Source organism: Mesoplodon bidens (genome assembly GCF_964165515.1).
Source record: "Mesoplodon bidens genome assembly, chromosome: 3".
Taxonomy (NCBI): Eukaryota; Metazoa; Chordata; class Mammalia; order Artiodactyla; family Ziphiidae; genus Mesoplodon; species Mesoplodon bidens.
Window position 1 is genome coordinate 118490384 of NC_138178.1, and position 144179 is coordinate 118634562.

Here is a 144179-nt window from a genome sequence, read left to right on the forward strand (position 1 = left end):
TAGTTATACATGTTAAATCATACACTCTGGAAAACTATAAGAACCCCATTTGGAAGTTCTTCTTATTCTGAACAGAAAAAATGGAACTCTCAATTATTAAATTAATACAGATACAGAAATTACTAACCAGAAGAAGAATGTGTTATAGATAACGCTGAAGGAAAAGTGTAGCCTCCTTCATTCAGTAGCACCTACTATAGACCAGACACCGGCACTGGAGAAGCAAAAAAACATATGACCCATACTCACATGGAGATTATAGACAAAATATAAGGAAACCAACAAATAAGTAGGTGAAACAAACAAAAGATGCTGTGATAGAAAATAATGAGTAGAGGACATCTACTTTAGATAGGGTGGGCGTGGAAGCCCTCTCTGAGAAGCTGACCTTTAAGCTGAGATCTTAGGATGAGAAACAACCAACCTTTATAAGAACTGGAGGAGAGAATGTTTCTGCCAAAATGAATGGTTAAATACCCTAAGGCAAGAAAGCCCTCAGCATATTCAAGGAACTGAAGGAGAAGACCACTCTGCATGGTACAAAGGGAGGGAAGACAAGAAAGGCACAAGATTAGGCTGCCAAGAAGAGCAGGAGCAAGACTGAGCAAGCCTGCTAGGGCATCACAGAGTTGGGAAATATGTCTGAGCACAATGGGAAGCTGAAGAAGAACTTTAGACTGGGAAACATGATCTAATTTTCTTGCTTAAAATTTTATCTTTTTTGCTGTATAGAGAATAAATAGCACAGAGCTTGGCAAACTCCAGATACTCAGTAAGTGGCAAGAATAGAAGACAGAAGACACGGAAGGAGGCTCTTTGAACAATCCAGCTGAGAAATTAGGAGATGGATATATTCAAGAGATATTTGAGATAAAACTGACAGGAATTAAGGACAGATTGGAATAGAGAGGTGATGGACAGGGAGGAATCAAGAATAACTCCCAGGGACTTCCCTGGTGGCACAGTGGTTAAGAATCCGCCTGCCAATGCAGGAGAATCGGGTTCGAGCCCTGGTCCGGGAAGATCCCACATGCCGCAGAGCAACTAAGCCCGTGCACCACAACTACTGAGCCTGAGCTCTAGGAGCCCGCGAGCCACAACTACTGAGCCCATGTGCCACAACTCCTGAAGCCCACGCACCTAGAGCCCATGCTCTGCAACAAGAGAAGCCACTGCAATGAGAAGCCTGCGCACCACAAAGAATATCCCCCTCTCGCCACAACTAGAGAAAGCCCACGTGCAGCAACAAAGACCCAACACAGCCAAAAATAAATAAATAAATTAAAAAAAAAGAATAACTCCCAGTGTGATGACTCGGACAACTGGCTGGATGATGGTGCCACTGACTAAGGTGGGGGAGAAGGAGCAGGTTTGGGAGACGGAACCAAGAATTCAGTTTTGAACATGTCGTGTTTGGAATGCCTGTGAGACTGTCATCTAGGTGCTCACATACATGAATCTAGAGGTCGGAGAAGACATCTGAGCTGGGCATATACATTTAGGAATAGAGAAGACCACTGTGAGAATGACAGAGAACCTCCCACACTTGGAAGTGAGGGGAAAGAAGAAAACTCTGCCAAAGTCATCATTACTGTCAAGCACACATGCCACAACGTGCCCTTTCTGATCCAAGTCCACTCTTACCTGCCTAGAGCTAAGTATTATCCTGAGTGTTAACGATAATCACTTCTTTACTTCTCTTTATAGTTTTACCACCTAAATATTCAGACCTAATGATATGTTTAGTTTTCCTGTTTCTAGCATCAAGGTTAGGCTATCTGCACAGAGTTGGAGAGATAATGCTCCTTGTCTATTCACTGGAATAGTTGGTATAGGATTGGGATGATTTTCTTCTTAAAATGTTTGATAGAAACCATGAGTAAAGTGTTAGGGGCCTGGACTATTCTTAGTTGGAAGGTTTGTAATTACTGATTCAGTTTCTGCAATAGTTACAGAAATAGGTTGATTCTCAATTATTGAAACTAATGCAAAAAAATAGTCAAATACTGACTAATTGAACACAACTTTCGTAACCTGATATATATTTTTTCTTTTAGGAGGGAGTTGAGCGAACAGGGGGTTGGGCTAATTCATTATTAAATTATTATTCAATTTGCATTTTCAGAATATATATGTCCAAATAATTTAATATTTAAGTAATTTACAAATATATCCTCAGAATAAATTACTCAAAAAAGGTATTGAGGGCTTCCCTGGTGGCACAGTGGTTGAGAGTCCGCCTGCAGATGCAGGGGACACGGGTTCATGCCCCGGTCCAGGAAGATCCCACATGCCGCGGAGCGGCTGGGCCCGTGAGCCATGGCCACTGAGCCTGCGCGTCCAGAGCCTGTGCTCCGCAACGGGAGAGGCCACAACGGTGAGAGGCCCGCGTACCGCAAAAAAAAAAAAAAAGGTATTGAATAGCTGACAAAACAAAATTAAATTTTTACGACAGATAATGTACTGGACTCATTTCATGTGCCTCCCCAGATTTGCTCAGCCAAGGTTCTCTGCTCAGTGCTACCAGTGACACAATTAAGATCATCTTGCACTAACTGCATTGTTGAAAACCACTAACAGGAAGTGTTGCTCTTCAACAGAAGATGTGTTGCTGCATTTGTTAGGGGGGTCGTGTCCTTGTGTCACTCCCCCGGCTCAGCATCCTGGGCTGCAGGGTGGCTGCCCCAGTTCCTACCTATTGCTTACAGGCATGACCTGAGAGTATCTCACCTTGTGACTTCCATCAGTTTCCCTATTGCCCCTGAAGCATGAGAGGCAGGAGGATCCCCTCAGCATGTGTGCCAAAAGTCTGACAAAAAGTTTGCCAGAAGTTTGACAAAACAATCCATTTCCTTATTCTAGCAAACGGCAAAAATCTTCAACCACAACAAGAAAAAGAATGTCAAATGTGCTTTTCTTGACTCAGGGTTCCTTCAGTGATCTCATTTCACCTGTAGGAACGTACACTGTGATTAAGAGAAGAATTTGAAAACAAGGGGTAACTCAGGCAACTGATGATGGAGAGTTTCAATCCTGGATCTGCAATTAGCTCACCACTACTCTTAGGAAGTGCTTACTTTTTCTCCTTATCAGCAAAATAACGTATCTATAACAGCATCAACAAAACCAACCACCAAGGCAGACAGACCAGTATTGATTTGCTTTCCCAAGGATCAAGGGTTTCATTGAATCAGACTTCTAGAAAATTAACCATTCCTTAAACACTTCAAAGTTTTACAACTAAACTGTGAAACTCACATGAGCTCTTTCTCTTTAGGCCTTGGTGGTTTCCAGGTAGGGTGTGCAAAACTTTTCACCTGTCAAGGGGCAAGTTTCTTTTTCTTTTTTCTCTTTTGCAAAAATAATGGAGGGGAAAAAGATTCACTATTTTTGAAATTATTTTTTTAACTAAGCATCCTCCAAACCCTCTCTATTCCCTCCCCATGAGAGCTCTGTATACATCCTCCCATATCTTTTTTATACAAACATACTGAAACACAGGAATACATGTATAGAGTTTCTTGGTTATTTATTGTACACAGATGGAATTTTCTTGTACGTATTATTCTGAAAATTACTTTTACTGGTTTTATATATATATATATATATATATATATATATATATATATATAGTGGATATAAAGATCAGAAACATAGGACAGATTCATTCTTGTTAACAGCTGAATAATATATCATAGTATGCATGTAATACAATTTATTTAATCATTTCCCCATTAAAGTCCATTCAGGCTACATTCAGACTTTTGCTTCTACACGTAATACATCAATAAACTTCTTACATAATGGAGTTTTATTTCAATAGGATAGATTTTCAAAAACGGGGCTCCTCAGTAAAAGAGTCCATGTATTATTTATTTTTAGATATACAGCCTACTTTTATTAAATGTTACAGAAATTTATAGTTCTACTAGGAAGAAATGAGTGCATATGCTCTCAATGGCTATTGTTACTCTTTAATTTTTGCTGATCTGATAGACGGAAAGTAGTATTTCATGGCTGCTTTAATTTGTACTTTCCTAACTACTCCTGAGGTTGAATATCTCCTCTACAGTATTTACTCTTTTTTGTTTTTTATTGGTTTGTTTAGCCTTTTTAGTTTCCTAACGAGTTTTATTTTAATCAGTTTGTGGGAGATCTTTGAGGGATATTAATCCTTCATCTGGTAAGTGGTTAATATCCCTCAAAACTCTTCTACAAATTTCTATATGTGTTATAAACTTACTTCTCAGTCTATGGTTTGCTTTTGTTTATGATATCTTTTGCCATATAGTTTTAAAAATTTTATATAATTATGGCGGAGACTACCAGTCACCCACTAAAATCCATTCTGCTTTCTTCTTTGACACATGGTTGGACTATACTTTCCTGCTCCCCTGCAGTTAGGTGTGGTCTGGGACTACTCTCACCAGTCTAATGTCAGCAGAAGTAGTGTACATCTCTTCTCAGACTGAGGCCTTAAAAAGTAGCCACGCTTCTTCCAAGCTCTGTTTCTCCTTCCACCAGCTGGAACCTGAACATTACAGCCCAGTTTGACCATGGAGGGGACAAAATCTTAAGAGATGACAAAGGCACATGTATCAGCCAGGGTCCAATCAGGAAACAGAAACCACGGATAAATTTAATATAAAGGATTATTAAACTCTGATAAACGAGTAACTATAACGAAACACTACATGGGACCCTAGAGCTGAGGGAGGGCATCCAAGGCCAACTTAGAAAAGAGCCCCTTCCCTAAGGCTGGGGTAAGACCTCACTTAGAAGTAAAGTTCAGCCCACTAGACAGGAGAGAATTTTACTTGTTTGCTCAAGCCAGAGCTGGTCTATGTCACTGGAAGAGCAGGAAGCAGTCCTCCAGAGTGCAGGCAGGCACAGGTGATTGGCGACTGGTAGCCTGGTGGCAGAGGCATGCAGAGGGGGTGGGGCCTGGGGCACAGGTCTGCAAAGGGAATTGTGGCACCTTCACAGGCGGGAGGCCTTCAAGAGCCGGTTTCTGTGTGAAGTAGGCCCCAGGCAAGTTATCGCCAGGCCAAGCTGAGGCTGTAAGGTTGCCAAGGATCTCTGATTCCGGGTGCACATTTGGGGCAGAACTCTACTGGATGTCCTCATACTCACACTGATGACCCACCATGCAACCACCAGAAACCACAGATGCCCCTTCTTCCAGCAATGTCTGTCCAGCACCCCCTGTTGAGAAAGCTTAATATTTTGCATGCTATAAAGGAAAGATGCTAAAGGAATTCTATTCACCATCACAGAACACGTATTCACGTAATATGAATGTGGAGCTTAAACGCAATAAAGTGATAACTGGCACACTGCGACTTAACTTGGAAAGGGCTTGAGTTCCTGAACGACCACATGGTCCACCCACAGCCCACCACCGCCTGAAACATAACATGAGAGAGGAATAAGCTCTTGTGCTTTTTGAGTCACTTGGAGGAGGAGGCTCTTTGCAATAGCAGTTTGGTTTTTTGTCCTATTTCAGTAGTCTTCCGTTGCTTGGCTTCTGGGATTCCTGCATTGCTTAGGAAGATCCCCTAAATTTCACTTAAAACTCTACAGCAGGTGATTATCCAATTACGGAAAGACTAGTCAAAAGAAAACAAATATTGCCACCTTGGTTATGACTGGCTGCCAGCTACTTCCTGATATAGACAAAGGAAAAAAGGAAAAGAAAGACAAAGGAAATTTATGTGAGAGCCATGAACACAAACCACTCTTAGCTCCTTTGACTAATTTCTGTGAATACTTTCCAAAATACAGACTTAAAGCAGCTGCAGAGAGGAATCTAATATAAAATAATCATAAATAATTAGTTCTTCTAGCAGATTGAATGTCTTCACCATTCTATACAAACATTTGTTAATTAAGCAAGAGGCTTGAGCAGCTGGAAACACGGAAGGCATAGTTCAGTGGAAAATTCTACACTGTCTTCCCCCCAGAAATTATTCCTCCAGGCTACAATTCAGATCTAACATTAGGATTGTCCTGTCATGTGTCATGTGTCCTGTCAAGTTAACTGTAGCCTCCCTACGTATTCTCCATCATCCTCTCTTCCTCTAGCATCATTTTCTTTTTTGTGAGAAGAGAGCATGGCCTTATAGATAAAGTCGGTTGACATTTATGGCTGTGCTGTGTATGTATGTTGTATTGGCTAGCCACTGTGGGAAAATACAAAGGAAAAACAGACCCCCGTCCAGATCCAAAGGCATTACAGGCTCTCAGGGAATGTGAAACAATACGTGAAATAAGCAGGTAATAGGAACATATCACTGCTGAAAGCCCCAATTGTACCAAGAGTACACCAGCTGTAAGAACAATGAAGAGATACAAGATGAACACATATTTCACTTCCCCTTTCCTGTGCATGTCAGAAGAAACCACAGTACATGTATATGTAAATACTGGCTGACTAATTGAGGCCACCAGAAGACAAGGCACTAGTCAGAAGTTGGTGATTACCTGAAGGCAGGTGGTAATAAACATCATTGTTGATGCTGGTACTTTTTGCATTTAATGAATTTATTACATTTCAGCCACTTGTTCTAAACAGCAGCGTGAAATCCAGTAGCAAATAGCATCTTTCTCACTCCTGTTTTGTTGTGATCTGGAACCTTCTTCTGGAAATTTAGGCTTAAATTTTGGGATACTAAAAAACAAAATCACCTATCAGCGCCCCTACATTTTAACCACACCTTTTCACCTGTGTACCTCCCTTCCTGCATCCCTGATCCCACCTACCTAGAGAATTCCTACTATCCTTTAAGACTCAGTTCAAATGTAACTCTTCTGCTGAGTCTTGTCTGACTTCCTATAGAATAGAATTAACTCATCCATCATGAGTGTTGTCATGGCAGCTCTGGACCCTTTTAACACATCTTCATTTCCTGATCTGTGGCAGGGATTCGGTCTTATGTATATATATTTGGTGTTATATTTATATAAATATATATATAAATATATATATATATATTTCTACTGCACAGCATTTTTATGTGGCCAATAAAAGTATATTACATGAATAAATATTTCACTTTTGCTATATTGCCCACATCGTATAATGTTAGGACGTTACATTCTTAAAATATTTCACTAAGAGACGAATAATGTTCCAATAAAATAGTGTGTCGGTTTGTATTTATAGAGCAGCCCTTGACTGTAGTGGATTATGTCTTGGAGGCGTGGTGCCCTCTGCTGGTGTCTTTTTAAACAAGTGCAAATTTGGTACCTACAGTGCAAGGCTGGCCTTTGTTTAAGTGGTGGTTCTAAACCCCCTGGTGTGCTGGACCCCAGATAACCACATGGTCATAAACTATTTACAGAAGGCCAGTAGTGCAGAATGTTCACTTTCATTTTAGTCTGTAAATGATAGGCAGGATATTAAATAGGAAACAAAGACTGGTAAATCTCTTTATAGCTGTTTTATAGGGGCCCTGACTTGCTTTAATATTTGTATCATTTTTATTATGCCCATAATTTTAAGTGGCTTTATGCCAGTCTTGCTGGGACCATATAACCGTACCAAAGAAATATAAAATATTAATGTCACCGACGTTCCATGATCTCAGGGAAAGTGAAGAGCTTCAAGTACCTTGATGGTCCCAATCTTTGATTCTACAAAACTACAAAATAAATTTATATGTATTGACTTGAAAATACATTAACAGTGGATTAAAACAGTATTACATATACAGTGCATGTACGTATACATAAATAGATATAGATACATATATGTGGTGTGCTTCTAATTTTTTAAATACATATTTTATATACACCTATCTGTAGGAAGAAAGGTCAAGAATAATATATCAAAATGCTAATGACTGTAATCAGTAGATGGCAAAATTTTCAGCTGCTTTTAATTTTTTGTGTATCTGTATTTTTCTAATTTTTTTCTGAAGTAACCATGAATTACTAGAGTAATGAAAAAATGAAGAGAGAAAAATTCACAGATGTTACCAGGGGAAACATCGATAGGTAAGACCTAACATCAAAACTCTCCCACACTACTATATATAAAATAAATAACTAATAAGGACCTACAGTATAGCACAGAGAAATCTACTCAATACTCTGTAATGGCCTATATGGGAAAAGAATCAAAAAAGAGTGGATAGGGACTTCCCTGGTGGTGTAGTGGTTAAGACTCCGCCTGCCAATGCAGGGGACACGGGTTCGATCCCTGGTCCGGGAAGATCCCACATGCCGTGGAGCAACTAAGACCATGTGCCACAACTACTGAGCCTGTGCTCTAGAGCCCATGAACCACAACTACTGAGCCCACGCACCACAACTACTGAAGCCCACGTGTTCTAGGGCCCATGTGCCACAACTACTGAGCCTGTGTGCTGCAACTACTGAAGCCCGTGTGCCTAGAGTCCATGCTCCGCAACAAGAGAAGCCACCACAATGATAAGCCTGTGCACTGCAATTAAAGAGTAGCCCCCAAGGGCTTCCCTGGTGGTGCAGTGGTTGGGGGTCCACCTGCCGATGCAGGGGACACGGGTTCGTGCCCCGGTCTGGGAGGATCCCACATGCCGCAGAGCGGCTAGGCCCGTGAGCCATGGCCGCTGAGCCTGCGCGTCCGGAGCCTGTGCTCCGCAATGGGAGAGGCCACAACAGTGAGAGGCCCACATACCGGAAAGAAAAAAAAAAAAGAGTAGCCCCCGCTCGCCTCAACTAGAGGAAGCCCACTCACAGCAACGAAGACCCAATGCACCCAAAAAATAAAATAAAAATTTTAAAAAAGGATCATTATCATAGGCTGGCGTCTCCAGGAAGCAGGTTCTGTGACTGCATTTAAAAAAGAGTGGATATATGTATATGCATAACTGATTCACTTCGCTGTATACCTGAAACTAACACAAAATTGTAAATCAACTATACTCCAATAAAAAATTTTTAAATAATAATAATAAAGCTCTCCTGCCTAGTACAAGTTAAGGAGGCATCTTCCAATGCAAACATCACTAAGAGAAACAGATATATAGCTGTCAATTACAGGAAGAAATGTGCTGAGCCCCACAGAGATGTCCTCTCGGGGAGCAGGCCCTTTGAGGAATGGTTCAGTCCCATTTACGCAGCAATTAATCATTAAGCCAGTCTGTTCTTCATTAAGAAGCCAATGCAGTCAGGGCTCTGGAAATATGGCTTGCTGAGAGACTGCTTGAGTTATTCCAAAAAGAAACCAAACCAAGGGCACTTGAATACCCTAAGAATGCTCAAGAAAGGGGTAAATGGGATGAACACTTGGCAACGAAAGCTCAGCAATTTTCTTTTTAATTATTGAGATAAGAAAGGGAGTTTGGTTTCATTTAGCTGTTCAAATAGAAATCTATTTAAATATTTAAACAGAAAAGCCTCCTGATCTACCATCCTGCCCTCCTGTAACAGCTATGGCCTTTCTACAGAGATAAATTTTATAGTGGGTTTGGTTTGGGAAACTTCTATTTTATGGGTTAGAAATTGATTTCAAGAGCCTTCCGCAGAGTAAAACACACACAACTGTGTATTTGCTTTGGGGGTAAGTCCACACTCTCTTGCAGTACAAACTAAATCTCCTGCTGGTAAACACTAGGATGTTTGGCATTTGAATTGCTTCTCTTTTAGAGCTGTGGTCCTGATAATCTCTTTCACAAACCTTTAAGGACACAAGCCCTCCCCCAATGCCTCACCCTTACTTCCCAGACATCGTTCTACACTGTTTTCCTCCATTCTACTTGGGCAAATAAAATTCACCAACATCAAAGCAACAAATATTTGTTATGTGCCTACTTGCTGTCCCCAGTGAAAATTTACCCTCCCACATGGGTCCCCATGACCAGACAACTCCTGCTGCTCTCTTCCATAACCAAGCCCATTTCAGAATTTAAAGGTGTTTTTAAAACTATACATCCCTCAAGAAGCAATTCCCTAACAAGAGGAAAAGGAACCCTGTCGCAGCATTTAACCCATCTGCCTTTTTATGCTTCCAGGGTTTTACTCTGCCTAGAATGCCTAGCCCATATTTTCATCCAACAAAATCCTTTGACCTTGAAGGTCTAGCTTGACTGGCAATACCTCAGTCTCCCCTAAAAATGTAATTCTGAATCATTCCCTAATAATCCTTCCCAATTGCCTTGTACATACTTCAGGAAAAACTCCCAACATTATATTTCAATTTATTTACACGTCTGTCTTCCCCCTTTGGACTGTGGGTTCCCAAGGAAACAGACTATCTCTCATCATGATATTCCCGGTACCTACTGTTCAATAAATAAATGCTGAATGAATGAATGAATGAATATAACAGCTCCTAGAGAATCCAATTTGCTTGTATACTTTTACATGTCCAATAGAGAGATAACAGATCCAAAAAGACAGTGCGAGAGCTTTATCTCCACTCTTCTTACAATATGTAATAAAATAAAATTGAACAAGTACTATTTTAATTAATACTTAAATGGCATTTATTAATATTTCTGTAAAGGGTAGTGTGAAAGTAAAAATTTTCACTTCAGGGTTTCTCATAGGGAAAATCAGCCTTTCAAGAAGAAAAGTAGATTTTCCTTGCAGCTCAAACTTCCTTTCACCAAATTCTGTTAAACCAAAACAGCCAGCCAAGAACTCTTTCACATTTTGTCACCCCAAAGAACATGATTTTTTCCTGCTATGTTGGTGTGAACTTTCCCACATTGCTTTCTTCAGCTGTGTGTGCCATAGGTGGCTGAGAAAAGAAAATCTCAAATATCATGGCTTGATTCAACAGTTAAGAGACCCTGTAAAATTTTATGTTCCCAATTAATTTAGCCTTTTATTTTCTTTAAGCACACCTCTTCCTTGGGAAACTGTTCCTCCATAACCATGAATTGTACTTTCCCTCTAAACTCCTCCCTGTTATTATACCTAAACATACCACACATAAATTTCTTCCCATAACCTTTGAAATTAATCCCTTTGTTGGTTAAGTTCAATTTTGTCTACTTCCCCCTAGCCAACAAGCAAGCTGAGAAAGATATACTCAGTATTTCAAGTCTACAGTAGCACAAAATGCATTCCACAAGCTAGCACAAAATGCATTCCACAAGCTAGCACAAAACCATCTACAAACCAAAAGAAACTCCCAGGCTGGTAATTCAGCAAAGATCCAGGCTGTCACTAATCCATCACTTGATATGTTCATCTGTAAAGCCATAGGTTCTGTGTATGGAAACACAAAGCAAAAATCACTGTCTTCAGACAGTGAAAAAGAAGCGTAGCCTCTATTACCTGAGTATTCCAGATGAACATGGGTCAGCCTTAACAGTACAAGTAGAAATGTCAGGTGTAATGTCTTTGCAACAGCTGATGTCCATCTTTAATAGGCAAATCAGTGTACTTCGCTTATATTGACACTTCTGGTATCAACTTAGAGGTTTGTTTAACTGATTCATCTCTAAAACTCTACAGCTAATTTCATCCCTCAGATAGTTTGTACATCCACAATTTTGTTAAACTTAGCACAATGATCATTTATGTTTGTGCATACTCTAATTCCCAAGGCTAAGAGTTAATATTAATATCCTCTTGAAGCGCTAAGATCTCCTAATGAAATGGTACCCAAAATCAATCTTTTGATGTGCTGATTATAAAGCAACATTAATTGACTTATGACTTTATCTATGATAGACACAAAACAAATCCTTTGATGGTGTCAAAAAAGAAAAATTGTTGAATATGAAATGTCTTTTATTTCCTATGTTAGATATATAACATAGCTTTTACTCTGCAGACATGGGTGAATGCACTCCACCTTTGCATCTGTGGCAACCAACTAGCCACTACAGTTCCAATTTTGGATTATTATATAAAGTTGGGGTTTTTTCCAAAGCTGTTTGAGGTTTAAGTGGAACAAAAATAGCCTATGCTCTGAATTTAGAAACAGAAAGAAAAAAACCAAACAGTTGTGCTAAAATATTAAGCATGATGGACAGAATAGCATTAATCTTGTTTCTGGACTTATTTCCCCCTTGGAAAATGTCTTCACAAAGAGATTCACCGGGAAGAGTCCAGTCCTCGTTGTGTTATTAAAAATTCAGGAGGCTCATATTAAAGATGTGAAATGCTTTGATTTATCATAAATTTAATATATGGTTTATCAAATTAGCAAAACAGTTACTTTTAATAATTCTTTAAGTTAATACTGCAACTACTATAGTTTGAATAATTTAAATTTGAATTTACATGTTTAATCATTTCTGTCTAAAAACAACTTACTGGAATGCAATGTTAGGTTCACTATTTCTCTGATTTCCATGTAAATTACCAGTGTTAGCAAATTTGCTCGTCACTTAACCCAGTCGAGAATTTAATTACTGAATATTTCTATGTTTTTGTACCAATCATAGAGGAAAAACTTTTCTAGAAGAAAAAACTTCGTAGAGATCTAATACCTAGTTCCTTTGACATACTGGAGTAGAGGCTTGGATTATTATTTTAATAATAATAATAAATAAATAAATAATAAATGATGGAACTTAGAAAGTGGGACAGCTAAAAAGAGAAAGGCAGTTGTCCAAAAGCAGATGAGTTCCTAATGGTGACTGGATCCAAGGTGTGACCATGAGAGTGAGTTCCAGAAGCAGAGTGAAAGTACAGACAATGAACTGAGATAAAGAAATTCCAAGCCAGGATAGTGACTGTACGTTTCCCAGGGCTTTATTTATTATGTGCCAGGCATAACAACCTCGTAACAACCCTACAAGGTAGGAACTATTATTATCAGCAGCCTCATTTTACAGCTGAGGAAACTGAGACACAGAAAGGTTAAGCAACTTGCCAAAGTCACACAGCTATTCTAGCAGGAGCTGGGATTCAAACCGAGGCTAGCTCCAGAGGTCTTGCTCCCAACATTACATTATACCGCTTCCCCTAGAAAGACAGCAGTTGCCTCTGGGAGCCATGGGTGTCATGGCTCAAATCAGGAGATATTTTTTGTGGGAAGGGTGAAAGATAAACAGTCATCTAAAATGCTAAATGCTCTCCATAACATCGGCAGCATCAACCACTGCATTTATTGAGCTTCCACTATGTGCCGGTTTGTGCTATTTTAAAACAATTAATCCGAGCATAGCAGCTGTAGAGCCAGGATTTCATTTTTTCCATAATTCCTTCCCTGAAATTTACACAAAAGGTTTTTTGTTATTTAAAAAAAAAAACTGAACTAAAATGATACTCTTGTATTCAGCCTGCTGGGTAGCAGAATCTTAAGTTAATTGATTCTATAAAAATCCAGTGCTTAAGCAGCCAAATATAATCATCTGTGAAATAACTGAACAACTGGTGGAAGCAAATGGTGTTCCACACACAGGAATAACCAGCTGGTAATAGTTTACTTCACAGCCTACCTATGACAAAACTGAGAAGTTTCACCTGACACTCGTCAACCTGGCCAACCTAGAACTATTTATACTGCAAATTATTAGAACATCCTAAGGAAAACATCTAAAGAGGTCAGACTCTTTTTTTTTTTTTTTTTTTTTTTTTTGCGGTACGCGGGCCTCTCACTGTTGTGGCCTCTCCCGTTGCAGAGCACAGGCTCCGGACGCGCAGGCTCAGTGGCCATGGCTCACGGGCCTAGCCGCTCTGTGGCATGTGGGATCTTCCCAGACCGGGGCACGAACCCATGTCCCCTGCATCGGCAGGTGGACTCTCAACCACTGCGCCACCAGCGAAGCCCCAGACTCATTTTTTAAACCAAATTTTAAACACCTTCTAGAACAGTGTGACTATATGAAAGACCTCTTCTTTGCTCAAATATTCAACTATATCATGTTGCTTTCTTCTCTCAGTTTTTCAACATTTATTGGGAATTATACCAAGAATTACAGCTTGACTGGCAGCACTGCAAAGTTTTCTAGTACTTGAGTTATTGATGGATGTAGGATGTCAATATAATGTTATAACATGCTTTATTCAATATTTGTGGCAATAAACTTCGGAATGAACTATGACATACCATAATTTTTTTGTGTTAATAGAGAATGAAGTCACCTACAGTTACATTTTATAGCCTCCTTTTAATAAGTTACAATTTCATCAGTCTTCCTTCAAAAATCTTTATAGGAAATATCTTGTCTCTTCCCACCCTCCATCAAGGGATAACAAGGTCAAAATGCAACATTAGTAGACTAAGAAATTAGAGTTAAGAATTATAATCCTTGGGACTTCCCTGGTGGCGCAGTAGTTAAGAATCTGCCTGCCGGTGAGGGGGATATGGGTTCAATCCCTGGTCTGGGAAGATCCCACATGCCGCGGAGCAACTAAGCCTGTGCACTATAACTACTGAGCCTGCTCGAGCCAGTGAGCCACAACTGCTGAGCCCACGTGCCACAACTACTGAAGCTCGCCCATCTAGAGCCCATGTTCCACAACAAGAGAAGCCACCTCAGTGAGAAGCCCGTGCACCTCAACAAAGAGTAGCCCCCACTCGCCACATCTAGAGAAAGCCTGTGCACAGCAACAAAGACCCAACGCAGCCATAAATAAATAAATAATTTTTTAAAAGAAGAACTATAATCCTCTACAATGTGAATTGTCAAGATTTGATGATCAGCCATAGGAAAATGCAAACGCTGATACTGTAATATAGAGCTTTGGAAGGAAGGATAGCTCAGAGAATAAAGACTTCTGTTTGAATTCCTGCTACCAGCAATTAGATGTTTGTCTTTGGGTATGTTACATAATTTCTCTGAGCCTATTCTCTCATCTATAAAGTAATAACTTCTTCCCATGATTTTTATAAGAATTATATGTATTAAAGCATTAAGCATAGTGCCTCATTCAGCACAGAGCTAAATAATGTTTCTCTTTCAAATTTTAATTTGACCTCTCAGCTCTTGACCCAGCTGGCCTCTCCTTCATTCTTTTTTTTTTTTTTTTTTTTCTTTTTGCGGTATGCGGGCCTCTCACTGTTGTGGCCTCTCCCGTTGCGGAGCACAGGCTCCGGACGCGCAGGCCCAGCGGCCATGGCTCACGGGCCCAGCCGCTCCGCGGCATATGGGATCCTCCCAGACCGGGGCACGAACCCGTATCCCCTGCATCGGCAGGCGGACTCTCAACCACTGCGCCACCAGGGAGGCCCTCTCCTTCATTCTTGATGATACACCCCTGCCCTGTGTCTTCTCCAAACCTCCTCATTCCAGGAAATGCCCCACCATCTGCACAGGAGCTCGAGCCAGCAGCTTGAGCATCACCTGATTCTGTTCTTCCCCCATTCTCCAAACCTAGGCAATTATCAAGCCCTGTCAATGCTCTATCAAGATGATCCTCATGTTCCCTTTTAATTTAGTCTGAATTTCTTAGAAGTGAGGTTCAAAAATATCAGTAACTTGCAGAAACCTATAATAAAGTCTATTTTAAAGATTACTTTTAAATGAAGGGTTTGATCACAACTAGAGAAATGGTTTAAAGGCAAAAACTGTTCCTTAGAACAATGGTTTTACAGAATATGTCAGTGGGTGTTAGAAAAGAGATACATGGCCAAACAAATTTGGAAAATTCTAGATTAAACACAATTAAACAAATTTTCACTATTGTTACTATTTCTACTCTTAAGACTTCTCATAATTTTTAAACAGGCATTGAGATCCATAAGAAGAGATTGTTTCTTTTTCCCCTTCCACTCCATGCCAATCCACTCCCAACTACTTTAAACAAAGCACTTTCCTCTAACAGAAGAACTCAAGATTTGGCTATTAGCCACAAGCTAAAATAATTCAGTACCTTATACCCAGGAATTGAGTTCTTCTTTTAGAGGGAAATGTCTTTGTTTTAAAAACTTTGATTATGGAAATCCTTTGCTGTATTGCAGAACGTACTGCAGGATGTGTTTCATAGAACTCTTCTGAATCACAAATTTTAAAAAGAAAAGAAAAAATAGCAAACCGGCATTTCAGGGCAGGGAAATGTTGGGAAGCACACGTAAGGAAAAATAAATCAGCTACTTATACAATCTTCATGTGCCCCAGGACCTCATACAGTGCCCTTACCCATCACTTGTGGGTACACGAAGTATCCCATCAATGGTTAGATCAGCAGTTTGATAGCTCAAAACTCCCTACAGAATCTCATCTCCCACCCCCCACCCGACACATACACAAACCTTCCCAGGTTTGTTCCCCGCCAGGGCTCTTTGTCAGCTCAGTGGTACCCTAAACTGTGTTAGAGCAGGTTGCTGCCCATGGTCCCAGAATCACTCAGCTCTGTCCTGCCCATAGTGCACCACACTCAAGGTCTCTGGAACACATCTCTGAGATCTCACTCAAGCTACCACCCACATGACCGCCCCACACCAGCACACTGGCATTGTTACTGGCTGTGCTGTTTATTCTCCAAACCACCCACCCTGACTCTGAACCAACATGAGCCAGCACTACACCTTGTTTCCTACATTCCCTGCTCCTTCCCAGTGCTCAGTTTCCCCTAAAGGCTCTGGCATACCTCCCTCCCCTTGATGTTGCCCACTCTTAGAGGAGACCCTAAACACAGCTGCTTTTCCCATGGCACTATGACCCTTTTAGGATTTCATGCTTAAAACTATCTCCTCCGGAGGTTGTGTGTGACACCAGGATGACTGATCCCATTGTCATTTCCTCAGGGATGCTGTAGATCAAGGATACATCCCATGGGCCAAATCCAGCCTGCCTCCTAATTCTGGACATAAATTTTTTCTTAAAATACAGTCACAGCAATTTATTTTAATACTGTCTATGGTTGCTTTCCACTACAATGCTAGAGTTGAACAGTTTGATACACAGAGACCTTATAGCCCACAAAGACTAAAATATTTACTTTTTAGACCTTTACAGTAAAAGATTGCTGACCCCTCGACAGATGAAAGAACAGAATGGTGTTAATCTTCAGTTAAGCCAGCAGAATTTGAGAATCAAAAAGGAGGGCACTGGCAACAGCGAGAACCTCTGAGCCGGCACTGTGGCAGGCAACAGCCCCGAGTGTGGGCAGCAGCCGGTCGCGGAGAAGTGCGAGACAATCCACGTTGCTACTGTCTGTGCCAGATACAACGTCAGCCTGGATATTGTCACCTTGTTGAAGTCTGTCCTATTTCACAGGCAGAACCCCCTGCATTTCCACCTCATCGCCGACTCCATCGCTGAGCAGGTCCTGGCGACGCTCTTCCAGACCTGGATGGTACCTGCTGTGCGAGTATACTTCTACAATGCAGATGAGCTCAAGTCTGAAGTTTCCTGAATCCCCAAAAAACATCTCTCTGGGATTAATGGTCTGATGAAGCTTTTCCTCACCAAGACTCTTCCTGCCAACCTGGAGAGGGTCATCGTCCTTGACACAGACATCACCTCTGTAACCGATATCACAGAGCTCTGGGCTGTGTTGCACCAGTTCAAAGCTGTGTGCCTCACAGGGTCTTGGTGCTCTGGTTGGGTGTCAGGCCTGTGCCTCTGAGGTGGAAGAGGTGAGTTCAGGACATTGGTCCACCAGCGACCTCCCGGCTCCATGTAATATCAAATGGCGAAAGCTCTCCCAGACATCTCCATCTCAACACTAAGACCCAGCTCCACTCAAGGACCAAAAACCACAGTGCTGGACACCCTATGCCAAACAACCAGCAAGACAGGAACACAAACCCACCCATTAGCAGAGAGGCTGCCTAAAATCATAAGGTCACAAACAACCCAAAACAAACCAATAGATGTGGTCCTGCCCACCAGAAAGACAAGATCAAGTCTCATCCACCAGAACACAAGAACCAGTTCCCTCCATCAGAAAGCCTACACAACCCACTGAACCAACCTTAGCCCCTGGAGGCAGACACCACAAACAATGGGAACTACAAGCCTGCAGCCTGCGAAAAGGAGACCCCAAACACAGTAAGTTAAGCAAAATGAGAAGATAGAGAAACACAGAGCAGATGAAGGAAAAAGGTAAAAACCCACCAGACATAACAAATGAAGAGGAAATAGGCAGTCTACCTGAAAAAGAATTCAGAGTAATAATAGTAAAGATGATCCAAAATCTTGGAAATAGAATGGAAAATAACAAAAATGTTTAACAAGGACCTAGAAAAACTAAAGAGCAAACAAACGATGAACAACACAATAAATGAAATTAAAAATTCTCCAGAAGGAATCAATAGCAGAATAACTGAGGCAGAAGAACGCATAACTGACCTGGAAGATAAAATAGTGGAAATAACTACCACAGAGCAGAATAAAGAAAAAAAGAATGAAAAGAATTGAGGATAGTCTCAGACATCTCTGGGATGACATTAAATGCACCAACATTTGGATCATAGGGGTCCCAAAGCAGAAGAGAAAAAGAAAGGGACTGAGAAAATATTTGAAGAGATTATACTTGAAAACTTCCCTAATATGGGAAAGGAAATAGTCAATCAAGTCCAGGAAGTGCAAAGAGTCCCATACAGGGTAAATCTAAGGAGAAACATGCCAAGACACATATTAATCAAACTATCAAAAATTAAATACAAAGAAAAAATATTAAAAGAAGCAAGGGAAAAACAACAAATAACACACAAGGGAATCCCCATAAGGTTAACAGCTAATCTTTCAGCAGAAACTCTGCAAGCCAGAAGAGAGTGGCAGGACATATTTAAAGTGATGAAAGGGAAAAACCTACAACCAAGATTACTCTACCCAACAAGGATCTCATTAAGATCTGATGGAGAAATTAAAACCTTTACAGACAAGCAAAAGCTAAGAGAATTCACACCACCGAACCAGATTTACAACAAATGCTAAAGGAATTTCTCTAGGCAGGAAACACAAGAGAAGGAAAAGAACTACAATAACAATCCCAAAACAATTAAGAAAATGGTAATAGGAACATACATATCGATAACCACCTTAAATGTAAATGGATTAAATGCTCAAACCAAAAGACACAGACTGGCTGAATGGATACAAAAACAAGACCCATATATACGCTGTCTACAAGAGACCCACTTCAGACGTAGGGACACATACAGACTGAAAGTTAGGGGATGGAAAATGATATTCCATGCAAATGGAAATCAAAAGAAAGCTAGAGTAGCAATTCTCATATCAGACAAAATAGACTTTAAAATAAAGACTACTAGAAGAGACAAAGAAGGACACTACATAATGATCAAGGGATCAATCCAAGCAGAAGATGTAACAATTGTAAATATTTATGCACCCAACATAGGAACACCTCAATACATAAGGCAAATGCTAACAGCCATAAAAGGGGAAATCAACAGTAACACAATCATAGTAGGGGACTTTAACACCCCACTTTCAACAATGGACAGATCATCCAAAATGAAAACAAACAAGGAAACACAAGCTTTAAATGATACATTAAACAAGATGGACTTAATTGATATTTATAGGACATTCCACCCAAAAACAACAGAATACATTTTCTTCTCAAGTGCTCATGGAACATTCTCCAGGATAGATCATATCTTGGGTCACAAATCAAGCCTTGGTAAATTTAAGAATATTGAAATCATATCAAGTATCTTTTCTGACCACAATGCTATGAGAATAGATATCAATTACAGGAAAAAATCTGTAAAAAAATACAAACACATGGAGGCTAAACAATACACTACTAAATAACCAAGATATCACTGAAGAAATCAAAGAGAAAATCAAATACCTAGAAACAAATGATGATGAGAACACGAGGACACAAAACCTATGGGATGCAGCAAAAGAGTTCTAAGAGGGAAGTTATAGCAATACAATCCTACCTCAAGATACAAGAAACATCTCAAATAAACAACATAACCTTACACCTAAAGCAAATAGAAAAAGAAGAATAAAAAACCCTCAAAGTTAGGAGAAGGAAAGAAATCATAAAGATCAGACCAGAAATAATGAAAAAGAAATGAAGGAAACAATAGCAAAGATCAATAAAAGTAAAAGTTGGTTCTTTGAGAAGATAAACAAAATTGATAAACCATTAGCCAGATTCATCAAGAAAAAAAGGGAGAAGACTAAAATCAGTAGCATTAGAAATGAAAACAGAGAAGTAACAACTGACACTGCAGAAATACAAAGGATCATGAGAGATTACTACAAGCAACTATATGCCAATAAAATGGACACCCTGGAAGAAATGGACAAATTCTTAGAAAAGCACAACCTCCTGAGACTGAACCAGGAAGAAATAGAAAATATAAACAGACCAATCACAAGCTCTGAAATTGAAACTGTGATTAAAGATCTTCCAACAAACAAAAGCCCAGGACCAGATGGCTTCACAGACAAATTCTATCAAACATTTAGAGAAGAGCTCACACCTATCCTTCTCAAACTCTTCCAAAATATAGCAGAGGGAGGAACACTCCCAAATTCATTCTACGAGGCCAACATCACCCTGATAACAAAACCAGACAAAGATGTCACAAAGAAAGAAAACTACAGGCCAATATCACTGATGAACGTAGATGCAAAAATCCTGAACAAAACACTAGCAAACAGAATCCAACAGCACATTAAAAGGATCATACACTATGATCAAGTGGGGTTTATCCCAGGAATGCAAGGATTCTTCAATATACGCAAATTAACGTGATATACCATATTAACAAATTGAAGGAGAAAAACCATATGATCATCTCAATAGACGCAAACAAAGCTTTCAACAAAATTCAACACCCATTTATGATAAAAAGCCTGCAGAAAGTAGGCATAGAGGGAACTTTCCTCAACACAATAAAGGCCATATATGACAAACCCACAGCCAACATCGTCCTCAATCGTGAAAAACTGAAACCATTTCCACTAAGATCAGGAACGAGACAAGGATGCCCACTCTCACCACTATTATTCAACATAGTTTTGGAAGTCCTAGCCATGGCAATCAGAGAAGAAAAAGAAATAAAAGGAATCCAAATCAGAAAAGAAGAAGTAAAGCTGTCACTGTTTGCAGATGACATGAAACTATACATAGAGAATCCTAAAGATGCTACCAGAAAACTAGGGCTAATCAATGAATGTGGTGAAGTAGCAGGATACAAAATTAATGCACAGAAATCTCTGACATTCTTATACACTAATGATGAAAAATCTGAAAGTGAAATTAAGAGAACTCTCCCATTTACCATTGCAACAAAAAGAACGAAATATCTAGGAATAAACCTACCTAGGGAGACGAAAGACTGTATGCAGAAAACTATAAGACACTGATGAAAGAAATTAAAGATGATACAAACAGATGGAGAGATATACCATGTTCTTGGATTGGAAGAATCAACATTGTGAAAATGACTCTACTACGCAAAGCAATCTACAGATTCAATGCAATCCCTATCAAACTACCACTGGCATTTTTCACAGAACTAGAACAAAACACTTCACAATTTGTATGAAAACACAAAAGACCCCGAATAGCCAAAGCAATCTTTTTTTTTTCTTTTTTTTTTTAAAGAAGATGTTGGGGGTAGAGGTTTATTAATTAATTTATTTATTTTTGCTGTGTTGGGTCTTCGTTTCTGTGCGAGGGCTTTCTCTAGTTGTGGCAAGTGGAGGCCACTCTTCATCACGGTGTGCAGGTCTCTCACTATCACGGCCTCTCTTGTTGCAGAGCACAGGCTCCAGAGGCGCATGCTCAGTAGTTGTGGCTCATGGGCCTAGCTGCTCCGCGGCATGTGGGATCCTCCCAGACCAGAGCTCGAACCCGTGTCCCCTGCATTAGCAGGCAAATTCTCAACCACTGCATCACCAGGGAAGCCCCAAAGCAAGCTTGAGAATGAAAAATGGAGCTGGAGGAATCAGGGTCCCTGACTTCAGACTATACTACAAAGCTACAGTAATCAAGACAGTATGGTACTGGCACAAAAACAGAAATACAGATCAATGGAACAGGATAGAAAGCCCAGAGATAAACCCACGCACATATGGTCACCTTATCTTTGATAAAGCGGGCAAGAATATACAGTGGAGAAAAGACAGCCTCTGCAATAAGTGGTGCTGGGGGCTTTCCTGGTGGCGCAGTGTTTGAGGATCTGCTTGCTAATGAAGGGGACATGGTTTCGAGCCCTGGTCTGGGAGGATCCCACATGCCGCGGAGCAACTAAGCCCGTGTGCCACAACTATTGAGCCTGCGCATCTGGAGCCTGTGCTCCTCAACAAGAGAGGCCACAACAGTGAGAGGCCCGCACACCGCAATGAAGAGTGGCCCCCGCTTGCCACAACTAGAGAAAGCCCTTGCACAGAAACGAAGACCCAACACAGCAAAAATAAATAAATTAATTAATAAACTCCTACCCCCAACATCTAAAAACATAATAATAATAAGCGGTGCTGGGAAACCTGGACAGGTACATGTAAAAGTATGAGATTAGAACACTCCCTAACACCATACACAAAAATAAACTCAAAATGGATTGAAGACCTAAATGTAAGGCCAGACACCATAAAACTCTTAGAGGAAAACCTCAGCAGAACACTCTGTGACATAAGTCACAGCAAGATGCTCTTTGACCCACCTCCTAGAAAAATGGAAATAAAAACAAAAATAAACAAATGGGACCCAATGAAACTTAAAGCTTTTGCACAGCAAAGGAAACCATAAACAGGACAAAAAGCCAACCCTCAGGATGGGAGAAAATATTTGCAAATGAAGCAACTGACAATGGATTAATCTCCAAAATTTACAAGCAGCTCATGCAGATCAACATCGAAAACACAAACAACCCAATCCAAAAATGGGCAGAAGACCTAAATAGACATTTCTCCAAAGAAGATATACAGATTGCCAACAAACACATGAAAGGATGCTCAACATCACTAATCATTAGAGAAATGCAAATCAAAACTACAATGAGGTATCACCTCACACGGGTCAGAATTGCCATCATCAAAACATCTACAAACAATAAACGCTGGAGAGGGTGTAGAGAAAAGGGAACCCCCTTGCACTGTTGGTGGGAATGTAAATTGATACAGCCACTATGGAGAACAGTATGGAGGTTCCTTAAAAAACTAAAAACAGAACTCCCATACAACCCAGCAATCCCACTACTGGGCATATACCCTTAGAAAACCAAAATTCAAAAAGAGTCATGTACCACAATGTTCACTGCAACTCTATTTACAATAGCCAGGACATGGAAGCAACCTAAGTGTCCATCGACAGATGAATGGATAAAGAGGATGTGGCACATGTAGACAATGGAATATTGCTCAGCCATAAAAAGAAACGAAATTGAGTTATTTGTAGTGAGGTGGATGGACCTAGAGTCTGTCATACAGAGTGAAGTAAGTCAGAAAGAGAAAAACAAATACTGTAGGCTAACACATATATGTGGAATCTAAAAAAAAAACAACGGTTCTGAAGAACCTAGGGGCAGGACAGGAATAAAGACGCAGACAGGGAGAACGGACTTGAGGACACGGGGAGTGGGAAGGTAAGCTGTGACAAAGTGAGAGAGTGGCACAGACACATATACACTACTAAATGTAAAATAGATAGCTACTGGGAAGCAGCCACATAGCACAGGGAGATCAGCTCGGTGCTCTGTGACCACCTAGGGGGGTGGGACACAGAGAGTGGGAGGGTGACACAAGAGGGAGATGATATGCGGATATATGTATATGTATAGCTGATTCACTTTCTTATAAAGCAGAAACTAACACACCATTGTGAAGCAATTATACTCCAATAAAGATGTTCAAATACAAAAAAGAAAGAATTAAAGGATAAAACACTATTCTAGCACATGCCTGGGACACTGTAGGCCAGTCTGATCATGAAATCTAATTAAACAGTCAGAATGAAAGCCTACATGGGAATGATAAACCCCAAAATGAGGATCACAACTATCTCTGGGTAAAGGGATAAGAATATGCTCATGGAAGGATAGAGATAATTTCAATTATATTTACAACAATGGTTTCTTCGTTGAATAAGAAGTACAATGGTTTCTTAGGTTGAACGATAAGTACAAAAAGGTTCGTTTCTTTGCGTGTGCTACATGTCTTCCAGATCCACTTGCCCCTTTACCCCTTTGTCTCCAAGTCATAGTAGGTGACCTAGGTAGACTGCATCAAAAGGCTCCGTTGCCTCCTGCCTTATGACTGTGTCTGGCAAATAGGCAGCTCCAGCATGACTCAGAGAAAGGAACTGAAGTCAGGGTATTTGTTCTTCCAGCTTCCTGCAAACTGAGCATGACCCTTGACTGAAAGCCATAGCTCATAACTGGAGATCTCCACACCGCCCTCTCTGTCTCCAGTAACTGCTCCATTTGTATTAGTTATTTACCACACATAACAAACTCAGAAACTTAAAACAATGAACGTTTACTATCTCACAGATTCTGAGTGCCTCTGCCTCAAGGTCTCTCACAAGGATATAACCCAGGGTTCAACTGGAGCTGCGGTTTCATCTAAAGATTCAGTTGAGGGAAGATCCACTTCCAACTCACTCATCATGGTATCACAGGTTGCTGGGGTGAGGAATCTCAGCTTCTTGTCACAACAGCTTCCCCATCAGCAGCTCAAGCCATGGCAGCTTGCTTCCCCCAGAGCAAATGAGTGAGACAACAACCTAATCTCAGAAGTGACATCCCATTATGTTCTATTCATTAGAATAGAATGAGTAGGTTCAGCCCACACTCAAGAGGAAGGGACTACACAAGGGCATGAATACATACTTACTGGGAGGAGGGGATGGGTGGAGGCCATCTTAGAGACTGCTCACCACACTTCTCCAGGCCTGGGGCGATAACCAGCTGTTACTAGCTCTATGATTACTAAAACAATCATCCAGGTTTCCTCAAACCCTGGTTAATAATTCCTTATTAAGCTCTCCTCAATTTATTTCAGTTTTCCAGGACCCTGATTTAGACATTATGCTTAAAATTGTTTTGTATGTCTAAAATATTTCTTACTAAAAATTTTTTTTTTTTTTTTTTTTTTTTTTTGCAGTACGCGGGCCTCTCACTGTTGTGGCCTCTCCCGTTGTGGAGCACACGCTCTAGACGTGCAGGCTCAGCGGCCATGGCTCACGGGCCCAGCCGCTCCGTGGCATGTGGGATCTTCCCGGACCGGGGCACGAATCTGAGTCCCCTGCATCGCCAGGCAGACTCTCAACCACTGCGCCACCAGGGAAGCCCACTAAAAATATTTTAAAATATGTTATAAATATAAAGGATGTGCTGGAATGTGATCTTGTTCAAAAGATGTGAGAAAAATAGACATGTAACTTGCTTACCAAAGCCTTGTCTACAAATCTTTCTTAATGATTGAAATAATGAGTTTGAAGACAAAAACTAATGAATAAAGTGAAGTAGCCTTCTTGAATATCTAATATCTACTTGCCTAAAAATATAATGAATTCAAGAAGAGTTTAGATAAATCATGATTAGTCAGTTTTCATTTCTGAAATCTCTAAATATTTTGGATATATTCTCTAGTCTTTTAAAATAATATTACTCTGCCCTCCCACAAAAGTTCCTTAGCTCCACTATCAGGACACAGGATTAGCCATATGAAGGCTGACAATTTACCACTGAGTATGCTCTCCTAGCTCCTTCACCTTGTAATAAACCAGTTTTGTAAAGCATGTGCCTTACAAAAATCACTTTAAATAGTCTCATAAATTAGGAAGGTCAGGATAGTCTAAATTCAACGTAATATTCTATTCATAATCCTAATTTCATGCAAAAATCACTTCAAATTTTCCATTAACATCCATAATAAAGTACAAGAGGAAAGCAGTTGCAAATTAAGCTTGGAAATGAGGGAATCAAATAATAATGCTCAGAACGTTTGAGGGCCACAAGAATAATACTTGAAGGACTCAGGGCTGAGACTTCATTTTTCCAAACTGCTCAATGTAAAAGACAACAGTAAAAGTAACCTGAGCAAGGGTTTGAATGAGTAGAAAATGGAGACACACAGCCAAAAAGAGGAAGAGGGAACAAGGTTCAAGTCAAACCTTTCAATTATAAGTAATTCTAATCCTTCCTTGTTCCTTACATGAGAAATGGTATTTGTTCTGATAGAACAGGGTGAGGTAAGAAAAAAGAAAATGGAGAACTAGAAAGAAAGATACGCTAAAAGCAATAATGAAAATTAATCATAACATCTGGGAAAATTTAGATGACCTTTATGGGAGCAGAGACACAAATTCCACTGAAACTAATTACCACATTTTCAACTTTGACTTTACGTGAAGTATGAATCTAGAGAGTAAAATAAATGTTTACCTTTAATGAAATGACTTTCAGGTAATAATGCATTGCTATCTCACAGACAGGTTGAAAACATTTTTCCATTACTAACATTTTTGCCAGTACTTGACATTTTCATCAGTCACTGCCATACTTATAAATCAGAAGTTTAGTATTAATGCTAAAATAATTTCCATGTTATTCCTTCCTAGAGAATTATTTTGATCCCAGTAGTATCTATCACATTCTGAAAAAAAAAAATGGGAAGCAAGACTTTACATGTTAGCTCAATACTTACAGATCCCAGGGTTCCCTCCCATCCCTCCTCTTCTCCTCTACCTAAGTATAATTCTCCAAACCAGAATGGAGGCAACTCATTTCTGGAATGTCTAGCCATACAGACAATAATAACCAAAGAATAAATCTAAAATAGATGGCAATTTTTATCTTTAGCCATTGGATGAGTTATGAATTTCCTAATCTTCTAGTGAAGCTTGAGAAAAACACAGCCAATCACTTTGGAAAAATATTGCTGGTTTATGAAATATATCCTTTGATTATCTGATCTGAAAAGTATATTTTTAAATCAAGGAAAATTTTCAAAACAGGTATAATTTTACAACTTGGGAATAACTTTTAAATTGCTTGCACAGAAGTCTATAATTGCTTGCACATAAAAATTAACCTATGACATTAAATACTAAGAGTATACTTCAATTAACTATATTTGCCCATTGCAATCATCTGAAAAAGTTTATTATTTTACATTTTATAGCCAACAAATTCTTCTAAGTCTTATGAGCAACCATCTCAAAATACAGTAAATGCCACTGGCCATTAAATAAAATTCCCTAAGGAAGCTCATACAGTGACGGTGATGACTCATCACTCTATGTTTATTAGCAGGTTATAGGTGAGTAAATACCATTGACACTAATAAATCACCTCAGATCATGTTGAGAAGGATTATGGTGATAATATCAATGTCACAGCTGTATCACTTATTCCATCTGTATTACCTCGTTCCATGTATGCCTCATTCATTACCTCCTTTTCCCCTATTACTCATTGAAAGGAGGCAGCATCTACTTAAATGTTATGAAAAAAATAGGTCACAAACAAACGAAAGCCAAAGACTTGTAATGGGAACAGAAACTCTCCTGTGAATGTTAATATTAACTTTCACTTGATTAAAAAAAATGAAGTATTCTTATCTGAAGAGAAACTTTGCCTTGAGTATAATACATTTGAATTATGAAGAGTTTTTGTCTTTTAGAGTTCAGAGCTCCTCATTACCTAGAGAGAGATGACTAAATTACAGAATAATAAGCTGATATATTTGAAAGGAAATGCTGGTGCATTTGATTTAATCAAACGATTATAAAATGACATTATCAGATCTTTCAGACAGGAAAATGGATTCTTTGAAATTGGACATCGAACAAAAATCAAACAATGGAATTCCACTCTAACTCGGAAATTTTTTTAAATATCCACTCAACAAATATTGACGCACCGAATATTTACTGAACCCTACCATGTGCTAGACACTGTACCCAGCACTGGAAACATGTAAATAAGATCTCTGCCCTCATGATGCTTACAGTCCATAGAGGAAAAAGGTAAGCAGAGAGATTCTGCAACACTGAGAGATAAGAACAGTATTAAACGTGTACATTCAAAGATAGTCTCTAGTTACTGTTATAATAGAGATGATGTCTTAGTCCCTTCAGGCTGCTATAACTAAATACCACAGGCTGGGGAGTTTATAAACAACAGAAATTTATTACTCACAGTCCTAGAGGCTGTAAGCCTGAGATCAAGGTGCCAGCATGGTCAGGTGAGAACTCTCTTCTGGGTTGCAGCCTTCTCATTGTATCTGCACTGGTGGAAAGGTCAAGGAAGCTCTCTGAGTGTCTTAACAGCACTAATCCCACTCATGAGGGCTCCACCCTCATGATCTAATTACCTCCCAAAGGCATCACCTACTAATACCTTTGGAGGTTAGGATTTCAACATATGAATTTGGGGGGAACACAAACATTCAGACCGTAGTAGATGTGTTGCAGTCTCTTTTAACAAGATATAGGACATTTCTTAAAAGTTCTATTGAATAGGGCTTCCCTGGTGGTGCAGTGGTTGAGAGTCCAACTGCCGATGCAGGGGACACGGGTTCGTGCCCCGGTCCGGGAAGATCCCACATGCCGCGGAGCGGCTGGGCCTGTGAGCCATGGCTGCTGAGCCTGCGCGTCCGGAGCCTGTGCTCCGCAACAGGAGAGGCCACAACAGTGAGAGGTCCGGGTACCGCGCAAAAAAAAAAAAAAAAAAAAAAAAAAAAAAGTTCTATTGAATAATGAGCTCATCTTGGAGGTGAGGAAAGTAAAATAAAGTGTCAGTCTATGTTTTAGAAATTATCTCACCATATACTATTAATATCACTTGTTTTGAAAGAAAAATAAGAGACGTTAATGTTCTGTGAGTCTGATGGGATAACATTGAACTGATGACCAAGACCTGACAAAAAATAAAGTTTTGATAACCACATTCTATCTCCTTGAGCAATTAGCATCTATCTCTTCTGTGCCTTACAGAGAAATGAGTGGATAGAAGATAAGCCCACACCATTCTGCCTCGCAGCTGAGGTGTAATAGCCTTGCTGTTAGAAGGACCAGTCAGGAGTTAGCAGGAGTGTGTGCATGGAGGAGGGGGAAGGGAGCTCTATGAAGAAGTCTGAGACCTAATCACAGAGACATTAAACCTCTTGCATTCAGATCACTTACAATCCTTTCTCCTCTAACATCCCCTATACTGAAGTTTGGAAAGAGGGAAGACAGAGATTACACAGCTGAGTCTCCCTCCTCCCAGATGCTTTTATCCGGGGGGGGGAAATGCACTGGCTGACCCACAAAGTTTATGGTTCTGATCAGGAGGGGCAAATATGAGGTGGATCGCTCCATACCACCAAGTCCACTATTTGTTCTGCAACTCTGTCAAGCGCCTGGTAGAAAGAGTGCTCAATTTGGTCAAAACACATAAATGAGTTTGGCAACCTCTTAGAAAAAAACTTGGTCAGAAGCCATTCTGCAATAAGCCCTTACCACAGCCCAAATAGGTTCCTCCTTGATAGAATTCATGCTTTCAGAGGGTAGAGACTTAGTCTTTCATCATGTCTCCAGGGTTTAGTACCAGTGTGTTTTTCCCTGCATGAGATGCTTCAGAACTTGGTTAGTGCTAAATAACTGAATGAATGAAAGGTTGCCTGAGGGATTCATACTAAAGTCAAATATTGGATTCTAGTTTCCTTATTTTATTTTAAAGCATAACACATAAGTACATCTGTTTACAGCAGAAACAGGCAGGACAGAATCACTTCCAACCCAACTAGTCATGCCATCACAGAGCAACCGCAGGAGTTGCTGTGCACTTCACCAGGTGGTGGGACCTGCTTAGCATCTTCCAGATTGCAAATCCCATGGATGGCATCAACTGTTTCCATAAGGTTTAGTCAAAATGGAGAGAGGTATTGGTGATCTTCTCTTTGTTACTGATGTGTAATAACATATGGATAAGTTCACATGCACTGTTCTAAGTTACGGCTTTTGGTCATACTCTGATGGACTGACACAAAATCAATAGGACTACAGCCAGAAAGTGGCCAGCATGGAAAATAATGAACTCCTACACCAGTTGTTTCATTTATTTTTTTCACTTTTCCCCTGAGAACCATGGTGAGCTATGAAACTCCAGGGTTCCCATGCTTCATTGCAAATACAATCTGATCGGGCTGTCGTACTTATCTTTATTATCTCCTCCCCTACCTTCTAACCCCATCCCAGGACCTAGGACAGTTTCTAGAACACAGTACACCTCACAAATGTTTGTCAGATTACTGGCATATCTTTGTAGCTAAATATAATATAGGGGAAAATATACATATTGTTAGAAATCCTTATACATTTGAAAATCTCAAGAGGCCAAGAATGATAATTCAAATGGACTTTATACTGAAAAACCTCAGTAAAGGAAACCAAACAACATCTCATTATCTGAAATTAACTGCTTGAATCTGTTACAAATGTATTTTTATTATTTTTATCAGGTTTCTTTATAACTTTACTCCATAACATTTTTAATTGAAAGCTGTTTAAATCATTGAAATTCAACTGCCTACTTGCTCAAAGAAGATATTTATATAATTATTTATTTGTTTCTCCATTAAAAATAACTGGTTCACTGCATGCAGAACTGAATTCTTTTAATGGTATTTCAATTCCTAAGCATATTTAAAAGGAAGAACGATCTGGCATTTCATTGGAGTTTTATTGAATTCTTTGATAATATATAGGCACATTATGGGCATCAAATTTTTCTTGCTATACTATAGATGTCATTCATATCCACCCAGAAAACATTTGGATTAACCACAGTTCACTTATTTTCCTTCAAAAATGATGACTTTTAAACACTGAGACAAGAAATCCGTATTTTAGTTTATTATTCAGCATGGTTTCTAGTTGTTTCCATTCTGAATCTACATTACCAGTAAATCAATACTAATTTTCTCCAAACTAAAATTACTCAAAAAAAATTTCCGCAATAGCAAACATTGATCCAGCATGAAAACTGAAATAATTTAAAATTCATTACTTGTTCTGTTCCCTCACCCATTCACTATTAGAAATAAAATAACTCTTCATCCCCCCCCATTCTATGCCAGTGAAATTGAGCTACTGCATCATTCTTTTATAACAAACACTCCCTTTTTCAAACACAGTTATGCAAGACAGGAACAGCTTCTCAAAAAAACACAATTATGTTAGACAATTATTTAATAACTATGTAATTCAAACTCTAACTTTTAGTCAATAATATTTATTTGGTGAAACACAATGAATTTTTTAGGTTAAGTGGAACGGTCTAAAAATTTAAGTATAGTTTAAGCTCCTTTCATAGATGGTACTATGGACCCATCTGTTTTAATTAGACTTGGGGGGAAAATTCTTTAAAATACGTTAAAACTTGGAATAATTTCAAATTTTTTTAAATTATAATTTGCAGATACATTATTTAATGTGTATGTTCATGTATATATTAAATGTATCTTTGACAGATATAGGGACAATTATTATAATCCCATTTTATTGATGTAGAAAGTGAAAGACTAATGAGTTGTAAAATGTATGAAACAAAAGGAATAGGATCTGGGTTTCCCAGTACCTAATCAAGTGCATCTCTTCTGATTATTAACTTTTACAGATTCAAATTCTAAAATGAATTGTGTTAACATCTTCAAAACCAAAATTTCTCTCAGTTATTACAGCATCTTGAAGTTCAAAGATGTTAGTAATTTTCATTTGTTCACATTGGTTCAATTGCTGTAGAGATCAGGTTCAGAGCACTGTGAGTTCAATTCATTTAAAAGCACACATTGGGTTTCCCTGGTGGCACAGTGGGTAAGAAATCCACCTGTCAGTGAAGGGGACACGGGTTCGAGCCATGGTCCGGGAAGATCCCACATGCTGCAGAGCAACTAAGCCCGTGCACCACAACTACTGAGCCTGAGCTCTAGAGCCCACAAGCCACAACTACTGAGCCCACATGCCACAACTACAGAAGCCCATGCGCCTAGAGCCCATGCTCCGCAACAAGAAAAGCCACCGCAATGAGAAGCCCATGCACCGTAACGGAGTAGCCTCCGCTCGCTGCAACTAGAGAAAACCCATGCACAGCAGCAAAGATCCAACACAGCCAAAAATAAAATGAATAAATTTATTTAAAATAAATTAATAAAAAAAATAAAAGCACACATTGAGGGAACTCCCTGGCGAGCCAGTGGTTAGGACTCCATGCTTTCGCTGCTGACGGCATGGGTTCAATCCCTGGTCAGGGAACTAAGATCCTGCAAGCCACGTGGTGTAGCCAATTAATTAATTAATTAGAAGCACACACTGATGCCGCAGACCAATATAAACAAGGAACTGCAGGTGTAGCAATGAGCAAAGATGATGAATACAGGTTGGGAAATACTGAGTGTGGGATCCAAAGAGAGATACTCAATTAAAGTTATTCAGTAGGCATTTGTATATATGGACTTACCATGCACCAATTAATTATGAAGGCACTTGGGACCCAAAAACAAATCCCAGTAGGGAAACAAAGGAGGGAATAGGTGTCAGCATCTTTCAGAGTCCAGTTAGGGCACAGAAGTCACACTTACTTTTAACAGACAGAATTTAATATAGATAATTGTAATCTATATATTGAATAGCTGAAAAGGCAGACAGAACTCTAAGGTATCACAGAGGTAAAAACCACAGGAAGCCATTACCGCACCTAGAGTTGGAAAAAAAAAAAGGGAAGAGGTTGGAATTATTAAAATTTAGAAGCTTGTTGAAGGGGCCTTGTGTGGGGACCCAGACTATCGAGGAGGGGGCACTGCTTGCCTGATGCTGGTGTGTCTCTGAGGGAGTTGGACAAGGCTGATCCTGCCAGCATCAGTGAAACAAAAACTGGATTCAACTGCCTCTTTGGACACAACTGCTGTGGCCAGGGTGAAGTAAGGTAAGGGTGACCCTGACAAAATCAAAAAGCCTGCAGGAACCAACAGAAAAGAGCAAGTCCAAGTCCCTTCTCCCTCCACCAGCTGTGTGTGCTCCCTGGCACCCCCTGTTGGCAAAGCCCAACACGGACACTCCTGACTAAGCAGAAATGTGGTATACAGAGTCCCAGCCTCAGCATGACGGAGTAGGGAATAGAAGTATGATAGGTTTGGAGCTGAGAGAGACAACAGCTTAGTAACTGACACATAATGGTTTATTTCAGTTGGAAGGAAGAGGTTCAGAAATGATCTGATAAAGTTAAACTAAGTCATAGATACTTGATTGCACTGAGTCATTGTAATATATCAAGCATGGTATTAAGCACCTAATAAGTCCACTAGCTCATTTAATTTAACCCTCACAACAACCATACGAAGTAAATATTATTATTCCAAGATTACAGACAAGAAAACTGAGGTTCAGGAAGCTTAAGTGAATTGACCAAGCTATATAGTTAGTATTTTTTCTGGTCTAAACGTTTCTTTTCCTTTATAATTTGAGGTAGTAGCTTTTAAACTGTGGTCTGTGGAACCCTCAAGCTCCAAGAGATTACCTGAGGGGCCCCAGGGAGGATGACATCAGATGAGCCCTGGCTCCCCCATCCATGGTTCAAACTGCAGCAACTCTACTTTTACCTATTTTATAAATGAAGTGGGTACAGAGGGAATGTGGGAAGCCATGTAAGATTCCACTTGGAAGAAATAGCTAATGCTGCTAAAATAAAGCTTGAAAACCTCCTCCTTAAATGCAGATTAGTATATTTTTTACCCTATAGAGTTACTTCTGAACAATTCCTGATTGCTTAGTTTACTATCACTTCTCTCCTAGTTTAAAGGTGAGAACTGCTTTTTTTAATATCCTACTGGTATCATCTAGTTGCTCCTTTCCTAAACGGATGGCTCCTACTAAGAAAAGATGCTTTTAATTTATCCCAGAGTTTGACAGACTCAATAGTGCTCTTGGCCTTCTGCATTCTATCTCTCCACTCAAGAATGAAGCCCAGAAACTGCCTTATCTCACAGCCACCTCCAAAGTCACCTGCTCATTACCTCTCCCAGTTGATATTTGACTTCTCCATCTTTAAACCCAGAATCATGCTAAGGCTCTGGGGCTTCCTAAAGGAGAGAAACTATTCTTTTACTCGACAGACTAAAATCATAATACCTATGTAAAAATTTTAAAATGAAGCCCCACAGGGCATCTACTGAAACCCTATTCAGGCTGCTCATCCCCCAGCAAGCCAGGAAAGTCAGGTAGTGTGTGTTCATTTCATACCAGAACTTTGTGTTAAGTCAAATCCAGTCATTAAATAAAGGGTTACTAAGGAGTAGCTGTCCTTGACCTACAATTTTTAAATCTTTTCATTTATAAAAATTAATTGTATTTCAGCTGAGTCTAGTATTTTAGTCATTATGTAAGCTATACATGACTATCTTTGAGAATGAGGTGGGGGATAAAGACTATAAAATTTGGGTCATATTTATAGTTAGTTATTCATATGCACAGAAAGGAAATCTTTGTGCATCTTAAACTTTGTCAAAAAATTCTTCAATTATATCAAAGAGCCATGATATGACATTAGGTAAGGATGTAAATTAATTTTAAGCCATGTGGAGACATTAAGAATGAAAAGGAACATGCCATGGAGAATTAAGGACAATTAAAAACACATAGGGGGCTTCCCTGGTGGTGCAGTGGTTGAGAGTCTGACTGCCGATGCAGGGGACATGGGTTCATGCCCCGGTCTGGGAAGATCCCACATGCCGGGGAGCGGCTAGGCCAGTGACCCATGGCCGCTGAGATCTGCGCGTCTGGAGCCTATGCTGCGCAACGGGAAAGGCCACAACAGTGAGAGGCCCGCGTACCGTGCAAAAAAAAAAAAAAAAAGAATGAAAGAAACACTTATGGACCAGAGAGCAGACAGCAAAAGCAAGAAGAACTACAATCCTGCAGCCTGTGGAACAAAAACCATATTCACAGAAAGACAGACAAGATGAAAAGGCAGAGGGCTATGTACTAGATGAAGGAAAAAGATGAAACCCCAGAAAAACAACTAAATGAAGTGGAGATAGGCAACCTTCCAGAAAAAGAACTCAGAATAATGATAGTGAAAATAATCCAGGACCTCGGAAAAAGAATGGAGGCAAAGATCGAGAAGACGCAAGAAATGTTTAACAAAGATTTAGAAGAATTAAAGAACAAACAAACAGAGATGAACAATAACTGATATGAAAACTACACTAGAAGGAATCAATAGCAGAATAACTGAGGCAGAACGGGTAAGTGACCTGGAAGACAGGATGGTGGAATTCACTGCTGCGGAACAGAATAAAGGAAAAAGAATGAAAAGAAATAAAGACAGCCTAAGAGACTCTGGGACAACATTAAACACAACAATATTTGCATCATAGGGGTCCCAGAAGGAGAAGAGAGAGAGAAAGGACCCAAGAAAATATTTGAAGAAATTATAGTCGAAAACTTCCCTAACACGGGAAAGGAAATAGCCACCCAAGTCCAGGAAGCACAGCAAGTCCCATACAGGATAAACCCAAGGAGAAACATGCTGCAACACATAGTAATCAAATTGGCAAAAATTAAAGACAAAGAAAAATTATTGAAAGCAGCAAGGGAAAAACAAAAAATAACATATGAGGAAACTCCCATAAGGTTAACAGCTGATTCCTCAGCAGAAACTCTACAAGCCAGAAGGGAGTGGCATGATATACTTAAAGTGATGAAAGGGAAGAACCTACAACCAAGATTACTCTACCTGGCAATGATCTCATTCAGATTCGATGGAGAAATCAAAAGCTTTACAGACAAGCAAAAACTAAGAGAATTCAGCACCACCAAACCAGCTCTACAACAAATGCTAAAGTACTTCTCTAGGTGGGAAACACAAGAGAAGAAAAGAACCTACAAAAACACACCCAAAACAATTAAGAAAATGGTCACAGGAACATACATATCTTAATTGTATGATAATTACCTTAAACGTGAATGGATTAAATGCTCCAACCAAAAGACACAGACTTGTTGAATGGTTTTTAAAAAAGACCCATATATATGCTATCTACAAGAGACGCACTTCAGACCTAGGGACACATACAGACTGAAAGTGAGGGGATGGAAAATGATATTCCATGCAAATGGAAATCAAAAGAAAGTTGGAGTAGCTATACGCATATCAGATAAAATAGACTTTAAAATAAAGAATGTTACAACAGACAAGGAAGGACACTACATAATGATCAAGGGATCAATCCAAGAAGAAGATGTAACAATTATAAATATTCATGCACCAAACATAGGAGCACCTCAATACATAAGGCAATTGCTAACAGCTATAAAAGAGGAAATCGACAGTAACACAATAATAGTGGGGACTTTAACACCTCACTTACACCAATGGACAGTTCATCCAAAAGAAAATAAATAAGGAAACAGAAGCTTTAAATGACAAAATAGACCAGATAGATTTAACTCATATTTATAGGATACTTCATCCAAAAACAGCAGATTACACTTTCTTCTCAAGTGTGCACAGAACATTCTCCAGGATAGATCACATTTTGGGTCAAAAATCAAGCCTCAGTAAACTTAAGAAAATGGAAATTATATCAAGCATCTTTTCTGACCACAACACTATGAGACTAGAAATCAATTACAGGGAAAAAAACATAAAAAACACAAACACATGGAGGATAAACACTACATAACTAAATAACCAAGAGATCACTGAAGAAATCAAAGAGGATATCAAAAAATACCTAGAGAAAAATGACAATGAAAACACGATGATCCAAAACCTGTGGGATGCAGCAAAAGCAGTTCTAAGAGGGAAGTTTATAGCTATACAAGCCTACCTCAAGAAACAGGAAATATCTCAAATAAACAATCTAACCTTATACCTAAAGGAACTAGAGAAAGAAGAAAAAACAAAACCCAAAGTTAGTAGAAGGAAAGAAATCATAAAGATCAGAGCAGAAATAAGTAAAATACAAACAAAGAAAACAACAGCAAAGATCAATAAAACTAAAAGATGGTTCTTTGAGAAGATATACAAAATTGATAAACCATTAGCCAGATTCATCAAGAGGGAGAGGACTCAAATCAATAAAATTAGAAATGAAAAAGGAGAAGTTACAACAGACACCACAGAAATACAAAGCGTCCTAACAGACTACTACAAGCAACTCTATGCCAATAAAATGGACAACCTGGAAGAAATGGACAAATTCTTAGAAAGGTATAACCTTTCAAGACTGAACCAGGAAGAAACAGAAAATATGAACAGACCAATCACAAGTAATGAAATTGAAACTGTGATTAAAAGTCTTCCAACAAACAAAAGCCCAGGACCAGATGGCTTCACAGATGAATTCTATCAAACATTTAGAGAAGAGCTAACACCCATCCTTCTCAAACTCTTCCAAAAAATTGCAGAGGAAGGAACACTCCCAAACTCATTCTATGAGGCCACCATCACCCTGATATCAAAACCAGACAAAGATTTTACAAAAAAAGAAAATTACAGACCAATATCACTGATGAATACAGATGCAAAAATCCTCAACAAAATGCTAGCAAACAGAATCCAACAACACAATAAAAGGATCATACACCATGATCAAGTGGTATTTATCCCAGGGATGCATGGATTCTTCAATATACACAAATCAATCAATGTGATACACCATATTAACAAACTGAAGAATAGAAACCATATGATCATCTCAATAGATGCAGAAAAAGCTCCTGACAAAATTCAACACCCATTTATGATAAAAAAAACTCTTCAGAAAATGGGCACAGAGGGAACCTACCTCAACATAATAAAGGCCATATATGACAAACCCACAGCAAACATCATTCTCAATGGTGAAAAACTGAAAGCATTTTCTCTGAGATCAGGAACAAGACGAGGATGTTCACTCTCACCACTATTGTTCAACATAGTTTTGGAAGTCCTAGCCATGGCAATCAGAGAAGAAAAAGAAATAAAAGGAATACAAATTGGAAAAGAAGAAGTAAAACTGTCACTGTTTGCAGATGACATGATACTATACATAGAGAATCCTAAAAATGCCACCAGAAAACTACTAGAGCTAATCAATGAATTTCGTAAAGTTGCAGGATACAAACTTCATGCACAGAAATCTCTTGCATTCCTATACACTAATGATGAAAAATCTGAAAGAGAAATTATGGGAACACTCCCATTTACCATTGCAACAAAAAGAACGAAATACCTAGGAATAAACCTACCTAGGGAGATGAAAGACCTGTATGCAGAAAACTATAAGACACTGATGAAAGAAATTAAAGATGATACCAACAGATAGAGAGATATACAATGTTCTTGGATTGGAAAAATCAATACTATGAAAATGACTCTACTACACAAAGCAAACTACAGATTCAATGCAATCTCTATCGTATTACCAATGGCTTTTTTTTTTTTTTTTTTTTTTTTTTTTGCTGTACGCGGGCCTCTCACTGTTGTGGCCTCTCCCATTGTGGAGCACAGGCTCCGGGCGCGCAGGCTCAGTGGCCATGGCTAACGGGACCAGCTGCTCCACGGCACGTGGGATCCTCCCGGACCGGGGCACGAACCTGTGTCCCCTGCATCGGCAGGCAGACTCTCAACCACTGCGCCACCAGGGAAGGCCCACCAAAGGCATTTTTTACGGAACTAGGACAAATCATCTTAAAATTTGTATGGAGACACAAAAGACCGCGAATACCCAAAGCAGTCTTGAAGGAAGAAAACGAAGCTGGAGGAATCAGACTCCCTGACTTCAGACTATACTACAAAGCTACAGTAATCAAGACAATATGGTACTGGCACAAAAACAGAAACATAGATCAATGGAACAAGATAGAAAGCCCAGATATAAACCCACATACCTATGGCCAACTAACCTATGACAAAGGAGGCAAAGATATACAATGGAGAAAAGACAGTCCATTCAATAAGTGGTGCTGAGAAAACTGGACAGCTACATGTAAAAGAATGAAATTAGAACACTCCCTAACACCATACACAAAAATAAACTCAAAATGGATTCGAGACCTAAATGTAAGACTACACTATAAAACTCTTAGAGGAAAACCTAGGCAGAACACTCTGTGACATAAATCACAGCAAGATCTTTTTTGATCCACCTTCCAGAGTAATGGAAATAAAAACAAAAATAAGCAAATGGGACCTAATGAAACTTCAAAGCTTTTGCACAGGAAAGGAAACCTTAAACAAGACAAAAAGCCAACCCTCAGAATGGGAGAAAATATTTGCAAATGAATCAACAGACAAAGGATTAATCTCCAAAATATATAAACAGTTCATGCAGCTCAATTTTAAAGAAACAAACAACCCAATCCAAAAATGGGCAGAAGACCTAAAGAGACATTTCTCCAAAGAAGATATACAGATGGCCAAGAAGCACATGAAAAGCTGCTCAACATCACTAATTATTAGAGAAATGCAAATCAAAACTACAATGAGGTATCACCTCACACCAGTTAGATTGGGCATCATCAGAAAAGCTACAAACAACAAATGCTGGAGAGGGTGTGGAGAAAAGGGAACCCTCTTGCACTGTTGGTGGGAATGTAAACTGATACAGCCACTATGGAGAACAGTATGGAGGTTCCTTAAAAAACTAAAAATAGAATTACCATATGATCCAGCAATCCCACTGCTGGGCATATACCCGGAGAAAACCGTAATTCAAAAAGACACATGCACCCCCAGTGTTCATTGCAGCACTATTTACAATAGCCAGGTCATGGAAGCAGCCTAAATGCCCATCAACAGATGAATGGATAAAGAATATGTGGTACATACATACAATGGAATATTACTCAGCCATAAAAAGGAACGAAATTGAGTCATTTGTTGAGATGTGGATGGATCTAAAGACTGTCATACAGAGTTAGGTTAGTCAGAAAGAGAAAAACAAATATCGTATATTAACGCATGTATGTGGAACCTAGAAAAATGGTACAGATGAACCAGTTTGCAGGGCAGAAGTTGAGACACAGATGTAGAGAACAACGTACAAGGGCTTCCCTGGTGGCGCAGTGGTTGAGAGTCCGCCTGCCAATGCAGGGCACACGGGTTCGTGCCCCGGTCCAGGAAGATCCCATGTGCCGTGGAGTGGCTGGGCCCGTGAGCCATGGCCGCTGAGCCTGCGCATCTGGAACCTGTGCTCCGCAACGGGAGAGGCCACAACAGTGAGAGGCCCGCGTACCACAAAAAAAAAAAGAGAACAAACATACGGACACCAAGGGGGGGAAAACTGCGGTGGGGTGGGGATGGTGGTGTCCTGAATTGGGCGATTGGGATTGACATGTATACACTGATGTGTATAAAACTGATGACTAATAAGAACCTGCAGTATAAAAAAACAAAGAAACAAACAATAAAAACAACTAATACTAAACTTTCTTTGGGTTATTTGTATGGAAATATGTTAATATAAATGTTTCAGACATTACAAAAAATTTCTAAAAATCTTATATGTTCTGGTTTAATGTTATAAGCCATAATTCTAGTTATTACTTTAAAATGCATACCTCAGAAATAAAAAAAATAAAAATAAAAACACTTATGGCTTTTTGATCTGTACAAAGAAAACTATAACATTTTATCATCGTAAAGCAATCACTCTTCATAATATTTAAATGCTTACCTAAGAATTGGAGAGAATACCTTAAATCAAAGGAAACTAATTCCTTACAGTTACTGTGTGTGGGTTTATCATTTCCAAAATACCTTTCCTGATTACTCATCTGAGCTAGAGAACAATCCTTTACCCAGGAGAGGTATGTGTATCCTCAATTTACAACACCCAAAGATATTTGATGATAAGCCCAATGTCACACAGAAAGGTAAAGAAGAATGACATCTAGTCCTCTGCCTTCCACTACATCACACACAGCATCCAACAAGACAAGCGGACCTAGCAAAGTGCCTGCACCTGCACACTAGGGTAAACATGTGCTCATGTGTGCACACACAGGCTCTCCTTAATCTAAAATAACCAGGAAAATTTTAAATAATTCCAAAAATGGCATTCTGAACAGCTTTATTATAAGAAACTATAAACTCACATAGCTAAGCTTAATTTTGTTACACATGCATTTATCACAGTCTGATAGGTGTTACTGTATTTTCATACATCTCAGTTTCACTATTAGACCATGAACTCTTTGAGAAAAAGGACCATACCTTATATTTAATGTATATATTAAATGTATTTTTGTCCTCAGAGAATTTAACAAAATGCCTTACACATAGTATGTATTCAATACGTGGGGTGAATTGTAATTCAAGCATAACTATACCACAAATCTTCTATGAATAAAACAAATTTAACTGTTTTTACAAAGTAGTCAACTGAGGCAAAGCCTTGATGTAGATTAACCAAGACAAGTTAGTGTCACAGTCAGATATAAACTCTAAAATCTAGACAATATAACAAAGAATTTTTGAGATTTTAGAAGCCTTTTCATAAGCTTCTGTTTCACCTATTACCTCTGTTTTAGGCAGTTTTGGGTGCTATTAAAGTTACAGTCAGAATCCTAAATCAGTGCACATCTAGCTTACTTGACATACCTGTATTGAGCCACTGCTAGATTCTTAATACAAATGTGTTGTGTGAAAAAATGAAGGATGCTATCAACAAGTAGCCCAGGGACACCAGAAAGATCCTACGCTGTGTCACTCAGGCTCCAGGCATTAATTTCCATATGAAGCCAGATTAATTAACTGCTCCTCCAGCTCCTTCGAGTCTCCCCACTGATCTGAAAAGCGGGCAAGTCACCTGCCACACCACTTACATCCACAGCAGCCTACAGAAAAAGAGCCACTGATGCTGTAGTAAATTGAGGTCTTACTTTTATAGCAAAGTCCCAGCTCAGGACCCATCAGCTTCACTGAGCTGAGCCATTTTGGAGAAGAAACTCTTTCTTACTCTAGAAATCTCATTGTAATTCCACTTCTTTCATTTTCCTAGTATGAGATCATAAGCATCTGGATCTCCATGGCCAGGCCAAAAATGAATGAGTGAATGAGCATTCTACCCAGAAACAAATATGTTGTATGCAACATACATCCCTGGATTTTAATAATATAAAGTGTTTTTCATATTACATTCTCCAATTACATTCAAACCCTGTAATTAATTTTCACTAATCTGAAATTTCATTTAAAGATGAGAAAAGAATAGCCTGACTTTATTTCTGAATATATAGACATAAAAGCCCTTTCTATTTCTTTAAGTTCCCTATGGGAAGTTTCTAAAAAGTTCTTTAATTTTAATTTATCTTGGGTCTTTCCATTTTTTAACATAATACTAAAGAATCACTAGGCCTATGTGTCCTACATGAAACCATATTCAGTACTCCTCACAAGCTCTCCTGATAAAAAGTTTGGCTGTATGTATTTAAGTAATAAACTAGCGAAAAGGTTAAGGAACTAATATTGGTAAATGAATCCTTCTCAAAAGCAAACTTGAACAAATGCCAGTGTACACATTACCTCCTTATCAAAATTATGTCAAGGACAGTTTTAAAAACCATCCAAGATCTTCTCAGAGTTCAATTCAAGCCACCTGAACTGCAGTGAATCATTCCATCCTCTGTGCTGTACTGCCATTGTGTCCACTTTGTCTCATGTCACATTAGAAGACGTTTTGAAAGAACCACAGTTTTCAGATATTTTCCTACCAAGCACAGCACATTAACAGAAACTGAAGATAAGGGGAAATGCAAATAATTTAAAAATTGGAGAGAGAACCATACATAAGTAATAAAATTTCAGTGCTCTCCTGAGCATTTACAGACCTGTCCTCAATGCTGAGACTGTCTCTACTATACTTAATAAAAGTTAATTTGGTAACAAAGATATAATCCTACACTACCCCGCAAAGACTTTTTTCTCCAAAAGGAAACTTTGAAATACAGGAAAGAAAAGCATGACTATTAGCTAATATGACAGATGGCAGAGTGACATTCCTACCAAGCATAGCTGTGATTCATGTATGTGCAAATAACCATTCAATAGAAAAATCTCTACAGCACCAAACAGAAATTCTGACCAAATCATGGGTTGTCATGACAAGTCCTCATTATTTTCCCAACCCTGGAAACTGTTATCCATCTGGAATCTAATGGTTCAGCCACACCTACTGGTAGTAAAAACAAGGGTAGATACCCCTAAACAAAATATTTAACAATACATTATAATGGGCATCTTCTCTGAAAATGGTTCTGAACTCTGACAGCTCTACTTCTATTACACAATTGTGCAAATCATGGATGCTCAACCCAATTAACATAATCAGATTTCTTCAACTGAAAATTTGGATTTGGAATCAAGCAGCCCATCAGCAGCATGCCGACATGGGCACTCTGGAGCACCTCAGAAAATGAGCCAGGTGTGGGGGTGGCTAGAAAACAGAAAGGAGGTGACGGCTTTCCAGTCTTTCCAGATCCTTTTCAGGGTACCTGATGCATTCCTGCTCTTGTGATGTATTCCTGTCTCCTTATTATAAATTCCACTTTGTTGTTTAATTCTCCTTGAGTTGACTTGCTACCTACAATCCAAAGCCTTAAGTAATCATACACCTATACATTAAATTAGTTACTGTTATATTTTATTTGCATTTCCAAAAAACTACAGCGTATTTCCTCACCCAAAGTATAAGCTCCGTGAGAGCAAAGACTATTCTTTATACTCCTTACACACACACACACACACACACACACACACAATAGTAATATACTGACTATACAATTATACATGCAATATATTATTTGAATATTGTAATACACTGAATATAGTAAGCCAGCTTTAAATACTTGCTCATTAATTATGGCTCTATATTGACATCTTTTTGCCTTTTTATTAAAAAATGTTCTTGTTTATAATTATGATCCATCGCATGACCTACATACAAGCACATATGTTGTTTGGGAGTGTTTCCTCAGTATTTGAAAACACCAGGAATTAATAACCTCCTGGGTCTGTTTTCCAACTTTTGGATGACAGATTGTGTTATGTGTTGTTCCTTCTATTACTACTGAAACTAGTCCATGTTAAAATGCAAACTAAGAAAAACAAAGAGCAGCTCTTGGGAGAATAAATACACTACCCAGAGAGGTGGTGAGATCCCCTCCCCTTGGGAAAAAGTTTGTGTAACCAGGTCAGAAAGAGTTCAACTATGTGGCTCCATTGCTGAAGAGCAGGTGGCAGGAAAGAAAAGGGCTGCCTTTAGTGATCTTCCATGTTTTTTTTCCTTGATGTCCTTCCAGACTGTAACCATCACCTCTTCCCTTGAAATTTCCTCTCCCAGTTATTTGGGATGGAACCCTGAGAGTTCCATGTGTATTATTTAACCCCAGAGTGACCAGGAGCAGGTCTTTGTTTATTCATTTGAGGGTCCTCATATTCACACCTTTCTATTCCCAATAACAAAAGTCAATGTTCTCATTACTACACTCTGAGATCAAGCAACAATCTCCAAGCAGGACTCTCTGGTTCATCTCATTTCTTTCCAATTTGTTCTCCATAATACTACCAGTTATAAGCTATGTGTTTCTGCATCACTCCTTTACTCAAAAATCGACATGGCTCTCAGAGGCCAAAACTGATCTCATTTATCCATTTAATCTAATTTCCTACTACGCTTATTCAACCATTCAACAATGTATAACAATCCTTCAAGGACAGGCATTTTCTAAGCGTTAGGAAGATTACAGACAAGTAAACAGGATGCAGTACCATGGTGATAAGTGGTATGATAGAAATATGTATATGGTGCTAAGAAAGCATACAGAAGGCAGTCTAAATGGGTTTATCAGAAAATGCTTCCTGGAAGAAGTTACCAAGAAATGAAATATAAAGAGCAAGCAATTATTAGGAAGGTGATGATGAGTAAGAAAGTAGCCTTGGGAAAGCTAGGGGTAGGGACACGGAGAAAGGGAAGTATTCCAGGCAGAAAGAAATATGCCCATGAGCCAGTAAGCAGGTGGTGGTGGCAGAGGTGAAGGAAAGTGATGAAGATAAGTACAATCAATAGGACTTGGTAACAGATTGGATGTGGGACGTAAAGGACAGGGAGGCACCAAAAATGACTCTACCAGATGTCTATCATGAGCAACCATGTACACAGGAGTGTCCTATAATGAGGTGAATATGAAAGTATTTGATAAGAAGGTCATAAAGTCTGAAGAAAACCATTTTTCAATATGGCATCTTGGGTACAGGTAAGAATATTTTAAAGGTGAGCTCTTGAGAAGGATGCATGAATATATTTATAGAAGAATATGCATCAAATAATTAATATTTTCTAAACCAGTATGATGGTCTCTTATGTATATCTTCTAAATGTTTTGGTATGAACACCTATTACTTTACAGCATTAAAAATAGAGGGATATTTCAAACAAAATAGTATTTAAAAATCTTAAAATATATATTAAATATATATTTTGTAATAAGGCTTATATAAGATAGAAGGATGAGGCAAGATTGCAGCAAAATACAACCATTTTTACATTTTTCTGGGATCAGTATGATGTCTATTTCTTCTTTAAAGAAAAAGAAAGAATTGCATATTTGCAAAAATACAAATGAGGTACCACCATCAGATATTCAGATCAAACTCATCTGGTGAAGTGTGGCAGAGTAATATTCCAAGGCTCACAACATCTATTCACAGGTTCCCTAGGGTGTTAACTTCCTCCACACTGAAGAAAGTAGTAAGCAAGGCTCATGGCCCAACAGAGTTCATCAATAGTGCTGAGAAATTAAGGGAAAATCATTTCTCAGAAAGAGCATGAACTTAATTATTTGAATTTTTTCACTTCTACCCCAGGCTTTCTGGCTCATATCAGTCAAGTTATTTTACCATTAGAGGCATGAATGTATTTTTTTAATTTACTCATTATTTTTTGCCTTCATCTCAAAGGGCTTGAGGTCACTACAGACCTTTAAATGAGGCTCGTCCTTAAAATGAGGAAAACACCAAGACTCATCTCACAATATTTAACACTTTGAAAAACTAGGTAATGTTATTTAAAATCCAATATCAAATCATGGCTACGAGGAAGAGATAATGACCATCAGCTGATTACTCAGTTTGGCATCTGTCGCAAAAACAGACTACCTACTCACCAAACAGGCTGCATCGTATTCCTGGATGCACAGCTACACTGAGTGTAGCCTCGTGGCAATTTAGAAGAGGATGGTGGCAGTGGAGATGGAGAAGAGTGATAGATTTGAGGTTCGGTAGAATCATTAGGACTCAGTAACAGATTAGATGTGGGAGATGAGGAGAGAGGGAGTTATCAAATATGACTACCAATGGCTAGCATTAGCAGCTGCATGGACCAGAGTATATAATGACATAAAGAAAAGTGTTAGACTGATAAAGGGATCATAAATTATAAAGGAGAATTTCAGCCAGTATGACATCTTGACATGGGTGAAAACAGTGGAATGTGAATAGAAATTGCGTTTGCCACTTACTACCCTGGTGCATATAAAAACCTCCCACTACCATCCTTCATTCTGTTTCTCTACCTACTGGCTAAATGCAGCAGACTCCAAGGACCTGGTATCTGGTGGAGCCATAGAAGAAAGGAGACTGGGTCCCTGGTTGACCACATGGAAAATATATTAGTTTCCCATGGCTGCTGTAACAAATTACCACAAATTTATTGGCTTAAAACAATGCAAATTTTTTCTCCTACATTTCATGAGCCGGAAGTCCTAAAATGGTTCAATGGGGCTGTGTTCCCCTGGAGGCTCAAGGGGAGAATGTTTCTTTCCCTTTTATAGCTTCTAGAGACCACTGCATAGCTCATGGACCCATCTTCCATCTTTAAAACCAGAAGCATAATATCTTTCAATCTCTCTCTTGGACCCTCTACTTCTGTCATCACATGCCTTCTGTGTCTATCCTGACTCCCTCCCTCCCTTTTAATAACCCCTGTGACTACACTGGGCCTACCCAAATAATCCAGGATAATCTTCCCATCTCGAGATCCTTAATTTAATAACATCAAAGTCCTTCTTGCCATGTATGGCTCAGATGATTAGGACATGGACATCTTTTGGGGGGGGGCATTATTCTGTATACCACAAAAGATTCTGGACTTCCCATGAGTGAGAGAAAAACTACTATTATGTTAACCCACTAACTTCAGGGGGGGATGCCTCTTATTAGCTGATATTACTTTAATAATGGTATCTATAGATCCACCAGTAAACATCTGTCCCTAGCTGGACTGTAGGATAGCAACCATACCTTATGGTTACTAAAAAACTGCCCTACACATAACATGTTATAATACTCTGGTAAAGGTACTGCCAAGACATGAAATGGTACAAAAAGAAGTACATACAGAGACACAGGTGAGACTGATAACTCATGGACAAGGTCTAAGTAATCATATACTTAAAGTTTTTTCCTACCTTTCATGAAATGTAGGACTGTGGAATTATTACTTCAAGGTCAAGTCAACCTCAATGTCCATGGATTTTACTTTCTATAAGCTTTCTATTGAAATCATGATTGGGTTTTCACCAAGTGTTGTTTTTAATGAGAAGAAAACTAAAAGATGAGGTAGGGTCATGTTCCCTCTAGACATTGATCACCAGCAAATTCCTAATTACTCTAATGACTGTTTACTGGAAAAAAATTTAATGTGCTTTCATGTCTTCCAATTTAGAAAAAGAATCAGACTTTAATGTGAATGCATTTTTAACATTTTTCCGTGCTTTAGGGAAGCTGCTTTTAGGAGGGAAGTGTAATGAATGTTTTTAATCATACTAAAATGATTTGCCCAGAGTCTGTGGTTTAATTCAACTTTTCAATAACAACAAAACAGAAGACTAAGCATATTTATCAGTAGGGCTCCTCCTTTCTCAACATGGCTACCTACTGTTTAAATATATTTGGAAGGTAAAACTCAGGGCAATAGGAAAAAATAAGCCTTCCTGGTTGATTTTTTTCTAAATACATCTAAAGGGATCACTGCCACTCTTCTGAGAACTCCTGACCCCATCCCTCCAAGCAGTTCCCATCCTCAAAATCCACCTCACCCTATCCCACAGATACATTCCTTCCCTTCTTCCCTAGTTTGTTCTTATGCGCCCTTCAGGTTTTCAATAAATTCTTAATGTCATCGATGAGAATGTCACTGCTGAGAAGATTTAAGTCCCGTTGTTCTACTCAGGCCTTTAACTGCAAAGCAAACAACCTGCTTTCAATAAGCTTGTCCTCAGATTTAAAGTGACTTGATAAATGAAGACTGATTTTCTGAAATCAAAGAATAATTTCTGTCCCGTTTTTCTTCTCTTTGGTTTGAATCATACTCTCAGAGATTCCATCTAAATATCTCCCTGAGGATGCTCCAATCGCCTCACCATCTTCACATCTCACTGCTTCTGAAGTGCTGCAACCAAACCTTGGTGATATTCTAATGATGCCTTTCTCTTCTCAGCCTAGAAAATAGCAGGTATCAAGGGGAGACAGATTTGAACACTATAATAAGGAACAAGATAAAGGCTTTTACACACAATAAAGAATTGATCTGTAAATGTTGACTGGTTCTTGAAAAGGGGTGAGCAGACACAGAAAATAAATCATCTGAGAGAAGGCCTTTTTCCCCGTAATGCATCTAAGGTACAACTTTGCAACTGATATTCATAACCTTAACAAAGTTTCCAGAAAATGAAATATATAATCATTATATGTTCTACCATTAATCATGCTTCAAAATATATGTGAGCAGTTATATCACACTTCCAAGTTATCCATTTTTAAAAACTCACAAACTAGATTCTGGAAAATGAAATGGAAGGCTGATGCAATCAAGTGGGTAATTTGTGCAAAATCCACGTGCCTCAATTCTAGTAATTCTGAGTAGTCCAAACACCTCTTCACCACTTCTTTTGGCTCTCCACACATCCATTTTCTGGCCCATTTCATGAAAAGGAAAGGTATCAAGGAAACGTCCTAGAGAGAAGTTGGAGGCACTAGTGAATGCAGGCCAATGAATCCCTGTAGATGAACCATCCAGTTCTGCTTGGCTCTGGGCAGTGTTCCCTCTGTTGTCTCTGCACTGGGATAATGTGACAAGATAGCTCCAGTACACGGCAAAAATTTAAGTGAGCAGGTATAAAGTAGCTCCATACCTCTCCAACAATTAAAGAAACACTCCTTAGATCACCTCTTTTGTCTCTGCATTTGTTAACTTCCCTCTCTCAAGAACTACCCCCAAGGATGTAGGACAATAGACTTTATTCTAAAGACTTTGGAATTCTTCACTAAAAGGTATGATTAAGGACTAAAAATATTACTATCCAAACTAATTAGAGGGAGTTATGGTCTAATTTAGTTCTATGATGCAAAGCTGTTCTGAATTGGTTTTACTGGAAACACAAATTCTATTATATTCTAAATTCAACTGCACAATTCCACAGCAAAGAACTGGGTAATCCATATAGCTCTTCAACTTTCTTGTTAAGATTCAAAGTTTTGCTTATTTTGGGTTATAAAATATGAATTATTTCAGTGAATCAACCTCTAATTCAAAGGAGATTTGAGGAACAACTCTTTAATTAGTCTTTATCATGCTTGCTTAAACCTTGCCAGCCATCTCTCTCCTGAAAGGAAATTAAAGTGAGAAGAGAAAGAATCTGAAAGACCTGCCATAACACAGCTGGCTACTTGACAGATAAATCTTCATAAGACCCATCATTCTGAAGAATGACATAATTTTAGTTCTAAGCACTAAGCATGCTCAGAAAAAGTTATAAGGCAGTGCAATGAGAAATCAGAGTAATAATTTGTATGTGTGTGAACAGACTATCTAGGTAAATATTTACATCTGATAAGTAATGCATACTCATTATTTATCATTCATTTTTTAATAGTTTTCCTGCCTTGAAAATATTTTTTTACCCAAGCAGATATTCAGCTTCTCCACAGTTTTTAATTATTACCAACACAAAACACATATTAGTTTTTACCACCTTTATGTATTTTTTAATTATAATTCTAAGTTTTCTGCCACAATTCACAAAATAAGCACCTAAAAGCCAGGCTTTACCAGTTCCAGAGTGTCAGTTTAAAAAGTAATTTTTACCTTCTCTTAGACATCAGAAAACATTAGGAACAGAAAGAGATACAAAGTAAATAGAATGACAAATACTTCTATGACCCAAAGAAAAAGAAGCTACCATTACATGCTCCCAGACACTGTGCAAAGTACTTAATATGGATTATCTGATTTAATCCTCATAAAAACTCTCTAAGGATGTTCTATATTATCTCCATTTGATCAATGAGGAAACACCCTCAGTGAGGTAAAGCAACTTGCCCAAACCACAAAGCTAGTGAGAAAATGGCCTATGGTTTAAGTCCAGATTTGTCAGGACAAAGTGCTCACTTTCTGTGACATGTTGCCTCTATGTGCGGACACAGGCCCACCTGGAAGCTGGTATGTGATGCCTGCTCACGTGCCGAGGCAGAGATGGTTAGCTGTCTACGACTTGTGCCACCCTTCCATGCATACTGTTGTTGGTAAATATCCACTCCATGACTCCATTTCCAACCACCACCCCTTACATCTAGGAGAGGCTATAGCATGGACAGGTTGTTACCAAGGGAATAGGGGCAGAACTGATGTATGCCACTTTTAGAGCTGGCCCATAAAAACCTCCCAAGAGATCCTCCATGCTCACCCACCATTCCATCTTCCATTTGATGTCAACTAGTGTTGCCAGATAAAATGCAAGACACTCCGTTAAACTTGAATTTCAGGAAAACAACATATAATGTTTCAGTGTACGCATATCCCATGCAATACTTGGGACATACTTATACTTATCAGGGGCATTGGCATTTGGATTGCCAGATTTAGCAAATAAAATGCATCAAAAATGTAAATGTCCCAAATATTGCATGGGATATACTTATACTAAGAAGTTATTTGTTGAACTTTTATGAAACAGAAACAGACTCACAGACATAGAAAACAGACTTGTGGTTGCTAAGAGGGAGGGGGAGTGGGAGAGGGATGGGCAGGGATTTGGGGGTTAGCAAATACAAACTATTATATACAGAATGGATTAACAACAAGGTCCTACTGTATAGCACAGAGAACTATAGTCAATATTCTGTGATAAACCATAATAGAAAAAAATTTTTTTAAAGAATGTATATATGACTGAATCACTTTGCTGTACAGCAGAAATTAACACAACATTGGGCTTCCCTGGTGGCGCAGTGGTTGAGAGTCCACCTGCCGATGTAGGGGACACGGGTTCGTGCCCCGGTCCGGGAAGATCCCACATGCTGCGGAGTGGCTGGGCCCGTGAGCCATGACCGCTGAGCCTGTGTGTCCGGAGCCTGTGCTCCGCAATGGGAGAGGCCACAACAGTGAGAGGCCCGCGTACCGCAAAAAAAAAAAAAAAAAAAAAAAGAAATTAACACAACATTGTAAATCAACTATATTTCAATTTATAAAAAGAAGTTATTTGTACTTCATCTGAAATACAAATTTAACTGGTATCTGTTGGTCCACAAACTGGCCCAGTACATGCAGGGCAAGGAGAGACCAAAGAAAGAGGCAGAACACTCCAGATTGGCAGGTGGCAGGTTTAATAAACAAAGGAACTTAAATATGAGGCTTGTCTTGGGTGGCCAAAAGACAAGTAGCTCTGTGTACCCACCTGCCAGAATCTTCAAAGTTTATACACAGGTCTTAATTGGGTTCAGTCACATATACAATCCAGATGGTCTCAACAACACATTACTGTCTCAAGGCTATGTCCTCGAAACTGGTTCCCACTGTGGGAATGGTGGGCAGAACACACATTCCAAGGACAGGGGAGGAGGTGGAAGCTTCCAATCACTCGGGCCCAGCTCATGGGTCACATCCTCTCAATCACCTCCTCCAACATTCCACCCCTCCTGACTGGCTCTCTCTTCACAAAGTACCCTGAGAGGTCAGCAAGGGGTTCCACTAGCATGGAGGTGGCTCATTTGGTGGCTATGTAGCTACCCTGGAGGCAGATACCATAGGAACAATATAGGTACGTGTATAGGAACCACAGAACAGTACAGGTACGTGTATAGGTACCACAGGCACAGTATAGGTACATGAACAGTGTAGGCCCAAAAAATAGATTAAGAGAATGATTCCCAAAATAGGTAACAATTTTTCCCACCAAAAACCCCATGATCTGAATTACTGATTTATGAAGTCCCCCTAGGCTACGGGGTCAGATCACTGATGGCATTTACTTGTACCCTCAAGTGACTTAATAAAGATGATACATTACCTTACTCATCAGGTATCAAAACACAATATTCTGTTTGGATAATGGCATAGGTACCTCCTTGTGAGGCAGTAATAATGTCCAAGGCCATTCTATCTTGGAGGACAGCTTTTCTCATTAGAGACATTTCAGTGTTCAGTAAGGACAGGCTTGCTGGCTATCATTAAAGCTTGCTGGGTGAACTTAGTAAGGGCTTCTATGTACACTATAAGGAGCAGCAAAAGTCTAAGGTGGAAAAGACAGATATTGAGTAGGAACTTGTAGGGGAGGTCTTCCCCGTCTATAAGAATTACACTTGAAATATACAATGGAGAAAAGACAGCCTCTTCAATAAGTGGTGCTGGGAAAGCTGGACAGCTACATGTAAAAGAATGAAATTAGAACACTCCCTAACACCATACACAAAAATAAACTCAAAATGGATTAAAGACCTAAATGTAAGGCCAGAAACTATCAAACTCTTAGAGGAAAACACGGGCAGAACACTCTATGACATAAATGACAGCAAGATCCTTTTTGACCCACCTCCTAGAGAAATGGAAATAAAAACAAAAATAAACAAATGGGACCCAATGAAACTTAAAAGCTTTTGCACAGCAAAGGAAACCATAAACAAGATGAAAAGACAACCCTCAGAATGGGAGAAAATATTTGCAAATGAAGCAACTGACAAAGGATTAATCTCCAAAATTTACAAGCAGCTCATGCAGCTCAGTATCAAAAACACAAACAACTCAATCCAAAAATGGGCAGAAGACCAAAACAGACATTTCTCCAAAGACATAGAGATTGCCAACAAACACATGAAAGGATGCTCAACATCATTAATCATTAGAGAAATGCAAATCAAAACTACAAATGAGGTATCACCTCACACCAGTCAGAATGGCCATCATCAAAATATCTACAAACAATAAATGCTGGAGAGGGTGTAGAGAAAAGGGAACCCTCTTGCACTGTTGGTGGGAATGTAAATTGATACAGCCACTATGGAGAACGGTATGGAGGTTCCTTAAAAAACTAAAAATAGAACTCCCATACGACCCAGCAATCCCACTATTGGGCATATACCCTGAGAAAACCATAATTCAAAAAGAGTCATGTACCACAATGTTCACTGCAACTCTATTTACAATAGCCAGGACATAGAAGCAACCTAAGTGTCCATCTACAGATAAATGGATAAAGAAGATGTGGCACATATATACAATGGAATACTACTCAGCCATAAAAGGAAACAAAACTGAGTTATTTGTTGTGAGGTGGATGGACCTAGATTCTGTCATACAGAGTGAAGTAAGTCAGAAAGCAAAAAACAAATACCACATGCTAACACATATATATGGAATCAAAAAAAATGGTTCTGAAGAACCTAGGGGCAGGACAGGAATAAAGATGCAGACGTAGAGAATGGACTTGAGGACACGGGGAGGGGGAAGGGTAAGCTGTGACAAAGGGAGAGAGTGGCATGGACATATATATACACTACCAAACATAAAACAGCTAGTGGGAAGCAGCTGCATAGCACAGGGAGATCAGCTCGGTGCTTTGTGATCATCTAGAGGGGTGGGATAGGGAAGGTGGGAGGGAGGGAGACGCAAGAGGGAGGAGATATGGGGATATATGTATATGCATAGCTGATTCACTTTGTTATAAAGCACAAACTAACACACCACCGTAAAGCAATTATACTCCAATAAAGATGTTAAAAAAAAAAAGCCAGGATGCTTGCCATCACAAATCCCAAGACTGAGGCACACTGCCCAGACATTCAGAACCTGGCTGCCCTTGAAAGCACAAAATGTTGGCCCTCTTTCTGACTCAGCTTGCTGCATAACAGGAAAACCGAAACCTAATTTGAAATCACTTTTTTTAAATAGTATTTGTCGATAAAACATTTTAATCAAATTTTTTATATCTTGAAGGTGATCAAAATTAAGCTATGTTTTCAGAAGTAGATCTGTTCTCATAAGTCTCTTCTCAAAGAAAAAAACTAGAAATTGAAGTGAATCCCTGATCTCTTACTGCTTTGGAATTAATCATTTTGTGCCACTTTCTAAATTTAGTTACAAAGCATAAAAACGAACAGTTTAATATAGCACAGGGAATATAGCCAAGACTTTATAATAACTTTAAATGGAGTAAATCTATAAAATTTTTGAATCACTACGTTGTACACCTGAAACTAACATAAAATTATAAATCAACTATATGTCAATTAAAAAAAAAAGTTTAAGAAAGGGGCTTAGCCTGGAATGCATGAATCTCCCAAAGTTGTATGCAAAGCTCAGCGTGTTTGTGCGTAAGTATGCTTTTCTCAGATTCCAAAGTCTTCAGAGGCTTACAGAGACTATCCCATATGGCTTATGTCACTGAAAGCAATAAAGGCATTAATGGCATGTTTCAATTTTACTTTAAAAAAATCAATAAATCAAGTAATTAACATTTTCCCCTTTAAAACAGCACTTTGAGAGCCTCCAGGTATGATTCAAGTCTGTGTGGGTATCAGTAGTAGGGATCCAAAAAGCACACCCACAACCCTATTTCCCACACGGCTGAGCACAAACAGCTGCCAGAATGCGTGTGGCCACCAAGAAGTTGTAGAGTAGTTTTATTTTTAATAGTCAACTGCTTAATGTGCACCTATAATGGACTATTTAACTATGGTCAAACTCAGGAAGTTTAAGAAACATCAACATTAACACCCAATTTAAAGAGGAGCATAAAAGTGATAATAATTCTCACATTTCACCTCAAAATGATCTTTTCCAGAATTCTAAATTGCATTCCTCTGATAAAGATTCTTATACAGCACCTCAAGATATATCCAATACTTAAAAAACAAAGTTAAGAAGATGAACAGAGTGACAGTCACATTAAATGTGGCATTTTAACTCACTGCAGGAAATAAAGGTTATCCACACCTGCAAAGCAGTACAGAAAAGTGCTTACAAAATAGCAGGCAGAAAAATTTTTGTTTCTCATCACAGGGAAACAAAACACACAAAAAAAGATACAAAATAAAGCAACTGCTTTTTATTTAAAGCACAAAATGCAAGAACACCATACATTAGGTATTTTTAAAACACACACATATTTTCTTCTATTTTAGATACCTCCAAACAATGTGATGGGGCATTATGTCTGCAGCCTGCTCTTGAAAGCGTCAGGGGGAAAAAATTTCCTTGTCCCATTCTTATAACTCTTCTGAAGGCTTTTAACTTATTCAAAATTTTAGAAATTAATCTACATTTAAATATCTATTTTATCCTAAAATCAAACACAAAATAATGTCACTTTTAATATATTATTTATTGAAAAACCTCATTCTAACTTATCAATTTAAAGTAACGAGTGCATATTTTTTGCTAAATACTTATACATCATTACCTTTAGATGTATTACATTTAGAGTGCATTAAAGATACTGCAATCTTTAATATTCTTATCTAAAATAAGATCTTTTTAACTTCACATTACCTCTTCATCATATAACTTTCAAAACTGATGGAATGAAATGATGAGATTATATTTTACCATGAAAAGTGTTGGAATATCAAAAAGGTTTGCTTATATTCAAGCTCCATCCTGTTCATTATGGATCAACTACAGGATGGGGAAAATGAAGTTTTCAGTGTCTCAGCTTCAGCAGAGATACTCGCATCTCTCAGAGCAGAGTATACAGGGGTGGATCTGGAGCCAAGAGACCATAGCTTCACAACTGGTATAACTGGAAGCCATAATTTGGGAGTTTTCCAATGGACACAACTGTTCAATTTTCTCCAATGAGTGAGTTTAGAAGGTAGATGGTTATATTGGTCTAGAGTTGCAAATTTGATAAGCAGGTGCCATAGGTAACAGACGGTAAGGGAGTCGAAATTTCTGGTGAGATAATAATTTAAGTTATTCACTGGATAAAGTAGGTCCTAGATAAGACTTTTTTTTTTTTAACGGAGGGAAGCCAGGTAGGGGATGATAGACCAAAGGAAAAACTGGAAGGATTAGAAAAGAAATATTGGGAATGTGGTATTTACAAAGGGAGAAATTTTGTGGTTGTGTTTGCAAAATGGAATTCTGGTTGTTAAATCATTCTTTTCAGAGTAGAGAAAGGTTAAGAGACCTTCTGAGTAACATATCAAGGTGGTGTGGAGGTAAAGGGCATGATATAAAAAATGGCAAGAAAGTTGTAAATTAGGGAGTTGAAGCGATTGTCCAGGTGCATTTTTTAAATACCCAGGTTCATGGTAAAGAGAAATATTGTAATCCAGATGCCAGAGTTCTTAAGGAATTCTGGAAATGAACCAGAAAACATTGTTATGAAGATGAATTTTGGAGTTTAAATAGCAAGTCTTCAGGTCCAAATCCTCCATTTACTAGCTCATCTTGTACACATTATTTACTTCCTAGGCCTCTTTTTCTTTATGTATAAAATGTCATTAATAAATTTCACAGGATTTCTGTGAGGACTAAAGAGACTTACAACTGTGTTTGAATAGAGAAACCTGTGTTCCTCTTTGTTCTTTCATTTCTGCTTGCAAGCTTGAGCTCATTTCTTTCTTGTAATACCTTGACAAATGCACACAGTGGTTATCAACACACATACTAACACTCTCCTTTCCAACCTCTCCCTGTAGAGTAACAAGCTCATTAGACACACATCTGCCTTCCAAGTTATCACAAGCACCTTGAAGAGCTTGCACTGGATGAATCTTCATTTTTCAGCCTCCAGTCTCAGTATTCTCATTGAACGCTAGTCAATCTTAAGCCAATGTCACATGTTTTAGATGTTTTTATGGCAGCATTGCATTTCTGGGTGCAAAATTCTATTATGACTAGGATATTTAATGCTACCGCTAGCGTTAAGTTCTGAGTGTAGGTTAAAGTGTTGGAAGAAAGGGCAGCCCTGGAAAGTTAAGCTAGGAAGGAAGAAAGGGAGAGTAAACATGAAGGAAAAGCAGAGAGGTGACACAATGGGCTTACATTCTGGGCGGGGACCAAGAGGTCAGGAATGTAATTAACTAGCCTTGAGTTCCTGTTGGGAGTCTGGGGACAAATTAACACCTTGGGTGTTGAAACTGGGTAGGGCTCTAGGTGTGGCTTGGCTTGATGACTAAGATGTTTCATTTACCAGAATTCTGGTTTCATTCCCTCTCTGAGCCCCTCAATTTTGAATTTCTGAGGTCAGCCCTGCTACAGCGCTTCTAATCCCTATCCAAATTTTGATGCCCAAGCCCTTTTGACAAGTGTACGCTCTGCACAAAAAGAGGGTGAAACTGACTTCTAGCAGATAAAACCTGGGGTTGAATTTTAAAGCATACAGCATGATGGTTTGATTTACATATGTTATGAAATGATTACCATAATAGGTTCAGCTAACATCCATCTTCTCATATAGATATAATTTTTTTAAAGAAAAAAGAAAGAAGAAAGGAAAGGAATTCTCTCCTTGCGATAACAACTCTAAGGGTTTACTCTCTAAATAACTTTCATATATTCATACAGCAGTGTTATTCCCAGAAGTGAAACTGCTGGATCATATGGTAGTTCTATTTTTTTTATTGAAGTATACTTGATTTACAATGCTGTGCCAATCTCTGTTGTACAGCGAAGTGACTCAGTTATACACATATACATTCTTTTTTTTTTAAACATCTTTATTGGAGTATAAGTGCTTTACCATGATGTTAGTTTCTGCTTTATAACAAAGTGAATCAGCTATACATATACATATATCCCCATATCTCCTCCCTCTTGCGTCTCCCTCCCACCCACCCTATCCCACCCCTCTAGGTGGTCACAAAGCACCCAGCTGATCTCCCTGTGCTATGTGGCTGCTTCCCACTAGCTATCGGTTTTACATTTGGTAGTATATGTAAGTCCATGCCACTCTCTCACTTCGTCCCAGCTTACCCTTCCCACTCCCCGTGTCCTCAAGTCCATTCTCTAGAGGAAGAGAGGGAGAGGGATGGACTGGGAGTTTGGGGTTGGTAGATGCAAACTATTACATTTAGAAAGGATAAACAAGTTCCTAATATATAGCACAGAGAAGTATATTCAATATCTTGTGATAAACCATAATGGAAAAGAATATAAAAAGAATGAGATGATATTCATTGTGGTTTTAACGTGCATTAGCCTAATGACCAGTCATGTTGAGCATCTTTTCATGTACCTGTTGGCTTTTCATGTATCTTCTTTAGAGAAATGTCTATTCAGGTCCTTTGCCCATTTTTAATTGGGTTATTTGGCCTTTTGCTATTGAGTTGTATGAGTTCTTTAAGTTTTGGATATTAACCCCTTATCAGATACATGGTTTGCAAATATTTTTTCCCATTCTGTAGGTTGTCTTTTTATTTGGTCATGGCTTCTTTTGAGTATTCTTGGCTCCCTTGTCAAATACCAGTTGACTATATATGTCTGGGCTCTTGATCCCATTCATTTGGTCTATTTCTGGTTTATGCCTGTGTCACATTATTTTGATGACTATAGCTTCACAGTATAGCTTGAAATCTAAATGTGATATCTCATGCTTTGTTCTTCTTTCTCAGGATTTCTTTGGCTAGTTGGGGTCTTTTGTGGTCCCATATATAAATTTTAAGACAGTTTTTTCTTCTTCTATAAAAATATGACATTGGAATCTTCATAGGCATTGCATTGAATCTATAGATGTCTTTGGTAGTATTGACATTTTAACATATTAATTCTTTCAATCCATACACATGGGATACTTTTCCATTTATTTGTGTCTTCTTTGATTTCTTTCATCAATGTCTTGTAGTTTTCAGCATAGAGGTTTTCATCTCCTTAGTTAAACTTATGAGTAAGTATTTTATTGTTCTTGATGCTATTGTAATTGGGATCACTTTTTTTGTCTTTCAGAAATTTCACTGTTAATGTAAGTAACACTACTGATTTTATATGCTAATTTTGTGTCCTGCAACTTTACTGAATTCATTGATTAGAGCTAACACTTTTTTAGTTGAGTCTTTATGATTTTCTATATATATATATATCATGTCATCTGCAAATAGAGACAATTTCACTTCTTCTTTTCAAATTCTGATACCTTTTATTTCTTTTTCTTGCCCAGCTGTTCTATCTAGGACTTCTAGTACTATGTTGATAAGAGTGGTGAGAGTGGACACCCTTGTCTTGTTCCTTAGAGGAAAAGCTTTCAACATTTCAGCACTGAATATGATACACACTCATTTTTAAAAACTCAGGTAGATATAGACTAAAATGATATCAAAACATGTCTCTGAATGGTTATATTAACAGTTGTTTTTTCATTATAATCACCGATTTTTTTACTATTATCTATTAAACATGTATTTTTAATTGCAGAAATAATAAAAATTTTAATCCTATTTTTAATGATAGTTAAAAAGTAATGACTGATAAGATATATACTTTCTCTTAAATAAGAAGAATCCAGAACAGTCAGGATAATATGATCTCATCTTTGTAATAATCTATATAGTTTATATTAATATTATATTACATTCTAAGAATTTATAATAAACTCATCATCATCTCTGAGCGGTAGGATTAAAGATGAATTTTACATTTCCTCATTTTGCTTATCTGTATTTTAATTGTATGCTGCTTTTATAATTAAAATGTGTTATTTTAAGGGGATCTATTATTAATGATAAGTATCAATGAGTTGTATGAAAAACAGACTTAAAAAAAACACATAACCACAGCACAAAAAAAGTACTATTGTACAAAATGGGTTAAACAAATATAAATTGTTAATTCTCTCCCACCACGAAGAGACTTGTCCACTGTGATGCCCTGGGAAGAAGATTAAAATTATAGCACTAGGGACTTCCCTGGTGGTCCAGTGGTTAAGAATCCACTTCCCAATGCAGGGGACACAGGTTCCATTCCTGTTCAGGGAACTAAGATGCTGCAGGGCAACTAAGCCCGTGCACCACAACTACTGAGCATGTAGGCCACAACTAGAGAGTCTGCATGCCGCAACTACAGAGCCCACGTGCTCTGAAGCCCACACACCACAACTAGAGAGACCGCAAGCCACAACTACTGAGCCCGTGCACCACAACTAGAGAGAAGCCCGCACACCACAACAAGGAGCCCACACGCCACAACGAAAGATCTCACGTACCATAACTAAGACCCAATGCAGCCAAAAATAAAATAAATAATTTTTTTTTAAATTATAGCACTAATACAACTTGAAGAGATGAGGATTTCAGCAAGCAACCTGAAATGTCCTTAAAACAGAACCCACAGAAAAGCCATCAATTTGTTTGTCTCTGGGACTTTTTTAAAATAACAAATGGAAAACATTATAGCTTTGTTATCTTGTGAAAGAGATTCATTCACTAAAAGCCTTAGTATTTACCAAATGCAACTACCTTGAAATTTCCCTACAATATAAAAATTAACTTTTCAATCAAAAATTGCATGTTGTACACTTGTGTAATAATAATTCCCTGTTGCGCATGCAAGAAACTTGTCAAAACATGGAGGCATAACATGTTAAAATACAGACTCTAATTGAATCCCAGTATAGCTCATTATGTTCTTTATAATAGCTCTAAACTAAAATGATGAACAGAAGGCAGAAATAAGAAAAAGAAGGACTAAGTGCAAACTGAACAAAGCTTGTAAAGGGGAAACAATTTGCTGTCAAAAAACAAAAAAGCATACATGTTATTTAAGGTTAAATAACAAACAAGGGACACCAATTTTTAAAAAATCAATAGTTTTGGCAAACTCAGGATAATTACTCTGTAAAAGAGAAAATCATATAAAGTAATAAAAAATATTTCACAATAATAATTATAAATTCAGAGTTACTTGAGTCTAATTTTATTCTTAAAAAATAGTAATCTGCCTACGTTGAGAATGAGACAGAATAGCAAACAATGAAAGACTGAAAAATGCAGAGTGGAAAGACAATTCTAAAAGAAATAGCAACCAAAAACCATGATGGGCTCCTAATTTTATCCAGTCTAGAAGGTGTAATCAATACTCTTTCCAACCATTTGATTAAATGATAAAGAGTTAAAGATGCCCAGATACTAAAAGCTTCAGTTGCTAAGATTAATGTGTATCCTTGCCAGAACACAGACCGTTTCCAAAAATAATGAGTAAGTGGAACCAACAGAGGCTGAATTGGGCAAAGTTTTGTTGCCTCATAAGCAAAGAAGAGAAATACTTTAGGAAAAGCCATTGTAATATGTGGTTTCAAGGCAGAAGCTATCATTCCCCCCCCACAAAAGAAGCAGTGCTGTGGCACAAATCCAAGGGCACAAGTCCCAGAGAACACATGGTGCCTCTGGAGCAAAATGGTAACCTGATACTGGGCGATGCAAAGAAAAAGCTGATGAAACAGATCCACTGACAAAATAAATGCTGTAAAAGAGAACACTTAACTTTAACGTCATTAACTCCAAAGGAGTGGACTTTCTACTGACCAAGCTAAATATCTCAATAAAAAGCACTGCTTAAATACACAAGGAAAGATTCTTTTTGTGTGAAAAGGATTCTTTTTCCATATAATTTTTTAACCGACTCCCTGTTTCATTAGCTAGCTTCAGCATAGAAACACAACTACATTAAGAGGCAACCACAGGGTCGGTACCAACAGAGGGCTAGCTCTATCCTCGGTCAGTCAGCCACAGGATGAAGGCTGAAGGACACCAAGCTCTGCCAAAATTTCTCTTCAATATGCCCCCATGAGAGTCACTCCATGGAATTAAATCATTATACTTCTTAAATGTCCCTAATTAAACGCAACTAGAAGTCATCTGAAGAATTTATTAGTTAAGATTGCATTCAGCTGCCAACACCAGATGCCTACCTCACTTGAGAGGGATTTACTTATTTCCAGCCACAACTTTTGAAGGAATTTCTACCAAGCTGCTATGTCATCAAGGACCCAGGTCCTCTCTATTTTTGCCTTTCTTGGTGTATGACTTTCTTCCTTAAGGTCACAGGGTGGCTGCTGCAAGTTCTATCTGCTGTTAAAAAGCTGAAAAATAACAAGATGTAGCCTGGTAACTCCAGAAACCAGACTGTCTTTTAAAAGCCCCCTTTCCCATTCTTCCCAGACAAGACTTCTGATGCATATGATTACTGCCTATATCAGTTTCAGTTGCAGACTTAGAAAAAATTTTCCCTCTGAGCTAGCAATGAAATTCAGGAGTTCAGTTATCAATGCCTCATCTTTCAAGATTCTCTAATATGGAAATGGGGAAAGACCTCTAGGTAAGTGCCAAAGTTCTCACAGGCAAGGATAAAATGTCCTTATCTCTTACCAACTAGGGAAGGGCCAATTTTCTAGGTAGACTAATAATCACAATAGCAACTATAATAATGCAAGTGCTAATTGTATATTAGATACTGTGTTAAGCATTTTATACTTATCACAGGAAATCTGAGCAATACCCTTGTATTTGAGGTACTTCTGTTAGCCCCATTTTAAAGCTAAAGTTGTACCTGAGGACTAGGATTAAATAACTTGTCGAAAATCACATAGCCAGGAGGTGAAAGAGCTGGATTTAAACTTAGAGTAAATGAGTCAAATAGGAGGTTGAGACTCAAAGGTTCATAGTCTCTTTCTCAGATGGAGGCCAAAGGCTTTAAACACCTGTTGCTCTCCCAGAAGCTGAGAATACTTTCAGCTGAACTGGAATAAAGGTGCAGTAAATTGCAAATTCAACACAGGCCCTTAGATTACAAAAACCATTAGTCTGTACAGCAGCATTTTGTGGGCCCAGGGATCCTGAGCCACAGGGCTTTGAAAGATTTTTTAATGCAATGTTAGTTTCTAAAAGCTTTTGTATGAGCTTTAATATCTTCCCATCGGTTAAATATGAGCCAATATACATCACCATCATCAGCTTAGCTTAGATACTGCATTCACTTCACAATTTGTTTATTGCTATAGGGAAAGTGTCTATTTGATCACACCAAAAGGATGCATGCCATTGATGCTAAATTACATTTTTCAAATTAAATAAATACATACTTATAACATGATAGAGGGAGAAGCAATAGTAAACCAAAAAATATGTATACAGTGCAAGTTATAAAAGCCTATGTCACCATAAACCAAGTTTAAGGGAACACAGTAGTACAATCAAATTCATCCTTACAGAGATAAAAATATCCTTTATTAAGTTAAAACAACAGACTGGTGAATGAAAACTATACAGATGACATAAGAGAACAAGATTGTTGACACTCCCCTTAAGTCAGCAAAAACTTGCAGTCACGAAGCCTCACAGGTGGCAAAATAAGCCATGTTCTTCTGGGAAAGTAATAAACATGCCTAACAATTTTAAAGGTTAAATAAAAACAAGGTTATCCTTCTGTTTTTTGTTCTGTTTTGTAGGCAAATGGCCTACTGTTCTGCGAGACCATGGCTTCGGAAATTTGGGACTTGGAAGTTTTGTGTGTGTTTGTGCTTGTTTTGTCTTGGTTTTTTGCTTTCTCTCTACTAAGGTGAAATTCACATATCATACAATTTACCATTTTACAGTGAACAATTCAGTGACATCTAGTACATTCACAGTGTATGCAACCACCACCTCTATGTAGTTTTAAAACATCTTCCTCACCTCAAAACAAAACTCTGTACCCATTAAGCAGTTACTCCCCACTGTGCTCTCCCTCTGGGCCCTGGCAACCACCAATCCGCTTTCTGTTTCAATAAAGAATTTATGAAACGTATGCTTCGGTAAGTTTACCCTGAAGTTTTAAATATTTTTACAAGTGTTTATTATATAATCACTAAATTAAAGGGATAGACTTTCTCAATCAGGGAGATAGTACAATTTAGACTCAGATTTCCAATACAATGCCTCCACCATTTTTTTCTTATTTTTACCCACAATATAAACACAGAGAGTCATATACTCTGGATGTAAGTAACTGTTCATACTACAACAGAGAAAGGTGGGAAGGCTACCCGGGTCATGAAAGTACAAAGACAATTCTGTATCCTTCCATGTCTATTCCAATTGTCTAGAATTTTGTGTGGCAGATTCTGACAGACACCATGTGGTCTTTCAAGTGACATTCCTGTACTTCACTTTACAACTGTCAAACCACCTCCCAAAACAACTGTTAGCTCAACTGTTAACCAGAATATTCTCTTACAGAAAACTATAAAAATAAAATCTGCTATCTTCTAGGCTCAATTCTCCCCAAAGCGTATAGAAAATAGTGCTTATTATATAAAACTTTCCTTTGTTGCCATCTCCATGTATAGATCATACTGTCATACCAGATATAAGTTCATGTGAAGGGAATGAAAAAGAACATGGCTAAAAGACATTCAATCATTCAACCTGGCAGAAGACACCTGGTACAATATCAGAAAATAATCGTAAATACTTACATAGTGCTTACTCTGCTCCTGGTACTGTTCTAAGCTTTATTATTTATTTATTGACCATATTTTATTTATTTATTTACTTTATTTAATGAGCTTATTATGTTTTCACTCAATTTTCATAACAATCATGCAAGAGAACTACTATTGTTATCATCCCCACTTTACAGAGACTAAAACTGAGACACAAAGAGATTAAATGACTTGTCTGAAGTCACACAGCTCCCAAAGCCAGGATCTGACCCAGGCCACTTGGCTCCAGTGTCCATCCTCTTAACCCCCAGGTCACACTACCACTCTGCCCAAGTAATGACCCTCAGAAAAGGCCACTATTTAGCTGCTGAAATACTCATGGAATAATTGATTACACATTACAGAGTACAAAAAAGAGATGCCCATTTTATTTAGTGCCTTGAATTAGATGAGGAAGTTAGCTGAGCTATGGATGGGACCTAATTTTATAATTAATTTAGAAAAGCTGTGTTTCTCACTGGCAAAAAAAACAACAATGAAGAATAAATTTTCTCAGCACTCACCAAAAAAACAAAAACAAAAAACGATTTAAAGAACTATTCGGCTTTAAAGTAAATCTGAATTCTACACAAAGAAGACTGTGAGATAATAGAAAAAAAAAAAAATATATATATATATATATACTGGTCTCTGTGTCACCCTCCACCCCCACCCCTCGGTTCCTGGCACAGAACTCCTAAAACCCTTGTAAATTCCTAAGTGCTAAGAGCACTAGGAGCATCTTTTGTTCTAATGAGGCGATTCTGAGTGGGCTCCTGGATGGCTCCTGGATGAGGGATGGTCACCAGAAAGACCAAGCCATGATTAGAAGCTTGGACTTTTCGGCCCCTCCCCCATACACACCTCCCCAGAGAAGGGAGAGGAGCTGGAAATGATGTTAGTAATAGATCATGCCTATGTGAGGAAGTCTCCATAAAATCGCAATGGCACAGGATTCAGGGAGCTTCCAGGTTGGTCAACACATCCACATAGGAGGAGGGTGACACAACTCCACAGGGACAGAAGCTCCTGCACTTGGGAACCCAGACCTCACCCTATGTATCTCTTCATCTGGCTGTTCACCTGTATCCTTTATCATATCCTTTAGTAAACTGGTAAATATAAGTAAGCGTTTCCCTGAGTTCTGTGAGCCACTCTAGTAAATTAATCCAACCCCAGGAAGGGGTCATGGGAACCTCTGGGCTATAGCCAATCTGTCAGAAGCTCAGGTGACAACCTGGACTTGCAATTGGCATCTGAAGTGGGGACAGTCTTGTGAGACTGAGCCCTTAACCTGGGGATCTGACACTATCTCCAGGTAGTGTCAGAATTGAGTTAAACTGTAGAACACCCAGCTAGTGTCACAGAATTGTTTGGGTGGGGAAAAAATCCACACATCTGGTGTCAGAAGTGCTATGAGTGTGGAGTGTGGTAGTAGTGTGAATGTAAAGGAGACACACAGGAAAGAAAGACAAAGGAGGTGGAGAACAGGGTTTTTCCCCACTCAGAAGGGTAAGACAACTTCCCTGGTGGCGCAGTGGTTAAGAATCCGCCTGCCAATGCAGGGGACATGGGTTCGAGCCCTGGTCCGGGAAGATCCCACGTGCCGCGGAGCAACTAAGCCTTTGTGCCACAGCTGCTGAGCCTGCACTCTGGAGCCCACGTGCCACAACTACTGAAGTCCATGCGCCTAGAGCCCGTGCTCCGAAACAAAAGAGGCCACCGCAAGGAGAAGGCGGCACGCAGCAATGAAGAGTAGCCCCCGGTCGCCACAACTAGAGAAAAGCCCACGCACAGCAACAAAGACCTAACACAGCCAACAATAAATAAATAAATAAATAAATAATTTTTAAAAAAAGAAGGGAAAGACTGAGTGTTTTTCCTAATACAAGTATATATTTGGTTCCCTGAATCTTCCATATCCTCTAATCTCCACTATATCCCTCTTTGCTCTAACTTGCCCATAAGATTCTAAATATTCTACCATACATGCAACCCTGCCTCAAGCAGTTTTGAGTAAGTCACAGAAGAAAGCAAAAGGTGACGACTGTAATTTACAAACTACAATACTGCCTGGCCACATAGCAGTTACAGTAGTTTTCTGGGTTTTCTTTAATTGCTAGATAGAAGAATCTAAGAATAGCCTAGAGAGATACATGCTGTAAAATTGCAGTACTCCAGCACTTGATAAATTCAGTTTTTAAAAAACTGGCGCACTATTTTAAGGATATCCCAGGCATGTATTTTCATGTTTTGATTGACTGTTTGAGCATCATGTTGTCTAATTTTCCAAGATCACCATCAATCTCCAAAATCCCTTTCCATCCTTTCCCAATACTCTCCTTCACGTTCCCTATGTTCTAGATCAGGCCTACCCAGAGAATTTTCTGTGATGAAGCAAATGTATTGTATCTGCACTACACAATACAGTAGCCAATAGCCATCTATGCCTACTGAGCACTTGAAATATCGCTGGTTCAACTGAGGATCTAAAATTTGAGTTTTATTTCATTTTCATTAATTGAAATTTAAATAGCCAGATGTGGCTAGTGGCTACCATATCGGACAGTGTATCTCCAGACAAAGAGACCAACTTGTCCTTTCTTACCCTTTCTCATTTATTCCATTAGTATTTATTGCCCATCTGCTCTGGGCCATGCATCATGCTAGGCTCTGGGCATATAATGGTGAACAAGACACCTCTGACCTTATCAATGCTGAGGAAGACAGCTATTCCTCAATTACAACGAACAAGTTCCTAATTTCAAATCATAGTACTGCATCTCATCAATTCTAAGATGTTAAGTTTTACATATATTAACATTTCCAGAATCAGGGTGTATGCCTTATACCAATGGCATCTTACAACCACTGCCACGCAGGCCAGTCATGGCAAACTTTCATTGCCTGCACATTCAGGAACTCAGTCATTATTCCTAGTGGCATGACCAAAAAAAAATGCAACCCCTCAACATTTCAGCCAACAAATTACAGAAGGGTCATTTAAAGAAAGTATATGAGTCCGGGTCATTATTGTTCAATTAACACCTTCTGGTAGGATCAAGAAAGCACTTCCTGTTGATACCTTCTGATAAAGTCAAGAGGATACCTGGAACAAAACTCACAAATTTGGGATCTGTGGCTTGGAACAAAATTCAAAAGACAAGAGTAGAGCACTCTGTTAAGAACTGCTGCGTTACCGAAGTACTTGAAGGTACAAGGGTAACACTTTGGAAGAACATGGACATCATCAACTCTACATAGTTTAGTGATTCAGAAGACTAAAATTCTAATTTTAAAACCTATCTGGGGTTTCCCTGGTGGCGCAGTGGTTGACAGTCCACCTGCCGATGCAAGGGACGCGGTTTCAGGCCCCGGTCCAGGAAGATCCCACATGCCATGGAGCGGCTGGGCCCGTGAGCCATGGCCGCTGAGCCTTCACGTCCGGAGCCTGTGCTCCGCAACAGGAGAGGCCACAACAGTGAAAGGCTCGCGTACCGCAAAAAAAAAAAAAAAAACTATCTGAAATACCTTACTCAACTTATTTTGTTTATATTTTCCTTTTCACAAATGCCCAAGAATAAAATATGATGAAATCCATGTCTATATAAATCTAAAAGAACTCTCAATAAGAATGAAATTTAAATTACGAAGAAAAGACATTGTATCAGGGATTAATTGGAGTGAGGCTTTTCCCTTTCCTAATAATACATAAAATAGTTGATTATTTTTCAATATATGGCATCGCAAAAGCAATGAAATTTGATAAACGCAATACTCAAGTGTTCATACTTCCAATCCTTTTTTTGCCACTTTTCCCTCTACCTGGAATGCCCTTCTTATTCATCTTTTTATTCCAGGTAAGATGCCAACTCATCACTGATCTTCGTGTATTTTCCACCCCAATTAATTTTTCCCTCTCCTGAATTTTCAGAGTACCTTCTCAAGACCTACTATGGAGCACTTGGTACTTCCTTTGTTGTATTATAGTTACTTATGGGTGTTCTTAGCTCCCTCCACAGAGTACCTGGAGTCCAGACTCCTTAAAGGCCAACTGCATGTCTTATTCAAACCTTATGTACCAGTTGGGATACTTGTTTGCCCATTGGAGTATTTAGCGAATGTACCAAGGCCCCTACAGCATATAACAACACGAAGATACCCCACAGAGTGATGTAATGTCCTTCAGACTTGAAATATGGCAGATGTTATTTAATAGTAAATTTCTGATTGTGACAATATGCAGCATGGATGAGATAAACTGAGAATCTTTCCGACCAACACATGCAATGGTCTGGGAGAAATGCCATGAAAATGCTGGGTCTCAGGGCTATGTTCAAAGATCCCACAGGGTTAAATATAGGTAATTGAACACATTTTTGTGTAAAAGAGATTATCTCTGCTTCTTCCCAAAAGCTCAAAACTTAAAAGTAAAGGAATTAACACTAACAAACCCAAAATACTAAGAAGTCTGGTAAAGAAAATCACAGTAAATAAGGTTAACAAATTTTGGAAGCTGATAAGCAGATGGTCAAGAAATTTTCAGGAATGAGAAAAAAAGCCTCCTTCATAGATGAAGTGTGGCACAGGGCTAACAATAGAGGGCTTTGAAGCGGGGGTGGGGGAGGAGGGATAAATTGGGATTGACATATACACACTACTATATATAAATATTGTAGATAACTAATAAGGACCTACTGTATAGCACAGGCCTATATGGGAGAAGAATCTAAAAAAGATTGGATATATGTATATGTATAACTGATTCATTTTGCTGTACAGCAGAAAACAACACAACATTGTAAATCAACTATACTCCAAAAAAAAACTACTTAAAAAAAAAAAGACTAAATAGAGTCCCAGGTCCCCACCTTCTAGCAAACACGGGGTAGGCAGAGATGAGTTTACTTCTGAACTGGAGGAGCTCTGTGTTCCACACAAAGCTAAGGGTAACACTGAGGTATAATTAAAACAAAAGAATACTGCACAAGGGGCCCCCAGCCTCCTTCTCTCACTCAGCTCTGATAATATCCCCTCCAAAAGTGGATCAGTGAATTCCTCTTCAGGGAAAATAATAAGCTTCTTAAAAATAATTACTGTACTAGCTATTTTAAAAGATAATATTTTTTGCTGTTCTCTACATACATATATACAGGTGCTTATATATACACACATATTCAGAAACACTTGAGATCCAATTTGAAGTTTATATACATTTTATATATTTTATAATTTTATATATATATATGTATATACATACATATCCCACTAAACAGCTTGCAGAGTTTTACAGGTAATAAGTGCTCAGTAAATATTTGTTAAATTTAAACAGAAAATTTCAAAGAATACAATATTTACCGCTATGTATCCCGACATGGAGTTTGATACTTAACAACCAAAAACTGTTCAGACAAAACTTTCTGACTCCAACTAAAAACCAAAAACAAAACCAAAGTGGCCATGAGTATTTACTGTGTTCACAGTGAACATATGGCACGGTTCTTTCTCTCAGCTCCCTCCAGGGTGCTGATCTCATAGTCAAAGATGATGGTTTGATGACAGGTGCCTACATGATCCAAACAAATCTATCAGATCTTCTGCAGGCCTATTTAGCAACATTACAACCACTTATAAAAACAGTTATAAGTAGAGATTTAAGTTTAAAAATTTGTTAAAGTTTTTGAAATTTTTCTAATATGTTTTCTTCAAATAGAGTTCAACCAATTGCATTAGAGGTTGTTATTGCAAAAAAAGCATGGAAATTTAGTACTAAAGTATATAGAAATGTTTTTACAAGATGGAAGTTGGAAAATATGCTACTTTACTTCCATAATTTTTAAACATTCCCTAACAAGAAAATGGCCCAGTCTAGATTAATTTTATGCTGTCAGTTCTGGGAAGACATCTGCGGTTTTCATCGTTATCCATTAATCTTAGCTGTTGATAAGCATCACTAAGTGATTTTAAAGTTTTATAAAGCAAATGAGGCCTTGGGAGTTCTCCGCGATGCTGTCCATCTACCAAGGGTTGGCAACAGTTCAGGAATGGGGTAGCCAAATCGCGGACCCCTTTTCTTTAAGCAAACAGAAGTACAGCAGAAGGAGAGCAGCAATACAGAGGAAAGCAGAAGCCAAGAATCTTTTTTTCCCCCATAGATGAGATCAGCTCCACTTAGGGAGCAAACTTTTACGTTATGATGCAGGGTTGGGAAAAAATTCTGAAACAAAGGGTATGTCCAAGGAGGGCAATTATAGCTGTTCCTTACAGCAGCCTTGCCAGCTAGGTATTTTCACCTCCACCTAACGCCCAAAGAGAATGAGTAAAAGCCCAGACTACCAGTGACTGCCTTGAAAACCCTCTCCCTTCACCCTTGACAGCTGGTGTGCTGAGACCCAGCTGAGGCTCACTTCCCTTTGAGCAATCACTCAGAAACAGCCTCTCTGAACCCCGCCTGCTTCTCCTGGCTCCCCACTAAGGACTCCACTTCTCTAACAACTGTCCAGGTAAAGGCTGCTCATTGTACCTGATACCTCAGAGCTGAGAATGGTGCAGGAGACTCCTCACTCCATAATGCCTCTTCTAAACCATTACTCCTGCACCCTTTCAGAAAGTCACTGTCCCTACCTGGGACATGCCACCTGGTACACTACCTCTGGCTTTCTGTGACTCCGTCATTTACCTACCTCCAAGTCAAACCTATCAAAGAAGACTTTGGTATGAGGATCACCATACTCTACTCTGACTGCTGGAAGAATGGTGCCAAAGAGAAAGTGGGTGGGAACCAAAGTTAACTTCTACTTTGCCATTTTGCCTGTGGCTCTAGTTCAATCATCATTTTAGATACCATGAGAACCACCTGTGACTTGGGAGTGCTATCAGCTTTGGCACCTGTACCAGTTTGCTAATGACTAAGCTATACAATAGTAAAGTGTCTGGATTTAATTATATATCATAAAGTATAGAAGTTTAAGTTTCTAATATCCAACAATATTTGGAAAAGTTAATGTTTTTCAATATTATCAGTAACTCTGGTATAACAAAGATATGACTAGATTCAAACTATCACCCACCATCTGATATGGTACCATTTCAAGACCCAGGGAGGTGGCTGGGCAGGGATTATAAGAGAGTAAAGGTGGCCAGAAAGTAGCAAGAGACAATGGGGAGACTTCAAAGGCTGCCTCACAACAATAACAACCCCTCCCTTCCCCTCAAATACTCTTTATTTGGGGCTTTCTGCCCTGAGGTGTTATTGACTCCTAATAACCTAAAATATTACCCTTTCCTGGCCATGTCTCTAGTCAAGTTCTATGAAAATGTCTATTTCTGCTTTTCATAAATATCCTAACATCCATATTTCTTAAGTCTGTAAATTCTAGTCTTCAGGTCTTAGCTCAAAAATTCCAAACATTCTCTACTTGAAAAAAATCAAATCGTATGTATGATCTTACGGTGGGGACAGAGACTGACATATATGTTATATACTTATAGACATACATTTAACATAGCAGCCTACTGGGCAAGGATAATCTTTAATATTATCACTAAACATAGCACTATAAAAACATTAAAATTTTATTAAACCTGTATTATCAAGGAAGGTTATGATAAGGAAGGTTATATAATTACTGCAAACTAAAAGGACTTCTTGGCCTTTATTCAGAAATTTATTATTAATTCCAATATAAACTTTCCATTCCTACAAGCTATTATTTTTTCAATTCTGAAATTATATTTAAGATATATATAAGAATTACATTTTATATATATATATAAAGATTGCCTAACTCAACTTCATCAACATCACATTTTACTAATTGCACTGTTTACTTGAATTTCTTATTCAAAACAGCATTTGATTATTCACAATAATGTTGTTCAATTTTAACTGAATCCTCAAGCAAACCAGCATGCAGCTTCTCGGTTTGTATGGTAATTCATCAATACATTCATTATGCATTTCTTATGGACAGGACATGAATTCAAATGAGAGATATGGTTGAAGGCATGCCTACTTTTCTTTAAGCAGAAAAAAGGAGGAGAAATAAAATACATATACAAAGAGACTTTTTTCTAAGTCCAAATGCTTTAAAATATCATTTTAATTACTTTTAAGTTTAAAAGGCACCTGTACTCTAGGGAATTAAAAACATAAATCTGTCTGTACATGAGGGAGTGACATTTTTATCTACATTCAAGGAGTGGATGACCTGAATCCCACAACAGTTAATTAGTCGATCCAAGATCACAGATGCGTCAATGAGAATCTTCCAGAACCCTAAAGGCCAAACACCTTCCTTGTTCAGTGCAGTTTCTGTGACGTATACCATACAGTTTTACATTTATAGAAGTAATTAGAAGAACTACCATTACATTGTCATAGAATTTGTATGCTATCAGCAGTTGCAAACTAACAGCTAGAGCAGAATTCTGCTCTACATTTAGAAGTGTTTTTGGTTTTGTTTTTGGCCAGCAAAGTATATGTGGTTTTTTGTTAACGGATTTGGATACCTTTAGGCCAGGATATACTGCCCAGTCCACCAGAATCCTTGCCACTGCCTAAGGCCTTACCTGACAAATTCACTCTTTCACATGGCCTACTGATGCCGAAGGCCTTTGAACTTACATCCTTGATCTGTCCAGACTATATACTCTATTTCCAAGTTTAATCTTTATTGCCATTTCTTACTTTTAAAGCCATTTCTTACTTTTTAAAGTTTTCTTATTGTCATTCATTCAACCTTCCAACCCAGTCTCTATCATAAATGCATCTTGTCAAATGTATTCATTCAGCAAATATTTATTGTATGGTCTAGGTACAGCTGATAGCCAATAAAATAGGGAAACAAAGTATCCTGTTCTCCTGGGGTTCTAGTGTAAAAGACATATAAAAATAAATGTGATTAATGCTCTGGGTCGGGGGAGAGATGCTATTTTGAAGAGGATATCAGAAAGGCCTCTCTGAGGAAGTGATATTTTGAGCAGAGATGTGAATAAAAACTAGGCATGAGTCACATGAATGCCTGGGGAAGAACAAGTACAAAGGCAACAAGACAGGAACCCACTTAATACACTTGCAGAACAACAAGAAGGGGCATAAAACATGGACAAGAGATGTAGGAAACTAGGTCAGAGAGGTGGCCAGGGTCAAGTTCACCCATGGCCTTGTAGGCCACAATAAAGACTTGGAATTTGCTCCAAGTGTGATAAGAACTACTGGAGATTTTTATCAGGGGACTGAGAAAATCTGACTTGATACTTTTAAAAAATAAATTCTGGCTGCCATGTTTAGAATAGACAGAGAGGACCATCTAGCAGCCTACTGCATTGATCCAGATGAGAGATGAGTAGATTAGACTCCTTGTTAATTGGTCCAGGGATGGGCTACACCTTGGTGCAGGATGTGACAAGTGTTCAAATTTGGGATATATGTTGAAGGTAGAGTTTACAGGATTGGATGATATGAGATTAAAGAACAACAGTTGAGTAAATATGACTCCAAATGTATATAGCCTGTTGAATGATTGTGTCTGTTCCTGACATGAGGAAGGCTGGAAGAAGAGAAGGTTGGGGAGTGGAATCAGGAGTTAAGTTTTGGTCAAGTGAACTGTGAGATGCCTATTTGACACCTAGTGGAGATATCTCATGAACAAGAAAACATACAATTCTGGAATTCAAATGAGAAGATGTGCTATAGGCATATATTTGAGCTTACCTAGATGGTATATAATGCCATGGAAACGGAAAGAAACACCTAGGGAGTGAGTGTACATAGAGAAGAGGTCTAAGAGCTGAGTACCCCCAAGATCATGTCACAATTTCAAATTAAGGAGGAAGAGGAGTGTCCAGCAGAGAACACTTAGGACTGGCTAGGGCAGCAAGAGAACATGAAGTCTTAGAAGTCAAGTGAAGAATAAGCTAAAGTTTACAGCAGTGAACCAGCAGCAGCATCAACTGGGAACTTGTCAGAAATGCAAATCTCAAACCCTACCTCAGACCTACTGAATCTGAGGGCTGTGCTTTACCCAGGCCCCCAGAATGTTTTGACATATACAAAAGTTTGAGAACCAAAGAAACTCAGTAAAGAAACAAAGTAAAGGCAATACTTAAAAGGATATGGTCCCCAGAAGTGTGTGCTAAGACTCAAACTGAATACATACACGTTTAAACTCTACGAGCTGTGCTAGATTTTAAAGTAATTTTTTCTTTCTCAGTATCAAGTGATGCTTATCTAACTAGCAGTTTTGTGGAACAAATATCTTTAGGAGTCTCCCTTCATTTTAATTTTCACCAGATTTGTCTTATCACAGATAGCAGCTATTGTTTCAAGGAACTTACTTCCCACTATTTCTTTTGCAAACAGACTTCACTCCCTTTTACAAGCAGATCTTACCACTCTCCTGCCTTTCCCACTGTCCTCAACCACATTAAGCTTCGCCTTACAGGTTGGAACACAAAACAAACTCACACGAAAGAAATTTTCACATAGGACACACTTTAAATTCTTATGTATTTTAGATCACTGGTTCCCAAATCTACCTTCTCATCAAAATCACCTGGGGAGTTTTAGGGGTTTTGGGTATTTTTTAGTAGATTCCTGGGCTCCACTCCAGACCTATCTCAAAACAGAATTTTGGGAGTAGGGCTCAAGAATCTACATTTTAAATAAATTTTCATATAATTTTTTGAAAAACCTTTCCAGTTGATTTTGAAGATTAGCTGAACTTGGGAGCCACTGTTATAAACTGTAAACAATTTAGAAATTCAGAAACCATAAATCTGTCAGGACTGAGCAGTAAGGAAAGCTCTGTGGCATAAGTGAGATTTGACTGAGTAGAACAGGCCATCAAATGTAGCAGACTGTAAACTGACAGGCAGGGCAAGGTCATGAGTTTTCCAGAAATGAGCGATAATCTGACAAAAGTAAGAAACAACACAAGCTGGTACATTTGTGGTCCTAGCAGATGATGAGACTCACCAGAAAGCAGAGAGGGTGTAGCGAGAAATGATAGGAAGTAAGTTAGACAGGGAAGCACCTTACAGTTAATTTCAATAAGTAATAGTAGTTCAAGCTTCAAGATGGATGAGTGTGACACAAAAAATAGAATAAAGGGAGTCATGACCCGCCTTGAGTTTTAGCCCAGCTCTGAACTAGCTAAAGCCCCTACATAGATGATGCTAGCTATGACTCTGGGCAAAAGGAGATTTTATCCAGATTTGTGATTCTCAGTAAAATAAAAAGACAGACCTAAATGGCATCTAAGATTTCTTGCAGATCTAACCTTTATGATTCTATTTTTAAGTCCTACTATTTCAACATTTCCAATGAGTCCCTTTAAGCATTCTTTGCTGTTCTTTGAATTTTACTTCTCTCCATTATGGAGAGAATAAAGTGCCAAGTAATGTGGGCAATGGCGGGCGATTTTCTTCATTAATCTCACAATAGGAAGTCCTGCATCTACATTCCAATAGCAATCAACCTGGAACAATACGCACCTTTCTCCAAGGTTTGCTCTAGAGACTTTGGACCTTAATACAGATTTTTTGACCGAGATAAAGCCTTACAAAAACACACAAAAAAAGATGGATTCATACGCCACATTGACCTAGAAGAATAAAACTCTGCAACAAATGTGTTAGATAAATCTGATGTGACAAGCACTTCTGCGGTAGTAGCCATTTTACCCAAGGGACTTAGTGATATATAAAGACTAATATATTCACGGGATAAAGACTACAACCTTCTATTTCCAAGTACACTTGGCACAAACCAAAATCAATTTTCTCCTCTCCTTAAAGTTAGTTCCATCTGTCAAGATCCATCCCTCTTTGGCCTCATCTCCAGGCATGTCCCTTTTTCCATCATATTATTTAATGACTACCATTGCAAATCACAGAGATGAAGATTCAACAGAAGATAAAATGTTGTTGCTGAAATAGAGAATTTGATATTATTCACTTTAAAACTGTCTTGCTGAGAGCTCATGAGATTATTCCTATGATTCTCAGGAACAATTCTTTTATGATTTTCCGTAAAGTATAGAATAATGTCCAAAGGAGATTTCAAGGAGAAGGAATTATGATGAAGGTGTACAAACGAAGCAAAAAGCAAAATGAAGTTAATAAAGCCTCTTTTCCTTAAGTCTGTTTAGTGCTAAAACTCTGTACTACGTTAGGAATATCTGATGGCTTATCCAAGTTCCAAATAAAAGACTTACAAGATAAAACCTGTAGAGGAAACATAATGATTTACTCGGGAAGCCCAGTTCTATTCCTCTTTTATGATGTGCGTCCTGACAAATGATCTCTTTAAAAGTAGTGCCAGGATGTAGTGGAACTTGACTTCCTATTAAAAAATCCCCAGGTAAAGAACACCTGTACCAAACCCTTAATTGTTCACTGACATGGTTTATTAGGTTTAAGGGTTTAAATATATATATATTTTAATTATAATAATATCATATCCACATTATATATATTATTATTAATTTATATAAAGTTTCAAAAGCTAACAAGCTGGTAGATAAAAAAAATATTGTAAAACAATAAAAGCCAGTATATATCTATTATAATGGACATAAAGCTGACCTCATATGTGGTGAATAATGGTCTTTCTTAGCTGTAAGTCATCAGAGATAGTTTTGTAGAAAATCAGATTTGAAATAGACTTTGAGGGATCAGCAAAGCTAAAGACCTTAATATTTTGAGGGTACCCTCTGAGTACCCTGTCAATTATACCATCTCAGTGGATCTTACATTTGTTCCCTTCTCTCCAGCTGCTCTGCCGCTGCCCTAGCTGCAGCCATCATCATCTCTCACCTCAATGCCTGCAACAGCCTCTTTTCTTCTTCCACTTTGGCCCAATCCAACCCACTGATTGTGTCTGCCCACTTTCTGTCCTGGAATATACCAAGTGCTTTCTACCTCATTGCCCTTGTCTATAGTTTTTACTGCTGTAGAGTGTTTGGCGCATAGTTGCTACCCAATAAACATGTGTTAAATCAATGAATAATTGTTTCTTCTTCTAGTTTGTGAGCTCCACAAGGTCAGAGACCATATATGTTTTATTTCCCACTGTATTCCCAGAAACTAGCATAGCATATAACAGATAGTAGGCCTTCCATAAACAGTTATTGAAGGAAAAAAGGAAAGAAGAGGGAGGAAGGGAGGGAAGGAGGGAAAGACTAAGCAAACACCAAATCTGCTGCATGAGTTTTGCTTTAAAGACATGTTATTATCCTTGTCACAATTATAATAATTCTTAGTTCCCTTTGGAAGCATAATAACACTATGACTCATTGTGGAATAAAGATAGGAATGCCTATGTTGGTATTTGCCCTATTAAAATTGTTTTATAACTAGTATCTATTTGTCTAAATGTGCTGTTTTGAAAAATAATGAACAGTAATAAAAATTCCATAATTGCACCTAAATTAGCCCCAAAGCGTTATCACTAATACCTACTGTCTGTACTTTCAAATGCTAACTAATAACTAAATATGCATGTCTTCAGTCATTTTAACAAGGCTTTTACTTGAATATTAAAAAGACAAGGTACGTGATAGAAACTATCTTATTAACATCCATGAACAGTAGTTTGATTCCTATAAAATAATTGCATATACTCAGAGAAACATCATGTTTCTAATGCTGGAAGTAATATTACTTCAGTGACACTACCGAAATGAATTTTTCTTTTTTTTATTACAGCTAGACATATGCCATTATCTGTTGGATTTAACAAACATGCACCATCGAAGCTGTTTCATATTTAGTACCCCAGGGTATACCATGTAGTAATAATGTATTATGAAAAGAAAATTGTTTTAACACTCTTTCTTGTAAATTATTCTCTCTTTTCCATTCTCCATGTGTTGAGATTTATTTAAAGTAACATTTTTTAAGCATAGAGATGTGCATGGCACTTGATCAAAGTTGATAACAAAATTATACTTTGTTGAGCGGCATGGACATATATACACTACCAAACGTAAGGTAGATAGCTAGTGGGAAGCAGCCGCATAGCACAGGGAGATCAGCTCGGTGCTTTGTGACCGCCTGGAGGGGTGGGATAGGGAGGGTGGGAGGGAGACGCAAAAGGGAGGGGATATGGGAACATATGTATATGTACAAGTGATTAAATTTGTTATAAAGCAAAAAATAAAAAAATAATAAATAAATAAAATTATACTTTGTTAGCTTACTAGGAACTTATAATACAGTATAAAACAATGTAAACAGAGAAAACAGGTTGAGAAGTTCTTTCGGTTTTGGGGGTTTTTTAAGTGTAGTATCAAGAGAGCTGCAAAGACCTCTTTGGGGTAAAGAATTTAAAAGCGTATTATATACTTTGTGGGGTATACATAAGATCTGCAAAGTATAAGTTTGGCTTCATTCAACACAACAGAAATTTCAATTTCATAAAGAATTCCATCAACTATTTTTCTCAAATCAGAAAAACAAAAACTGAATTTACTATAAGATAAAAATAAATGCAACTTGAATGAAGGAAATTGGAACTAAAGTTTCCTAAAATTAGATACTCTGTGATTTTGTTTTAAGAGCACTGATCCCGTTTTTATGAAGCAAGGCTTCTCCGAGGATAGTACACTGCCATCTTAGGAGGAGTTATTTCTCTGGGATGATAGTTGAACTACATAATTCTCTTTGCTGTCAATTTTTATGATTATTTTGATTGATCTTCTGTTGATATGTTAATTATACAGTCCTATTATAGCAAACTATACAGTTTCATTCTTTGCTTTTCTTCCTGACCATTAAAAACAACAGTGTACATGATTTTCTAAAATTCAGTAAGTTTACAAATTAGTCTTTCCATACCAATTTTAATAACTTTCTTCTAACTAGTGAGAAAACTGAAAAATATAGAAGAGCTCTAAAATATCACCATTATTCTGCCTCCAAGAGTTAATCACTGGTAACACTTTCACATATCCTTTTCTATTTAATGCATTTTAAATAGTCATTCAGGCAATAAATCAACAAATATACATCAATGCCTGCTTGTCATTATTCTAGGTATTAGCAATACTACTATGACCAGGACAGTTAGGATGCCTGCTCCCATGAAATTAACATACTGGTAATAGAGATAGATTAAAAACACATATAAATATATAACATAGTAGTGTAAGTACTCTGAAGAAAAAAGATTTCAGCTAAGAAGTGTCATTTGCAGAAATGGGAACACTGGGAAAGGAATACATTGAAGGGAATCAAGAGTCTGTTTTTACAAATGGGACCTAATGAAACTTAAAAGCTTTTGCACAGCAATGGAAACCATAAACAAGACCAAAAGACAACCCTCAGAATGGGAGAAAATATTTGCAAATGAAGCAACTGACAAAGGATTAATCTCCAAAATTTATAAGCAGCTCATGCAGCTCAATAACAAAAAAACAAACAACCCAATCCAAACATGGGCAGAAGACCTAAATAGACATTTCTCCACAGAAGATATACAGACTGCCAACAAACACATGAAAGAATGCTCAACATCATTAATCATTAGAGAAATACAAATCAAAACTACAATGAGATATCATCCCACACCAGTCAGAATGGCCATCATCAAAAAATCTAGAAACAGGGCTTCCCTGGTGGCGCAGTGGTTGAGAGTCCGCCTGCCGATGCAGGGGACACGGGTTCATGCCCCGGTCTGGGAAGATCCCACATGCCGCGGAGTGGCTGGGCCCTTGAGCCATGGCCGCTGGGCCTGTGCGTCCGGAGACTGTGCTCCGCAACAGGAGAGGCCAACAACAGTGAGAGGCCCGTGTACTGCAAAAAAAAAAAAAAAAAAAAAAAAAAAATCTAGAAACAATAAATGCTGGAGAAGGTGTGGAGAAAAGGGAACACTCTTGCACTGCTGGTGGGAATGTGAATTGGTACAGCCACTATGGAGAACAGTATGGAGGTTCCTTAAAAAACTAAAAATAGAACTACCATATGACCCAGCAATCCCACTACTGGGCATATACCCTGAGAAAACCATAATTCAAAAAGTCATGTACCAAAATGTTCATTGCAGCTCTATTTACAATAGCTCGGAGATGGAAACAACCTAAGTGTCCATCATCGGATGAATGGATAAAGAAGATGTGGCACATATATACAATGGAATATTACTCGGCCATAAAAAGAAACGAAATTGAGCTATTTGTAATGAGGTGGATAGACCTAGAGTCTGTCATACAGAGTGAAGTAAGTCAGAAAGAGAAAGACAAATACCATATGCTAACACATATATATGGAATTTAAGAAAAAAAAATGTCATGAAGAACCTAGGGGTAAAACAGGAATAAAGACACAGACCTACTTGAGAATGGACTTGAGGATATGGGGAGGGGGAAGGGTAAGCTGTGACAAAGCGAGAGAGAGGCATGGACATATATACACTACCAAACATAAAACAGCTAGTGGAAAGCAGCCGCATAGCACAGGGAGATCAGATCCGTGCTTTGTGACCGCCTGGAGGAGTGGGGTAGGGAGGGTGGGAGGGAGGGAGAGGCAAGAGGGAAGGGATATGGGAACAGACGTATATGTATAACTGATTCACTTTGTTATAAAGCAGAAACTAACACACCATTGTGAAGCAATTATACTCCAATAAAGTTGTAAAAAAAAAAAAGAGTCTGGTTTTAGACATGTTCAGTTTACAAGGACTATTAGACCATCTGGGTATTTATAGTACCATATTGTTTTTAATGGTTTGTGATCTGCTTCTTCTCTTGGCCTTTTATGGGTATTTTCCCTTTTTAAAATACATATTTCTATATGGTAATCTTTAAAACTTACCTAGAAATCCACCTACTGCTGAATACTTGTTTCCTTTTTTATAACTATGAATAACTGTCAGCAGAAATTCTTTGACATACATATTTATAAAAAATGCCTGATTATTTTGTTATAGTAATTCCTAAACATAGAAATATTTGGTTGAAGGATGTGCACATTTTAATGTTTTTTGCTTATATCGTCACTTTTTTCTCTAGAAAGATTATGCCAATTTTCACACACACTAATTTGCCACTCAGTATTTTATCTTTTCTTCAAAAAAATAAAGTATTTCTTTGCTATGTTTGATATATTATAAAAATTATAGCTAAAATTTATTGAGAAATTATTACTTGGCAATGCTGTGCTATACACTTACATGTATCATTTCACTTGAAAGTTAAGAAATCTGAAGTTTTAAACAGCTAAATAAATTGCCAAAGGTCACTCAGCTATTAAGTCAGAACTTAGATTTAAATTCAAGCCATCTGATTTCGTAAGCTTTTTCTATTAAATAATGACACTATAAGCAATTTAATTAACTGATGATTGATGATTGTCAATTTGTGTTTGACAACTGTGATATTAATATATTTGTTTATGCTTACAGGGTTTTTTGTAATTTTGATGCTCTCAATTTATACATGCATTTATTTGTTCTATACCATGATAGACTCTATAGAAATGATGTTGAGTGAAAACTGACAGGAGCTTTCACCTCACAGAGAACACAGCCCTGAGCAGGAACGATAGTGAACTCAGGTTAAAGAAAGAACTGTAGGAAGGGTCAAGCAAAGATTTGTTTTTTAAATCCGTTCCCAGTACTGACAACTCTGGAGATCAGGGCCAAGTCTGTTGCTTGAAAGGACCCTTGGCTGGACTCTGTAATAAAAGTTGAAGAACCCTAAGCCCTGTGGCTCAACTGGAAACCCTACTCTTAAGTCCTAAAACTCAAATCTGAGTTATGGAGCAGCCACAGGACAAGTGTATTGTTGCCAAGCAGGGATCAGGGTGTAATGAAGTGGCTTCCTGGATTGGAAGGTGTAATGATTAATTTTATGTGTTAACTTGATGGGGCTAAAGGATGCCCAGATACCTAGTAAAACATTATTTCTGGATGTGTCTGTGCAGTCGTTTCCAGAAGAGATTATCATTTAAATTGTTGAACTGAGTAAAGCAAATGGCCCTCTCTCCAGTGTGAGTGGTCATCACCCAATCTGTTGGGCACCTAAATAAAACAAAAAAGCTGAGGAAGGGTGAATTCACTCTTTCTCTGCTTGAGCTGAGACATTCATCCTCTCCTACCCTCAGACACTGGCATTCCAGGTTCTTGGGCTTTTGGACTCACACTGGGACTTACATCATCAGCCCCCTGATTCTCAGGCCTTCCAACTCAGACTGAATTATACCACTGGCTCTCCTGGTTCTCCAGCTTGCAGATGGCAAATCATGGGACTTCTCAGCTTCCAAACCCATGTGAGCCAATTCCTATATTAAATTTCCCTATATATTGATATATTCTATTGGTTATGCTTCTCTGGAGATGTGTGACTAATACAGAAGGGCATAAAAAGATGAGCATGTGGAAACTAGCAGGACCCCCACCCAGCAGGCCACATGAACCAGCAGACCCAGGGTGCACCTTCATGTGGGATAAGGAAAGCACACAGTAGGTCATCCACTTTACCAAGATACCCTCTGCCCTCTCTAGTTAACAGCTTCCTTTCTACAGACCCACTAACCTGCAGGCGTCTTGCATTTCCACAGCTTGGAAAAGTAGCATTTTACAGAGAGGAAAGCAGAGTCCCTAAATCACCAAAATGACCTTTGATCAATCACATCATCAGAGACTGAAAAATATGCAATTAAAAATGATTTCCTGGGGAAAAAAAACAAACTGAAAAATCCCAGGAAAGGAGCACAGGTGTTAACTGAACAAACAGCTAAAAGAGCAGACCTGAGCATCTTCAACACACTGAGGAGTTGTTCTTATCAGCTGCTTAGTGTGAAGAAAACTCAAGTTTTCCAGAAGATCACTGTATAGTCTCTATGGTGTTGTATTTATACTTATCTAGCTAATGTAGAGTCAAGTGTATGTAGTTGCATTAGAAAACATGAATTCAATCATTCTCATCGAATCCTTTTGTCGGCTTCGTAAAATCCAAACTAAGAACTCCCCCCACACAACTATTCTTTTTTAATACAGATTCCCGAACAATGAAGTCCAAGATTCTGGCACCTAAAATGAATAGAAGCAGATGCATAACCTCTCTCACAGAATGTTGTCTTCAGGTTTATTTCTCCTGGGCATGCGTAACTACCCTTTCATATGCGTCATTTAATTTCTTCCCTACAACAGTCTCATTGGAAAAGATATGCTGGAATAGATATTATTAAGCTCCCATTAAGAATGAGGAAATCGAGGGCCTCCCTGGTGGCGCGGTGGTTGAGAGTCCGCCTGCCGATGCAGGGGATACGGGTTCGTGCCCCGGTCTGGGAGGATCCCATATGCCGCGGAGCGGCTGGGCCCGTGAGCCATGGCCGCTGAGCCTGCGCATCCGGAGCGGGAGAGGCCACAACAGTGAGAGGCCCGCGTACCGCAAAAAAAAAAAAAAAAAAAGAATGAGGAAATCGAGACTCAAAATGGATGACTTGTCCAAGGTCACACAACTATTAAGTGAGGCCTGGAACCCTGGCTCCTGTTCAACCACAATGCCAGTTCTTTTTCATTTCATCAGACTTTATGTTCTTCATCATGATTCTGAAGTTTAAAATAAAAGCATTATATTGGGACTCTCAAGTTCAATAAGCTTATCATCAAACTTGCTTTTTAAATTAGAGGTACCATAGCTTAGACTTGGATTTTGCATTGTTGGGGAATTAGAAAGATTTGTATTTTTTTACAAATACAGATTTTGGTATTAGAAAGATGTATATTTTTTAAATTTTATTTTATTTTATTTATTTTTATTTTTGCCTGTGCTGGGTCTTCGTTGCTGCACATGGGCTTTCCCTAGTTGTGGTGAACAAGGGCTACTCTTTGTTGCGGTGTGCGGGCTTCTCATGGCTGTGGCTTCTCTTGTGGCGGAGCAAGGGCTCTAGGCGCGCAGGCTTCAGCAGTTGTGGCTTGCAGGCTCTAGAGCACAGGCTCAGTACTTGTGGGGCACGGGCTTTGTTACTCTGTGGCATGTGGGATCTTCCCAGACCAGGGCTCAAACCCGTGTCCCCTGCATTGGCAGACAGACTCCTAACCACTGCGCCACCAGGGAAGCCCAAGATTTGTATTTTTGTTTCAATTATTTCTTTCACACTGCCTTTTTCTAATAACCTTAGTCCCTGTCCCTTCTTTGCATACTATTTGTTTACTAGTGGGACCAATATTGAAATTAGGCAGTAACCTCTTCTACTTCCTCTCTTTCATTTCCAGAATAATTTGAAGTATATTTTTTAATTCTCAGTTAATAAATATAAAGCTACCAATAAGTTTATCCTGCTTACCATACATTCTTCTGCTTTTCCTGACATTTTTAACACTTGTAATGTTTCAAAACATAATATATTGCCCCCCTTATGTCCATTATTTACTTAGTTCTACAGGCAAATATGTAGTGTACGTAGATCACTCTCAATTTCTTACCCAGTCATTTTTGTTATCTGAACTTGTTCTCTAGTAGATTCTATGGGAAGGCTTATAACAACAATATTTCCTGAGTTCTATTATATAGAGCTTTCCCAAGGATTTTATATTTGAAGGTCAGTATTTAACTGGATATAAAATGCTTGGCTCACATTTTATTCAAATATTTTACTCCATTATCTTTGGGCATAAAATGTTGATATCAAAAATTTTTATATAAATCTGACATTCTTAATAAATGCCTTGGTCTTTTTGCCTAAATGACCAAAAAATTCCCCGCCCCCAATTCTACTTATGCTGTTTGATCATAGTTTGCATTATTTTCTTAATTTTTAAAAATCATTTTGAAATACTAGGTTAACTTTTTCATGTTTTGTGGGCATTCTTTCTTTTCTGGAAGAGTATTATTCTCTCCATTTCTCTATTTTATTTTATAATAATAACTTATATGGAATGTGATCATGGTCCAATCTTGTTGCTCATGTGTAATAGGAGGAATGGGACAGGAAAACTTTCCTAGCTTCACTCTCTAAGGTTCTTTCTTCTGTTGTTAGCATGAAGTATTAAAAAATATGGCTGTGTATCTTCTGAGATATGCCACCCCTGCTCCCTCCTCCCTTTTCTATCTGACATTTCTCTCCTCTGCCCTAGTATTCTTGTCCTCTCAATTTAGATTCTACTCCCAGCAGTTATCTCTGTGGGGTGGGGGGGAGGGGGAGCTCTGTCCTAGAAGAGATTTAGTTGATTGGTATTATGAGTTCATCAGGCCCAGACCATTCCAGCACCATCCAATTTTACATGGTCACCTTATACTCATGTGTGAACTGGGAACTAGTAAAGCCTCCTCTCAGTTTTCATTGCTGTTTCTCAGTTTGGCTTTCCATGGTCACTGGGGACTCCTCTATTTGAGATGAATACCTATTGGTAATTTGTTTCCTGAAGTTCCAGTACCTCTCCTCTGCTTCATTACACACAACTGCTGATCCTACTCTGGTCTTGCTGCTGTCTGTGGTTTGGCCTTATCCTTTTTTATTTCTGAGGTCTGTGGAGATAATTTGTTACTTCATTTTTCGGTAGATGTTGCCAATGAGTTTTTGGTTTTGCTATCCTAATTGCTCTGTTTTTATGGGGGAAATTCAGGGAGTTTAAAAAACTACCCCACCACTGCTGCCAACTTTTCTCTGAGTTCTCTATCAGCATGGGTTTCCCTTCTTCTCAACCCCAATCCACATTATTCTCTATCCAGCACTCAACTGTTCTCTCAATAGCACTTGTTTTTCAATTGTTTACTGCTTCTCCCCTTCCCATTTCAATATAATCTCTGTAACAGCAGAGACTGTTTCATTTATTACTATGACCCCCAACATACAGCACAGAGATTTCCAAGCAAGCATGTGATAATACCTATGAATGAATAAATAAATGAATGGATGGACAATGTCAGTGCTGTTAATCTACATCTATAGATAATGAAACTTTCTTTCCTTAAGCTTTCAGTATTCTTGCATACAATCTTCCATCAATTTAAAAGATTTATTCTAATTTGCATTAAAAGTTACAATTATTTTTTAAATCTTTAAGATAATTCATATAATCTTTATGTTCAGAAAATTTATTATGCACACAAATAAAAAGATCTAATCCATATATTTTATAAGAAAATAGGCAATGATTTACAGTTCCTAATTTTTATACTTCATAAAAATTTAGAAAAGGATAAAAAATAGATTCTAACTATAAATAAATAAATAAATTAGAGGTACCACAGTTGGTCACAGAGGCTGTAAAAACTCTCCCTGTGGCTTTGAGAGCCTTGTTTACTGCTCACTGATCGCTATGACAATGCTACCATAAATAACCCCAGATAGATTACTATGTATAATCACAGAAGACATGCATATGCATGAGTCACCTGTCAGCTCTCCAATCCCATCATTTCCAATACCTGTCAACATGTCATCAAGGACTCCCTGAGTCTGTGACACAAACAAAATTTATTCTCTCAAAAAATTATGCAGGGCTTCCCTGGTGGCACAGTGGTTAAGCATCCACCTGCCAATGCAGGGGACACAGGCTCGAGCCCTGGTCCGGGAAGATCCCACATGCCACAGAGCAACTAAGCCCGTGCGCCACAACTACTGAGCCTGTGCTCTAGAGCCCGCAAGCCACAACTACTGACCTGCGTGCCTAGAGCCCATGCTCCACAACAAAAGAAGCCACTGCAATGAAAAGCCCAAGCACTGCAACAGAGTAGCCCCTGCGCGCCGCAACTAAAGAAAGCCTGCACGCAGCAACAAAGGCCCAACACAGCCAAAAATAAATAAGTAAATAAATAAATTTATTTATTTTTTACAAAATTATGCAGCACTACACAGATTTGGGGTGGAAGAAAACAAAATAAGAAATGCCCACTATCTGGGGGAAAGAATGTATATAGATTTACCAGGTAACTAGGGACTGTTCTTTGTCCCACCCACACTGTGCAAGGATCCAGTCTCAAGGATAAAAATTCAAACCCACTTTTCATTTGTGCCTGAACAATACCCACTCACTTCTTGTGAACCACAAAAGACAAGGCACAGAATTCTCTCAAAATCTTCTAGAACTACCAAATGGCAACTAAACCTGATGTGGTGTATATCAGCCACAGCAATTTTTCAGGAAAGGCTTTGATCACTTGGGCAGGATTAGTTGTGATGGGTCAGTATGACCAGGAAGATGTTTAGACTGAAAGGCTATTGATAATACAAGGTCAGGTAAGAATCAAGAGTCGGGACAGAAGGGTCAGCCTCCAGGCCAGCAAGGTAAACAGTATGCAATTACTCGAACCCAGGAACAGGAAAAGGGATGAGATTTCAACAGACAAGAGCCATGAATCAAACAATTCACAGTGAGAGGGAGGCAGGAAAGCAGTAATTCATGTAGACGATCCATAGGTAGGGGGAAGCAACTTGTAGAGGTCCCAGCAAGTAAAGGGGCCAAAGCCTGGGGAGAAAAGTGGGTCATTTCAAGGCATCATCAGTCAAGGCATCATGCTGTAAATCTGACTCTGATACAAGATTTGTCTCATCCAAGCACCTCTTTTATACTGGCTACCAAGTCTCAGCACACAGCTGCAAAGACATAAGTGGCTTCACCTGTCTAGGAGATAGCTTCTGGTGGTTCTGAAAAAGAGAAGACAAAAATAAAAGCTGAGGGGCTTCCCTGGTGGTGCAGTGGTTGAGAGTTTGCCTGCCGATGCAGGGGACACGGGTTCGTGCCCCGGTCTGGGAAGATCCAACATGCCACAGAGTGGCTAGGCCCATGAGCCATGGCCGCTGAGCCTGCGCGTCCGGAGCCTGTGCTCCGCAACGGGAGAGGGCACAACAGTGAGAGGCCCGCGTACCGCAAAAATAAATAAATAAATAAATAAAAGCTGAAATAAGAGTGAGTTTGCATTTTTTATTGATCTCGTAAGCATATATGAATAAACGCATGTACCATTTAAATAAGACTAATAATGCACAAACTGTACCCACCCCTGACTTTGTTTCACTCATGTCTACAGAAAATGACTAATATGGGTAACAATAATAATGATAGTAATAATAAAAAAATATATATGTCAGGCACTTTTTGTGGATAACAAGAAAATAACAGTAACAATAGTAATAGCTAATATTATTAAGCACTCTTTAACCACCAGGCTCTGTTGCTGGGTGCTTTCCATGTGATGTCTTTCATTCCTCTCAATGATTCTCAGTTAGGTACTATTATTATCTCCATTTTACAGATGAGGCACAAAGGCATTAAGCAATTTTCTCAAAGTCACACAGCTACTGAGTGCGGATTTGAACCCATGTTTTTCCAACTTCAGTAGCCACACCTAGGAGGAAGAACTAAATGACACTAGATCTTGTGATGGATCAAAGGAGAAAAAACTGTTCAATCTGCACTCCAAAATCTCCCTTCTCAATTCTGATTCTGTCTAGCAAACAGCCTAAAAGTCTCAACTCTACTCTACCATCATCTCCTTCTTCCAACATCTGAAAATGCTAAAGGTGGAAAAATGGCAAGGAATTAACATGTACTGAAGTATATGGCATTACTTAGTGCCAGGTTCCATGCTCAATATATTATATATATGACCCCATTCAGCAGATGGCTTTAGAATGTTTAATCCTCAGTCACTCCCCTCCACAGACCAGAGTGTCCCTTTACTAGCAGCTATTATTGCATAAAGCCAGAAAACAAACTCCAAATCATGCCAAAGGTCATAACCAGAAAGGTGAGTTTCAGAGGCTGGAGTAGATCAGAAATGAAAGGTAGAAACAGGAAGAGAGAACTTGTTGACAGTCTTGATAAACACCATAGAAAATGAGCTCTAACCGTGAGAGCCTAGACGCTTGTATGTTCATGACAAACCTTGGTCTGAGTAGCTCAAAAGTATCTGAAGGGCCTAGGATGAAAGAGACAAGTTCTTTGAACTTCTCAAGGCTGGGCCAAGCTTAGCTTTCCACATTTCACATGTGATGAGTAAGTATAAAATTCACTCAAGGGGCTTCCCTGGTGGCACAGTGGTTAAGAATCCGCCTGCCAAGGGCTTCCCTGGTGGCGCAGTGGTTGAGAGTCCGCCTGCCAATGCAGGGGACACGGGTTTGCGCCCTGGTCCAGGAGGATCCCACACACCGCGGAGCAAGTAAGCCCATGCGTCACAGCTACTGAGCCTGTGCTCTAGAGCCCGCGAGCCACAACTACTGGAGCCCACACACCTAGAGCCCATGCTCCGCAACAAGAGAAGCCACCGCAATGAGAAGCCCACGCACCACAACGAAAAGTAGCCCCCGCTTGCTGCAACTAGAGAAAGCCCACGTGCAGCAACGAAGACCCAATGCAGCCAAAAATAAATAAATAAAATAAAATAAAATTTAAATCATATTAAAATTCACTCAAAATTGTCTTTCCAGAGACAACACTGGTTCTCCAGGGCCGAGGTCAACCGACAGGAGCGTGGTCTGACTATGGGGGTGTGAACTTTAAATCAACGCCCGGCTCTGGCTCAAGGGGCGTGGCCCTTCCCTTAAGGACGTGACTGGGCTCATGGGTGAGGTCAACAAACGGGGGCGTAGTCAGACAACAGAGGCGAGTCTATGCCTCGAGGAGCTCATCCAATGTTCCAGGTATCCGGCCTGGGCTGGAGATCAGAACTGTTTGGATTTAACAGTCCGTGGACGGCCAGAGTCTTGAGAGTCCGGTGACCGGGCTGTGGTCTAGTATAAAGGCGGGTCCCAGAAGAAGGGGCGGGGCATGGGAGAAGGTGAGGAGGAACGAGATCTGGATACTAATGTGGGCAAAGGAGAGGAACGAGATCTGTTGTGTGAGGCAGAGCCCAGAAGAGCCGGGCCTGAGGGGAGGGGAGGGGTCTGGCACGATGGAGGGGGTTGGAGCAGAAGATAAGGCGGGGGGGGGGGGGGGGGGAATGGGCGGGGTGTGCGGAGTTCCTGGGCCAGGGATAGGAAGGAGTTGTTGTCTAGGGTCGGGGTGTGGGCACTTAGGGGACGGAGCCTTTATGGGGGGGCGGGGGGGGCTCTGACCCCTACCCTTGCCATAGCCTCCCGGCCGTTCCCGCAATGTGGCACCCGCTGGTCCTGTTGCTGCTGTTCCCCTCTGCCTCGGTGCCCCCCTCCACTGCAGCCCCGACCCACGATGGTGATGCCGAGGAGAGCTCCTTGCGTTTTCTAGGTCTCCAGAGTCTACTCCAAGGCTTCATCTGGCTTCTCCTGAAACTAAGCACTGCCATGTGTTGGGAAAAAGAAGAGGTACAGAGAAGAGGGACAGGGGCAGATGGTGACTGAGGGATGGAAGGGGTTCAGGGAGACAGAGTGGGAGACGGGTCGCGGCCAGATAGAAAGATAGACAGAAAGAGGAGTCAAGGGACAGAGAGAGCGTGCAACAGGGAGACCGAGAGACAGGAAGACAGGGAGGGAGACAGGCAGAGAGACAGACAGACAGGAGGAGAGAGGGATGGGGACAGAGAGACAGAAGACAGATGGGGGCAGGAATAGGAAAGTAATGGGACAGATGGGGAAAGGAGGTGACCTGGTTAGGCCCTAAGGGTCAGAGGATGGAGAGAGAAGGGGATCCTGCCAAGGCTACAGATGTCCTGGTGAGTCCGGAGGTCCAGCAGCTCACCGATTCCTCCCCCAGCCCCAGGATGACCTGCTGTGGGGCATGGACAGCTTCTTCTCTGCTCCTATGGACTTCTGGGGCCTCCCTAGGAACTACCACCACAAAGAGAACCAGAAGCACAGGCTGGGAAACAAAACTCTCTCCAGCCACCTCCAGATTGACAAGGTGCCTATGCCAGGAAGTCCCTCCTGGAGTCTCCCTAAGATCCCTCATGCTGCAGTATCTGTCGGGGAGGAGGGCATAGGAGGAAAGAAGTTTTTTCTTACTCTCCTTTGGGTCCTCACAGGTGACCAACAACGAGACAGGAGAGGTGCTGATCTCTGAGAAGGTGGTGGCATCCATCGAGCCAGGAGAGGGGAGCTTGCAGGGTGACTGGAAGGTTAGGACACGCCCCCAGCAAAGTGTCCAAGCCCAAACACTTTCTGTAGTTTAGGAGGAAAAGATGAATTGACTCTCCCACTCCCTCTGTGCTGGACACCCTCTCTCTGGGCCTCAGTTTTGTCATCTGTCAAAAGGTACTAATCAGCTCTCAGAAATGAGACTTACAACCTCAGAGTACATCCTTGCTTGCTTCAAACCCCAGAGGGTTTTGTAAGCCAGAAACAGTGCTTTTCATTCCAAGTGTTTGGCAAGATTCACCCTCGTAAACCTGAAAGTGTCTTTTGATCTCAAAGCGCTCTGCAAACCTCCAAGGATTTTTTAATCTATCCCAAAGTGCTTGGTAAATCTCTCCCTTGTAAACATCAAAATGTGATTTTTAATAATTCCTAAGTACTTTATGAACCTCAAATGCTTTGTGTATCTCACCTTTGTAAACGTCTTAAGAGTGATTCTAATCACAAAGTGCTTATTTTTTGATCCTAAAATGTTGTAAGAACACTCAAGTGCTTCGCAAACCCACATGGTTCTCCCACACACACTCCCAATTTTTTATTTTAAAGATTTCAAATCTACAGAAAAGTTGCAAAAACAATAGTACCATAAACCTGTATCCACCTTTCCACAGAGCAGGGTTTCTCAACATCAGCACCATCGGCATTTGGGGCTGGATAATTTTTTGTTGTAGGGGGCTGTCCCGTGCCCTATACGATGTTTAGCAGCATCCCTGCCTCTACCCACTAGATGGAAGTAGCACCCACACCCCCTCCAGTTGTGACAACCAAAAATGTCTCTAGACTTGGATTGAAAACCAACCACTGGCCTAGATTCACCACTTGTTAACATTTTACCATACTGACTTTCTTTTTACTTTTTTATTTTTGAACCATATGACAGTAAATTATTGACATCATGACACACGACCCCTAAATCCTTCAGCAGATATCTCCTAAGAATAATGCATTCGCTTGTGTGTTACCACAGTCCCATTTTTACACCCAAGAAATTTAACATTGATATCAGACTATTATCTCTGTATTAGTTTGCTAGGGCTGCCGTAACAAAGTCCCACAGATTGGGTGGCTTAAACAACAGACATGTATTGTCTCACGGTTCTGGAGGCTAGATGTCCAAGATCAAGCTGTCAACAGGGTTGGTTCCTTCAGAGGGCTGTTGGGGAGAATCTGTTCCATGCCTCTTCCCTAACTTCTGGTGGTTTGCTGACAATTCTTTAGCGTTCCTTGGCATGTAAATGCATCATCCCCATCTCTGCCTTCATCTTTGCATGGGGTTCTCCCTATGTGCATTTCTATGTCCAGATTTCCCCTTTGCATAAGAACACCAGTCAGATTAGAGCCCACTCTAATGACCTCATCTTAACTAATGAAAACTACATAGTGACCCCCCCAAAAAAATTGTCTTTCCAACCAATGACAGATATATGGGGGGCAGTTACTCCTTGTGTATAATCAGATGCTGAAAAATTGTAACAAACAGGGAATACATTAAAAATAAAATGAGGAATGAATATTATCATAAGGATGAGACAGAGGATAGTTAAATGGCTGTTTCCATGTAATCTGTCTACTCTAGCCCTTCTCATAAGGGCATCTCACACATTAAGAAGGGACAAGAAAGCAAGCAATTAAACATGTCATCCTCCTTTCCCTTTAGTGTTTAATTTGTAACAACTTTCCATTTCCTTCTAAATGAGAGTTGATTATTCAAGGGAATGCTGGCTGCACTGTACATGACTTTGACTTGGCCCAGACTTGCATTAATCAGCCAGTGTATCAACACTGAAACTCAAAGGTTCAACAAGATGGAAAAGGAACATTTTCACAAGGGTTCAGTGAGGCTGCCTGTGTGAGCATTCCATTCACTGACAGTAACAAGATTAATGAATATAGTCACCTGGATGGTGCTTCCAACATTACCCTCAAGCTGATTTTCAAATACTGCTAATCAAGGAGCCAAAAATCACAAAATGAAACATATCATATCTAATGTCTATATAGCAACAGACCTTGTCTATTAGGAAATGTGGGAAATGCTTCATGTTTTACTTCTTAATTTTTCAGGTCTTCATTATAAGGGGTGGCTACCCTAACTGCCTTTGTGATGTAAATCTATTTTGACTATTAGCTCTGACCTTCCTTAAGGAGCTCCCAAATTTTCCCATGTCTGCTCCTTTTGCTCACAGAACTCCATGATCAGTATTTATAACCCAAGAGGTATTAAGTCAAGTGGCCATTTTCCTTCAAGGTTATCCAGTTACTCAAAGAATGCACTTAACTCTCTCATCTCCCACCACACCCCCTCCTATGGCCTTGTCTCCAGACTCACATAGCTGCTCATCTTCCCTTAAACACACTGTGTGACTCTGTGAGCTGCTCATTGTATTAATCTACTCCCCTTTAATCCTTTTTGTCCTCTTTCTGAACTCTCTTCTTTCCCTTTTCCCTTTCTACAACATTAACATTTTTTCAAGCCCCCTAAATGTATAGTTCGCCCTCTCTTCCCTTATTTCCTCTCCTGTATGCTTTGCAAAAAAGAAATACAAGAAGAAAGGCTTCAGATATGATTCCCAAAGTCTGTTTGCATCCCAGACCTCTCTGCTGAGTTTCAGTCCTGCATGCCCATATCCCTGCTTGACATCTCTACTGGCTGTCCCACATGCAGCCCAAGTACAACAACCCATCTACGCATAAGTCACCCCACATCAAATCGGTCTCCAAATCCTACAGATTAGACTGCCTCAACATTTCCCTTTCTGCCACTTCCTTAATTGAGCCTGGTATGCTACTTGCCAGGATGATGATAACAACAATGGTGGGTGTGAGAGTAAGGCGGTGGTGGTGGTGGTGATGATGATTGATGTTAACGATGATCATGATGACAATTACTTCAGCAACAACTTAATTATTTTGCCCAACTGTGGGTCTAGGCTCATTCCCACCACTCCCCTACATTTTCTTTTTGATCCCACCAGTCCAAAAACAATTCCCCAATTACATGTGATATTTCATGCCATGTTTCTATACACTACCCCCCCAGCCAGCAGTATCACCCTCCACCTTCTGGATCCGGTTAATTCTCACTCATCTTTCAAAACTTAGGTTAAGTTGCCACTTCCTACAGGAAGACTTACAGGATATTCTTTGTAGCCAATGGCACTGCAAGCAATACCTCCCACTTGTGTTGGGACACAATTTGGAAAGATAAGCTAAGGGTTTTCCTTGCTGACTCCTGACTTTCCTCTTCTGAGTCAGTGGTCTTCACTGCCCCAGGAAATGGAATGTACACACACACACACACACACACACACAAACAGAAACTAAAGAGTCACCTGACTTTATAAATAGAAATTGGATATCATGTTGCTTTCCCCAATCACAAATTTGAATTATCCAGAGTGTATGAGAACTTGGGCTAAATTTTAAAAATACAAAACTACATATTCAATGATATTAGATATCATTTTCCTACTTACATAGAATAAGCAGAGACCCTTCTATATAACTCTTTCTGGGTGAAACAAAGAACTGAATGAATCTCAACTGAGAGTCACTCTAACACCACTAAAATGTTCTTGAAACTGCCATAACTACAGTTAGTCTCAAAATAAGTTTAAAAGCAATAAAATATCTTAAATAGTTGCAAGGTAGTCATGTTTGGGTCACATCCTTCAGAAAAAACCAATAACATATAAGCTTCAGTATGACTGTGAGATCTGCAACTGCCACTGATGACGCACATGGCTCCTCGAGCAGTTTCATCAATGTTTATAAGCACTAAATGATGAGACAGATTACCAATACCCAGGGCCTGAAATGTAATCAATACTACAACATAGACACTAGGCTTATTATGTTTCAAAGTGGCCAGGTTTAAAGGGCAACAGCAGAATACTAAAACAGTTCTTTATTTACCTTTGTGGGGAGACACGGAAGAAACCCTTAACAAATGGGGTAAGACACAGCTGCACGAGCAAGAACAAACTTTGTCTGAGCAGCAACTCTCGGCTCAAGGACTGCACTAGACCTAAGAGCTGAGATTTGCTGAAAAACACCAGTGCAGGTAGACCAGCCCACAGCAGTGAGGAATGTGGGAGATATGGGTTCTATGTGACTAAGATTTCAAGCTGACCACTCATCACTGTACATAAACTGGCTGATAAAAATGCACCTAAGAGAAAGCTATTCAAGTATCAAGGATTTTGTGTGGATTTGTTCACCTAGCAATTTATTTTGAAAAAAACTATATTCTCACTGATTAATAATTGGATTTTTTAAATTTTAATCTACAAATTACTTTCAAAATAACGTTTGATTGTGCTCAGCCTACGTAATCTTCCACAAATTGATTTTCTAAAGTAGAAGAAGACTAAGAAGCCATGTTGCAAAGAACAACAGACTTCAGTTGTGACTACTCAAGCAAGCCAGAAACTAACCTTCTGGGAGCAGAGTGTGGAAACGTTCTCACAGCCTCCATTATATGTGCGAAAAGTACTTATAAGCCATGTGTCACCTTTCCACACAAAGAGTAAAGAGATCCATATATATATATATGGATCCATTATATAACAAAGGTAAGTTTTAAATGACAGGACTGATTTTCTTATACAATTTACAGTAACTCTCACTGCTTTGTAATTACACTAGGTATACTTTGAATTACAAACCTTACTATCAAACAACCTTAATTTGCATCATGAGCTATAGATTACCAAGTACTTTCACATACATTATCTCAAGTGGTCCTTAAAACATTACCCTGAGATATATTATCTCTAATTTCAGCTGAAGAAACTAAAGTTCAGAAGGTTAAGTCGTTTGCCCAAGGTCATGCAGTTGGTGTAGTCTGGGCCACAGCTTTGCCATAAAATCTAACTGCAGCCCTTTTTCCAATGCACCACTGCTGCCTCCATACATATATATGTCTATCCAACAACATCTGCATGCCCAATACTATGAATCCACCTCTTCAATAAACACTTACCGATCATCTACTCTGTGCTTAGCACTATGTTAAATGCTGGATATTCACATCCGCAGATTCAACCAACCACAGATGGAATTCTGATTGGTTGAATCCCTAGGTTCAGAATCCACAGATTTGGAGGGCTGACTGTAGTATGCCATTTCACATAATGGAGCATCCTCAGATTTCGGTATCCACAGGGGGCTTGGAACCAGTTCCCCACAGATACTCAGAAACAACTGTAATGATGAGTCCCATAAACAGAGACCACAGCTGTTCTCCAGGCTAATTGCAAAGCACTACCTCATCAGAGAAAATATTACATAACTTTTTAGGCACTTGGACTCAAAATATTGGGTACTTTTCTTCATGCTAAAAAGTGTATTACACAATGAAATCTGTCTAGGGGAGTCTGAAAAAGTGTTTTTCCCAACATGTATAAACATGGGCATTTATAAGATTTTTACATAAAATTAATAAATAATAAATTCAAGCCAAAAAATTCTGGGCATCCAAAGATGACTCAGAGAGGAGAGCTTCAAGATGGCAGAAGAGTAAGACATGGAGATCACCTTCCTCCCCACAAATACATCAGAAATACATCTACATGTGGAACAACTCCTACAGAACACCTACTGAACGCTGGCAGAAGACCTCAGACCTCCCAAAACGCAAGAAACTCCCCACGTACCTGGGGAGGGTAAAAGAAAAAAGGAAAAACAGAGACAAAAGAATAGGGACGGGACCTGCTCCTCTGGGAGGGAGACGTGAAGGAAGAAAGGATTCCACACACTAGGAAGCCCCTTCGCGAGCGGAGACTGCGGGTGGCGGAGGGGGGAAGCTTCGGAGTCGCGGAGGAGAGCACAGCAACACGGGTTCAGAGGGCAAAGTGGAGAGATTCCCGCACAGAGGATCAGTACCGACCGGCACTCACCAACCAGCCTGAGAGGCTTGTCTACTCACCCACCGGGGAGGGCGGGGGCTGGGAGCTGAGGCTCGGGCTTCAGTCGGATCCCAGGGAGAGGATTGGGGTTGGCTGTGTGAACACAGCCTGAAGGGGGATAGTGTGCCATGGCTATCCGGAAGGGAGTCCGGGAAAAGGCTGGAGCTGCCGAAGAGACAAGAGACTTTTTCTTGCCTCTCTTGTTTCCTGGTGCACGAGGAGAAGGGATTAAGAGCGCTGCTTAAAGGAGCTCCAGATACAGGCGTGAGCCCTGGCTATCAGCACAGACCCCAGTGACAGGCATGAGACGCTAAGGCTGCTGCCGCCGCCACTGAGAAGCCTGTGTACAAGCACAGGTCACTATCCACACCTCCCCTCCGGGGAGCCTGTGCAGCCTGCCACTGCCAGGGTCCCGGGATCCAGGGACAACTTCCCCAGGAGAACACACGACACCTCAGGCTGGTGCAATGTCACACCAGCCTCTGCCGCCACAGGCTTACCCCGCACCCATACCCCTCCCTCCCCCAGGCCTGAGTGAGCCACAGCCCCCAAAGCAGCAGCTCCTTTAACCCCGTCCTGTCTGAGCAAGGAACAGACACCCTCAGGCGACCTACACGCAGAGGCGGGGCCAAATCCAAAGCTGAACCCCGGGAGCTGTGCAAACAAAGAAGAGAAAGGGATATTTCTCCCAGCAGCCTCAGGAGCAGTGGATTAAATCTGCACAATCAACTTGATGTACCCTGCATCTGTGGAATACCTGAAAAGACAACGAATCATCCCAACGTGAGGAGGTGGACTTTGGGAACAACGATATATATTTCTTTTTCCCTTTTTCTCCTTTTGTGAGTGTGTATGTGTATGCTTCTGTGTGTGATTCTGTCTGTATAGCTTTGCTTTTACCATTTGTCCTAGGGTTCTGTCTGTCCATTTTTTTGTTCGTTTTTCTTTTTGTTGTTGTTGTTTTAGTACAGTTTTTAGTGCTTGTTATCATTGCTGGATTTGTTTTTTGGTTTGGTTGCTCTCTTCTTTCTTTCTTTCTTTTTTTAAATCACTTAAAAAAATTTTTTTAATAATTATATTTTTATTATAACTTTATTTTACTTTATTTTATCTTCTTCTTTCTTTCTTTTTCTTTTTTTCTCCCTTTTATTCCAAGCCGTGCAGATGACAGGCTCTTGGTGCTCCAGCCAGGCATCAGGGCTGTGCCTCCGAGGCGGGAGAGACAAGTTCAGGGCATTGGTTCACAGGAGACCTCCCAGCTCTACGTAATATCAAATGGCAAAAATCTCCCACAGATCTCCATCTCAACACCAAGACCCAGCTCCACTCAATGACCAGTAAGCTACAGTGCTGGACACCCTATGCCAAGCAACTAGCAAGACAGGAACACAACCCCACCCACTAGCAGAGACGCTGCCTAAAATCATAATAAGGCCACAGACACCCCAAAACACACCACCAGACGTGGAACTGCCCACCAGAAAGACAAGATCTAGCCTCATCCACCAGAACACAGGCACTAGTCCCCTCCACCAGAAAGCCTACACAACCCACTGAACCAACCTTAGCCACTGGGGGAAGACACCAAAAACAACGGGAATTCTAAACCTGCATCCTGTGAAAAGGAGACCCCAAACACGGTAAGTTAAGCAAAATGAGAAGACAGAGAATCACACAGCAGATGAAGGAGCAAGGTAAAAACACACCAGACCTAACAAATGAAGAGGAAATAGGCAGTCTACCTAAAAAAGAATTCAGAATAATGATAGTAAAGATGATCCAAAATCTTGGAAATAAAATGGAGAAAATACAAGCAATGCTTAACAAGGACCTAGAAGCATTAAACACCAAAAAAACAGTGATGGACAACACAATAAATTAAATTAAATATTCTCTACAAGGGATCAATAGCAAAATAACTGAAGCAGAAGAAGGGATAAGTGACCTGGAATATAAAATAGTGGAAATAACTACTGCAGAGCAGAATAAAGACAAAAGAATGAAAATAATTGAGAACAGTCTCAGAGCCCTCTGGGACAACATAAAACGCACCAACATTCAAATTACAGGGGTCCCAGAAGAAGAGAAAAAGAAAGGGACTGAGAAAATATTTGAAGAGATTATAGTTGAAAACTTCCCTAATATGGGAAAGGTAATAGTTAATCAAGTCCAGGAAGCACAGAGAGTCCCATACAGGATAAATCCAAGGAGAAACACACCAAGACACATATTAATCAAACTATCAAAAATTAAATACAAAGAAAAAATATTAAACGCAGCAAGGGAAAAACAACAAATAACACACAAGGGAACCAACATAAGGTTAACAGCTGATTTTTCAGCAGAAACTCTGCAAGCCAGAAGGGAGTGGCAGGACATATTTAAAGTGATGAAAGGGAAAAACCTACAACCAAGATTACTCTACTCAGCAAGGATCTCATTCAGATTTGACGGAGAAATTAAAACCTTTACAGACAAGCAAAAGCTAAAAGAATTCAGGACCACCAAACCAGCTTTACATAAAATGCTAAAGGAACTTCTCTAGGCAGAGAAACAAGAGAAGGAAAAGACCTACAATAACAAAATAAAACAATTAAGGAAACGGTAATAGGAACATACAAATTGATAATTACCTTAAATGTAAATGGATTAAATACTGCAACCAAAAGACACAGACTGGCTGAATGGATACAAAAACAAGACCCATATATATCTGTCTACAGGAGGCCCACCTCAGACCTAAGGACACATACAGACTGAAAGTGGGGGGATGGAAAAACATATTCCATGCAAATGGAAATCAAAAGAAAGCTGGAGTACCAATTCTCGTATCAGACAAAATAGACTTTAAAATAAAGACTATTACAAGAGACAAAGAAGGACACTACATAATGATCAAGGGATCAATCCAAAAAGAAGATATAACAATTGTAAATATTTATGCACCCAACATAGGAGCACCTCAATACATAAGGCAAAAGGTAACAGCCATAAAAGGGGAAATCGACAGTAACACAATCATAGTAAGGGACTTTAACACCCCACTTTCACCAATGGACAGATCATCCAAAATGAAAATAAACAAGGAAACACAAGCTTTAAATGATACATTAAACAAGATGGACTTAATTAATATTTATAGGACATTCCATCCAAAAACAACATTATACACTCTCTTCTCAAGTGCTCATGGAACATTCTCCAGGATACATCATATCTTGGCTCACAAATCAAGCCTCGGTAAATTTATGAAAATTGAAATCATATCAAGTATCTTCTCTGACCACAACAGTATAAGACTAGATATCAATTACAGGAAAAAATCTGTAAAAAACACAAACACATGGAGGCTAAACAATACACTACTTAATAACCAAGTGATCACTGAAGAAATCAAAGAGGAAATCAAAAAATACCTACAAAAAAAGGACAATGAAAACACAATGACCCAAAACCTATGGGATGCAGCAAAAGCACTTCTAAGAGGGAAGTTTACATCAAAACAATCCTACCTTACGAAACAAGAAACATCTCAAATAAACAACCTAACCTTACACCTAAAGCAATTAGAGAAAGAAGAACAAAAAAACCCCAAAGTTAGCAGACGGGAAGAAATCATAAAGATCAGAAATAGATGAAAAAGAAATGAAGGAAATGATAGCAAAGATGAATAAAACTAAAAGCTGGTTCTTTGAGAAGATAAACAAAATTGATAAACCACAAGCCAGAATCATCAAGACAAAAAGGGAGAAGACTAAAATCAGTATGATTAGAAATGAAAAAGAAGAAGTAGCAACTGCAGAGATACAAACGATCATGAGATACTACTACAAGCAAATATATGCCAATAAAATGGACAACCTGGAAGGAATGGACAGATTCTTAGAAATGCACAACCTTCCGAGACAGAACCAGGAAGAAATAGAAAATATGAACAGACCAATCACAAACCCTGTAATTGAAACTGTGATTAAAAATCTTCCAACAGTGCTTCCCTGGTGGCGCAGTGGTTGAGAGTCCGCCTGCCAATGCAGGGGACATGGGTTCATGCCCTGGTCCAGGAAGATCCCACATGCCACGGAGCGGCTAGGCCCATGAGCCATGGCAGCTGAGCCTGCGCGCCCGGAGCCTGTGCTCTGCAATGGGAGAGGCCACAACAGTGAGAGGCCCGCGTCGGCAAAAAAAAAAAAAAAAATCTTCAAACAAACAAAACCCCAGGACCTGATGGCTTCAAAGGCAAATTCTATCAAACATTTAGAGAAGAGCTAACACCTATCCTTCTCAAACTTTTCCAAACTACAGCAGAGAGAGGGACACTCCCAAACTCATTCTATGAGGCCACCATCACCCTGATAACAAAACCAGACAAAGATGTTCACAAAGAAAGAAAACTACAGGCCAATATCACTGAGGAACATAGATGCAAAAATCCTCAACAAAATACTAGCAAACAGAATCCAACAGCACATTAAAAGGATCATACACCGTAATCCAGTGGGGTTTATTCCAGGAATGCAAGGATTCTTCAGTATGTGCAAATCAATCAATGTGATACACCATATTAACAAACTGAAGAATAAAAACCATATGATCATCTCAATAGATGCAGAGAAAGCTTTCAACAAAATTCAACACACATTTATGATTAAAACCCTCCAGAAAGTAGGCATAAGGGAATTTACCTGAACATAATAAAGGCCCTATATGACAAACCCACAGCCAGCATCGTCCTCAATAGTGAAAAACTGAAACCATTTCCAGTAAGAACAGGAACAAGACAAGGTTGCCCACTCTCACCACTATTATTCAACATAGTTTTGGAAGTTTTAGCCACAGCAATCAGAGAAGAAAAAGAAATAAAAGGAATCCAAATTGGAAAAGAAGAAGTGAAGCTGTCACAGTTTGCAGATGACATGATACTATACATAGAGAATCCTAAAGATGCTACCAGAAAACTACTAGAGCTAACCCATGAATTTGGTAAAGTAGCAGGATACAAAATTTATGCACAGAAATCTCTTGCATTCCTATACACTAATGATGAAAAATCTGAAAGAGAAATTAAGGAAACACTCATATTTAGCATTGCAACAAAAAGAATAAAATACCTAGGAATAAACCTACCTAAGGAGACAAAAGACCTGTATGCAGAAAACTATAAGACACTGATGAAAGAAATTAAAGATGATACAAATAGATGGAGAGATATACCATGTTCTTCGATTGGAAGAAACAACATTGTGAAAATGACTATACTACCCAAAGCAACCTACAGATTCAATGCAATCCTATCAAACTAACAATGGCATTTTTCACAGAACTAGAACAAAAAATTGCACAATCTGTAAGGAAACACAAAAGACCCCGAACAGCCAAAGCAATCTTGTGAAAGAAAAACGGAGCTGGAGGAATCAGGCTCCCTGACTTCAGACTATACTACAAGCTACAGTAATCAAGACAGTATGGTACTGGCACAAAAACAGAAATATAGATCAATGGAACAGGATAGAAAGCCCAGAGATAAACACACACACATATGGTCACCTTATCTCTGATAATGGAGGCAAGAATATACAGTGGAGAAAAGACAGCCTCTTCAATAAGTGGTGCAAGGAAAACTGGACAGCTACATGTAAAAGAATGAAATTAGAACACTTCCTAACACAATACACAAAAATAAACTCTAAATGGATTAAAGACCTAAATGTAAGGCCAGACACTATCAAACTGTTAGAGGAAAACATGGGCAGAACACTCTATGATATCAATGACAGCAAGATCCTTTTTGACCCACCTCCTAGAAAAATGGAAATAAAAACAAAACTAAACAAACGGGACCTGATGAAACTTAAACACTTTTGCACAGCAAAGGAAACCATAAACAAGACTAAAAGACAACCCTCAGAATGGGAGAAAATATTTGCAAATGAAACAACTGACAATGGATTAATCTCCAGAATACATAAGCAGCTTATGTAGCTCAGTATCAAAAAAACAAACAACCCAATCCAAAAATGGGCAGAAGACCTAAACAGACATTTCTCCAAAGAAGATATACAGATTGCCAACAAACACATGAAAGAATGCTCAACATCATTAATCATTAGAGAAATGCAAATCAAAACTACAATATCATCTCACACTAGTCAAAATGGCCATCATCAGAAAATTTACAAAAAACAAATGCTGGAGAGGGTGTGGAGAAAAGGGAACCCTCTTGCACTGTTGGTGGGAATGTAATTTGATAGAGCCATTATGGAGAAAAGTATGGAGGTTCCTTAAAAAACTAAAAATAAACTCCCATACGACCCAGCAATCCCACTACTGGGCATATACCCTGAGAAAACCATAATTCAAAATGAGTCATGTACCAAAATGTTCACTGCAGCTCTATTTACAATAGGCAGGACATGGAAGCAACCTAAGTGTCCATCAACAGATGAATGGATAAAGAAGATGTGGCACCTATATACAATGGGATATTACTCAGCCATAAAAAGAAATGAAATTGAGTTACTTGTAGTGAGCTGGATGGACCTAGATTCTGTCATAGAGAGTGAAGTAAGTCAGAAAGAGAAAAACAAATACCGTATGGTAACACATATATATGGAATCTAAAAAACAAAAAAAGAAATGGTCATGAAGAACCTAAGGGCAAGATGGGAATAAAGATGCAGACCTACTAGAGAACAGACTTGAGGATACGGGGAGGGGGACAGGTAAGCTGGGACAAAGTGAGAGAGTGGCATGCACATATATACACTACCAAATATAAAATAGATAGCTAGTAGGAAGCAGCCGCATAGCACAGGGAGATCAGCTAGGTGTTTTGGACCACCTAGAGGGGTGGAATAAGGAGGGTGGGAGGGAGGGAGATGCAAGAGGGAAGAGATATGGGGATATATGTATATGTATAACTGATTTACTTTGTTATAAAGTAAAAAGTAACACACCATTGTAAAGCAATTATACTCCAATAAAGATGTTAAAAAAAAAATATGAGTCAGATAACACCACTGACCCCTCAGAGATACACAATCTACTAGGAAGACAGTGACATCATCTGCCTTATCAAAAGAGCTAACTTTTTTTGGTATTAACTGTGTGCCAGGCACTGTTCAATGCACCTTTCAAGTATTAATTTAATCTCATAAAACTCTATGAGTTGGGTAATATTAATATCTGCATTCTACACACAGATAAGGAAAACAAGGCAAAACAAAACAGACACAAACAATGCTAAGCAGTAAAAAGAATAGTTTGGTGCTAAAAACAGTGTTAAAGAAATTTCAGAAAAGTAGATCCTATTTGAACTGAGCTGCAAAAGATGAGCTGGGCTATGAAAGGTAGAAAGGAAGACATTTCCAGTGGCAAAGCTGAACTGTTAGCAAGGCTGGAGAGCTACCTCAAATGTGTTTCGAGCTCTTTGGCCTCCCTGTCTTGCTGCTATTCCTTAGCTAGGATTCTCTTCCCTCTTATCCAACTTAATATATCCACCAGGGCTTACTGGTTAATTGGGCATGGTTGGAAAGAAGAACGAAGTCAAGGATAACTCAAAAATATTTGACTAAAACAACAAGAAAGATGGAGCTGCTATTAACTGAAAAGAAGTCTATAGGAAGTTAAGGAAAGTTGGAAAAAAAAGGGGGGGAAGCCAAAGCTGTGCACCCTACACAGGGAGCTTCTGTCTAGAGAAAGATAAGTCTTTTTTCTAATCTGCATAAAACAAATGTATAGCGGCCCTAGGAAAAATCAAGAGTTTGATTTCAGGCATGTTAAAGTATTTATTAGACATCCAAGTAAATCTGTCAAGTACGCAATTCAATACACAAATCTGGAGTTCCCTGAACAGGTCCAGAAAGGAAATATAATTTAGGAGCTGCAAGCTTAATTATACTACTTAAAACCACGAGACTGGATAAGTTTATCAGTGGAGAGGGAAAACATAAGGAGAGATCTAAGGACTGAGGTATAGAGTATCCAATGTTAAGAGATCAGAATGATGAAGAGGAACCAGCAAAGATGACCAAGAAAGAATAATGAAGTATCCTGGAAAATTAAAGAAAGAGTGGTGTTAAATACTGCTGACTGATCAAGTAAGATAAGGACTGAGAAGTGACCATTGAAGTTAGCAATATGGCAGTCACTGGTGACTGACAAGAGCAGTTCTGGGGAATAGTAAGGGAGAAAGCTTGATCTGATTGAGTTTAAGAGAGAATGGGAAGTGAGGAATTGGAGACAGAAAGAAGAAACAACTCTTTAGAAGTTCTGTAAAGGAAAGCACAAAAAATGGAGCAGTTGCTGGCAGTGGTATTAACTACCATTATTTTGTTGTTGTTTTAAGTTGGGAGAAACAGTTGCCAGTCTGTACACTAATGCAAACAATCCAGTAGCGGAAAGGGAAATGATGATGCAGAAGAAAGAGGACAGAAATAGTGGAGCAATGTCCTTGAGTAATAAAAGATGGGATCTAGGGCACAAGTGGGATGATTGCCACAGCTAAAAGCACAGACAGTTCCTCCATAATAATGGGAGGAAAGGCAGACTACAGAGCACTGACACAGGTAGGCAGGTAGAAGTAGTGATGGGAAAGTGGCATATCTATACTGATTATTCTATTTTCTCGGAGAAATGGAAAGGAAAGTCACCATCTGAGAATGAAGACTGCAAAATACTGTAAGCATTGTTGGCAAAAAAAACACTAAAGTCTGACATACCAAAAAAAAGGAGTTGTCAGTGATGTGAAACAACAGAAACCTGCATACACTACAGGGCGTGAAAACTGGTAGAACCACTTGGAAAATAGTGTGATAATATTCAGTAAAGGCAAAGATATTCATAGCCTGTGATCCAGCAATGCCATTCCTAGTTATCTGTTCTATAGAAATGTGTGCACATGTAATCATGGCCCCTGTACAAGAATAATTATGGCATGATTGCTCTTATGGTAGGTAGTAAAATTATTCAAAAAAAAAAAAAGAAACAACAACCAATCATCAACATAGCGGTTACCATTAAGAAGGAAGGGGCTGTGACCATGAATGAACATACTAAAAGATTCTCAAGTACCAGCAATGTCCTATTTCTTAATCTGGATGATTTGGTAATCTGTACATATATATTTTATGCACTTTTATAAACTGTTAAATCTCAACATTAAAAAATGTTTTTAATCCCTTAGTCTTGCCACTTTTGATTTATAACTGTCTCACTGGGTAAATATTACACCAATTCAAGATTCTCCCACTCCTCTCCATCCTCCTTCTCCTCTGACAACAACATAATTTCCCAAGGGTGTTACAAGAAATCTTGGCAGCTGAAGAAAGACACCTGGTCCACTAGCATCTATGGTGTAGCTCACCCCACCTGGTCACAGGGCATCACGCACAGGCGTCTGATAAATAATGTGTTCAATTCCTGCCTCAACTCCGATCCAGTCTCAAAGGCAGCACATTCTGAATCTTCCTCATTCAGACCCGGGCCCTCTTTTAGCCTACCAGCCCTCTCAGCACTTTTGCGTGGCCCTGCAGGCTCAGAAAATCTGAACATAAGGACTAAGTGAGGCTGCCCCAGGCTTACCCACTTCTTCATCCTTTGCTTTCCATCTTCCTGCACCGTGCTTTTGGAAATAAGGCACAAATCTTCATGCTCTGGGCATCTCCCTATAAATATCCACATCTTGCATCCCCTCTATTTTCAGGTTCATTTCATTTGTACTCTTAGTCCATCAGGCTCTGACTTTTACTAACTAAGAAAAGCTTTGGGTATCTAGAAAACTCTCAAGTGCCTGGTGTTTCCTATTACCTTTAATTCTGTCCAGTTTTGCTTCATGTACTTTGAAGCTCTGCTATTAGGTACACACTTATTTATGACTGTTACATTTTTTTCATGTATTAACCTTTTTAACACTATGGAATCCCCTTTATCTCTTATAATAACCTTTGTCTCAAAGCCTAATTTATCTGATATTAAAACAGTTTACTCAGCTTTCTTATGGTTATAGTTCACATGGTATATCTTTTTCCATCCATTTATTTTCAACCTAATTTAATATTGCCCTACAGATCTGTGAGTCTCTGCTCATTTTTTTTCAATCTTTTTCTCTCTGTCCTTCAGATTAGATAATTTCTATTGCTCTATCCTAGAGTTCATTGACTTTTACTTCTGTCATTTTTAATCAACTATTAAGCCCATTCAGTGAATTTTTATTTCAGGTATTATATTTGTCAGTTCTAAAATTTATATCTTGTTCTTTTTTGTAATTTCAATTTATTTGCTGAGCTATCTTTATTTATTATAGAAGTATTTTCCTTTATATCCTTTACAAGGTTATAATCACTACTTTAAAATCTTTGTTTGCTAAATCCAACATCTAGCTACCTTTGGGTCAGTTTTGTATGGGTCACATTTTCTTGTTTCTTCATGTCTAGTAATTTTGAATTCACCTGGACATGATAAATGATAAATTATAGACTCTGGATTCTGTTATGTTTCTCCAGAGAGATTTATTTTTGTTTGTTTTGGCAAAAAGTTACCTAGGCTGAACTCAAACTCGAAACTGAAATCTCAGCTCAGCTCTCTTATTTAGCCTTAGCTGGGAAGCTTAGAGTCATCCTGCATATGTGTCATTCAGGACCCATCTAGATATTTGGGCAATTGTACAAAGAATTTGGGGCTCCCTCTCTGTGGCTCTCTCTTTTCCTGGATTCCTCCCTTACTTTTCAGCTGCTATGGTCACCTCAAATCCTATACTCAGTAAGGCTATGGTTTTACTCTCTATGGTTTGTTTCCTAGTGTGCCAGTTGGGACTTACCTCCAGGCTAAAATCTGTAAGAAACTGGAAACCCATCCAGTGCTGCTCCCTTACTCTAAATGTCCATACAAAATACATACAAATGTGCCTACTTTGGTTTGCTCTCTAATGCCTTCGGATGGTTGTGTTTTCCATTTTATGCAGTGTTTATAGTTATTTGTGGAAGGGTTATTCTGACAGGAGCTTCTAAGCCATTACCAGAAGCAGAAACTAGCACCTACTATTAAAATCCAGGAATTCTGTATCTATTGCCCCTAGTGTTATTGTTGTTGTTTTAAATCTTGACAGAGTCATGAAGAACCTAGGGGCAAGATGGGAATAAAGACAAAGACCTACTAGAGAATGGACTTGACGATATGGGGAGGGGGAAGGGTAAGCTGTGACAAAGTGAGAGAGTGGCATGGACATATATACACTACTAAACGTAAAATAGATAGCTTAGTGGGAAGCAGCCGCATAGCACAGGGAGATCAGCTCGGTGCTTTGTGACCACCTAGAGGGGTGGGATAGGGAGGGTCGGAGGGAGGGAGACGCAAGAGGGAAGAGATATGGGAACATATGTATATGTATAACTGATTCACTTTGTTATAAAGCAGAAACTAACACACCATTGTAAAGCAATTATACTCCAATAAAGATGTTAAAAAAAATATTGACAGAAACTCAATGAAGTCTTTCTCTCTCTCTGTGCTTTTTTGTATCCTTCCTTCCCTGGGACTATAGGATTCAACCTCACTGTCTAATTTTCATGCTGAAAGGGCTAAAGGAAATAAGAAAGGGAACTATGCATATATCCCTCTGTAAGTGCAGATATCTTATGGAAGAGATAACATATTAAAATCATCATTTGAACAAATCAGGTTGCTGGCCTAAGAGGTCCTAAAGAAGAATCCATGAGAGGAGAGAGTACAAAGGAGATAAAAACATCCAGAGCTGGGTGAGAGACAGATCTGGGTGAAGCCCCTTAGTGAGGTGTGAGATGGGGAGAAAAGGCTGGCCTCTCACAGATGAAGGAGGGCCCCAAAGACAGCTTAGAGCCCAAGAAAACGGAAAAGCCCTAAATTTCAGAATTATAGCCTCATGACATTTTAAACCTAAAAGATACTTATCAGATCATCTAAATCCAAAAGCCTTATTCTGCAGACAAGGAAACTGAGTCTCACATTTTGCCTGCCTCATAATTTAGTCAAGGTGCCCATACCCCCTCAGCACAGGGTTGGTACTATCCTATTCTTTTTAACAACAGCCTGGGGCCTGTTCACATTTGTGTTTTGACTAATCACTGTTCTGTATGATAGCTTTAGGTCTGAGCTACTCAATTCATTCTTAAACATGCCAGAGAATTCTAATATAGAGCTTTTTGTTCTTTCTCTGTATATCTTGGAGTTTTAATCACAGCAGAGTGAATTGAGGTTTTTTTTATGACTGCATAGAATACATCAGGTTCCAACTCTCTTTTCTAATTATGATAAAGCCATGTGGCCTCTCATGGATTGCTTGGTGTAGTGTCCAGGTATAGATGGCTCACAGGATTTTATAAAGATTAATTCAGATTAGCTCATAAATTTATTGAAGGAGGTATCTATTAGGTGTTCCTGTCGGTCTGTGTGACTGCTATTGACAATAATAAAATGATATGAGTTTCAAACTCCCTTGTCCCATGATGCCTTCAGATTTAATCATTAGTCAGAATCTGCATTCTTCCCTAAGGTACCTTTTTATCATTTCAAATAAGAATGACAAACTGGATCAGTGAATTTAAGAAATTTTATTTCAAATACTACTTTTATTTCCACGGATTTATCCTCTTCTCTCAATATCTGGGTTATAATATAAATTAACATCTTCTGGACAAATTAATATATAACAAGATGAGTATTACTGTCTTTTTACTCAAAAGATAGTATGTGCTTCTAATGACATCAGTAGCCAAGTAAAAACAGAGTAAACAATTGTTGACAACCCAAGGTCAAGAGTTGCTCTGGTTTCTTTCAAAATGATGCACTACAGCCCTCTGCCGTTCTGCCAACCAAGAGCCCAAGCAGTAATTTAACAAAGAGCCCCAAAGTGTCCAGTGTAACCAAAGAGTAACCTAGCTTTGGGGGAGAATAAACATAAGTAATAGGGTTTGTTTTTAGTTCCTTCCCTTAAATAAAAAATAGAAATGTTAACATTCTTTTAAAAATCTACAAATATTCACCACATTATTTTTGAGGCTGCAATTATATAGCCCAAAATTCAGCCCTTGGAAATACAAAAACAGTGCCATTTCTTAAGCAACTATTATGTGTAGAGCCAAACAGCAGATGCCATGTTATGTCTCACCCACTGGGGACCTGAGGGTCTCTTCTAATATCCTAGGGGTCATTTATCTTCTTTTTAAGGTCTTTGGGTTTAATATTAAGATCCTCACTAAGAATATTTTCTGCAGTCCCAGATTACTGCTGCTATTTGCAGTGACAAGCCTGATGACCTCCACAATATACGATCAGAATTCATATATAAATAAGATACTGAATCCAAATCATTTTTAAACAAAAGATAAATCATTTATTATTTCTCAACAACCACCTATGCAAATATACTACAGAATAAATGATATCTGATCAGGCAAATTCACAAAATCAATAACAAACTCCCACCAGGCTATGAGACAACATCTCAGACACTTTGATCAAGATCCCATGCATGGGCCCAGTTTCAGTGGTCAGCACAATAAGCAGGAGCAGGAAGAAGAGGTAAAAGAAACATCCTTCTGATCCTTTCACAATATCTCTTCTACTCTGCTATGTTTTTTTTTCCCCCACCATGTCCCTGGCAGTTACTGGATTCTATCTTCCTTAGCCTGGAGAAAATAAACAATGCCAGCTCCCTTTAGCCTGCAAACAACTTTATCCTATCTAAATGTAACTGGTGTGTAATATTAGTGGACACACTTATACCAACTTATTTTTTGTTGCTGTCCTCAGGCTTAAAAACCTCCTCTCTCACTAATTATTGAATGTACTCATTCGATGAACAAATATTTTGATGCCTGCTGGGTGTCAAGCAACATAGAAAAGCAGGACTGAACTAGACAAAGAAGGGAACAGGCATTCTAGGCAGAAGATACCCATTAAAGAGAGACTCTGCAGCAAGAAAAAGAGATTCCATCATATAAGGACTTATCATTTTAGTGGTAACTTGTAATTCAGCCCAAGGTATTGCTAACCCTTGAAAATTAACCCATCAAGCTAATTTTCAAGAAAAAAAGGGACAACCACATAGTATGGTAGTAACCAGGTAAGAGATTGTCAGTGTGATAGTACCAGATGGTCATACGGAAAATGCATTTTTGCATATATGCCTCAGCGGGGTTAATAGTGTAAGTGACAGGCAAGTAAAGTGCAAATGACAGGTAAAACAGTGCTCTCAATATGGTTTTTAAGATGAATTATACTTTATATAATTTTGAAGTTCTTCAGAAACTAATACTCTCTGACTAAAATGCTTGAATAGATAAATTATCATCACTAAGATACATGTCATTTTTGGCCTTAACAATGCTTTAGTAACAAAAGAAAAATCTGTTTTTGTGTATCTTAATTCCTTGAGTTTTTTACTGAACTAATACATCTTGAAACAAAATGAAAAATATAGGGCTTCCCTGGTGGTGCAGTGGTTGAGAGTCCGCCTGCCGATGCAGGGGACACGGGTTCATGCCCCGGTCCGGGAAGATCCCACATGCCACGGAGTGGCTAGGCCCGTGAGCCATGGCCACTGAGCCTGCGCATCCAGAGCCTGTGCTCCGCAATGGGAGAGGCCCGCGTACCGGAAAAAAAATATATGTATATATATACACGTGTATATATATATGTATATATATACACATATATATATATATATATACATATATATATAAGCTGAGGTCCATACTTGGTTAGACTGGAAAAGAAAACATTTGCTTATAGTTTAGCACTATAATTACATTTTTTAACACACAAAATGTCCCTAAGGGTTTTACTTCAGAAATAATCCCCTGGGAGTCTACCTCAAGACATTAATATATCTATATATACAAAATGTATTCATACAAAAATGTGATTATCTTAAGCTTTAAACAAAGTAAATTTATTTCCTTTTTTAAAATGAGCTTTTACATTATGCCACAAAATAGCATTATGAGTACAATATTTAATATCAAACTTAAATATAAAAATTAAATTCAAAACTACCTCAAATGCATTCCCTTAAGAGTAAATAAAAAAGAAAAATATAATAACCAGATGAAGGTGCTATCAAGATTATGAGCATCCTGGTGGAAAAGTAAAGAATGCCACCTGATTTCGGATAAAATCAAAAATACATTCATAGTTTAGCTCTTCCTACTATAGTTTTCTAAAAACAACTGAAAAGAAGGGAAGACAGGCATTTCCAGAAGACCCACATTATGCAGGCACTGCAATGGGCTCTGGGGATGCAGCAGGGAACAAAACATATGTTCCCTGCCCTTATAGAATTTACATGAGAAAGATGAGAATTGAGAAAAGATAGTTTTCCTATATTGTCTCTCTTCCCTCTCAAGCTCCCTGTAGCTTCCTTCCCGCCTAAGGAAGAGAAATGCATCTGAAATTCCCTTTAATGCCTTTTCATTTTCTACAGAGTTCCAGCTCTCTGACCTGGTTTTCCAGACCTTCCTCAGGCTGTTCCCACCCCACAACTGCAATCTCATCTCTCCCACTTTCTCACATGCATGTTTTTCTCAGTCAGGTTTATCTATTCACTATTTCAAGATGCCATGTTTACTTTTAGTCAAAATAACTCACTGAATCCTTTAATATCTTCTCTTCTTTCAAGGGTACCTGGAAGGGCTCCCTTTGTGGACAGCCCTGTCCTAGGCCTAATGAAGATCTACAGAATGAAGTAGACATGTTCCCTGACCTTGAGCAGCTGCTGGGAAAATGAGGAAAAATGGGCAGAGTTGATCTCTTTGCATTAGCTGTCTTCATGATCAATATCTGTCTCCACTGAATCGATTTTATGGAGCCTCAAACTAGTGGTTAAAAGACCAGACTGAATATTCCAACCATGCCATGTATGTCCATTCATATTTTCCATGTTGGCTAGGCCAAGGGCTATACATTCTGAGTGCTACCATTACTGGGGTTAAATATATAGAAGCCATCTTTGAAATGAATTATTATTCTTCATAATTTTTTTCAATATGAAGTAAACACAAAGACTTTGTTATGACTTTAAAAAGGAGTCAGGAACTATAGATCAGAGACAATAATTATAAGACCTGGACAAGATTTCTTAAACTTTCATAATGTCATTTACTTTTGTCACTCTCCATAGTAATTAACAACAAAAACATTAAAAGAAACAACAAAAAGGCTCTGATTTTTCTTTATCTTTGGGAACTAGGGGTGAGTAGGTCCTAATCTAAAGTAGGCATTTGGTTGTTTCATCATGATTTATAACACTGTGGCCTGCAGGGAAAGAGCTGGGGAGGTGAACACCCCAACTTCTTTCCCTCCAACCTCCTGCCAAGGCTGAAACAAACCAGAAGTCAAAAGTCAGAGGAGCACACTGAAGTGCTCCTAGAGGTCACATTGCTGGGACGTGGAGCAGAACGGAGAAGAGTTGAAAGCAGGTCCAGAGGGGCAAACACAGGCTATCTAGCCAGAAGACCTGAAAACCTTTAAAATTAGACTCCAGAAAATTCTTGTGCTCAGATGCAGTTTAGGAAATGTTATGCTACATTAAAATGGTTAGAAAGATGGGGTCTTGAGTATCAATGATTCTTACTCATATACCTAGTACTTTTTTTTAAAAGAAATACGGAGGAATTTGAAACACTTACCAAGAAAGACATGAATTAGTTGCATTTGAAGGGAGAAAGGTTATTTACTTTAACAACCTACAGCTTGAAAATAACATCCCAATTTTCAAACCTTAAGGCCAGGTGATTTGGCAGATGAAGATGTGTCAGTTATCACAAAGGGATAAATAAACACACCCTAGTCTCTCATTGTCAGTAACAAAGGCTCATGCCTCTATGATGTAGTGCTCACAGAAACTGTGAATTAATTGAGAAAGAATGGAGAATTGAGCCCAGAAGCTCAGATGAGAACACACACAAATACACAACACCACACTGAAAGAGCAGAAGGAAAATTACTACAACAGTGTGTATCTTCCTCAAAGGAGAGAAGCCCTTATCTCCAAAATTTCCTCTGCTTCCTCTGCCTCAGAAAGTACAAGCCATGCATGGACTGAACCAAAGATGGCGCCAGTGAGTTCAGTGTCATCATTCTGTGAATTAATTTGGCCTTCACATATGGGTTGCTTTTCTAGAATACAGGATTACTACATTATGAAATGCTAATTGTTTCTGCTACCCAGCATGACCTGCCTGGAAGATGAGATGCAAATTAAGACATAATACAATTATGGATGCTCTCACCCTATTCAAATGTATTTTTCTTCTCCAACAGGCTCAGGTAAGTGGCCCTTATTTTAATTTCCAGCATGCTACTCTTAACTCCCAACTCTTGCAGCCTACAAACTCTACTCCGGTGAAATGCCTAACAGTACCATAAGATAGTGAGGCTTCTTGTTTCGAATAAACATATCAGAACTTATGTCTCCAAATAAGTCTTGTCTTTCTAAATAACCAACTTGGGACACTAAACATTTAGGCCACATGGGCTGCATTTTTATACAATGAGCTCTCATTAAAATACTATGTCAAGACAAACTCTGAAAGAGAAAAGAGGCATCATCAGAGAAGGATGACATACATCAGCTTGGGAGGCATGTGTAAAGGCAGGGCTGTATGCTGCCTTAATGACCATGGGGAGTTTACAGAGGCAGAAACCTCTCTTCCTCTTCACCACCAGCTGTTAAGCCTCCCCTTAGCCTCCCTGCCAGGTGCCCACCCTGATTCAGGCTCCTTATCTTACCAGGAAAGAATGAAATACATTACTAATGAAAGTGTTTCTAAAAAAAGAAAGACACAGGGGAGCTAGGGAGGGGAGGAGAGGGGAGAAAAAAACAGAATAAAGGGGAAATAAATGTCTTTTGGCAAAGTATCTGAAAATCTCCTGTCAATAAGACATTAAGCACTTAAGAATGTTGCAGAATGTGAAGTTGTTTATGACAGTAAATACTTGAAGTTGCTGAAATGTTCAACCACAGGAGATTGGTAAAATAATTTATGGATTATCCACGCAGCAGAATAATTGGCTGTGATTTAAAGCTATTGTATAGGGCTTCCCTGGTGGCGCAGTGGTTAAGAATCAGCCTGCCAATGCAGGGGACATGGGTTTGAGCCCTGGTCCGGGAAGATCCCACATGCCGTGGAGCCCGTGGGCCACAACCACTGAGCCTGCACTCTAGAGCCCACAAGTCACAACTACTGAGCCTGTGTGCCACAACTACTGAAGCCCACGTGCCTAGAGCCCATGCTCCAAAAGAGAAGCCACTGCAATAAGAAGCCTGTGCATTGCAACCAAAAATAGACCCAACGCAGCCAAAAATAAAACATTTTTTTAAAAAGAGTGAGTTAAAACAATAATAAAGCTATTGTATACACCTATTTTCATTAAGTGAGAAAATCATGTTGCAGAACTATATGTATAATGGGATCTTTTTAAAATATGTATGTTTGCATGTATCTGTGAATAAGTGTGTATGTGTACACAGAGAAAGAGGGAGAAAACTACAAGGAGACAGAGGGAAGAAGGAAAGATTCTCAATAAACACCAAGATGAAAATGGATATTTTTGAGAGGCAAAAATTATGAATGATTTCTTTCATTTGCTTATTTCTATTTCCTATTTTCTACAAGAAATATGACTTATATGTGTAAAAAGTAAAGAAGGCTGCCATAAAGAAAACTGAGTAGCTGTGGCTGAAGATTATCATCCAAGTATTTACCCAGCATTTGCTTTTTTCTACTATGTCTCTTTCTAAAAGGAGGCAACATTATGCTACAGATATAGTGATAGGCTTTGTACACAAATCTCCAGAGTCCACATCTAGTGCTCTTTTACAATCATCAGTCTTCTCATCTCCAACATGTATTATTAAGTGAAAAAGCAAAATGAAGATGCAGGAAATGATTAAAGTATGCAGCCAATTGTTCACAAAAGAAAGGAAAATAAAGAAAATATATCAGATTGGCTTCTGTGTGCATAAAAATTATCTGGAAGGGTTAAATAAGAAACCTTTAACAGTGTTTACCTGTGAGGAATAGCCACTGAGTAGAAGGGGGACAGAGATAAACCTCTTTATATTTTTTGATGTTTGAAACTTGTGAATTCATTACCTAGTCTAAAATTAAAATTTTAATTAGTCTTTTGTACTTTTCAATGACGTATCTTTTTATCATGTATCCTCAGAATTATAACTAAGTGATTGGTTTAGTGGTTTAGTCTTGATTTTAATATTAATTATATTCAAATATACATCTGCATGATTTTTAAAAATATTTCTATTTGATCTCTTTTTATTTTTTTTTTATTAGTTTCTGCTTTATAACAAAGTGAATCAGTCATACATATACATCTGTTCCCACATCCCTTCCCTCTTGCGTCTCCCTCCCTCCCACCCTCTTGATCTCTTTTTAAATGTTAAACGTAAGATGGCCTGGATAGAAGGGGACAGCCTCAGCACCTTAGCAATTGAACAGGACTGAATATTTTCGTCCATGCCCCCTAATAGCAGGTTTATCAAAAAGGTCAAATAGAAAACAAACCCCAGCTGAGGATTTGCTACTAAAAGGTGTGTAAGAGGCACATATTCTCGTTTATCATTCTATTTTGGATCCAGTATTAACTTCTCTTGGATGACAATACTTCTTCTATTGTTCCCCCACTAACATGGTACACCCAGTGGGGACATCTGCCCAACACTAACAAACTATTCACAGGAGAAACAAGAACAGGATATCAGGAGCCAAGACAAAACAATTAGAAGGAAAGGGAGACTGTTGGCTCCTGACCTAAATTGAATTGCTTTTAAGAGACAGAAACAGATTTTTAATTATGTAATCCCTTTCTCATTTCCTTTAAAACTTAAAGGTCAAATTCCGCTTTCAAATGCTAAAGGCCAGATCTGACATTATTTTATCTGATGTTATTGTCTCTGTGAGACTCACTGGACTAAAAATGGAAGAGGTGCCCTGTTCAACGCAAATGAATGCAAAGCATTTTTGTTGTTGTTATCATCCAAACTACTGTTTGGAAGAATCAGTTAATAACTACTGTCTCTCTCCCTTTGCATTTCATTTTTCTTTCCAAATACTGTTCTAAGAGAAACTTGCTCTGCCTTTACTAAGAAAAAGAACTGTTTGAAGGTATGAAGACCTGGGATAAGAAGTCTACTTAACTTCCACTTTTGCCAGACTTGACTTGGTGAGTTTGCTTTAACCTACTCTTTATCACATTTTATTGTTTGCATTTCAATAACAGAAATTTTTCTTTCCACACACTTCTCCTCTGCCCTTATTTCCCCCCTCTTCCCAGCCCAGTGAAGTCCACCTCTTCAAGAGCGACTTCCCCGGTTGCATCAGGTCCCTCTGATCTTGATCTCTGATTTCCTGCCTCTTTCTGTTTATAAAACTCACCTTGGCACTCAAGCCCACATTGTCTTCTCTTTCATTGGCAAGAAATCTAATAAATTAACTGCATTGGTTCCCATGGCAGAAAATAAAAGGAATTAAGGCCCAGCTAGCTGTGTCCAGAAGTTCAATCAGTGTCTTTGGACTCTCTGCCTCTTTCTCCAAGTCTTTGGCTCTGCTTTCCCTCCGTGCATTTATTTTCTCTCTAAAGCAAGCTCTCCCTACAAGGTGGCTTATATAATCCTAACAGTTGGAAATCCCAGAAGAAAAGGACCCTCTTTCCCAAAGTCATAGCAGAAGTCCTAGGGCTGTTAGTAGGAGGCCCAGCTCTGAGTTACATGCTCACCTCTGGAACACGGATTAAGATCAGTTCTACCCAAAATTCATGCACTGAGAAGGGGGAAGGGAGGATTCCAAAAAGAAAAGAGGGATTCTGACACCAGATGCTATGTATAAGGCATCACAGCTTTAATTCAGTGTTATTTAACAATACCTGTATATTCACCATATCTCCAACTAGAATGTAACCTTTCAACATCAGTTTCACTTCCTTATATCCCCACCCCTTTGTTAATATCTACCACAGCAGTAGTCACTGTCATATAGTCTATTATATCAGAGGCTCCCAGTGACCCAAAACTCCCGATATAAACACACTCATGTGCTTCCCTCCACATAATTAGGGTACACCGTGTGACTAGCTTTAATCATAGAATGCAGTGGCAATGACACTGTGCCAGTTCCCAGCCTAAGCCTTGAAAAGACCTGGAACTTCTGCTTTTGAGCCCATGGGAGCCCATGGGAAATTGGGCAACTCTGCTGGAGAGAGGCCCCGTCAACCTAGTGTCCCAGTTTAATCCAGCCACGACCTGACACACAAGTTGAATGAGCCACCAGACTGACCATCAGCAAGATCAGCAGAAGAACTCTCCAGCTGAGCCCATATTGCAGAACTATTAGAAAATAAAGTTTTATTGTTTTAAGCCACTAAGTTCTGGGACTTATTATACAATAACAGATAACTGGGGAAAGGTACTTGGAAAAAATATGTTGACTGAATAAATTAATGAATGAATGAAATTCTTGATTTTTTTATTGCTTTTGCTACAAAATTGCCATGGCAACAAATGTGACATTAAAAATGAATAAAGAGGGGCTTCCCTGGTGGCTCAGTGGATGAGAGTCCGCCTGCCAATGCAGGGGACACGGGTTCGTGCCCCGGTCCAGGAAGATCCCACATGCCGCAGAGCAGCTGGGCCCGTGCGCCATGGCCGCTGAGCCTGCGCGTCCGGAGCCTGTGCTCCGCAACGGGAGAGGCCACAACAGTGAGAGGCCCGCGTACCACACACACAAAAAAAATGTATATATGTATATATATATGTATATATATATATACACACACCTTGCCCTCATGTTTCTCTACTTTGATAATTAAATGTAATGTGTTATAATTTCCAGGTCAAAGTGGAATGTGGTTAACATCCTCCCATAAAGATGCTCCTATGTTCACACTAAATAATCCATGAAAATATAAGACTAAACCCACCACACACACAACTAAGTGATCAATAACCTCATGCCACAATCTTAGTGGAATCAACACAACGCCCAAGGCATTTGAAAATACACTGCAAAAAACCTATTTGTTGTTCATCACACCACATACTCTGGTTTGCCTCATGAAAAGGAAGCCACTTAGGGAAAAAAATACACAAACAAAAATTATTTTTAACCTTTAAAAAAAAACTTTTTATTGAAGTAAAATATAGATATAGAAAAGTTCATGCATCATAGGTGTGTAGCTCATTGAATTTTCACAAACCAAACTCATCTGTGTAATCAGCACCCAGATCAACACATTATTACCAGCTGCCCAGAGGGTGCCCTCAGGCTCCTGCTAACCACTAACCCCCAGACCAGGGTTTCTACCTTGGTTTAAAATTCATAAAAGATATTTCTATTCCCCCACTTTCAGTCCCCTGACTCAGAATCCAAAAGAATGGAGCAACCAGAGACAAAGGCAGCTGTTCTCTGTGCTCCTTGGGTGCTTTTCTACGGGTCAAACACAATACCACACAAGACTCCCCTTCCCTACCTCACTTCTCCAAATCTCTATATCCAGGCAGAGACTACAAATACTGGAAAGTATCCACACATAATAAGTATGTGTACAGAGGTGGCAGGGGATGCAGGGAGGGACTGGTGACACCTGTGTCCTTGCTATGAACACTAAATACTAGGGATTGTAGCCTTTGTGCATTATATTGGTTCACGTATCACAGAATCAAGCATCAGAGATAGACAGTATGTCAGCTGAACAAATGCCTACTTAGAAATGGGAAACTGGGCTGAAGGTGCAAAGCATCAACCCGCCCTTCACATGTCCTGTGAAAAATAGATCATACCAAAACATCTTTGAACCACATCAATACAATTTGTGGAAGTTATGGGTGAGGCGGGTAAGAAAAAGTCTACTCACCCTGTCTGATGACAAATATGGAGTCTGGATTCATCTCACCTTGTTCAAGGAAACAAAAGAAGAAAAAACCAACACGAGTCTACGGGGAAAAAATACAGGATAGAGAAAAAGAAAACAACAAATCAGAGACCAGAAAAAAAGAGTTAACATCTGAAAATAACTCTTTTTATATTCCAGAAGAAAATTTCCAAACTCTGATTAGTCTTCAAAAACAATATAAAAAGACACAGGGGACTTCCCTGGTGGTGCAGTGGTTAAGAATCCGCCTGCCAGTGCAGGGGACATGGGTTCTAGCCCTGGTCTGGGAAGATCCCACATGCGACGGAGTAACTAAGCCCATGTGCCACAACTACTGAGCCTGCTCGAGCCGGCAAGCCACAACTACTGAAGCCTGCATGCCTAGAGCCTGTGCTCCACAACAAGAGAAGCCAATGCAATGAGAAGCCCGCGCACGGCAATGAAGAGTAGCCCCCGCTCGCCACAACTAGAGAAAGCCCGCGCGTAGCAACAAAGACCCAACACAGCCATAAATAAATAAATAAATAAATTTTTTTAAAAAGACACAGGATCTAACAAAGAGAAGCTGGACAAGGAAGGAGCAGGGTGAAATGAGAGGGTAAAATGAATGTTTTTAAAGAAATTAAAAGCACTATAGCACACAGCATTGTTTGGTGAATGTTCTGACAATATGTAGTAGACTTGATTATATGTATGCTCTATTAGCCAACAAACCCTCCAGTGGATATTTACCCTAAGAAATATCACAGGGTCCACCAGCATACAAATTTCCAATTAGTAATACTGTATTGGATACTGGAAATTTGCTAAGAATAGATTTCAGGTGCTCTAATCACAAAAAAAATTAAATTATATGAGAAGATATGTTAATTAGCTTGACTGTGGTAATCAGTTCACTATGTATATGTACATCAAATCATCATGTTGTATATCTTAAATACGTATAATTTGTATTTTTTAAACTTTTTAGAGAATGTTTATAGCAGCATTTTTTAGTAGCCAAAAACCATAGACAACCCAACTGTCCACCTCTAGATGGGTAGTATGGTGATGTACACAACGAGATACCATACAGAAATGAAAATGAGCAGCATACAGCTACTCAGCACAACACAAAAAAGAGCCATAAATACAGTGACTTGTGGAGAAGCCAGAAAAAAATTCATGTTGGCTGTTTTCTTATACATAAAGTTTAAAAGCTAAACTGCAATATTTAGGGATGCATACTCAGGCTGTCAAGTGATTAAAAAAGAAAAAAACGAGGCAGTGATTACCATCAAAGTCAGAAGGCTGTTACCTTTAAAAGGAACAAAGAGTTTGTCCGTGGGATGAGGCATGTGGGGAGCCTATGGGATGCTGCCATGTTCTGTTTCTTAACCTTAATCGGTACACATGGTTTATTCTCTTAGAATTCCTCAACGTGTACATTTAGGATATATACATTTTACTGTATGTATATTATATTTCATGACTTTAAAACGTTTTGGAAACACATTAGCAGAATTAAAATCTAGGCTGAGAGAAAAGGGAGGTTTGATAAAAGAAAAAATGAGAATAAACTTGTAAGAAAACATAAGAGGTAAGATGATGACCACAAAGGAAAAAGAAAAGGAAAGACTGAAATTCAGACAACTGACATCTCCAGAAAAAAGTCCCAACAGACAGAAGGGGAAATCAAATAAATAATAATTGAGTAACATAACAGATACTGGGCTAAATACTGTATACAAATTAACTCTGAATGTTTACAATGACTCTGTGAGGTTAAATACCATCATTGGGTTCCTTCCTCATGCTGGTGGGAAAACTGAGGCTTAACCTTCCCAAAATCTTATGACTGGTAAGTGGTAAGCAGGTAAGTGGCAAATAGAAGCCTGAAACGCCTGTCTGTGAGGTACTAAAGTGAGTCCTCTGAACCACTATACCATAATGCCCCCTATTTTTTCCTGCCCTGGATTAAAATAAAATGTACTGCAACATTCAAGGCCAAAGGACAGGAAAAAAATCTTTTAAAAGGTTTAAGGAGAAACTAATTTTTTGTTTGTTTTGAGGGGTTTTTTGGGTTGGTTTCTTTGTTTGCTTTTTTCCAGAGTTCATTTAATCCATTTCTAACCATAAGCACTTATTAAAAACTCATTTATTCAGACCAAATAGAATTAAAAATACAGATTTTCCTGAAACAACTATGAGTCATCTACTACAAAACCAGATGTATTCAATATTTACTACAGAGTCCAAAATTGATAAAAACTTTAAATAAAAGTCATACTTGATGGGGTAAAAAAACACTTAATGTTCTCTAGAAAAGAACGCCAAGTTTACCTCAGTACTAACTGGGAGTAGCAATCATATGCTCTGCTGAGAAACACTAGTAATTCCTAGGTTCTCTGCCCTCTTTCTACAGAATAAATTACAAAATAACCAATGACAACGACCCTTAAATATTATGCTATTTTAGTTATTTTGCTCAGAACGTATGACCCCTTTACGTTTTTTTAAACCATATATTTTTTTAAACCCTCATTTGTGAAACACCTTTCAAAGCATATCATTTATCTCTATGTGATATAACTAGGTTATGAAATAATGCACAACCAAAACCATCCCGTATTTAGTACAAAATGCTCACCGCTTGGGCCGGGCCTGGAGCCCCCGGCGCTGCTGCGCGTCTTCGTCACGCCGGCCGGGCACAGGCCCGAGGGGCTCGCGAGCCACAGGGGCCGCACGTGGCCCACCTGCTGCACCAGTGGCACTTGGGGACTTCCTGTGGGCGGCTCAGGAGGCCAGGCCCGGAGACGCAGCACTGAGGCCGACACGGAGCTGGGCCTGGACTACATCGCAAAGCGCCAGCGGCAGGATAACCTGCGTAGCCGCAGCACAACCTGCGTAGCCGCAGCACGCAGTGCCGCTTCCGCACGTAGGGCCGCTTCCGCCCGCAGAAGTTCCGGGGTCAGCGCTGCGGCCTGGGGGGCTGGGTACGCCCAGTGGCGGATCCCGGCTGGGTGTACGGCCTCAAGTTTCCGCAGAGGACGCTGCTGCAGGCCGTCACCAACACACAGGTCGTCCACGGCATCTTTGTGAAGCTCACGGAGGACATTAAGGAGTCGGCTGCCTACCCGGCCACAGGGACTCTACCAGGGCCGCGCTGTCTCCAGTCGCCCCACCCCCATCCCAGACGACCCTTAATCAGGGGCCCAGCCCTCCGCAAACCCTCTCTGCTCACTCCTCACCTTCAGTGCCCGAGCTTCAAGGACAAGGCCCAGTGGGGAGGTGTTTGCCAGGGAAAAGGCAAAAAAAGGTGGCCACCAGCCTCCTGGCCACCTGTGAGGCCTGTCCAAGGACCAGGCCACGCTGAGGAGCAACCGTCAAGTGTGCAAGTCTGTGGAGGTGTCTGGGGCCTGCTCTTAGCAGCACCTGTCCCCACTCTGCTACAGCTGAGGGGAAACTTATTTTGACCCAAGAATTTTATACACAGCTGTTGACTGAAAAAAAAAAAAGTACAACCTGAAAGTTGAGAATTATGTTTTATTCGGTGGGCTTGCTGAGTACTTAAGCCTGGAAGTCAGGATCTCAGATAGCTCTGAGGGGCTGCTCTAGAAGAGGTAAGAGAGGAGCCAGGGTATATACAAGCTTTGCAACAGAAACCAGGTAGTTGGTACATCGAAAGACTGCTGTTAATTAAAGAAAACCAGACCTCTCAAGTTAATTAATTTAGTGCTTTTCTCTGTATGGGAAGATGCAAGAGTCTGGGCTCATTGAAATTATTCCTTTGATAGGCACCTTAGCTGTCTAGGGCCAGTATCCTGCTTTTCTCCATCCTGAATCCCTTCGGGGTGCACAGTTGGGTGTGGCTGCAGTGGCCTCTGGCTTGATGGCCACAGCATCCTTTGTTTACTGATATGGCAGGCAACATTTCTCAATCATACAGCCAACTTGTCTCACACTTGTGAAAGCAATAAAACAAATTCAGGTATTTTAGAAAGTATACCCACTCATATTTTTAAAACCCTTTAAAAAATACACATTTGAAAACAAATTTCAATTGACCAAAGAAGCAGCCTAGAAGGAGGTAAAAATTAGGGAGTAATAACATAGGTATATTCCAGAGCTCCAAAAATGACTGAAACCAAGATAGGTTTAATCATCTAGGAATAGTTTAAAAATAAAAACTAAAGCAATAGCAAAACATTCTTGAAAGATGCAGTATTTTTTTAATTTTTATAATCTAAATTTTAAAACCCAGACTTCAGGACTTCCCTTTACGGGAAGTCTTTAAATCTTCCCTTAAAGACTCTGCACTCCCAATGCAGGGGGCCCAGGTTGGATCCCTGGTCAGGGAGCTAGATCCAGCATGCCCCAACTAAGAGCCAGCATGCCGCAGCAAAGATCCCGCGTGCTGCAACTAAGACCTGGTGCAGCCAAGTAAATAAATAAATATTTTTTTAAATAAATAAAAATAAAACCAAGATTTCATTAAGAAGAACTTGGTGGGTAAGGGGCAATGAGCAATGAGAAGGCGGAGGGTAGGTTAAACTGCTCTGAATGGTAATCAAAAATATGGTTTTACTCTTTGGGGCTTAGAGGAATGTAAGTTTAAGAATGCTTTTGAAAAACTTTGAAAGCTAAGTACCACTAGCAGAATTTAAATATGTGTGTGACTATCTCCAAAGGAAGATAAAAGCAAAGAAAATTAGATCCATATTTCAAAACAATGGAAACGCACAAAAATGGGAAAACAAAACATGAAGCAAGATGACAAGTAACACCAAACATATTGAAGCCAAAGGGTTGCAGACTGAGTCCCAAACTGCTGTGTTTAAGAGCCCCATCTAACATCAAGTGACATAAAAAGAAAAAAGTTAAAGGAAAGGAAAATGTATGAAAAACAAAGGCAAACAAAAAAGGAGCAGTGATGAAAATACTAATAAATTAAGAGGACTATTAAGGCCAAAAGCATCACATAGAGCAAATAGGATCATTTTATATTAATAAGTGATACAGTCCTTAGTATAACAGTCAAATCTTTATATGCCAACTAGGATTGTATTGAAAACACACACAGGAAATATGTCCTTAGAAATACAAGGATACATTTTCAGCAACACAATACTAGTAGGGAACTTTGACACCATCTGCATCTTGGCAAATCAAGTAGGCCAAAAAAAAAGATGATGTTTCAAGAAATACATAATAAGATCAACTTACTGGATATGTAGATCAAATTATGTATACCACAAACCAAACACCACCTCCTAAAAACCTCCTAAGTAAAAGAAAAAAGTCAAAGCCATCATTAGGATCAATTTAGAAATAACCAAAATGAGAACACTACATATAAAAGAATATAGTATCACCAACAAGGTACTCAGAGGAAAATATTCATAAACACTTTAAATATTAAGTAAGAAAGCATCATAGTAAGTGAGCTGAGAGACTTCCCTGGGTCCAGTGGGTAAGACTCCATGCTCCTAGTGCGGGGGACCTGGGTTCGATCCCTGGTTGGGGAACTAGATCCCATATGCCGGAACTGAATATCCTGCATGCTGCGGCTGAGACCCGGCACAGCCAAAATAAATGAACGAATAAATAAATAAATATTTTTTAAAAATAAAAAAAAAAAATTTTAATGAGCTGAGCACTTATTAAAAAGCAATAAAGCAAGTCAAGGGTAAGCACAAAGGAATTAATAAGAAGAAAATAATGAATAGGAAAACAGAAAAATATTAGAATGATAACCCCTAAGATGGTTCTTTGAAAGAACCAATAAAATGGACAAATTTCTGTTGAATCTCAGGAAGCAAAGACAGAAAGTACTTGTAGAGGATCAGGAATCCAGATATGATAACTTTTTTAAAATAAAAGATTAAAAGTTTGGAAAATCTGGAACAAACAATGGAATACAGCTTCACACCAGTTTGTCTAGCAAAAATCATAAAAATCTAACAATAACAAGTGTTGCACGTGTGTGGTAGATGCACTGAGAGCTGCTTTGGTTTGGAGGACAGGCAACACTGGAGACTTGTTCAAAGTTGCTTTCTCTTTGATCTGCTTTGCACAGCAAATAGTGCAAAGGTTATCTATCTGAGATGCAGATAGGTGGATGTGGCTCCCTTTTACTGCCCTTGCTTTTCATGGTGGCACACTAGAATTTCAGTCCACCAGCTCAGAGAAGTATAGAATGGAGGGATCCCTGATTTTTTTATCCCCAGATACATTAAAATCCAGACATGAGTTTTGCTGCATAAGAAGTCAGGTTGCCCCACCTGTGCCTAATGTTCAGATTGCACGCCTTGACATTCCTGCTCTGCCAGTTCTGGGCCAATACCCTTGTCTGCTCTGCAGGATCCAGGTGTTTCCCACTGATGTCCAGTCAGGGGATTTGTGTGCCAAGGCTTGGCCATAACTTTCCACAGAGTAACACCTACTACTCTGATAGGTCAAATCATTTGTTTATTCATCCATTCATTCATTAAACAAATATTTAACAGACTTTTATGTACCAAGCAATGGAATAAACCCTGAGGATACAAAAACTTTGGGGAAAAATAACTGCCCTCATTAGGGTCAGCACATTCTAGTGAGAAAGAGTAAAAACATTTATCATATCAAATGTGTACAGGTAGCTATGGAAGCAAGCCATGGGAAGTCAGAGAAGGCTTCACTGGTAAGCTCTTTAATAACAAACATGCAGGGATTTCCAGTGGTCCAGTGGTAAAGAATGCGCCTTCCAATGCAGGGGACGTTGGTTCAATCCCTGGCCGGGGAACTAAGATCCCACATGCCGCGGGGCATCTAAGCCCATGCACCACAGCTACTGAGCTCATGCGCCACAACGAGAGAGCCCGAGTGCCACAAACTACAGAGCCCATGTGCCCTGGAGCCTACGTGCCACAACTAGAGAGAGAAAACCTGCACACCACAATTAGAGAGAAGCCCATACACCGCAGCAAAAGATGCTGTGTGCCACAACTAAGACCCAACACAGCCAAAAAATAAAATAAAAGAAAGAAAGATAATTAATTAATTAATTAATTATATATTTTTAAAAGAGCACATATGCAGTATTTGTCTTTCTCTGGCATATTTCACTTAGCGTAATGCCCTCAAGGTTCATCCATGTGGTTTCAAATGGCAGGATTTTCTTTCTTTTTAAGGCTGAATAATATTCCTCTGTGAGTGTGTGTACACATATACATGTATATTTCACATTTTCAACAATACTATATTGTATACCTGCAAGTTGCTAAGAAGATATATCTTAATTTAAAACTACTCTACACATACACACACAAAATCATAACTATGTAGGGATGATGGGTAAGTTACTTAGCTTGATTGTGGTGATATTTTCACAATATATACATATATTGAAACATCAAGTTGCACAGTTTAAATATATACAATTTGTATATGTCACAGATATCTCAATAAAGTTGTTAAAAAATAAAGAATAAGTATGAATTTTCTAGCTAAAATGAGATAACTCCAAGCAGAGACAGCCTGTCTCTTCTCCCTCCTGCAACCAATCTCCAGGTCCTGTCACTCCCACTACCCTCCTCCCAGCATCATCCCTCTTGCCTAGATGTCCACAGGTACTTCCCAGCTGCCCTCTTTATTGATTCCATCCAGCCTTACCAACCTTCCTGTTTTCCACTCTGATCATACATTGTCGTGCTTAAAATCTGCCATGGGATCCTCAGTGCCTTCAAGATAAAATCTAAACTCTTTAACCTGGCTTACATGGCCCCTCAAGATATGACCCTTGTTTATCTCACCAGTTTCATCTACTGTATTTTCCCAGTGTATTAATTGGGAGAAGCAGATATTACCCAATTGAAATGACTCCCCTAAACTCTTGTAAAGTTAGATTTTCTTGCAGGTACCAACAGTCTCTTTGCAACACATGCCTAATATAATACCAGGGTCTGGGAATATGGTATATATTCTCAGTGATGGTGACAATGCTGGTGGTAATGATAGTGCTGGAAATAGATTATACCTCCATTAAAACTAAAGAAATCAGGAGTCTGGGTAGAGAGGGAGAGGAAAGTAGGAAGTGGGTAGTAGTAAAGGGGGGATATTTAGGACACGAGTGTAAGGCCGTCTACCTCAACTCAACATCAAAATGCGTGGTGGATGAGTTAAGTAGTAGAGATTTTAGGTAAGTGTAAATCCCCAATCAATAGGAGTATGAGTCTTTGTTCCTGCCTGGAGTTCTGTTCTAACAGGCAATTATAATAAAGTAGATGTCAGTGTGGAGAAGGCTTATGAGAACAGTGCCTTACCCCTACTCAGGTATACCTGCAGGCAAGGAGCTAGAGAGAGCAACAAAAGTTTTCAAAACCTTTAACAAAGGATGCAGAAGTTACTTGAAAATCACAAATCAGTACACCCAGCAAGAGGTCACCCCAGCATGGGGCAGTGATGAAAGCCCACAGCCAGTGGCCAAAGTGTGGACAGGCTGAGTTTGGGAATGTCAGCAGGACCCACGTGAGCAAATGTGGGAGTTTGTCAGCAGGGGCTCGTGGCTGGGCTCTCCTGAAGCATCACCAAGAGAAAAAGCCCACAAGTTATAGGAGCAACAGGCAGTGAGGGAAAGGCTGATGATTGAAGACCAAATAGAATAGCCTTCCAGCCAGAAGCCACTAATGACCAAATGAGCCCATGTTGGTTCAACTGACCCCCATACACTGAGAGCAAAAACTGAGGAAAGAGGCAGACCACTCCAGATTACTGGGTGACAATTTTAATAATCACGCAAGGCTCGTCTTGGGTGGCCACTAGATAAGTAGATCTCTGCACTCACCTGCCAGAACTTTAAAAGTTTATATGGAGGCCTTAATTCTGTTCTGTCACATTTTCAGTTCAGATGGTCTCATCAATACCTATTCTCTTTTCTTTTAATTTATTTATTTTATTTATTTTATTTTATTTTTGACAGCATTGGGTCTTCGTTGCTGCGCGCGGGCTTTCTCTAGTTGCAGCAAGCAGGGACTACTCTTCGTTGTGGTGTGTGGGCTTCTCATTGCAGTGGCTTCTTTTGTTGCAGAGCATGGGCTCTAGGCACGTGGGCTTCAGTAGTTGTGGCACACAGGCTTCAATAGTTGTGGCACGCAGGCTCAGTAGTTGTGGCTTGCAGGCTCTAGAGCGCAGGCTCAGTAGTTGTGGCACATGGGCTTAGTTGCTCTGTGGCATGTGGGATCTTCCCAGACCAGGGCTCGACCCCCTGTCCCCTGCATTGGCAGGTGGATTCTTAACCACTGCGCCACCAGAGAAGTCCCTCAATAACTATCCTCTTAAGGCTGTGTCTTTGAAAGCAGAACATCATTCTGAGGATGGGGGTGGGGGTGAGGAGCATCCAATTGCCCGGGTCCAGTTCTCCACTCAACCAGTGGGCACAGCCGTTCAGTGACCTCCTCCAACATCCTTCCCTGATCTCAGGACCCCATACAATCTCCACAGGAATTTAAATCACCCTCAGGGAAAAGAATAAAAATAGGTCATGTAGGCTAGATCAAACTACCTGGACTTATATCTCAAGTCTATCACTAAGTAGCTATGTGATCTTGAGTGAGTTACTTAACCACTCTGCACCTTGGTTTCCTCATTGGCAAAATGGGAATAATAATAGTGCTTATCTCAGAGGTTATCCTTAGCACATATAACAGTGCCTGGCACAAAATGAGTGTTCAATTCATGTTATTAATTATTACTAAGTATATTATTCATTTGCAGTTTATGATGCATTTGTATACAATCGGTACAGTATAATCCATGGACTTTACTACTTACCGGCTGTACAAGCTTTTATAAGGTCTTTAAGTCTTAACTTCTTCATCTGTAAAAGGCAGATAATAATGTGGGGTGCCTAATAGACAAGGAAGAATCAGAGAGAAGGAAGTAAGGCCTCCCATGACAGTGATGACAGCCAACACTTACAGGGCATTTAGTTAGCTCCAGGCAATGTTCTAAGCATACTACAGGCACTTAATCATTTAATCCTCACACAACCCTAAAAGGTAGGTACCATGATTGTTCCCATCTTACAGCTGAGGAAGCAGGTCCAGAGAGGTTAGAAAACGTGCCCAAAGTGATTCAGCTGGGGAGTGGCAAAGCTGGGACTTGAATCCATGCAGTCGTGCCCCTAAACACCTCACTCTGCCACCCTCTGGCCTCTGCATTTGTTCTTAATACCAACACCGGTGGATTCTTCTTCTTAAAAGATATGGACTATATCTGTTTTCCTCTATTTACTAGATTAAAATACATCTGATTATACTAAAAAAAAGAAAAGAAAAGAAAACACCTCTGAATCTAAACACTGTTGGATTACCCCTACTGGAAATAGCAAATACTCAAACCTTGATGCTTAAAAATAGCTGAAACACCTGCTATATCTCATATTTACCAAAGCTGTTTATCTTCACAGAAGATATCCACTCATATGATAAGTAATTCACTCAAGCAAGGAAACTGAAGAGTGAGAGAATTTTTAACATTTTAGAATCTACCACTAAATATAACTTTGTGTAATTCCCCTGGTTATGGTTATTGTTCTTTTGCTTAAAAAAAGAACATCAGCAAGAGGGAGGAGGTATGGGAACATATGTATATGTATAACTGATTCACTTTGTTATATAGCAGAAACTAACACACCATTGTAAAGCAATTATACTCCAATAAAGATGTAAAAAAAAGGAACATCATACTTTAAATCTATATTTAGATTGTAACCAAAAGGAAATATGACTAAAATATTAAATATTCTGCAGGAAATTATAGGTCAAAAACGTGGTCACATCTGGAGGTTCTAGGATGAAATGTGACCTCAAAATCCCTACCCAGCCTCTCTTAATTGTGCTATAGAGTCCACAATTGCTACTTTTAAAAGAATTGATTTACAGAGAAAATTTTAAATTTCATGTATTTGTAATTTTCTACTGGGAACTCAGATTTTGAAAGCTTTCCATGCATGATGTGGAGCTAAAGTCATACTTTCCAATTTTGTACACTTTCAACAAACTATTTTTTCACTTTGGGGGTCCAACTGTTTTAGACAGTAGTAAGGATTAGCTTTCAAAAATCAAACACTAAGGCATGGGCATTGGTATAAAAGAATCACACAAGAAAATAGAAAAATTCAGAATTTAAAGTGGAGGAGAAAGATACCAAAATGACTTCTTTCCAGTTTTGTAATAGCTGCTGCCCCCCTGAGGTGAAAAGGTGTTAGTGCCTTCAAGCTATTTTCACCTCGATTGAAATTTCTTCAGCATTTTCTAACATGTTTCTCTGAAATGCTTTCCTTGTTATTTTTATTATATCGTTATTTTCTTCCTTTAGTCACTCTCTCTTTTGTTTATTGATGGCTTAATAATATAAAAAAACAGAGTGAATTAAAATATTCACTCAATTCAAGAGCTAGTTCAGCAATTCTTAAAAAAAGCCGAAAGTGAAAATAATACAGAGAAATGTAATGACACATCTATAAACAGAAAAAAAGAGCACAGAATAATTTTTGTCTCTTGACAAGTTTTGTTTTTCCATCCTTCTAAAATATAATAGTAAAGAAGACTTAGCTAGAAATAGTATTGTAATATTAATTTTGTTAAATCACAGAGTCAGAAATAAAGGACAAATATACTCAAATGTATGAGTCACCTAACCCATAGAGAATCTTTCATTGATTATTTGAAATGAAATTATAATTTTCTTTCCAGGGAGGGTAAAGGATTAAATACCTCATGCCTCCCTCCCTGCAGATATCTGACTGGTAGGTTAGTTCTATTTCTAACTTTCTAGAATCATCAGCAACTGATATTTTTAGCACAAGGCACTGCCCTATAAATCATTTGTATCTCTAGTCTATCAGCACTTATGTAACCTACATACTATTGCATATGAAGTGATTGAATTATAATATCTCTGAGATATTTTTTATCAACAACTGCCAAGAAACACCGATGTTACACAGGCATCGTAGATTTATGCAAAATAGTGTCCATTTTCAGCCCAGACTCCTAGCAGGGAGGGACTCTTATCACCAAAACACCCTTCCCATGGCTACAGCCCACAAAGAATCCCCACCAGCAGAACGGACCCAGCAGGCAGAGAAGAACACAACCACAACATTCTGCACAAAGCTTCTGCATCCAATCACCATTTTCATTAACAAGAAAAGCAGAGATGGCCTTGTCTAGCATTTGAGAGACACACGTAGCCTTTCATTAGAATTCGTTGATGAAGATTTGTCTCTTCAGGTTTACTTTGAGCTGTTTATAAGCAAATCCTGTGACTCAGAATAAAGGTCCTAAAGTAAGAACTATATATCACAGAGCAAATACTGTGGAGGAAGAGGTGAATGGGTGGGACCCAGGAGAAAATCTCCAGGTCCTGGGAAAAGCATATATGGAGAAGAGCACTATTCCCAAGACATGCTGATTAAGAAGTATCCCTGAGAGAAGAGCCAGAGACTGACAATGGGATTCTCCATGTATGTATAATTTATACTATTCTTGTGGATGAATGTGAAACAAGTGACTTGGACTAAGATAACACAGCAAATTACAACGTGAGCCATAAGACAGACCACCATTCAGAAATTTAAATGAGATGATGCATGTATCCCACCTAGCACAGGACATGGCTATTGCTAAGTGGGGTTATGTCTATGACTTAGAGGGATCTATTTGGTAAAGGTGACCCAAAAATTATCAGCCTGCTAGGGTCCTCCTCAAGTAGTTGACAGGTGGAAAACTACACACATTGAACACGTTTAAAGGGACAGAGATAAAAATACATAATTACGGCTCATGATCCCTACTCATTCAATGCACTAATTACAAAGATGTAAAGTGAATTATGTATAACTCGCATTACTCATTGATATTAAGGCTTTTTGTTGTCTTCAGAAAGCTGAAAGTTAGGAATTCTCCTGGATAGTGTTAGAAAGACACCCAGTCCAGGTGAAACTTATTTGTTTCAAGTGAACAGGTAAGACAAAACAGTGTATCTTCTAGACTCTCCAAATGTGTCACGTATCTCACTTTCTCTGATTAGTTTTCTGAGTACTGAATCCCTATTCTTAGCAATAGCCTGGTGAAAAGGTAATATCATCATGGTCACTGTGATCTTTGTTTCACCAATAAGTTTAACTCTTCTTCAATAATGGGGATTTGATGTAAGGGCACATTTGGCAGTAAGGGTGAAAGGATTCCATAAATAGCCATGCTTCAAGATTCCAAGCCATCTAGGAACCCTCCTCCAGCTGGAGCTCATGAACCTTAACCCTCTTGTTCCACCATCAACGTGCCTCTTCCACTCCTTGGTTCTTCTCATTTTTTTCTCTCATTACAGAATGGCTGCTGCTCTCTGGGTTTTCCTATTCAACTTTTAGAGGAGGGAAGTATAAATAGTCTAATTAATTACCAGTATCCTTACTGGGAAAACTTTTTCATGCCAAGTCATTTCAGCAGCCAGTCTGCGGATTAGGTGCCTTTAGGAAACGACCCCGTGCCTTTGTTTAAGGAAGAGACTGGTGCTGGCTGTTTAGCTCAGCAGAGGAGCTGCAAGCAGAGACTTGCTGAGTGTAACAGGCGCGATGATTGACATCTCTAGTATACTATGTTAAAGATTTGGTTTTCTTGCCCTGTAGTGGCAACTTTAGATTTCATTTATGAGTGGGTTTTATCTATGACAGGAACAGAGCTATATATAATATATAGAATAGCTACATCATTATTAAACACATTTTGTGTTCATATTTTTAATAATAAAAGTAAGCTCTGGTCATGTTTAATCATATCTTTTCAACCATCACAGTTTCATGATCTATTTAATCATGAGAAATCCTCACATCATTTCACATAACTATTTTTTTGTGGAAGGTCTTGCAGAAAGGTGGAGTTTTTTTCAATCCAGTTAGTTTCCTTCATTAGATAGTCAGACAGCTAAAGATATCGACTTAAAACTGAAAGGTGCAGATGGAGAAGCAGATGCAGCTGTCGCCCATAAGGCTGAGCAAGCACAACAGGCCCATGAATGTTCTTGCCAGAGAACCTATAATAATAAAACGTTAGCTCCCTGAAACCCTGCTGGACTTTAGACTCCAAATGGAAACTAATCATTAGAGTCATTTACAACAAGCCATGTCAAAATGTGTATGATACTCAATAAGTGAACGTAATTGAAAAGGCCTACTGTAAATAAATATATAAGAAGATGAGAAGACACAACAAACACAGAACAGTAGTCTGTTGGTCTAAAGCTGCTCAGACTGTCAAATTTATTTTTCTAACTTCAGGAATATCCATGTCTATCTAACCCATAATGGTTATCTAAGTAACTAATAAACATACCTAATTAAGAACATTTCATAACATGCCTTGGCTTTCACAGTCCTAAAAAATGGGACGCATCTTCCCTAAAATACTTAAAGGCAATTATTAACTAAGCTATTCCACAGTTTATTACTCAGAATCTCATTTTCTCAACACCCCTATCAAAATATAGAAGCTCATTCTGGGTATTATCAAAACCCAGGATTCAATGAAAACATTCTCTTCAGTTATATGATATTGTACTCCCATTAATATTTCAGTAACTTGATAGCTTTTTTAATAAATTTATTTATTTGTAATTTATTTTTTGGCTGTGTTTTGTCTTCATTGCTGTGCGCGGGCTTTCTCTAGTTGCGGTGAGCGGGGGCTACTCTTCGTTGCAGTGCGCGGGCTTCTCATTGCGGTGGCTTCTCTTGTTGCAGAGCATGGGCTCTAGGAGTGCGAGCTTCAGGAGTTGTGGCACATGGGCTCAGGAGTTGTGGCTCGCGGGCTCTAGAGCACGGGCTCGGTAGTTGTGGCACACGGGCTTAATTGCTCCACAGCATGTGGGATCTTCCCGGACCAGGGCTCAAACCCGTGTCCCCTGCATTGGCAGGCGGATGCTTAACCACTGCGCCACCAGGGAATGCCGATAGCCTTTTTAATAGAAATACTTCCTTGCTGAAAAAGATGCATTTGATAAATCAGTTGGCTTAATGTTCTCGTTAAAAATAGAATTTTAGAATTAAACATTTCAAGAGACCATACATGATGGAATAATCTGTGCTCAACGGAGGACTGTCTGACTCTGTGCTCTCTACCTACCTTGTTAGCACTTAGTCAAAAATTAAATAAGAGCAACCTCATCTAACCCGTAGCTTCAGTTATCAGTTTTATGCTTACAGTTCCCAAACCTGAGTCTCCCGATTCCAGAATGCACATCTCCAACTGACTGCTGGACTTCTTCTTATGGAAGTTCCAAACCATGGTGAAAATGTTGCTTCCAGCTGAACTTGCTATTTAAATTGTGGTCCAGAAAGCAGCAATGGTGTCTGTCACCTGGGAGCTTGTTAGAAATGCAAAAATCTCAGACTCAATTTCAAACCTACTTCAAAATCTGCATTTTTATCATTACCAGGTGATTCCTATACCTGGTCAAGTTGGAGAAGCACTGCGCTATGATTCTCTCATCTCTGTTGAATTTTTCTTCACAAATGTTTTCAAACATGCAAAATACTTGACCTATCAGCATCTCACAAGGATTTTATGAAGATTAATTTTTAAACCTCTGAGGATTAAGTTATTTTTAAACAAACGGTGCAGTCCTTAGAACAGGTTAAATGTATACATAGGATCATTCTGTGGCTGCTTCACCCTGTTAAGGCAGCTAAGCAAGATCTTGACACAGATCAGAAAATAGAATTTTCCCCAGCAGATCAGGCCACATTTCCCCCTAGGAAACAGATTCGCACCACCAGCCTCTTAATGCCCTTTTCTCACCTAAATATGTACTCCGGTTACTGAAGTTGGGAAACACGTAGTGCTCTGTTGGAAAGTGGGTGCATGATGTCCTGCTTGGAAAGAATATTTCTAAACTGGCACACACTTCCTGCATTATGGGCTGCCCCGCTGTCTTCTAATGACAGTATCAGAGTGCCAGATGGCTTTGTGGGTCAATGGTTATAGTCCTCAGAATGTGTTGTGTAAAACAGATTTAAATGTTCACCATCAAATTCTGGTCAAGGCTTATTTTGGTATGTCACATATTAATCCCTCCCAATTCACTATCTTTTCTCTAAAAGTGTAAGTCACTTGTAGCACTCAACAATTTACAGCTCTCTTGTCTTACTTGTCACTGCAAGTGTCCTACAGAGGTCAGATGATCAACCATCAGGGATACTGTGAGGGAATTCTTGAACTGGATAAGGAGATAGGACTTAATGACCTCAATGGACTCTTTTAAATACAAAATTCCATAATTTCTCAACTTCATAACTACTTCTACATTCATAAGTAGTAAGTATGATTTTAACATCAAGTTTTCCCTGAAATTCATTAAAGTATAAATTTTAATTAAACAACTAAATAATTAAACAACTAAACAATGATGCTTCTTAATTGGCCTGGACAAAAAAAAAGAATAATTATTCATTTAAGATTTCCAGTAAAAGATTATTCAGAAGATAAACTGATACCCAATTTCCTTCTTAGCTTTAGAAATGGGTTTAAGACTTTAAAAGCTATTATCTTTTTGGTTTTATGAAACATCTCCTCCATTTATTTTGTTTGTTTTCTATCTCGTTAAAATTCTTATTTTATCATTATTATTTCCTTTGCCCTTCTTTCCTTAGATTAGTTGTTGCTTTTCATTTTCTTGAGTTGAATACAAAGTTCATTTATTTTCAATCCTTCTTCTCCAGTTGCATTTAAAACAATATATATCCCTCGATATATAATCCTTCTTCCCATACCACAGGTTTTGATAGAGAGTACTTTTATTGTTCAATTCTAAATATGTTGTAATTTTCATTGAAATTTCTTATATAATTATGAGTAAATCAAACCTGATTGTTTAGTGTCCGAGGACAATAGTGTAACAAGGACAGAACACTAGGTTTGAGTTTTATCACCATACGCCAGCAATTCCAAATAATGTCAGTGATAAAATACTCCAATGTGAAACAATTGTTATTGGTCTACAATCTATACAATTGCTATGGCTACTGCTGAGTTTTAATAATATGTGTGTAGCCTTCTGATTAGTACATTGTTACTACTTATCCTTTCATAAACATTGTGTTCTACATGGAACTTGATTCAGAGAACTCCCATACAATCCAGTCCCAACATACACAGACACCCTTGTATTTGGAAGGTTAAGTTATTATCATTTTTTAAATCATTACAGCTCCCTTGGGAAGATTTTGTATCTTCAATACCCATGTTTCTAAATATCCTGGTGTTTAAACAGTAAGTTCAAATAATACCAGCACAGTAATTACAAAGATGAAAAAACAATTCTCCCAATCTATATGACTACTTGGAGCTTTTCTTTGTGATTAAATTTTGAAACAGTGAAACACTGTGAACTCTGAGGTGTAATTTTTTTTGTAAGTGCAAATTTTAGTGTGTATATGGAAACTTTTACTGAATTTTAGTATCTTTACAATTAAAACTGTCTTTTTAAATTATTGCTTTAAAACTAAAGTTCTGGGCTTCCCTGGCGGCACAGTGGTTGAGAGTCTGCCTGCCGATGCAGGGGATGTGGGTTCGTGCCCCGGTCCGGGAAGATCCCACATGCCGCGGAGCGGCTAGGCCCGTGAGCCATGGCTGCTGAGCCTGTGCATTCGGAGCCTGTGCTCCACAATGGGAGAGGCCACAACAGTGACTAAAGTACTAACCAAGAAAATTAATCAGTACATTAGTGGCACAATTTAGAAATTTTTCTTGGTGTGAAGTTTTAGATGAGGTTGATCAGAAATCAAAACGGTTGCAGCCTAAACAGAATTGAACAATGTACAATAAAACATTAAAAGTTTTTAAGTTATTCCTCGAAGAGCAGCACACAGCAATTGTAGAGAAGACTATTAGCTATGCAATGACAAAATGTAAGATAGGCATTTACACTGAAGAATCAAATTCAAAGAATGCCAGGAAAGCAACAAAAAGATGTTGGTCTTAAATGGTCAGAAGAAACTAAAAGAGCAATGTTCAAATGCCTTGATCATTTTCACCATAAATGGACATTTGTTCTAAATCAATGGATCAAATAATGTCAATGTTCACCAGCACTGAGCCATTTGCTCTCCTTTTTGCAAAAGAAAAATTTTGGAGGGTTTTACCAAATGTAATAGGAATTTATCTTGAATTTTCTTGTTTATATATTTTAGTGGAATTTTTTTAGACCAAGAAGCTTTTTGAAAGCCACTAAAATAAATCCTAAAAAAAGTTTTAAGAATTTAGGAATTTATTGTGAAATGGAATTTTTATGAATCTCTATCAAACTTATCTTTGTTTTCCTATTCGTGTATCTGTTGCTTTAAATTAAAAAAAAAAACTTTTGAAATTAATAAAAAGTGTTCTTCAATCAACTATGAACAAAGAATGACCAACCTGGGCTTCCCTGGTGGCGCAGTGGTTGAGAGTCCGCCTGCCGATGCAGGGGACACAAGTTCATGCCCTGGTCCGGGAAGATCCCGCATGCCGTGGAGCAGCTGGGCCCGTGAGCCATGGCCGCTGAGCCTGCGCATCCGGAACCTGTGCTCCACAATGGGAGAGGCCACAACAGTGAGAGGCCCGCGTACCACAAAAAAAAAAATAAAATAAAATAAAAAAAAAGAATGACCAACCTGGCTATACTCTGTAGAGCATGGGTACATGAAAAGACCAATTTTTATAAAGTTTTAAGACACATTTGCAGAAGGTTCAAAAATAGTACATGTAATATTGTTTATTACAGTAAAAGAACAATAAGTATATTTTTCCATTTTCACAAAATTCACTAAAAAATATTAATCCATTATTTCTTCCTTTTTGTGTTTCTTATTTACCATGCTTTCCCATTTGCCATGCTGCCTTTTTTTTAAAACATCTTTATTAGAGTATAACTACTTTACAATGGTGTGTTAGTTTCTGCTTTGTAACAAAGTGAATCAGCTATACATATACATATATCCCCATATCTCTTCTCTCTTGCATCTCCCTCCCTCCCACCCTCCCTATCCCACCCCTCTAGATGGTCACAAAGCACCAAGCTGATCTCCCTGTCATGCTGCCTTCTTAATCTTTCTTGCCTTCTCTTGACTGATCAAATTACTTTTATTCCTTCTTTTCCCCTACTGTTTGGAAGTTACACATTCTGGTTTAAAAAGTATGTAATCTGGTTTTATCTTTGTTACCCTTAACTTTTAAAAATACATAGCTAATTTTATGTTGATCTAACAAAGCCTAAAGTTAATATTTCTATCCACCTTCCAAATGCTTTAGATGCATTACTATATATTTTTTCTATGTTTACTTAAGCTAAAAAAATCCTTAATATTCCAGGATCACATCTTCAACCAAATAATTGGGCTTTATTTCAGTATAAGCCATAGATAGGGATGGGAGAGAAAAAAATCTGATTTAGTAATGTAACTTCACTATTACATACTTGGTATTGCATACTTATTATTATAGTCACCAGATAATACATTAAACTTAGACCAGCTTTTGTTTCAATATATTAAACAAAGAAGATAGAATGAACATAAGGAGACTGTATTAATTTCATAAACTACTAAAAAGCAAACAAGAAACAGAAATATCTCTAGAATTACTTGATAAAATGCTCAAGATGAATACAAATTGAGCACATAAGAGTACAAGATGGGGGCTTCCCTGGTGGCGCAGTGGTTGAGAGTCTGCCTGCCGATGCAGGGGACACGGGTTTGTGCCCCGGTCCGGGAAGATCCCACATGCCGGGGAGCGGCTGGGCCCGTGAGCCATGGCCGCTGAGCCTGCACGTCTGGAGCCTGTGCTCCGCAACGGGAGAGGCCATGGCAGTGAGAGGCCCGCGTACCGCAAAAAAAAAAAAAAAAAAAAGAGTACAAGATGTATGCATGTACATCGGAAACAGGAAAGATATAAAATGTAAAGCTAGACATTAGAAAACAAATAATCCTAATTTGTCAGTATTGTTTGAAAAATAACTGAAAAAATATGTTCATCTTTTTAAAAGCCAAGTGCAATAAGCCACAGCATTTAGTTTGTAACAGCCAATAAAGAATGCATTTGCTCTTGTCACTATATTGACCCCAAACATCACACCTAAGACTAATGCTTAGGTAGAACTAGAGACCACTCTCCAGCACTACCTTTCCAATTGCATCCTTTGTACTGTTTCTAGGAGAGAGCTATGGATTTGATGTGTAGTATACAATGTTACCAGGTCAAAGTGTTTGGATTTCATTATGAGGGCAGAGGGGATGACATAATCATATCCACGTTTCAGTGAATTGAAGAGAAAGATGGAGAAAAAGAGACTGGGGAAAGCAGACTGGTTAGAAGGCTATTTCAACAAACCAGGTGAGATATGATGAAGGTAGAACAGCAGTAAGATGGAGAACAGTAAACAGATTAGGGAGATATTACAGAGATAGAATTGGTATAATTTGGTTACTAAAGATGTTGAGGAGAGTAAAAGTTGAAAATGATTCCTTAGTTTCTGGTCTGGACTGGAAAACAAGCACATTCCTTAGATGCAGTCTGGGCTAGGGAATATGAGAGGGAAGTTTATCAAGTGGAGAACTGGATAGAGAAAGTATCAGATCATTTTTGGAATCAGCCAATAAAAGCATAAATTTATTCTGTTACAACAAAATATAAGTGTGCATAGATGAGATCTAAAGTCATTTTTAGAGATAAAGCCACTAGGGGTAAGTAGGTTGAAGAATGAATTCCCTAATAGTTCTGGACACACCAAACTTCTCAGTGCTGCTAGTGATTTAGCAAATATTTGTTATCCACTCTAAGTTCGTTAAAAGGGTTAAACTTTCTTCCTTCAAGTCTATTTAAATAGCTAGCAATTTAGTAATAGCTAAATTATACACAAAAATTATCCAGGGTGACTTCTTTCAAATGGTAAGCTAAAAGGGTATGATGATATATTTGTTCATCCTTAACCCTTAAATACAGAGATACTTTAGTACCTTCGGCTGTAACTGATTTAGAAGTAGAGGAGAGTTTAGGAGTAAGTAGCAGCTCATCACTCAAGAGAAGAAAAAACAATGCATTCTTAAAGGATATAAGTTAAGGGGCCAGGCAAGCTAAACATGTATCATCATCACAGGGATTTTCCTCAGTTCCTTATAGCAAAAACAAATAACTATTTGGGAGATGAAAATGCTCTAAAATTGATTGTGGTTATGGCTACACAACTCCATGAATATTCTAAAAACCACAGAGCGTTACACTTCAAATGGGTGAATTGTGTAATATGTGAATTAAACCTCAATAAAGCTTCTATTTTTTAAAATGAGTAACTTTTTAATCCACTAATATCAGGTTTTATAAATGCTTTAATTTTACATTAGGCTTTTCAGGCTTACTAGGTTTCAAAATAAGCAGGAAAACAGAGAAAAAGTATATTTTATTGGTATTTAGACCTAGCACAGTTCAATTCAAATAAAATGGAACAGAGCAACTTATTTACTCTAACTGAATATAACATATAAACAAATTTTTTTTAATTTCTATTTTACCATCAAATGATAGTGTTCATGCAAGTATAATCATGACACTGTCCTTCTGGGCCCATGTCATAGCACCACCTTTTATTTGCAGTACTTGATGTAAATTTCATTGACAAACATATCTGGCTTTAGCAATGTAAACATTTGCTACAAGTAAACTTTAAAAGGTAAAAGTGAATGATACTAATGAATAAATCAAAATAGAACTGAGCATCACATGATAAAATTCAACAGAATATTAGATAATACTGTTTCAATAAGAACTACAACTTAATAAAGTTCACAAAATGGAAGCAAAAACCAAAAGTAGTGTGTAAACTCCCAAAATAGTTTAAAATACTGAAGGATATAATGTAAAATTTACCTCAGAAAAACAAAGGGAAACAACAAAACCATGCAGTGAATACCAAATTTGGTTTAGAAGTTACAGAAGTCCTTTTACTGCAAAGCCTTTCTAAAATGTACTGTGCCAAACTGTTTATTTTCTATCTCCCTTTATAAAAAAAGTTATCACTTTTAATCACATAGTTGAGTACTTTGTGGGAATTTCACATATGTTGTCAACTGTGGAATTGTTACCCAAAAAAACTTTCATCTCTAAACTATTTTTTCAAATGACCAAAAACATTAAATTACCTTCATGAAAATTACCATATATAAATTCAAATAATTCCTAAACAAATCATCATAAAAATATTAACAGAGTAAATACAGAAATAGTGTATACGTAAGTGCTGAAAATCACAGAAAAATATTCAATGAATAGGCAAAAATTCTCACATTTATCATTACTGTTGATGATTTTGTTTACTTTTTGGTTAAAATTAAGAAACAAGTTTTCAAAAGGTCAAGAATATTCAGTGCCACTTTGAATTTGTCTGCAACATACAAATGAGTTATATCTCTATAGTACAAGGCAGACTCTATTTTTACTTTTTAACATAAGTTATAAAGACCTCAAATTTCTAAAACCAGTTATAATACTGTGGCAAGCAAAACAAATTTGTTCTTATTGCTCTTATATTCTAGCTTAATCTACAAACATGAACATTTTTCCATTTGTTGTCTCAAACCATACTAATACAAAAAGAGTCTAGAGAGATCTCTGTTGGTTTCATAGATTAACTGAAAAAAAGGGGAAAAAAAGAAATTGAAATATTATTTCATCTTCTTAAGTGTTCTTAATATGTTTAGCACATCAAGCAGCACTTGACACAGCAAGTTTCTTTAAGTGATCCATAAACACTTGTAAACTAACATCATCTGTGAGAATAGGTGCTCCAGACTCCTAGAGGAAAAGAAAGATATTTTCTATGATTAAAACATAGGAGATACCTTAAAGTGTATAAGCAAATGTGTAAAAATATAGACAAGGAAATCATTTTAAGCAGAATAATGTCTATGCTCCCTGTTGTATAATAAAGAATCTGCTGGCCTTTGTCCCAGATTCCAGTCCCAGACTCCTGAGAGGGAAACTACATCCTTAGGATTTCCTGATAGTAGTATCTGTTATTCATGAGCCTCTCAGATCACACCTGAGTTTATGCTATGAGATGAGATGACTCAGGATAGGGACCAGTCACCAGAAAGATCAACCATGTAATTAGATGCCTGGGCTTTAAGAGAGCCTGACCTCCAGGGAGGAAGAGATGCAGGGCTAGAGATTCAATCAATCATGCCTAAGAGAAACAAAAGCAAAAACAATAAAACCACTGGATACCAAAGCCCAGCAGAGCTTCCTGTTTGAGGAATACATCAAACAGGGGTTATGGGAACCCACCCCCCACCCACTCTACCCACCCACTGCCCACCCCAGCACCCTCCCTTTCTCACCACCACCCCCGACACATGGATTTGTAGCCAGTTGGTCAGAAGTGTGGGTAACCTGGGATTCGACTTTCGGCTGGCATCTGAACTGGGGGCAGTCTCATGGACCATGTCCTTTAACTTTTGGAGTCTGCACTAACCCCATGTGGTCAGAGTCAGATTTGTACCGCAGTTTACCAATTGGCCTTACAATAGCTCCATACCCAACTTAATCTTTAAAGTAGTAAAGTGTTCATTTGTCTTGAATGTATTGGTGTTTTTATCATTACTAAGAAATGTCTCCCTTATTGCTGCCTGTTTACTAAAATAAAATTCCACTCACACATTTTAGCAGAACCACCAGATGGAAGGAAGAGAATTTATATCATTTTAAAATAAACTATACTTATATATTTTCATTCAAGTAATTTTAATTGATTTCTGTGGGTTCTAAGTAATTAACAAGGGTTAGGGAAAAT

The 144179-nt window shown here is 38.9% G+C and overlaps 1 protein-coding gene and 1 pseudogene across 2 annotated transcripts in view; one reads left to right on the forward strand and one right to left on the reverse strand.

The window, feature by feature from the left end:
* The first annotated feature begins 16872 nt into the window (after positions 1-16872).
* LOC308614074 (xylosyl- and glucuronyltransferase LARGE1-like) lies at positions 16873-90029 on the forward strand (annotated as a pseudogene). Its single transcript has 2 exons — positions 16873-17434; positions 89905-90029. The product of its transcript is annotated as a xylosyl- and glucuronyltransferase LARGE1-like (transcript).
* A 51925-nt stretch (positions 90030-141954) lies between these two features.
* SEC23A (SEC23 homolog A, COPII coat complex component) overlaps positions 141955-144179 on the reverse strand; it is a 63196-nt gene continuing 60971 nt past the window's right edge. The window contains exon 20 of the mRNA XM_081228080.1: positions 141955-143182. Within this exon, the coding sequence (XP_081084206.1) occupies positions 143093-143182 (90 nt within the window). The 3' untranslated portion in view covers positions 141955-143092. The remainder of the gene's footprint in view (positions 143183-144179) is intronic.